At 40.4% G+C, this 113,542-nt stretch overlaps 6 protein-coding genes across 8 annotated transcripts; 3 read left to right on the top strand and 3 right to left on the bottom strand.

Annotated features, from left to right (window-relative positions):
- Positions 1 to 12,450: 12,450 nt before the first annotated feature.
- LOC118105354 (CD81 antigen) lies at positions 12,451 to 38,322 on the bottom strand. The gene is made up of 8 exons (XM_035153039.2): positions 38,113 to 38,322; positions 29,206 to 29,320; positions 20,632 to 20,729; positions 19,233 to 19,307; positions 18,130 to 18,246; positions 16,678 to 16,776; positions 15,299 to 15,382; positions 12,451 to 14,243 (listed from the first exon to the last, which is right to left on the bottom strand). Exons 1-8 carry the CDS (start codon positions 38,191 to 38,193, stop codon positions 14,181 to 14,183), a joined length of 732 nt encoding a protein of 243 aa, XP_035008930.1. The 5' UTR covers positions 38,194 to 38,322; the 3' UTR covers positions 12,451 to 14,180.
- A 3,067-nt stretch (positions 38,323 to 41,389) lies between these two features.
- LOC118119730 (AP-2 complex subunit alpha-2) lies at positions 41,390 to 62,256 on the top strand. 2 transcript variants are annotated; one of them, XM_035173965.2, is made up of 23 exons: positions 41,390 to 41,630; positions 44,201 to 44,269; positions 46,273 to 46,415; positions 46,593 to 46,786; positions 47,724 to 47,853; positions 48,434 to 48,535; positions 48,643 to 48,751; positions 49,663 to 49,813; positions 50,101 to 50,269; positions 51,182 to 51,319; positions 51,405 to 51,587; positions 52,153 to 52,250; positions 52,718 to 52,949; positions 53,062 to 53,226; positions 53,492 to 53,581; positions 54,021 to 54,154; positions 55,150 to 55,232; positions 55,659 to 55,748; positions 56,024 to 56,147; positions 56,227 to 56,343; positions 57,328 to 57,397; positions 58,348 to 58,482; positions 58,667 to 62,256. In XM_035173965.2, the coding sequence occupies exons 1-23, from the start codon at positions 41,564 to 41,566 to the stop codon at positions 58,742 to 58,744; spliced, it is 2,871 nt and encodes a 956-aa protein (XP_035029856.1). In that variant the 5' UTR covers positions 41,390 to 41,563; the 3' UTR covers positions 58,745 to 62,256. The 2 variants fall into 2 exon arrangements, with proteins under 2 accessions (XP_035029856.1, XP_035029948.1); XM_035174057.2 differs by lacking the exon at positions 53,492 to 53,581 and having other exon boundaries at positions 41,391 to 41,630.
- Positions 62,257 to 62,935: 679 nt separating this feature from the next.
- LOC118119817 (protein C19orf12 homolog) lies at positions 62,936 to 66,863 on the bottom strand. Its single transcript, XM_035174188.2, has 3 exons — positions 66,759 to 66,863; positions 65,523 to 65,697; positions 62,936 to 64,438 (listed from the first exon to the last, which is right to left on the bottom strand). Exons 2-3 carry the CDS (start codon positions 65,680 to 65,682, stop codon positions 64,173 to 64,175), a joined length of 426 nt encoding a protein of 141 aa, XP_035030079.1. The 5' UTR covers positions 65,683 to 65,697; positions 66,759 to 66,863; the 3' UTR covers positions 62,936 to 64,172.
- A 2,313-nt stretch (positions 66,864 to 69,176) lies between these two features.
- Positions 69,177 to 74,687, top strand: si:ch211-260e23.9 (uncharacterized protein LOC555795 homolog). Its single transcript, XM_035155481.1, has 4 exons — positions 69,177 to 69,334; positions 70,501 to 70,644; positions 70,735 to 70,888; positions 73,656 to 74,687. The coding sequence occupies exons 2-4, from the start codon at positions 70,521 to 70,523 to the stop codon at positions 73,873 to 73,875; spliced, it is 498 nt and encodes a 165-aa protein (XP_035011372.1). The 5' UTR covers positions 69,177 to 69,334; positions 70,501 to 70,520; the 3' UTR covers positions 73,876 to 74,687.
- A 46-nt stretch (positions 74,688 to 74,733) lies between these two features.
- On the bottom strand, positions 74,734 to 82,157 carry zgc:162297 (uncharacterized protein LOC555865 homolog). Its single transcript, XM_035155469.1, has 6 exons — positions 81,593 to 82,157; positions 81,075 to 81,157; positions 80,770 to 80,950; positions 80,324 to 80,474; positions 78,651 to 78,778; positions 74,734 to 75,255 (listed from the first exon to the last, which is right to left on the bottom strand). The coding sequence occupies exons 1-6, from the start codon at positions 81,663 to 81,665 to the stop codon at positions 75,065 to 75,067; spliced, it is 807 nt and encodes a 268-aa protein (XP_035011360.1). The 5' UTR covers positions 81,666 to 82,157; the 3' UTR covers positions 74,734 to 75,064.
- A 45-nt stretch (positions 82,158 to 82,202) lies between these two features.
- On the top strand, positions 82,203 to 91,008 carry ccne1 (cyclin E1). Of its 2 annotated transcripts, none has more exons than XM_035155456.2 (12): positions 82,203 to 82,417; positions 83,039 to 83,089; positions 83,284 to 83,362; positions 83,611 to 83,673; positions 84,066 to 84,232; positions 85,012 to 85,147; positions 86,728 to 86,874; positions 87,061 to 87,156; positions 88,311 to 88,445; positions 88,716 to 88,827; positions 88,947 to 89,104; positions 89,864 to 91,008. In XM_035155456.2, the coding sequence occupies exons 2-12, from the start codon at positions 83,076 to 83,078 to the stop codon at positions 90,047 to 90,049; spliced, it is 1,293 nt and encodes a 430-aa protein (XP_035011347.1). In that variant the 5' UTR covers positions 82,203 to 82,417; positions 83,039 to 83,075; the 3' UTR covers positions 90,050 to 91,008. The 2 variants fall into 2 exon arrangements, with proteins under 2 accessions (XP_035011347.1, XP_035011339.1); XM_035155448.2 differs by having other exon boundaries at positions 82,204 to 82,503.
- The last annotated feature ends 22,534 nt before the right edge of the window (positions 91,009 to 113,542 follow it).

The following is a 113,542-nucleotide window of genomic DNA, read 5'->3' as shown; positions in this document are numbered from 1 at the left end:
TGTTCATTGTTACCAAATGTATCTTTTGTTAGATTTGACAATCATGTCTCTATGTTGTGCAAGATTTTAGAAATAATCATGCTCATGCAAAGCTAATGATGAGTGATGCGAACAGGAAGAATGGGGAGGACAGGGTGGATGTAGAGTCAGATGGTTCACAAGTTCAGCTCAGTTAAAACAACGTGACGTCAACTCCAAACCTTCCCAAAGTTCACTGAGCTGAGTCCCAAGGTGAACACGAGCTAATGAGAAGAAGTGGTACATGTTTCCGTGTTTACACAAATATGATAAGTGAAGTTGTGTATTGTGGGTTTTCTCCTCTTGCTCCATATCCGACTTTTCAAATGACAACAAATGATAGTAATGAGAGGATGTGGAATAAGCAGAGTTCTGTCAATGGGTTGGTTGTTTAGGGGCCCAGGAATGTGGAAATTATCTCTTCACCCAAAGCTAACATGAGAAATTCTTTGGGGAGGTCTGGGAAACTAATTCTGAGTGTGAGGAGTCGTAATATAAGGGAGGCTCAGGGAGGGATCTTTGCAGCCTGTCTCAGAAACAAGAGCAGGAGGCTTTCACTGCAACATACAGAGAAACCACCGACTCAGTGTGGGTGTGGGTGTAATGACTGCAACTGGTCGTTTGAGTAACAACACACACACAGACACACACACACACACACACACACACACACACACACACACACACACACACACACACACACACACACACACACACACACACACACAAAATGTAATTTTACTTCATACACCCAGGAATGTGTACATCTGTACATCTGTGGTGTGAAACTGACATTATTTTGTTTTCTTTTATTACTGAGTGTAAATCCTTATGTTTCTCTTGCTGTTTTTTAATTCAAATTTAATTTGAAACTTTGTTAAAAAGAGTTATTTCAATAAAGTGTATTATTATACTGTATACTAAATTATTATAAAAAATATAAATGTAAAACAAATTCTGCTGAATCTTAAAGTCATTATCTTTACTTCTTGAGTTAATTACAGGCTATTTGAGAAGTATTTTAAAAACCAGTAGCCCACAAATTACAACTTCACTGTATGGCTGTGTTCTTATGTTGTTTCATTTTTGTGAGCCCAACAAGATCTTCTGAGCAAACAGTTTAAACCATCAACCAAATGCAGTGATTTGTTTTTTCTATTCTGGGTCCTCTCCTTTAATGTAACTAAATACATAAATAGATACACTACCGTTCAAAAGTTTGGGGTCACTTAGAAATGTCCTTATTTTTCAAAGAAAAGCACTGTTTTTTTCAATGAAGATAACATTAAATTCATCAGAAATACACTCTATACATTGTTATTGTGGTAAATGACTATTCTAGGTGGAAACGTCTGGTTTTTAATGAAATATCTACATAGGTGTATCGAGGCCCATTTCCAGCAACTATCACTCCAGTGTTCTAATGGTACATTGTGTTTGCTAATCGCCTTAGAAGACTAATGGATGATTAGAAAACCCTTGAAAACCCTTGTGCAATTATGTTAGCACAGCTGAAAACTGTTTTGCTGGTGAGAGAAGCTATAAAACTGGCCTTCCTTTGAGCTAGTTGAGTATCTGGAGCATCACATTTGTGGGTTCGATTATACTCTCAAAATGGCCAGAAAAAGAGAACTTTCATGTGAAACTCGCCAGTCTATTCTTGTTCTTAGAAATGCAGAAGGCTATTCCATGGAGAAATTGCAAAGAAACTGAAAATTTCCTACAACGGTGTGTACTACTCCCTTCAGAGAACAGCACAAACGGGCTCTAACCAGAGTAGAAAGAGAAGTGGGAGGCCCCGCCGTGCACAACTCAGCAAGAAGACAAGTATATTAGAGTCTCTAGTTTGAGAAATAGACGCCTCACAGGTCCTCAACTGGCAGCTTCTTTAAATGGTACCCGCAAAACGCCAGTGTCAACGTCTACAGTGAAGAGGCGACTCCGGGATGCTGGCCTTCTAGGCAGAGTGGCAAAGAAAAAGCCATATCTGAGACCGGCCAATAAAAAGAAAAGATTGATATGGGCAAAAGAACACAGACATTGGACAGAGGAAGATTGGAAAAAAGTGTTATGGACAGACGAATCAAAGTTTGAGGTGTTTGGATCACACAGAAGAACATTTGTGAGACGCAGAACAGGTGAAAAGATGCTGGAAGAGTGCCTGACGCCATCTGTCAAGCATGGTGGAGGTAATGTGATGGTCTGGGGCTGCTTTGGTGCTGGTAAAGTGGGAGATTTGTACAAGGTAAAAGGGATTTTAAATAAGGAAGGCTATCACTCCATTTTGCAACACCATGCCATACCCTGTGGACAGCGCTTGATTGGAGCCAATTTCCTCCTACAACAGGACAATGACCCAAAGCACACCTCCAAATTATGCAAGAACTATTTAGGGAAGAAGCAGGCAGCTGGTATGCTGTCTGTAATGGAGTGGCCAGCGCAGTCACCAGATCTCAACCCCATTGAGCTGTTGTGGGAGCAGCTTGACCGTATGGTACGCAAGAAGTGCCCATCAAGCCAATCCAACTTGTGGGAGGTGCTTCAGGAAGCGTGGGGTGAAACTTCTACAGATTACCTCAACAAATTAACAGCTAGAATGCCAAAGGTCTGCAATGCTGTAATTGCTGCAAATGGAGCATTCTTTGACGAAAGCAAAGTTTGAAGAACAAAATTAATATTTCAAATAAAAATCATTATTTCTAACCTTGTCAATGTCTTGACTATATTTTCTATTCATTTGATAAATAAAAGTGTGAGTTTTCATGGAAAACACAAAATTGTCTGGGTGACCCCAAACTTTTGAACGGTAGTGTATAAACTTTCCCCATGTGTATAAATTATGTAAAACAAAATGAATGTCAAAAACCTCATCTTTTCCAAATACATTGTAACAGGCAAACTGGATTAACCTTTGTTCTGATTATAGAATACAAGGTTATTTTCATTATGTTTGACTTCCTGAAAATCTCTACTTTGCAAATTTCCTGTTCAGTTGACTTTAGCTGATGAAACTGAAACAAAAACAAAAAATGCTAATTTATTTTCAATTTAATTATCATTGTGTTGTTTAGCAGTATATGTCGGTTACGTTTTTATTTTGCAAGCAAGTATTTTAAAAATAAATAAATAAAAAATTAGTTCATAAAATGTTGATGCTAGTTTGTCATAAATCTGAAAATAAAATATTCTTGTTTAGAAACAGGCAGTTACAGACTTCCATACAATTGTACTTCAACACTTGAGAGCTGAAAGTCAAAGATTTAAATCTTCATTATCAGGCCGCTCAGTCGATTAAAATTCCTCAAGTCGAGCATCTGTTTGTTGTCAGCATTTTACGTCTGGAGCAGTAGCTGCAGAGTGAGTTGTCCATGTTGTAAAGTAAGACAGGTCAGACAGCTGCGGACCTGGAGCCAGGGACACATTCCAATCTGTTGTAAGTGGCATTAGCATCGTAGCTCTGAGGGACAACTTGGTTTGTTAACAAACTGAACAACATTCAGAAACGTGGCAGTTCAATAAAGCGTTACTTGAGTAAAAGGATCATTTATATTTTTTATACTGGATGGTTTTATAGTTACCTCTAACATAGATACCTGTCGGCTCTGTGGGCCTCAGATCTACCTCCTCTCCTTCCCTTTTACTATTGGCTGATGAAACTGAGGCGATGGAGCCAATCACAGTCCATCAGGGGAATTAAAAGAGTCTCCACTTCTCTACCTCTTGGACACTTCAGCTGCCTGCTTACTCCCACTGTGCTTTTGTCTGGTGCTATAGTCCACAGCTGTATTGTATGGTAAATGGTGGATGGACTGTAATACAGCACTTTCTGGTCTTGTTGACCACTCAAAGCAATTTACATCACAAGCCGAATTAATCCTTTTACACAGTGCTACTATATGCTGCACTTTTTATATCACACACCATTAGCAGGGGGAATTTGGGGTTTGGTATCTCGCCCCAGGACACTTCAGAGTGCAGAGAGCAGGAGCTGAGGATCGAATCACCGATTCCAGATCCTCTGGGTAGTGGACGACCCACTTTACCTCTTGAGCTACCACTTCCCTGTACGTTGATATGAAAAGTTACTGTTTCACATATTTCTTTGACTTATTGACAGGAAGCCCCACAGAGGAGAGGAACCTTTTTCGCTTACACCCATTTTTTTTTTGTTCTTTATGCATCGATAGGGAATTTGGTTTTGGAAAGTAACTTTTCTTTTGATAGTTTATTTAGCTGTCAAAAGTTGGTTTGTACTTTGACCAGGGCTCTCCCTGAAGTTACATATAAGTTTTAATACCTATAAGACTGCAATAATGAACACACTAACTCCTCATTCATCTTGTATTTTTATATTTCTCCTGGACACCAGCCTGAAGTCATAACAGGGGATATGAGCTGGTGCAGACCGCTTTAAATCACAGATCCCCTGTCAGCCACTGCCTTGACAGGTTTAAATGAACGGCAATAATTTCAACTATCGGAGACGCTGAACTCTGTTAGGTGAAAGCACTTGACTTGACATTTTTTGAGGACATCCAACATTTCTTTGAGTTATTTTTAAAACAAAAACCTAGTTTTCTTGTTTTTGCTGCAGATAGGGTAGATATGGTTTACATTAGGGTAGAGAGCGGGCGTTGGAATTCAGAGCAGCCGGGACTAATTCTGTCAGCTATTAATCACACAAACTGGCACTGAGAAGTAATGTGCAGAGACAATGGAGCAGAGAATGGGGGAGGGAGAGTGTGTATCGTGGCTTACACAGGCCTTTCTAAAGAAAAGAAAAATAGTGATAAATCATATTAATTACAACAACCAAAAGACTCATGAGAGTGAACACCACAGTTGAGCTGCAGACTGTAAAACCAAAACCATGAGCTGAAAGACATTAAAAACTGAAGTTCATGTGATGATTCTCACTATAAGTGACTCCCCTCACTTCAAGCAAAAGCATTTGATCAGTTGTTCACATGGAAATATTGATCAGTGCAGCTTTAAAGGTTCAGTGTGTAAGGTTTAGTGGTGAGGGATCTATTGGTAGAAATTGAATTTAAAATAATCCTTGTGATGTTTTCACTAGTGTGTTTCATCTAAATTGTACGAATTGTTGTTTTCTTTACTCTAGAATGGGCCCTTAATATTTAAATGTTTGGAAGGGGAGGGTGAAGTGAGGGGTATTCAGCTTCAACATGACACTTCGTCACTAGATGTCACTAAATTGTACACACTGAACCTTTAATGCAGCAAAGTTTATTTTTCTAAAGAATCTGGCCACCCCAAGCTATAGCTTCACGTTTAATGGTCACACTGTACGTGACAGTGATATCAATCCATTTTATCAAATGGATATTGTTTGTTTTTAATATTTTCTATTAAAGTTTTAATTTGATATTTTCTATTTGTTTGCTTTTAAGTTATCTTTCTTATTTTTGTCTTGTCTTGTTTTCTTATGTGTTTTTTTATTCCCATGTATTTTGTAAAGGACTTTGCAACCGTGTGTAGATGATTGCTATAGAAATAAAGTTATTTTATTGTCATTATTATTATTGTATGATGCAGTATAAGTTTCTGTAGAGATTTGCTCACAGTATATGATTGGCTCTTGGATAAAATGTAAAGAGTAATTAGGGCTCACTAAGGAGAGTTTCTATGTCCCTGTCCACACTGCTTCATAACAGTAATGAGAGTTCACTTCTCATTGGTTATTTTTGCATCACACTATTCTGCTCATGTCTCTAAGGTCTTACCTCTGTGGAATAAAACCTGCAGTCTGTTTGTGAGCTGAAACTTTCCATTCTGTGTTTACACAACCACACTGTAGAGGAGAGACAACAGGAGGTCACAATATGTCCGTCTTAAATCTACATTATAACTTCACACCCTGTCATGTTCAAGTGGCAGCAGCAGAAGGCAACCGTTCCCAAAATTTGAAAGGCTGTGTGAGTCAGATTTAATGGCATCTCACGGTGAGGCTGCAGATTCCAACCAAATGAAAACCCTCCACCTCACCCTCCCTTTCCAAGTGTGTGACCTTCAGGTAACACGCTGCTATCAGACATGCACTGTACTCAGAAAATGCTAAATGGTAAATGGTCTATATTTATTATGATGCTTTTCTAGTCTTGATGACCACTCTAAGCGCTTTAGGATCCAGGATCCAATTCTGCAGACTTTCTCCGGAGTTAATTTCTGAAAGTACCTCTAAACATATTTGTGTCTTGAGTCAGTGTTTGGTTTGTCCACTCTGAGCTACTGTAGAAACATGGCATCACTCCACAGAGCAGGACCTGCTCTTCGTGTAGATATAAAGGTCTCATTATGAAGTAATGAAAACTCAAAGAGTCTTATTTTCAGGTGATAATACACTAATGAAAACATGAATGAAAACATGAATGAATAGTATTATTCATTAAATTTCTGCCAAAGGTTGCCTGTAAAGTAACAACTGGACCTTTAAAACCTTGAAATTCTGTTATAGAATATATAATAAAAACAAATAAATAAATCAAAAGGTCAATAGAAAAGTCTGAAATATCTTATTACTTATTTGAAACCATAGTGTATATGGTTAGAACCAAGGAGGTCAAATAAAGGCCAGTTTGTCTGATGTTCCCTTTTGTTCTATGGAACTCTGACATAGAGATTATGATAGATTTCCTGTTTCCTAATAGGAGTCCTGCCTCATTGCTGCGGTTTAGCAGCTAGTTCATGTGGGTCGAGGGAGATCAAACTGAAAAACTGCCCATTTAAAATGACTAAAGCATTGTTCCTCCCTCCTGGTGTTGGAACATGGTTTCACTTTCACTTTTGTTAGATTTTTTTTATCCACAACATTTTAAATAGATGCATTCATCCATCTATTATCTTTACTGTTTATCCTTTGAGGGTCATGGGGGAGCTGGGGCCAATCCCAGATGACATTAAGTCAAAGGGGTACATCCTGGACAGGTCACCACAGGACCAACATACAGAGACCAACAACCAGTCACACTCACATTTACACCTACTGTCAATTTAGAGTCTCAAATTAACCTGAACCTGCTTAATAGATTTTAAATATATATTTAAATATGTATCTGTATAATTATTATTCTTATTCTTATATACAGTAATAGCTGACAAGGCAACAGCTTTACAGTTCTCTGAGCAGAGTGGTAAGAACTGGGCTGACTTATTAAAGGGAACATTTGACCAAATGAGAGGAGAACTTTATCAAATGCAGATGCTTCCACTCAGGCCATGCAAGGTCAGTGGTTTGGTTTAAATGATGTGAATCATATGCTTCTTAGTGTCACCAGATCGGTCACCGTCATTCAAACATCACATGAAGGAATCTCTTATCTGCTGTTTGTCCCTCCAGTACAGTGACACACACTTCTGTCATGACTGAAGCTGGTTTTCAAGACTCATGGAGGAGCCACATTTTACCAACACTATGAACTGTTTTAATCTTGCACCCCCTGGTGGCACAGTCCAGAATGTATTGAGCTGCTGGCTGTTGAGAGCACCAACTCCTGTTTTCTTTGGATTTCTCCCATTGTGTGTGAAAACTCACCAGTGACCACACAGGGAGCTAAACTAAACTTGGGTAAACAGAATAACTCTGTCCCACCTTCATTATTTGGAAACACTGTCAAAACTAATATAAATTATATTTTAAATATGAAATCCTTCACATCTTTGACAGCAGCAATGGAGGCAGTGTAACCAACGCCGAGACTCGGAAAAGATCAATTTAGTTATTTTGTATTGTATCACATATGAAATTATAGATTATAAGATATACAACATTATGGATCAAGCTTGATTGTGATTTACAAGTGTCCCTCTGTTGTGTTTCTTCTTATTTCTAGACAGATTGTGGAGAATCTGTTTCCTCAAGTGTCTTCTTCTATTAATACTAATGAATGACACAGTTATTTTTTCAGAATCAAGAAATCAGTTTAAAGTCACTGGCTGTGACAAAGACCTGGTTTCATTTACAGTTAGGCACTGAGACAAGGCTGATTATGATGCTCCAAGTGTCTGAAGCTGCTCAGTATGCATGTGAGGTTTGGTTTAAAGTGCCTCTAGAATCCATTTGAACCCTCCACACGAGGACATCCACACTCAAATGAACCTTTTTATTAGAGGCAGGGCGACTGAACAGCACGGCAAGTTCCTGTGTGAGATGAAGCAGCAGCTTGGTAGGCACAGTGTTTTGTTGTTTTACTTATAGTAATGATAAATTATATCCCGATGGAAACAAATATGACAAAAAAAAGGATTTGAGCAAAGGGGGGAAGCTAATATTAGACATATTGGATAATAAACCCAGAGTTAACTCTCCATCTCCAATACACAAACAGTAGACCCCAACACATAGAATTACACTGACAAGCCTCCACAAAATCATGAAATTCTACTGAAAGGTATATTGTGTCCGTTACACCCACAAGATGTGTGTAAAATGAATTAATTGTCGTTTGAATTCATATGTAAAACTGCTGAATCACTGTGATATCATCTAGAACATAAGGGGGCATTGGAGATTGCTGACTCCAGATTCTATATTAGAAATCAAACTGCTTCACAGACCCCATTTTTCAATTTATACCATTTTGCACATAGCCTACACTCAACAAATTTCCTACATCTATTTTAATATTTGAAACTTTGCTATTATGCTCTGCTTAATGTTCAAGTACATCGTAATATCCCTCACATGTGTGCGGCTAACTGAATTGTTCAGATAAGGTTTGGAAACACACACCTGTACAAGGTTCCACATTCACACTGTGTCAGGACAAAAACCAAACCACGAATTCCAAGAAAGTCTCTGTGGAGCCTGGTGATAAAACTGTAATTAGGCAAGGCAGGGTATGAAACCATTACTAAAGCTCTGAGTGTTCCCAGGAGCACAGCGGCCTCCATAGCTGGGAAATGAAAAGTCTGGAACCATCAGGACTCTTCCAACAGATGGTTAAACTGTGCAAAAAGAGCATTGATCAGAGCGGTGACCACAAACCCAACAGTCACATTAAGCACAGCTCTAGATTTGGTGAAGGAGACGCTGCTGATGGACGACCTTCTCAGCATCTCTGCATCGATCAGGTCTTTGAGTCAGTGGACAGAAGACACTGAGTTAAAGATGTTACAGCCTACTGGAGTTGGACAGACATTTAAGATGACTCTGAGAGCAAGAGAAAGATATTCTTATTGTGATGAGACAAAACTAGTGGATACAGCACTGGCCTCCTTAACCATGGATTATGGCTTCATGTCCCATCACTGGTATCTGTGTATGCTTGGTGGATTGAAACAATTCTCTGCTATGATCAGGGTTTTATAGTGTGTCTGTGGCTTAAAGTGCTGGTGTTCCACTAACCAATGGTCCAGTGGTTTGATCACCAAAACAGCTGTGCCAGCAGTGTGACAATAATGTGTGATGGAAGTGTTGTATGAATGTGTGCTTTAAGTGGTAATTAATACTAGAAAAGTACCATATAAATACAGTCCATTCAGCATTTACCATTTCAAATCTTGAACCCTTTCTTTCAGAACTGCAAATAGTAAGTCAACAGGCACTGTTCATCACCTGGTTGGTACCAGCCCCACATCCATCATGGTGGAGGCAGCATCGTGTACTTCTCAGCAGCAGGGACAGAGACACTGGTCAGAATCGAAGGAAGAATGAAAGCAGCCAAATACAGAGAGGTCCTTGAAGAGGAACCTGTTTCAATCCACAACCAAAACAACACAATATGGCAGCTCACAGACACTTCCCATCTAGTCTGATAGAGTTCAAGGATCTGCCAGGAAGAACGTGATACACTGTACAAACCCAGGTGTGTGAGTTTGTAGACACTCAACCATGAAAACTCAAAGCTGTAACTGCAAAGACGCCTGTACAAAAATACAGAGAAGGGTCTGGATACTTCTATGAATGAGATGTTTCGCTTTGTGATATGTTATAAATTAACAAAAAATCAATTTTAATTTGTCAATATAGGTTATTGAGAGTACATTAGCAAACTTTAATTTTGTATCTTTATAAATTAAATCTATAGCACAATAAGATATACAATAAGTAAAGGGGCGTGACTATTTTCTGAAGCCACTGTTTACTCTCTTGTTCATTACTCAGGATGAACTGTTCTGTTATATTGTTAATGATTATAGGAAAAGACAAAGTGCATACTTGATTGACAAAATTAAAAGAGTAGATGCTTCAGATATTTAGCCTGTTGGTAAAATACAGACATATTGACAGTTTACTGTGTTTTTGATGATTTTTAATGATACATTTTACAAACAACATTTAGCAACAGACAATACAACAAACCACAAGAAACACGCTAAGGACATCAACATAGGGAGAGCAACAAGAATTTATAGAAAAACATATACATTCCTACTGCTTTATGTCAGCTAAAACTGATTTTAATTTATTACAGGGGATCAGCTTGTCTAGTTTTGTAAACTTCTGTAAGTTGTTCCACATGTGTGGGGCGTAGTATTTAAAAGCCAATTTTCAATCTCAGTGTTGACATTTTGATTTGAACACGGTGATGCATTCTGAAGCCATCGCCTGTTATGAACCTGAGAGCAGAGTGATAGACAGCATAGAGTGGTTTAAGGGTGGAGGCTGGAGAGAACATAGTGTATAAATCACATCGCCGTAGTCCATGACAGATAAAAAGGTTGATTATACTTCATTATTCCTGCTGTCCTTACTTTTTTTATTTTTGTAAAGAAAATCCAACTTTGCTTTAAGGAGCTTAGTTAGATCGTTGACATGCTTTTTTTAAAGCAGAGCTTTTCATAAATCCAAAAACCAAGGTATTTATAAGACTTTACTCATTTAATTAGTGCCCCATTCAGAGTAGAAATCTTTAGTTCAGAATGACTGTATCAATTTTCTAGAGAATAGCAAACATTTTGTTTTATCTTTGTTTAGTAATGATTCAAGTTTTATTAGTGTCTGCTGTAAAGCACATAAATCAAGATGCAGGTGTTTTACTGCCTGGATAGCAGAGAGTGCTGTAGTATATAAAATAGCTTTGTCCGTGTGAAGGTGAATCAAACTGTTTTTTTAAATAGTTTTTCCATTCATAAAAATGGTGAATAAAAGTGGTCCTAGGATGGATCTGTGTGGAACCCCTCTGTTAACATCCATGAAGCTGGACTGGAATCCATCAGCCACAACCGCTTATGTTCTACCACTAAGGTCTTTAAAAAACAATTAGAGGATTTATTACCAAACCCAATCAATTCTAAACATTTTAAATGAATTTGACCATCGACTGTGTCAAACGCCTTGGATAGATCAATAAAATGGGCAGCACAGTCCTGTTTATTACCTAAGGTAGTAACATCATTTAAAATTGTAGATGCTGCAGTCACAGTACTGTGTCCCTGTCTAAATCCAGATTGATAAGATTTAAAAATGAGTGCTGAGATAAAAATGTTATCTGATCATTAACCAGCTTCTCTAACAGTTGCGCTAAGCAAGATAGTTTCCAGATTGGACGATAGTAATTGAGCTCATTGGACCCCTTCAAGCAAAGGAGCAATGTAGGCTGTCTTCCATAAGTCTTTTATTTACAAATCCCAACAATTTAATTTCAGATTCCTTATTTAATTGTTGCACATAAAAGACATTTATCAGTTATACTGTATTGTTTGATAACCTGAAAAATGTTTCAAGTGTCTATGTTGATAAAGGTACATACTGTACACCCTTTATCATCCACCAAACGATGGACGACACGTCTCCACTCACTCCCACTATCCAGAAATGAAGCCAAAACACCCAGATGCTAACACTGCGATCTTGCACTGGTGAGGGGATGGAACTGCGATATTAAGTCCTGCTGATGCACATGCTCAACAAATCACGTGTCAGGCTGTGTATCACCCTGTTTTTTATCATATCAAATAACTAATTAATACAAACTTACTTGAAAAGACAGAAACCGTCTTTGAGAAAAAATTGATTGACGTGTACTTTGACATTAGGTCCATGTCCCATCCACTGACATTAAAAGGACAGTTCACCTGAAAATTAATATTCACTCAATATCTACTCACCACTATGCCGATGGGGGATCATCCAAGTGTCCGTATGCCCCGACATTCATATTCGACTCAAAACAAGGTCATTTACACTATGTTTTTAGCCGAAATGTCTGTGCTCCCATTTTTCAGTGAACTATTCCTTTAAGGTGGGGTTTGCAGCTAGCCACCAGGGGGCAATTGAGACACTTTGGGAGCTGGATCCTTCTATAATCTGTGATTTAGTTAACAACCAAAACCTTAAGAACCCTTAAGAGATTTTGACTGAGATTTTCATAGTCTTCTAGTCACCTTATCGCTATCCTGTGGCATAACATTTCATTTATCATCCACCTTTCATGTAATGAGTCCAAAAGAAACACACAAGACCAATTCAAATTTATTTGTAAAATACATTTAATCCCTTTATATTTGGGCAAACCAAAGTCTACAAGAGTAGAGAGGGTTGAGATTTAAGTGGCAGTGAGGACTGAGTGTGTTACCAGGTTCAACATGCAGCAACATGGACAGACTCTGTCAGAGACACACAGCTAGTGGGTGTCGTTTTGTTGGCTCAGGATGTATTGAAGGTTTGATTTCCTCCCAGTCCGCACTGCCACTAAAATCTTCCACCCTCTGTTCTGACTCCTTTGACGACGTACCGGACAAAGATATCACAATACAAAGAGAGAGAAAAGGCATATATTGTCTTTTTACAGCCTTCATTATTTTCATTAGTACAATACGTCAGAGCTGTAAATATTACAAGACACTTTTTACTGCTTCTCAGTTTAAGTATGAGATGTTAACAAGACAAGTTTTAGTTGGCAGACAAATGCTGTGATAATATGGAGGGTTACACGGGATGACAAGATGGTTCGATGTGAGTATGTGTTTATGACACGTTGCTGCGTAAATGTCAGTGGCAGATGGATCAAGAAGGAACAGACCACAGCACCACGTATTTTTAAGCTCATGTGGTGGAAGAACACCCCACTGGACTAAATAGTGAGCATGTTCATTTGCCAGGTGGAGTCAACACTGGAGTGTTAATGTGCCTGCACTGTCTTCTACTACTACAAACATCAGCACTGCTATTAGCCTGAGACTATTAAAAAAAGAGCAGACACAAGAGCATAAACACTTGCAATATCAAATTTTACACAACAGCCCTGAAAAACACCATTAATGTGTGAAACAGACAAATGTATTAACACGAGCGATGAATATGACTTGGTTACGTATTAATGATGAATTATAGTTAAGGGGAGGGATATGATGGAACTACAGCTGGGCCAGGTGCGAGTTTTCACTGGTCGATTCCAGAAGTCTCTGCACCTGGACAAAAACACTTCCAGAGCACATTCCCTCTTCCCTCCAACCTTCATGCTAAGCTAATCTAGTCACCCACTGGCTCTAGCTTTCAAATTTTTACCCCAAGACACGAGAGTGGTATGGACCCTCTCATCTTACATCTGATGTGGATTTGAGTCAAGACAGTGATCTGTGGGATGGGGGGAGTGCGTTTGTGTTACGTTCACTCCACGTGGTGTGGTGAGGCCGATGCTAGTGGCGGACTAATAAACCATCATCTGGTCTCAGTCTGGGGCAAGCTGAATAAGCAGAGTGCAGGAAGAATACAGGAGAAGAATTTACTGTAATATCCATGCTCATGCAGTCATAAAGCACTGTTAATATATATATTTATATACAGTTTATACATAACAGTGAAAAAAAAAACATCTATAAAACCAAGAATATAAGAGCATGTTCATAGGCAAGGAGGCAGTAAACAACTAACGAATCCCTAAAGGATTAAAGCACCAGGACTGGTAAGAGAAATTTATGTGTGACAGTGTGATATAATACGAATCTACTTATCAGATTAGGATAGAACTGGTCAAATATGCAGAACAGCATCTGTGACTAACAAAACATTTGTCGACAGTGTCATGAAAATGCTCAATGGAGGGTGTTTTTTACGTTGTCTTCTCAACCAGCTGACTAAATCCAGCAAGCAATATATATGTGAAGTTTCCTGCTTATAAAAGAAAAGAGAGTGAATGAGACAGCGACTGCAACGTCGACCTTCCTTCATTTGCACGTCTGCTGGCAGCCCCCCTGTAGCTTTAGTACACCGGGCTGTTGCGGATCCCGCAGCACAACACCATGCTGAAGATCATCTCAAAGATCTGAGAGGAGGAACATACACAGAGGTGCTGGTTAGATATCCACTATAAAAAATCTACAATTGTCAGTTCCATCAAAGCAATATTCAAGCCTAAATAAGCACTGCAGCAATCCAAATAAAACTTACAGCAATGGTTTGACATTCTGAGAAATATGTTTGGGGTTTTTTTAGTATCAAAAAGACGATACTAATTATTATTAGACTGGACTCATATGTACTGTATATGTTGGGTCAATGCTTGACTGTGGGCGTGCCCAGCATTCCGTGCCGGCACTTTTGTCATACAACATAGCTGGCTTTCAAGCTACCGGGCCATGCTAACCGTTAATACATACTAAAGAGACATACAGGGTAATGGTTTTAGGGGAACTTACATCATGAAACGATTTATTGAGAAACAACAAGACTCAATGTCTGCTAAGAGACACTTGAACCACACAATTCCTTATAAAAAGGAGTTGACTCTTTCCCACATTCACAGGTAAAGAAAACACTCACCAACGAGCCTAATGTATATTCATGTGCCATTGAAACTATTTACTCCTGTTTGAATGACACTCATATAGGGGAATATGAACATGTCAAATGTTGGAAACAAAAGTATAGACGCCCAGTGAAGTAGATCATTACTGGCGCAGGCAGGAAATCTATCTGTTAATTGCTCTGGTTTACTGACATGTTTTTATTTTCTGTTTAAGCGTTGGTAACATTACTTCCCTGTTTTGTGGCCATACAAAAGAACTGTTACGAAGCTGCATAGTAAAGAAACAAGACATTTTAAAATCCTATCAGTAAAGCATTGTGTAGTGATTACTGTTGAAGTTAGTGCCAGTCACTGTATCGGTGTCTTAGGTTACTGATGCAGCTGAACCAGCATCAATTTTGAATGATCTCTTTTATACATTGTACTTATAATCATTTATTCATTGCATCAATGAATGAGCAGCGTTGACCCACACAACACCCACATCCATGACTACGCGTCACCATGTGGTGGAGGTTAAATCAAACATGCTTAAGGTTTGACATCAGTGACGTGCTGCTTCATGTCCTCACCATAATAACTGCCACCACCAGAGCGGCGATACCGATCAGGTAAACCTTATCTGAGAACAGCTCCTGGATCCTTGTGTGGCAACTCTGCAGAGGAAAAACATCAAAACATGAATTTATATCTGCTTCAAAACAGCAATAAAACCTCACCTGCTCTGATTGAGGATAAAGAGAAAACTAAGATCCATGTTTTAGTATTTAGGTATTATTCTACAGTCATTAGTCTTTTTCACTCAGGGCTGTAATCAGTGTATTATGGCAAATGCACATAAGCAGGAGTTAATAAGATAATTATTGATATCTTTTAAAACCTGTTTACAAAGACCTGCCTTATGAGATACAGTTGCTTGTTGAGATTTATGTTCTCACACAGGACATGCGTAGTTTAACAGTGATGATAGAGGCAGATCAGTGCTTCTTTTCAGGCCCGACTCCGCAGACAGGTGTAACTGATCACGTTTAAGGAACAGTTTGACATTGTGGGAAATATATTTATTCCCTTTCTTACCTAGAGAAGGATGAGAAGATTGATACCATGCATGTGCTGTAATCGAGCTCAAGCCAGAGCAAATGAATTTAGCAGCACCGTATACACGCTAATGAAATATTATATCTTGTTTGTTTGATCCATACAAAACCATCAAAGTAAAACAAGTTGTGGTTTTCACAGGGAGTCATGAGCTGTAGCTGTTTCTTCCTGAGACCAGCCAGGAGCCGGGACTTGCCAGAATCTGGTCCAACACGTGACTCCTCCCTTAACCACAAATTGTTGTTTTTAGATTTCTGTTGTGGATGGAAATGTCCACTGAGCAAACACTGAAATTGTTAGAAGTTTGTTCTGTTGTGTATGGATTTAACACACGATACAGCCTGTTAATTAATATGATTCAGAAGTGTTGGCTACACACCCAGGCTTCAAAACTTAACACCAAGATATATAAGCTCATAACTTCTCAGCTCCAGCTCTGTACACAACACAGATGTGTGAAAAGAATCAATCCTTTCACCTGACTCTGAATCTGTTAGAATGTGAATAAGCATATTTCTCTGTTGAACTGTTCCTACATTTATTGTGTATTTATAAGTATTGTGTTCCAAACGAATCATGTGCAAATTCATTTCAAACCAATTTGACTTTTTATAAAGACTCTGTATGTCAGACAAATATTTCTTTCCTCTCCCATCTGCAGATCAGATAACTTGAAGGGCTCCCGATGAAAAGGATGAGGAATACGCTGCGGTGACGTGGTTTTGTTCTTGTTAATGATCTGGGTTTTGACAAATACTTTAATGCAAACTACTCAAAATGTCAGTTTTTCTTACGTTCCTGCACAGTTGCTGCATGTGGTGATAAAACAGTTGAGCTGGAAGATGACACTTACGACGTTTATTTTACTGCTGGGGCAGATGTCAGTTATGCCAAGCGAGTCTGTGAGGGTCGTCATAATCGACGTCCCCAGGCCTTTACCACAGCAGTTCAGCTGAAACACAAAGACAACATAGTAAAGATCCTACAAATGTGTTCAAAGCTCATTTCTATATGAAAATATTTAATTTTGCCTTATTTATCATACATAATTTCATTCATGTGAAACAATAAGAAAAACTAATACCCTTATGAGACCCACACATTTTGGATTACGACCCATGGTACAGTATAAGGACATATATCATACAGGACAACACCATTATGACCTCAGGGATAGAGGTTGTGGTCCACTACAATCGTGGACCACAACCTCATCAGGTCACAACTGTACATTTCCTCTGATTTTATAAAATCTATGAGAAATAAGGATGGTATTTTTTTCTTACTCTAGTGTTCATACTTTCATTTCCACTTGTGCTATAATTACGAATGACTGTGACGCTCAATGCTCTACTGCCATGTATTGTTCTTCAAAGTTAACTTTTAGCAGCAGGGTGTTCCCCACAAGGACAAACTCTAGTGCGTTTCTCTATACATAATATTTTTTCTGTAGTGAAATTAGTATACAATGTACATATTTTCAGTTTTTCCATTTTATTTTATTTTCTATTTAATATATGTTTCATTCTATTTTCATACTTTGATGTGTTCTCATTCTGCAACGAGTACATTTCCCAAGCAGGATCCATTACGTTTATCTTATCTTATATTACTCATGTGTTTCACAAGTTTAGATTATCATGTTTTTTGTTTTCAGAGCTGTTGACCCAATTTTGGAGAAGCATCCGTAGGTCACTGACACTAAGGCTGGTTATAAGCGCCCACATGTGAGAGAAAAAATGTATGTGCAACGTAAAAAAAAATACCGTATTAGCAAAATTCAGTGTACAAAATAATAATGAATAGTAGGAGAAACATGAAAAGAAGGACCTTTGGAGCCAGAAGCTTTTTAGAAAAAAAGCTATATCAAAGTCAGTGCACCGCTGTTGTTTAAATGAGTGAAATGTGTTTGATCAATACAAAATATAATAAAAGCTTATTAAAGACAAACTGCAGAATACAAACTGTGACACTGAAACACAAAAACTGTGCTATTGTTGTCCCGACAGTGTGTCAGTAGTAAACACAGCTCTGCCTTGTGGCGAGGTTTAAGTATTACATGTCATATGTATCTAGGTCAGTTGCACACCTGCTGCTCCACTGAAGGGTCCCAGCCTTCACAGGGGTCTTTACTATTTATTTTTAGTTGTGCAAAATTGACCTGACAACCTATAGGAGATGGTTTTAACAAATTAAGCATGTGGTTAATTTATGTTTGAAAATAAAAATAAATCTTGATTGACATTTATAACCTAGAAGTACATTTATATTTTATATTAACATAAATGATAGATTCTATATTTACCGTCTCATGGAACACCTTGAGCACAGAGGCAGTCGTCTGCTTCTTCTGGTCACTGAGGCTTGTAGTCATGGCATTGTCATACACAGAGTCATAGAAGTTGATCATCTCCTTCGACACCTGAAACAGAAGCAAGGATATTTGTGTGGGCTCTGACTCAAAACTTAATGGTGTTGTTACCCGAGTTCAAGCTCAGATGTATAAAAGTCAGATTTAAGTATTAGTAAAGCACTATTTTTGTACTTGTTTGAAAAAGAAGGACAGGATGGACATGCAACAAACATCAAGGGCTTTCCAGAAACAGGAACAGAGCTTCCATAACTGATGGTAAATCAAACGAGCACAAATGTCATTTCTGGCAACCATCTCTGTTTGGATTAGGTAATACAGTCACAATGTGGTAAATTAGATTTAAAAATCGAATTTTTTTAAATCCAGATGGTAAAAGGCATCTTTGAGGATTCTGGAAATCAAGATGCTTTGTATTGGAAATAAATGAGGTGACAACTGGGATAGACATGCATGTATGGCAGATTAAAGTATAATAATATATATTCTTACAGGGTAATCTTAAAAAAATTGCATACTCAAAACAACATTGGACAGCTGAGAGATAATTTAATTTTACATGTATAAGCTCAGAGGTGTCAGTCATTTTGAAATGGGTTAAATTGGCCATTGAACCAAGACTGAGGGGCCTTGGTCAGGATGGGGACCAAGAACCAAACCACGACACTCTAACAGATGTCCTCTGCAGAGATTTAGAGAACCTCCTGGAAGGATGACCACTCTGGTCTGATCAGAAAAATGATTCGACAAAAAAATACTGAGTTAATGCCTTCTGAATACTTTTGTGAATGAGAGATTTTTTTTTGATTATTAAAATATTTGGATAAATTATTAAAATATTTTCACTTTGGTTATTGAGTGTACATTACAGGGCAACAGTGACAAAATCTATTTATATAAAATCAAATCAAGTGTATGAAAAGGAAAAAGGGTCTAAATAAATAAATAATAATAATAATTTGTAAAGCAACTGTTTTTATTGTACTTTGGGGCTCAATGTTGAATAGCTATTTCATTTAGCATGTTTGTAGTCTTACAGTGTCTTTGTGCATGAAGCCCCAGATTCCAGCTGCAACTTCACATGCGAACAGGATGACCAGGCAGGCGAAGAACTGCAGGAGAGGACAGAAAAACATAAGATAATTGAGGAGATGTTTTGTAAAGAGTGTGTGTGTTATTAAGTAAAATGCATTGAGCATTCTAGAGGTCTAACAAACATCAAGTGCACTTCTTCCCTGAAAAATGGAAAGCCGCTTTATTTAAAGGTTACACATGAGGTATTCATCGCCACTAGATGTCGCACTAGCATCTAAACACAAAACAAATGCTTTGTGGCTACACCTCCCCTCCCTTCCTGTTCCGAGCAGGGTGTTCCCTATACAGTCTATGGGTATTGTGAAGCCCAGTGAAAACAGCACAAATAACACATACAACCAGAAACACAGCTGAACAACAGCCTAAAAAAGTGTCTGAGCCTCTGTGTGAAATACTTCGGTTGCTAAATGTGTGTTTTAAAAGTGCAATACTTACTCAACAGGCCTGCATGATGGCTGGAGCCCAGTGTGGAAATAGGGCTAATATTGGGTGACGTGTCCACTTAGGTGTCATGTAAAAGATTTTCAGATCCTTATGAAACCACCATAGCATAATTTAGTCCACTACAGTGTCTGCATATTGACACCACACTGCAGACGCAGAACAAATGCCCCTACTCCTGTATATCTTTATGTAGATAATCTCATTTTAATCATGTAACACAAGTTTTTAATATGATACAAGACATATAATGAGCATAATAATCAGTCAACACCATGGCAGAGTATTTCTATCTTCTGCACTGTTTATGATGTTCTAAAAAAACTGTATCAGAAAGCCTGGGTCTCATATTTCATATTTAATAACCTAATCACAACAACTTGCAGGGTGGGGTAATGGAAAGCCTCTGATAATGCTGATTTCACAGTAGTAGTATTATGAGGGCTATCAGAGAAGCCAGTGAAGCTTAATGTCATTATGTTAAAGTTAGCTAAGGTAGCTTGTAACAGGTGATATATTAAATACTCTCTCTGTTACTCCCTCTAGAATAAATACAGGAAAGTAACTCTATCGTTAAGGGGTTTAAACAATGTTAAGAGAGGAACTTTCAGTATTTCAAACTCAGCATTGTTTGCAACCATGTTCTCAAGTCAACTTGCAGTCGTCTTCTTCCCTGACTTTGTAGGTACTATCCTGCTAATCTTGGCATCTTACCTTCTCACATGTTGATCAGTATAATATTGTAAAACCTTGGTCTGTGTGTTATATCATCAGTGCGTCGTCATGTGCAAGAAAAAACACAACCAGGACACACTCATTGGCAAACAATTCCATGAATCTACTAGGAGTGTAATACTCCAGAGGGAACCTTTAAAGGTGATAGATGTGATTGTGACTCACAGTTCCCAAAAGACACTGAGACTCCTGGATGGCGCCATAGCAACCAAGGAAACCGACCACCATCATCACTGCACCGACAGCGATCAGGATGTGGACACCTGGACAGATAGATGGACAGAAAACATTGACTGATTAGTATCCATGGCAACACACATACATTTAGAGGTTTTAGAAACCTTCACATTCTGCTACTGAGGGAAGAAGTAATCAGCTATAAAAAGGATGGAAACTGCAAGGGAAGCTGTGCAAAAAACCCAATGAGTCATGATCCAGTTCTGCTCACAGGAAGTTGTTCTGTGTATTCTTACACAAAGTATGCATGCTCCGTAATTCACATCTTTCTTTTTTTCCTTCCCTCGTGGTTATACCATCAGATGACTGCAGATTAAGATTGTGTGGCTAATGAAGGGGGTGCAGCATGGAAAGAAAGACGTGAGAATGTACTCAAATGCCTCTTCAGAAACAGTCATTAGTATTTCTCTTAGCTCTGTTCTTCTCAGGAGGTGTGTGGTGTAAATCCAAATCTGTATATTTAGTTTTGTTTTCATTTTAAGCAGGATGGAAAGATAGAACTGGAGAGGAGATACAAGGTATTATATTATAGCTGTTCTGTGGGTTTTAATATAAATTCTAAGCACATATAAAAGGATCTCATACAAATATTTATCCTTTCTGAATTTGTTCAGTAGTCTGTGAGAAAAAAAACATAACAGAAAATCACTTCACTTTTCCCCCTTTCTTTTAAGACCACTCTGCTGTTTTAGCAACTTTTACTCATAAATAATGGCTCAAGACTTTCCTACATTGTTAAACAGGTTTCTCCACGCAGCAGTTTAGTTTCCATTCATTGCAGTAAACATGAAAAAAACATTCTACTAACAGAGTAGCGGAGTGCTTAAGTGAGGTCATCTATTACAGTGATTACATATGGTTTTAATGCTTTTGAACGCGCATACACATTTGAGAAGTCAAACGCTAATTGGTTGTGCATTCATGTGCCGGTAAAAGGCTCGGAAATGTCAGATATTAGCGTTAGCTGATGATGAGTGTTGCTTCAGCCAACAAAATAAGCAAACACGCCCATGATGAAGAGGAAAATACAAACTTAGGAGCCCCTTCAAATATAATGGTGCTGTACAAATGTAGAGGCAAGAGGCATCCTTTAACAAAACCCCAATGACAAAAAAATCTACCAATAAAGTGTTCAATATTAAATGGAATTATAAGAAAAAATATAAAATATAAAATATATAATTGAGCTCAAGGTGTTTTCAATAATTTGAGATTAAACTCAACTAATATTCATGGTGTTTCATAATTTTATTCATGTATTTTTCATATAATTTATTCCACTGTGTCTTTTTCTATTTGATTAAGATTGATAACTTTTGGGCTTCCAAAATAACAAATTACCCAACTCAATTCTATCCATCTTAATCATTTCTGGTGAACAATGAATAACTGAAGTACAAATGTGGACGTCAGTGTATATGGTTGTGAATGCAGCTCTCTCTGTGTTCAGTCTCAGCATCATTACTCCTGCTTGTCAGCTCAGACAAAATTCGATTGTAGACCACTAACTGCTCCTGTACCTCGTATACATCATCCCCCATCTCTTTTCTACCCACAGAGCCACTCACATACTCAGGCTAATTTATAAATTGATATCTTGGCATCTGACCAAGTGCTCCTTCAATCTCTTGCATTGTGGCTCTCTAGTCTGACACAGTCGTCCTGCAATTCTGTTTGGCGATCTCAGCCTCTCCCTCTCTTGCTACACCACCACCCGTCCTTTCTGTATAATACAGTTGCTCATTCAAAATTATGCTCGCAATAATTCCATTTACTTAAATTTATTCTTCTGTCCGTCTTTATTTAATTTTCTCATGGATCCACCCTTGCTTCCATCCATCAGGCCTTCTGTATCTCCCCCGTTCATTCTGAGGAGGAGCTGATTGCCATGAGATGCTGCATAAAGACAACATGACGTGCGATCATGGAGGAAGTAAGTAGTGATAAGAAATGGTTCCCAAACTTTTAGCTTTTGAATTTTTATCAGAATGGGCTTTTAATCTTTATAGCTCTATAAGTGGAAGTGTTTTTGAACCAAAGTGCATCTGGGATGTCTGAAACCCCACACTCCCACACCATTTTGAGGTTGTACTTAATGGAGACAGAGTGTTGTGTGTTGAGATGTGCGTTCGTGTGCCTTACATTTCATCTGGGAAAAAAGGCACAACAAAAGCAGCACATTAACTAGCAGATGCTTTAAGGTGCTGTACTGAGCATAGGTCAACCGTGCTTTAGAAGTAGCCAGAGCCCACTACACAAACACACTTGATAACTGAGGAAAACAGACTTACACTTCATGCCCTGTTCATCTATCCTGAGTGATCAGATCACAAGTGGACAGCTCTAAGTACATTTCTGAACACGCAGTGAGGACAAAATAGCAATCTGATCACTCAGACCACATTTGATGGTGGTCTGGGACGTATGTGGTTACATTCTTTGAGCTGTTTGAACCAAAATGTGTCCTGGGCCAAATTGAAGGACCAGCTACTCAGCTGACGTCCTCTGACCTGCTACAGTTTCATAATGAACAAAAAGTATTTTTTATCAGTTCATGTGTCTGACTGGCTAAAAACAATCATTTGGTCTTGTGTATTTGTATATAGAGCAGGGAAGTGAGATCTACCCACAAATGATCACTGTTGACAGATTCTTATGCCAGGTGCGAAGTGACGTACTTGGAGCTGTCCACTTGTGATTGGATCCTCCCTGCACAGGGCCACAGACGGGTGTGACATACAAAAACCCCCTGCTGAAATGTTTTCTGTGTAGACATGCAGTTAGAGGGAAGATTGTGTGCCAACTGAAGTGTGCACTGTTTTGGCAGACTTTTCCACTATCTTCTGGTAGATTACGGGTATTCATGGAGATTCTGAAAGGCTGGAAATGAACTAAACTCTTCATAAGAGTTTACAGCCATGTTAGCAGCTCTTGGAGGCTGTACTTAGGCACAGTGGTGCTTTCAGCTAAGTATGCTAACATTTACTAAACAGCACTAAACACCAATTACAGCTGAGGCCGACAGGAATGTCAATGGGTTTGCAGGTATTCAGTGATAAACCAAAGTATCAGACAAACACATTTTGACTTGTTGATGGAACAAAAACCAAAGTCAAGACACGATCAGTATCACAGTTTGTTCAATTGTGTAGATGAAACCTTGGGCCCAAATTTTAAGGACAAGGGAAAGCAAACTCATTGGAAGTAATTCTCTCTAGACCATGAATGTCTGACAAAAACCTCATGGCAATTCATCCAATATTTTGGAAGATATTTCACTCGGACATAAAAAATAGAAAGCAGCTGATCCAGTGATTTTCTTTAGCAAAAAAAAAGAAAAGAAAGGCAAATATTTCAAAGTCTACTTTTAGTTTTTTTAAACATTCCACAATTTTTATCAGGGATGGAGTTTGCACTGTCGTTGTGGATGGGGCAGGTCACATATGGCAAAGAAATGTATATATTACACAGACGATTGTGTGCCAATGTATATTTGTATTTTTAGAGATTCATCAAATATTTAAAACCCTTTTTGTCTTTTATAATGAGCAAGAAACCACATCCACCGTTGTTTTTTAAGTCAGTCAATAGAGTTGGTTTGGCTCCAATAGGGAGTTTCCCTAAGGTGATGAAGCTAACATAACAATGAAAGTCCAAATATTTTCATGCAGATGCAATTAGCTGCTTTGCTGAAGTCATCCGACTATTGTTTACTATATGAAGCCTTCCTCTCTGTTGCTTCCTGTTCCCTGTTATATTTCGGTAGTTTATTATGTATACTGCAGTCCAACCATGTAAAGACACCCACAATTCTGACTTGAGATTGTGGTGGATATGGCCAAGAAAAGACCTTTAAGATGGTATTTTATTGAGGACACTGAAAGACCTCAGCCTGTCAACAGCAAACTCATGAACACATTACATTTACATGTAACAGGTAGGAGGTATTATACTATTTATAATATTATGACCTTTAATTCCTCATTATGAGGACGTGACTTGAGGAAAATCATTCAATAACTTTGACTAAATCTCGGTACAATGTAGTAGGCCGTAAGAGGACACATATTTGTAAGTTTAAATACAGTAAGCAGAATATCTTTTATTTAAATCAAGTGCCAAATATGTTTGGTCCGACAGAAGTTACACGATTGAGGCTTTGTATTGGTTTTCAGAAACACTACTGAGGTCTGTTATCTGATAAAAACTGAAACATTTGTAGCCATGGTCAAGATTGGCATCAACCACCATTCTCGTGACAGTCGCTAACTATGTCACAAACATTTTTGGGGTTTTTCAACTGATAATTTTTACGTTGGGACTTTTCGGGGAACAGATTTCAGTGATACTCAGGGTAGTCAAAAGTATATGTACCATAAGTCTAATTCTTCAGAAAAGCAAGAGGTTGGTCGCCATTTAGTAATTGTGAGTGGGTAGGGGTGAGAGAAAAGAAAAGAAGATGAAGGAGTTCATATTGAAAAGTTCCTGGCAGCAGGAGACGAAGACAGGGGGAGGGGAAGGGAGGAAAATAAAGGGCCAACACAGTTAAAGGGAGGGAGGGGGGAGGGAAGGACTAAAGGAAAAATGAGGAGAAGTGAGACAGCGCGACTGGAACACTAACCACAACCAGATGGGGAAGTAATGGGCAACGACAGTGGAAAGAAACCGAGCGGAGTGAAGGAAAGGAAAACTTTCAAAAAGGAGGGAAGAAGAGGGGTAGGGCCGGGGCCGGGGAGGAGGGGGGTGGCGGCTAGTGAGGAATTCTTTCCTGCACCGACTGGGCTGTTTCTCCCCTTCTTGGGAATGAGAGGGAGGCTTTATGTAATGGGTAAGATGTGATAACTGAGGCTGTTTCAGAGAAAGTTCCTTAGTCGTTCCCCCCTTTTTCACTGAACACAGCTATGCAGCCTCAGAGTACGACAAAAACAAAGTTTCAAACATCCCCTCGAGTCGACTGTTTTGGACGTTGCAGCACCACAGCACCGAACGTCTCTCAGTGAGTGAGTCAGTCAGTGAGACAGTGCGTGAGTCACGATGGAGAATTCTGGGAGTTTCCACCACTCGCACATTTCTTCGAAAAGAGCACCTAGTGACAAATCTACAGTATGTCAGTTCACATGTGGCGTTAGAATGCACCTCCTGTGATCACTTGTAAATGGATCTCACTTCCTCGCTCTATATGCAAAATAAACACACCATTTCTGTCCACAAAGACCAAATCATATTGTTTCTAAACCCGACTACAGATATTCCCAATATCAACGTGTTTGTGTCTTTGACAATTTAATGGCCAACACCTCCAAATGTGGTCTGAGGTCTTAAACCTAGAGCTGTCCACTTGTTATTGTATCACTCAGAACAGATGCTAATTCCAGCTCTAAGCAGGCCTATTATGAATAATGTTAAACAATGCATGCTGGTTAGGAACCTTGTTCAACTTTCGCTGGTGCTGAAGAATGTTCCAATATCATGTGACATTAAAACCTTGTAGGAGCAAGGCAGCTGCAGTTTTCTGAGTCAGGGGCTGTGGTCACTCTCTGACAACTGAATTTTGTCCTACTTGGCTTAAGGCTTCACTGACACACATTGTGACATGTAGCTTGTTCTTATCAAGATCCTTTATCTCATATCTTTTCCAAAGGGGATGCAATTTATTTGATCTCCTCCTTTTTGGCAATTGAATTTTTTTAGTTCAAAAACAGTAATGTCCATATTTCTTTTCGTCGTCCTAGTTCTATCCCAATATGGTGGCCCTTATTTCTTTGTTGCCGAGTCTATGGTTCTCAATAAAACAGAAACAACTAATCTTTCTATCAGTGTAGCTCCAGCAGGTTTTTCATGACCTTTCACTCACACACTTTAATCCTTTGTCCTAGATGTTTTCTAACTTTTATGTATGACCTGAAAATGTCTTCATACTTTTATATATATGACCTGAAAATGATTTACAACAACATTGAGGGCTGTGGGGGATCAGTCATTGTTTTGAGCTAATTGACAACTACAGGAGGTAGAATGTGTCTGGCTTGACTTCAGTCTTCTTACACTCAACCCCTGCTGCAGTCCCAGGCAGTTCATGTTGATCATCATGTCAGCTGAAGTCAGCAGAAGTCGAAAACGAATGCCCCAAAGAGCCGCTTTCACATATCCAAAGCAACCCTGAACTTTTCTTGAGTTCAGTTGGAGATGTATGTGTGAACCCAAACGCTCATTTCAGGTGAACCAGGCACTTAACCCTACCAGCTCCTGAACACAAAGTCTGTGTACTGTCTGATTGAGCTGATGTGTGAATAGAGCAGATCACTATCCAGATGATGCACAGCGAGTCAGTGGGCATGTAACAGAGTATTTCCAGTAACGCAGGACATGTCTCATGCTGAATATCTCTGATTGTGTAAAACAGGAACTCTAGACAAGATCTAGACCTGATTTAAACATAGGAACACATTCAGAGTTCCTAGGGAAAATGGCTGAGAAACACATTCTGTAACTTGAAGTTTCTCTCTGAGGGATCGTCTTACATATAAATAAAGCCAATATCTTAGCACAGCTGTCGTCCTTAAATTATGTGTTTAGCGAGTTTGTCAGGCGATGTGATTATAAAATCAGGATTGTGCAGAGCCTGTGCGGAGCAGAAGCTTGGAAGTGACTCCTGCATGACATGTTGTCTTAATGGGTCGCCTCTCAGTCTCTATTTCACACTTGTTCTGTTGTCTGACATCAGACAGTGAAAAGCATGTTCATTAGATGGGTTTTATTGTGACTTCAGCTGTATTAAATTAGTGTGTAAGTGAGCACAGGGAGTCGGAGAGGTCAGGTAACAAATGACGCCATGAAACCTCTTCTGAGAGTCGAATAGAGAGTTGTGTGGGGGTGTAAGTTTTTTTTTCAGAGTCATATGATGAGCTGTGTGTCCTCTGTCAGACCTGGTCACAAGTAGCTGGTGATGTGGCTGAGGTGGGGCAGCCCCACATAATCATAATGGTTTTCACACCAGTTTAACAGTCTCACATCCAGGTTACTGGGGGTCAGCTCTGTAAATCCTGCACTGTACGTGCATCATTAATTTCAGGTTAATGTTTTGTGAGTTTATATGTCGGCGGCTGTCATAAATGTTACCAGTTGTTGTAAATGGCTTCAGATCCAAATAAGGAACATGGCTCCACATCCTTTCTGATATATGATTGACAGCCATTAGTCTAATCAGGGTTGAAAGGTGGCGACTTCAACTGCTGTGGAGTGTATGGGGGAATAGTGTAGGACTCACTGTAAGACTTCAACAGATCCTTTTCCGAATAACAAATGATATTTGTGTGCAGCACAGACCACACGCACCAAGCAGAACTGGGCACAGAGCAAAATGAGCTGGAAACTGTTTGGTGTCGAAGCTTTTGCTGGAGCTTAAAAATTGGAGAACTTGTTTTCTGTGGTGGCCGATTGAATGGTCGATGTGCTGTTGTCCGATCAAATTGTCATTGGTCGGACAATCACTTGTGTTACTTTAGTAATGAACAAAGGGCCACACGAACAGCCTTTAATCTATTACTTTTGGCAGAAGGGAAGACTACCGGTGAACTTTGCGTTTGTGCAACCTAATGCACACTGTGGTCTAACTAATTTATCATTTACTCAATGTTTACTTGGTGTCAGTGTCCAGACTAACTGACATCAGGTCAAAGAAGTTGTTTGTTTGGCTACATTTAGTTAAAACTCGTGACCAAAGAGTCAATCTTTCAATTCATTATGTGATTTTGTGCATGTATAGAATGTATGTAATTAATTCAAACCAAAGATTTGGTGTACAAAGAGTAAGTTACAACAAAGTAAATCTCTTTACAAACATACATATAATACTATGACTGCTATTTGAAATATTTAGCAGTTCAAATAAAAGTGACGTTTAATTAATTTATAATGAATATCACAGTGAGGTTAAACAATAGAGTCTTGTAGATGAAGGATATACACTTATGTTCATTAATTGGTAATGTAGACCTATCACTTTAACATTAAAGGAATGATGTACCATTAATGGTTTCAGGATACAGCTGTGCTGTTCCTATGGGAAGTTTCCTTTTCGTATGACTGTATTTCTTTACAACAGCGTTCATCAATGAGGTTCCAATGAGTAATATGATGAAAAGTAAACCTGCTTAAACGTGGGTAACACAGATTTGATATAGAAGTATGGTCTGTTGCAGAGATCAGAAAATCTGTCAGGATAAACATCAACTTGTATTTTGAAAATTGTATTGCTGTTTTGAACACCCTAATATGAGCATAGTGTATGGGCATTTAATTTGACTAAATCCACAGAGTAACTATGTTAACTGTCCGATTAGTGGACAAAGCAGTGTCTCCATGCGGAAGAATGCAAATAAACTAAAAAGCCAGAAACACATACTTTGACCTGTGTGTTCAGAGTGTTTGAGAAGAGATTCACCATTAGAGAAAGAGACAGTGTGGAGACAGACAAAGAGAAAATATGAATTAGACACATACTGATGTAGAAGGTGCTGGGGGCATGGGCTCCCTCAAATTCCAGCTCCAGCAGGTTGCTTGTCTTGGGGTCGTGTCTCAACCACAGGGCCACGCCCAGGATTACTCCTCCTGCAAGCTAACACGTACAACACAACATGTTATTAATTAATTGTATATTCAATTCAGTTAATTGCACAACATTCTGCTAAACAGAAACAATATCCAAACCTGTAAAGATAACTGATTAACAGGTTAGATCTCATATGTTCATCCTTACATAAGCCCTAGTGTAAAAACAGTCTGTGCAACAAGATAAGTAACAGCTTGAGATAGTAGTATCAATCTTCTCATCCCACTTAAGAAAACGATTAATTGAAATCTCTCCAATTCTTTCTTTTAACTCCAAAATTATAGGCACCTCAAAATCGTATACTTAGTTTTTCATTCTTTAATCACATTAAATAAGTGAGGTTCTGTTCATATCAAAGCAAGCCACACAAGCTGGATGTAAAAGGGATATTGAGTTACTGTTAACTTAGAGTCTGAAAGCAGACACACAACTGTGCTGCTAGATGAAGTGGTTTTGGTGTCTAGTATCCACCATCCGGATGCACCTTTTAACATCAAGTAGCTTTATGGACAGCATCACTTATTCTCATTACAGGGGGATCAAAGAAAATGACTAGAGAGCCCAAGCTCCGCTCATTCTCTGCGTTATTTCTTCTCACTGGCTTTAGGACACACAAGCAGAGAAGAGGAGGAAATTAGGGATATTTTGTGTCAATACTTTGGGAATTACACTTCTTTCCCGGTGTTAGACAGAGTTAGAGCTGGATGATTTAGCTAACCTGGATTTCTCTTGTGTTATCAAAGAACAAAGGGCCAACACAGTTACCTCCAATACCTCCCAATTAGGCCGGACATTTATTGAAACTGATATTTATAACCTCAAACCGACCGAATTTTGCTCATGTCGGTTAATACGTTAATACTTTCCCCAATGCGAGCATTCATGAACTGTCAGGTTTCAGCTTCGTTCCGTATCCAGGACTTGTAGTTTGATTGCTCTAATCCTTAGAGGGAAGCAAATATGTGCAAGAACTACAACTAGTCCAAATATTTAAAGGCAATGTTTGGCAAACCTTCTCAGTTCAGTAAACCTTTATATTTAACTCTGGCAAAAGGAAGAGAAATCCCCAAAATATTTAACTATTCCTGTAGATTAAGTATAAATTATTTAAATTTACAAACAGGTTATAGGCAAAGCAGTCAACATGAGGAACTCTTTGTTCACTTTTATCCTGACATCATCTACCAAACAGTTTCCTCAGGGAAACCTAGCACATTTTGCAATGTAACTTTGCTACTGAAATGTATTGTTCTTTAGGCCTTCCTGAGCCCATTTGTTTAGCCCAGGACAAAGAAATCCTAAATATAACTAGAGTTAGCATTCACCACAACCGGCACACAGGAACAAGCATCACTACACACAGCAGCGGTAAAATAAACCACTGACCAGCACAACACACACCCTTACACACATGCACACTTTAAGTGAACTCCCCACCGACCACATGACTTACCACTGAGATGAGTCACTGAAGTACATGAAGGCACATGAAACCAGATTTTTTTGAGCGGTGTAAGTAACAGTATTTTTATAAATGATGAATGGAGGGAGAACCCAGACAGGACAAAACTGAAATTCATTATCTCAACAAATGTAACTAGGCTAAGGGGTAGAGTCTTGGTTCCAACTTAGTTGCAGCTGCAAGGACACTCAGAAGGGAGTGACTCACACAGACACAGATATCAGTAGCCAGTAGCTAGAAATTAATAAACTAGTTAATCACAAATCCATAAGATGGCCTTGGAGACATAGTCAAGGTATAGGTTGTTTGACATCTTTAACTGTTTTAGACAGGGAAATCCCTCAAACTTGAATGAAATTTAGTGGAATTAGTCAGAAGACTCAGGGCCCATGCCTAACATACATGCTAACAAGACACTCTCTTGGCTGCTTTTGACTGAGTGGTCTGATAGAGCTGAAGCTGAGTGACACTCTGTCTTTTTTTGAACAGTAAATTTTGATCAATTACTTGAATTAAGGACATTTTTAAAGCAAACATTTCTCAATATCATGGTTACAGCTTCCTAGTTGTAAATATGTTTAGTCGTTTATGATAATAAACTGACTACCACTGATTTTTCAACAGAAAATCTGAAGATGAATATCTGACTGAAACTAACTAGCTAGTTTCAGCCTATAATCCAATAAAGTATTATAACATGCATTTTGTAGCAATTATTTTTAACTGCAGATATTTTGACACATCACAGCAGGAAAAGCAGATTAAACTCAGGTCATTAATAATGGCTGCATTCAATTCAGGGCTTTAGCAACAGAGCCCTGGCATTGTGCATGCACTGGCTCAGCTTAGTGGGAATTTTTGTCTGTGTTGTCTGACATGAAAAGGGCCTTTTGAAAAGGACTAATTTGTCAAACCTCATTCAGGCTTCATAAAATAATTTATCGGATTTGAAATAGATTACTCAGCCAACGACAAAGGTGTTTTCACTTATCTCTCCTTGTTTTATATGCTGTACACCAAGAAGAGGTACACGACCCAATCTTAACCTCAGAAAAGACCAATCAGCCTGACAACATCTATTATTAACAAGCTGGGAGATCACTTTTATTGTGAATGTTGTTAGTGGGGAATCTCCAGAACTCATTAGTTGCTCTTCAAGGCCACACCTGCATACTGTGTACTACTACATTTTTGTTTGAAAACAAACTAATTCTGTATCGGTGCAGTATCAGTTTTAATTCCCGCCCATACTAACATGCACGCCCAGCTGGACAAAGTAATTGTCGCAGTTGGCTCAAATAATCATTTTTCTCCTTGATATGACGGAAAAGACCCAATCAGCAAGTGGTTCTGTCTACATCATCGTTTCCAAACATCTCCACTTCTCTTTCCAGACAAAACCGCTACCGCCACATTTTCAAACTAAAACAAGGTCAGCAGCGTTTTCTAACTTCTCTGCTTTAGTGGCTACAAGACTCTACACTGGAGTAGTGTGGATGCATCACTATATTGACAATAGTTCACCTGTGCAGACTTCACATAGACCTACATTAATTTCCTAAAGTCTTACTCCAAGCATAACTACTACTTGTCTAGCCGAAAACATTACCCTCCCACTAGACTACACTGAACCAAATATATGCCTTTTCTTCAATTGAGGACACAGATTTTGTCCCCAATTGATTGGATTGTAATCTGAAATTTGTCCCCAAAGGTGTTGATGTGATATGATGTATAACACATATACACACACAGTACTTTGGTATGATTCAGTCCAACATACTAGCATACTCGTGTTTATGTAACAATTCAACGACAGTTCCTAGCTGTTTTCAGGAAAGTCCTGAGGATTGTTTTTCTAAACTCATTGTCAGCCTTACACTTTTATAAAATTAAGTATTCATCATGTGTATTTGTCTTGGTATATCTTAACCTAATTTGCCAGGATTTACATGTATTTTGTTGGGAACTGTTTTGAAATGAAATTATTACAAATTTTCTTCAGTAAATAAGCTGAATAAGATGACAATCTAAGACACTGGGGTGTCAAAATAAGAACAAAATTATATTTTATTAAACACCAACTTCTTACTGAATTTAATTCTAATTAGGAAAAGACAATTTAGAAAGTATAAACTCACACTAAAGAAAGGGATGGTAATTTCCAATACCAGGTCAATACAGTGAACTGATCCAATACCAGTGCATTAAAAAATATATTTAAATAGTGTATTTTAACAGTTGTATGTGACTGATTGTGTATGGAAGTGATGATTGCTATCATGGTTGTACAGCCTGACTTAGGTTAAACCCTTTTAAAAAACAAATACATATAAAAGAATGAATGCCATAGAACTTCTAATCTAGTTTGACAATCGTAACTGAAAAAGAACACAAATAAATAAACCTATGAATACACAACAATTAATTTCTTGAAACAGCTTGAAACTACAGTCTTGAATGTGGTCCATGTGGCCATTTTACTTGTGGGACTTTCCAGTGTGAAATATTGCCAAATTACTGACACTATTAACAAATTGCTGCCAGATTGCTGACACAAAAACTGACAGCTAGTTTCCTGCTAACGCTACACTACCGGAAACCACATCTACGATGTTGTAATGGATCGGTACACAGATTCCTCTGCAGTATTGGAGGCATTTTCAACGCTGGTACTGGTATCGAAATATCTCTACTAACCACGTGCAACAGTGAAATGATACTGAAACTATAAAGTTGCTTCTTCAAAAAGCACGTGGTGTGACAAGTTTCCCTGCCAGCTCTCCCTCAAGTGTCTATTTCTGCCTACCGGCCAGAGTACAGGGGTTTGTAGAATGCTGGGCATGCTGGAGGAGGGGGAGTGGGGGCTGGGTGTTGTCTGCTGTTCCCATAAAACTCCTATACCACCACACAGAGGCATCCCCCTCCTATCCACCAACCCCCACTTCGACCCCATGTAGCCTCTTAACCCTCTCAGTGTCCAGTGTGATTTATAGAAACAGGAGGTCTCCCATTTAAAGAGGCAGCCTGCACTCTTGGCTGCTCAGTAACGGCACATCGCAGTCAAAGCATCTTTACAGATGGACTAGACATGTCTGCCCTGACAGATCCTTTCACAGAGCTCTTCAGAGCAGCCAATAAAACTAAAAGCCCTAATGTGTTAAAAAGAAAGACAGACCTAAAGGGATGCTGTAATGCAATCACATTAAAGTCACTTTTCGGGTGTATTACTAACACTATATCCGGGTCTATATATTGTATGAATCACACACACCCTTTTTTGTTATTTTCATCACAGGGGTAACCGGGACGCAACAGGAGAAAGTCCATCAACTCCATGAACCAAGCAATCACATAACCAGAATACTACCCACACTAACTGAACTTGGTGTGATATGAATACTGCATTGAATTCAATTCAGGGGGCTGATGGCAAACCAAATAGCAAGGTTAAAAACATAGCCTAATGAAATTAAAGAAACCAAATCTCAATCACTTAACTCTAACTAAACAAGAGAAAGAAAACTTTATAAAACTGACAACCTCAGCCCTGCTGGTTTCACAGGAACAAAAGCAGTCAGCGTGGCAACAGGCTACCAACCACCCTTATCAAAGGGATGATAACATAAGGTGGTTGGTTTGTCATACCAGCAGTCAACAAGAAAAAGCTAAAGTTTTTCACTTAGTTTAAAAGTTCCAAACACAAACTTTCTTTCATAATGACACTTTACTTTGAACAGAGCCGGTGCCAGGTTGTCCCTGAGCCAACTGACTTGTGATGGCGATGCTCTCGGAAAGAGCAGAAATAATCCAGTACATTTCGTTCGGGTCTGGTCAACTCTATTCTACTTGTTTTTCTTCCAGGAGCCAGAAGGAGAGGGCACAGTGTGTGTCCCAACACAAGACTGGATGGACTGTCTGAAGATCTAGAGTCTGCAAATTCCTGGTTGCTTTCTCCCTTCACTATCTAGACATGGCAGTGTTGGTACTGTAGCTTTATTATTAATGCTGTGGTCTCTTACCACTGAAGGATGGTCCTGCAATGAGCAATACAGAGCCAATTGGTCATCACAGTCGCTTTTCAACAGCAGCACTTAAACTGCCATTCTTCACTGATAATGGCTGTCAGGGGGACACCATCGGAAGTAACAGTTTTTCCTGTCAGTCTCCAACATCTTTTAGTGGCTTGTTAGAAATACGACTACTGCTTGAATTAAAAGCTAATATATTTAAACAATAACAAAAAAAGTATATAATTACAATTATCCTTGGTTTACAATCAATTATAGTGTAACACAATATGAAATACACTGGGGGCGAATTGACAGTATAATTTAGCTTACAATAATGACTGTTGTTTCTGAATATGATCTAAAACTGGCTGTATTTATATTTTTATTCATATAAAAGCATTTCTATAGAGACATTTTTATACAATAAGATGTAAGGAAATGCAGTTTTAATGTTTTTATTAATTGTCTGGTTGGGCTATTGAAAATACAAAAAAGAGAAGGGACAAACAAATTGACGTTTAACGAACAATTGCAAACAATGACGAGTCAATAATAATTACTTGGTTTAGTTTACTAGTTAAGTTTACTTAGTTTAGTAAGGAAAGATAGCAAATATTCTGTGGTTGTAGTTTCTACGTCGTTGCTGCTTCTGTTGTATATTATTGAGAATTTAATATGTTTGGGTTTTGGATTGTTGCTAACAAAACAAGACATTTGAAGAAGAGACCTTGTGCTCTCAGAACTAAAGAGTTTGTAACTATATTTTGTGAATTTCATTAAGTGAGAGATAAATTTAAAAAAAGATCAGTCAATAATGAAAGTAATAACTTGTTGCAATGCTATAACTAAAGTGTCTACAGCTGTCTGAGACACAATGATGCAGCAAATGTTATGCATGTGTAACAGGACATCAGGACAATGCAACACATATTTATTTTTAATGCACCAGAACACGGGTTGTTTAAAAAATGTAACACGTGTAACAACATGAGTACAGCCCTTCGAAACTCTCCCCACTGGCTTCCTTATTTGTTAATGAAGCTATTTCTAAACTGGGAGACCTGTCTGGAACATGTCAGCCAGTGGCACTTACAGGACTATTAACACTGATGTCTTGTAAAATGCCTCGACCCATTCTGCATACGATTTTCACGATTGCAGGTCAAATTGATCAAGATCATGTATGTGAATTGTTGCAAACAAAACCCACCATTAGCTGTCCCACAGTGATAACTGTCAAAGACAGATGGTAAAATGTGAGCTAGAAGAGAATGAACTTAAACATGGGCAAAGAGACGATTTTCTGTTTCTTTTCATAATTGTATTGTGCTATAATAACTTGCTCTGTGTATATTTTATGTTTTTTTCTATCAACCACTTTGCTCAAGACTGAGTAAGTATTTCAATTTAGATATAAGTAATTATTACAAGGATCATCATGAGATGTGGTTCAGATATCCATGGCAACAATAAAGGCTTTCTATTCTTTTTAACAACATCATAGGTTTGACTTTAAGCTTTAGCTATTGGGTGGCATGCCATGTAATTTGATACAGACATTCATGTCCCTCTGAGGATAAAGTTATAACTAAGTGAGATTTTCATCCAGAGCCATCAGTAGGTTTAACTTATTATTGGTTCTTTGGTTTATGGCCAAATGCAAAACTAATGACTTTTCTGCCTTAGCTTTCTTTAAAAGGGTTGAGCCTCATTGCCTCTTCCATTGCTGTCAACATCAACGCATGTTGTCCGCCTCTTTTATCACTTGATCTATACCTGTTTTTGTCTTCCGGTTAACTTCCGGTTGCTAAATCAAGTAAACCGTCAAACTCACGATTGGCTTATATGACTTCTACTAAACACTTCTCCAAGTTGGAAACATGTGTCCACATTTATCAGATCATACGGTCATATTTTCTCCAGTTTTGCTAAACTGGTTGTAGATCTGCCTGATTCCTTTGGCACATCTGCCACATCTTTTTAGCAGTTGTGACTTAATATTTTTAACTTGTAAAACTGTCATGTGGTCACATGTCCCTGTCCCAATGCCAGTGCTTGGAACATGACTGTGCCACATGACACACAAAACTATCACCAACATCACCAATGTCCTTCCCTGAGAGTAACAAGAAAAATTAACGGTGAAGCACAGTATATTACTATTTCTTATTTAATTGGACATTGGAATTTTTGTAGTTGTGCACATATAATAATCAGTTAACTAAAATGAGGCATGTGAATACTGATTTGGACATTGATTGATGTGGCAGTGGCCAAAGCATTAACGTTTTTGAAGCATTCTGCTCAGCCCCATTTGTTACACTGGTAAAGTAATGAGTGCTCCCCTGTCTGCATCCACTGTGGGGTTGGGTAGAGAGAAGAGCAAAGGATGGCATTTTTGTGGTTATATCTTCCTGTATCTTGACACAACCGAGTGGTTTTGGTCTCGGTTTAAGAAACACTTAGGCTTGTTTTCTTCTCTGTTTTGCACCAGTCTCTTCTCAGGAGTTTTAAAAAAAATAACAAGAGAGCCCCACTTTTCTATCAAGGCTCTGACTGCTGAATTTTAAAAAGGACCAAAGAGAGAAAGAAACGTGAGATGAGGAGTTGTCTGAGAACAAAGTGAGAGCAGCAGCTCTTACGTAAGGAGAGTAAAACTAAACACCCACAAACGTTTCCATGATCCATCACCAAGCACAGGGCCTTGACTCACCAAATGAAAACCACCAAGAATCCCCCCCTTTTAAAACACACACCCACACACGCGCGCACACACACACACACACACACACACACCTGGGAGGAGGATTTAGTCCAAACAAAGCTCCTCTCCGAACAAACTACCGAATGCGCCAAGAAGATTTAACTCTAAACTGTTAAAGCGCCTGTTTATGTTACACACACACATTATTACACTTGTCTATAGAAATCCGTTTCGTTTAATTCTGATTTATCAACCACTCTACGTGTTGGTGTGTCGTGTTCAGCTCGGTGGAACCTGGCCAGTTAAGACTCGCCTTTGAGTCACTTTATTTGATTTGCCTAATTTCGCCATGTTTCCCCGTAGTGGTGAAAACGGGCTGTAGCACGGTTCTTCCGGTTAGTGTGGTCATGATGAATCACGGCTGTAAACCGTTTAAAGGACTACATTAGATTCGTGTAAAGATGTTTTTGGTCTCATCCAGCGTCGTCCATTCATCCAGGGCTCGGCCGCCGAAACGAGCCCGGCCCGCTAACTACAAAGAGGGGCGGCGCTGCCCTGCACCGACACACAGCGTGTGAAAACCACGCGCACAACAACAGAAAAGCCCACGCGAGCTTACCCAGAAGATGAAGTTGAAGAAGAAGAGCAGGTACTTGATACATTTGGTGCAGCCTTCGACTCCCATGGTTATTTCAGACATATACACTGGGCACAGAGTTGACCAGACGGTGGCGACGGGGCAGTGCGGAGCTCCACGACGGGTACTGAGCTGAGTCTCAACCGGGGATCCTGAGTCTGACTTCAGCTCCCAGACCGAGGCAACACCCAGCTCCTCCTCCCGCCCTCACAGCCCCTGCTCCCCGCCGCCATCCACTCAGCGCGGCCGCATCTGACTGACAGGCAGCGGGCCAATCAGAGCCGCGGAGCCGCCCACGCGTCTCTCCTGATTCGCGGAAATGGTCTGCCCATAGACTGGATACAAGAGTGAGCTGGGCTAATGTACCACGGATACAACGTTCAGCTCTCCTGGGCCATAATGTGCCGCAGGACACACAATCTAACATAAATGCACCAGATGCATGAACCGCATATTACCTGAGACTGCCAGGGAAATGGTACATTCACCACACAGTCATGTAATCTCTTTTTATTTGGAACATTACAGGGATAGTTCACAGAAACACGAAAACTCACTTATTACCGACTCATCACTATGCCGAGGGAGGGGTGGGTGAAGTGTTCGAGTCCACAAAACACTTTTGGAGTCTCAGGGGTAAACAACGTTACAGCCAAATCCAATACAATCAGAGTAGCTGGGGACCACTTCTTCAAACGTAAAAAACAACTGACAAAAACCTAAACGGTGTCAATGACACCATGTTTTAAGCCTAAATGTCAGCCGTGATCGACACGCGAACACGGCTCTAAAGAGGGTATCAGAGGACATTTAGGCTAAGAGTCGAATTTGAATGACGGGGCTTTCTACGGGGCAGTATGGAGGCATGTTATTTGTGAATCCCTTGAACTACATTTCTTACCTAAACTTTAACTTTGTATAACTGACTTTGATGGCAGCTACATTATTATTATTTTTTCGTTTGAAGAATTGGTCTACATTTACTGCAATTGTATTGGATTTGGCTGCTACACTGTTTACCCCTGAGACTCCAAAAGTGTTTTGAGGACTCAAACACTTCACCCACCCCTCCATCGGCATAGTGATGAGTAGATAATGAGTGAATTTTCACTTTTGGGTGAATTATCCCTTTAACCATCCCATCTAAATGCCTAACCTAAACCTAATTCTAAACCTTACACTAAAACGAAATCTTAAAACTCAAACAGCCAATTGAATTTGTGAGGACCAGATAATATGCCACTAATCACAAATTACCTAATTGATCCATCTGTATATTGGGCTATAGATAATTACTATTAGCATTTATGCTATTGGTATTAGTATTAGAACACACATCTGTCAGGAATGTAATGAGTTTAAATCCACCAGTAGTCATCTTAATATGGTATGGCATAATAATATGGTATTGCATAATAGATTACGTTCATGTTATTACCAGACATAAATATTTTCATTAATGTCTCATATTAGATAAATGGTTTGATAGACTATTTACAGATGGTAAGAGTATGAAATATTGATTTTATTGTCTGGTATGGAATAAAATGTCCAGGGGATGGCGCAATTTCGCTGGTGTAGAGATCATCAGCATCACGGTGATGATGAAACGTGCCAAACGATAAAACCAAGTGACCAGTTTAGTATTGATTGTTTTACTTACCTATGAGATGGACAGAAATTCAACCTGACAGTATTTGAATGTAAATTTGACCCAATAACACCATCTCTCTTAATAAGTGATGTTCTTGATGCACACTAATGTTTATTATAACAATTGAGAACTAATGAACTGTATGAGCTCTGATGTTTAAACTAATACAAATGTTTCACAGGTATGTCTGACATGGGGGCAGAGAGTGTCAAGACCACGGTGTGGTCTGGGCTAGTAAATAAAATAAATGTAATATATCATTAGTAATCTTACACCATTAAAATGTTGTACTCCAGCAGGAGTTTTGTTTCAGTGTCACTTTTGTTTAGTGTCTCAGTATAATGAAACCAACTGTGAAAGTGAGGAGGCTGGGTTCAGATGCTGGGATGTCTTCTATATTCTATGTACCGGTATAAGTTTTGTGGGTATTGCTCACCATCTGGTGTCTCCTGCCTCAAACAGCCACAGATACAATGATCAAGATCCAAATTCTCATCCAATACTTAGGGAACTCTTTGGAGTTATTGGAGTCCCTGACTGCAAAGTTGCTGCAGGGCTTCACATGGAGGGCACATCATGCCAGGTGTCAGTGTTGAGTTGAATGCCTCAGTAATGCACAGATGTGTGGTTCCATTGAAACCACCATCCTACATGAGAAAAGATGAAATATGAGTTGGGTTAGGGTTAGGGTTAGGTGTCTTTTGTGTCTCTTTTTGTACTTTCACGAAGATGTAATGTTTATGGAACTGCATCTATTCTGTGTATTAAATTACTTAGGGCTGCAACTAAAGATTATTTTCATCTTTTATTAATTTAAAGATATTTTTTTCAATTGTTATTCCGTTATGTTAAGAATAGTAAAATTTTAAAGTGATGTGTAATGTAAATTCAGTTGCAATTTTCAAAAGCACAAGTTGAGTTCAAATAACTTGTTTGTTCTGATCAAAAACTGAAAGTGTTTATTTTATTTTCATGAAAAACAAAACTTTATTTAAATAGCACCATTCAAACAATTCAAAACAGTACAAAATATAGTACAACATTGAAAATCAAAGTCAAATAAAAGTATACATCATAATAATGCTTAAAGAAAAGTATAAGAGAAACATGAGTGAACTAAAAACGATTGAGTAAAAGCCATTTGGTAAAAGCAATTTTTAGAACTTTTAAAAACAGATAGTGCCCAGAGCAAACCAATGTTCAGTGCTGAGCTTTTCTATACTGTCAAACCCACCAATACTGTAAAATCATCCATTGAGGAGGGCAGAGCCCGACTAACCATTACATAGAAAAAGATTTGAAAAACATAGAAAGAAACAAGAAACCAGAGTTCATCCTGACATTTTTATCACATTATAAGCACTGAAGTCAAACCACCATTACATTTTGTCTTCATCAGTGCACCAGATTTTACTGCCTTTGAGGTGCTTACTCTTCTGTGCAGTCAGAGTTCTCAACCTTCAGCTAGGGAATCCTTGTTATATAAAAACCCAACATACATTACATCAACATCCATCAAGGAAACACAGTGGTTGTTTAGTGAGCAGCTCCACATGTACGGGACGCGGCCCTGCTCGGTTGTAGGCGTCACTCTGTGTGAATTGAAGGAACGCAGCCGCAGTGTGCCTGGATCCTGTCTCCGTCATATCTCTGGGTCCCTGCGCTGCTGCTCTTCCTCCTCCTCCTCCTCCTCCTCCGAGCTGTGGCAAAACAACTGCGGAGCAAGTTACCTCGTATGGTCCGAGTGTTTGACTCACAGGGGAAAGTAACAAGGAGAACATGCCTGCCGTCTCTAAAGGGGACGGGATGCGTGGCCTGGCCGTGTTCATCTCTGACATCAGGAACTGTGAGTTTGCTGATCCCACTCATACGCCTCTTGGTTCGGCTAGTGACAAGTTAGCTCGCCGCTCTAACCTAATGTAAACCCGGCATGTTGTTTCCACAACATGTCGCGGAGTGTGTCTGTTTCTCCTCCTCACAGTTCACAGGGCTTTGCAAAGGGAATTGTGTGGGAACAGCACGAGAGAGCCGCTTAGCTAGTTAGCATGCACTAACGTTACTTAGTTAGCTGTTAGCATCAAGTAGCTACCGTCGAAGGGCGTGGACCGCACCGCCAGACGGAGATAACGACTAACTGGCATTTGTGTTCGTCTGTAGCGTTTCAGCTCCGTGCAGCCACATCACAGCTTCATATACTGTCACACCAGAAGTGTGGACTCCACTCTGACACCATTTATACCTTGTGTATGGAGACTTTGTGCGGGATGTTTGAGGGAACGTCTGAAGGACACATTATCAACAGCTCTGTGTGTTGGTCAAGTGTCCCGCTGACCGCCTGTACTAGAGCTGCCCGTCAGTATGAGAAGATGTATACCTAGTAACACACATATCACACAATCATTGTGTTTACATGTATTGATCTGTGTTGATCCCATGTTACCCTCTGCCCCATCAGCTTGTATGTTCCTTACATGTGTACATATAAGTGATCTGATAAACCTACTGCCTCGATCACAGTCACTGTTTATTAATCATTTTAGAATCACTGACAATAATTGCAATATTAAGTAATAACAGTGTTTGACTTACACATAGCACAATTATGATTTAGTAATGACTTGTAATACTATTAATTACATAATTATTATGTAAATGTTTTGCTTTTACATGGCGTGTCTCACAACTATGAGAACACTGACTATTTACATGTATGACACGTTAACCGTATAACTAACATGTTTGAACAGTTTTCATAACTTGATGAAACAGACAATACACAGAGAAGATAGTCTGGTTAAGATGGCTTTTATTTGTAATTATGTCTGAGGTGGCAGTTGGGCTGGGCGATTAAACAATAACAATGATGATCGCAATATCACCCCATCAATAGTAATATAACAAAAGTCCAATATCCATATAATGCTTATGAATCGCACAAGCACAGTGAGGAGGTATAGAACATAATTGATCCATGTCAGACTTATAAAAAACAAAACAAACCCAGGGATCCCAGACAGCTCCATTGCCCGGGCCCGAGTGTGGACAGCCCGGCCACATCACCACTAAGCCCAGGGCAGACACCCAGGGAGCCATGCACAGCTCCACTAAGTTTGCTTACAGGGTTCATTTTGGGTCTTTCGCCATCTCCTCCGACTCTCAATACATTCACTAAGTTTACAAATTCTGTTTTGTTTACCCGTCTGTGAGTCTGAGTTTACACATCTGTCCGATGACACTGTTTAGCTGCTTTCAGAAGCTGCTGTCAGACATGCCCTGAACTCCACAGTTACTCTGTATTTTCTCTGGAGGAGGTGCATGTGTGATCACAAATGTCCAAGTGAGACACTCCGCAGTTTCTGCAAACTTTCTCTGCCCGGCCTCCTACTAAATGTCCATTGAAATCCAAGAGAAACATCTAAATGTAATCACTTTCACCTATTGTCAGCAGTCGTGGAGGAAGTACTGAAACCTTTTACTTAAATAAAACTGCAAATATATTGACTAAAACATACCCATGTAAAAGAGTTTTCTACTTGAATAAGGTACTGGCCAAGCATAACCTATTTCCGAATTCAAAGTCTACTACATTATTGTCCCCTGTGTATTTGGTTTATTACAAGAACAGTATAGACTCTACCATATTTATAAGGAATGCTGCAGATGATGCTACGGAAAACACTTGCATTGTAATATGAATTATTGGCTGCGTCCTGGCGGTGGCCTCTAATGAATATGTTTTTGGTAAGGGTGAGAATTAGGGTTACCCTAACCCTAACCACCCTTTCTTTACCAGTGATGCTGCTGCTGCTGATGTGCTTTGCTCCTGTGGATTGGATCAGTGAACCAATTCCCCTTTCTTTCATAGATAAACAAAGGGAACATGTAACACAATGCATTGACAAAATGTAGTGGAGAAGAAAGTACAGATATTTTTTTTATGTATGTTGTGGAGTAAAAGTGAAAAGTACATCCCACCACTTGTTAATCCAATAGAGCAAGTTTTGGTTGTGTTAGAATGATATAATTGCAGCTTTAGTATGCATCCAACAAATATGCAGCAATGTGATGCTGTTGTGTCAACACGTTCAACTTGTTCAATCCCTGCTGGGAAGATTTGAGGCTGTTCTTGGGGAAGTAATCAGTGATGATGTCCCTAGTTAAGTGTCCAATCTATCTAATATACATCTGTATAATGGAGCTCAAATGATCAATATAAAAAAAACACATAGAGACACACAGAAACACAAGAGCCATTCTGTTGCACTGAGTGAATGTTTAAATCATGATTAACACAGCTAGTAAAATATTTAGAGTACATCAAAAAGGAGCAAAACAGAGCAAACAAAAGGATGGTTTGTGACTGACCACATTATTGTAACATGCAATAACATGCAACATGTCTCTATTTATTTGCAGGTAAAAGTAAGGAGGCCGAGATAAAGAGGATAAACAAGGAACTGGCCAATATCCGTTCCAAATTTAAAGGTAGGTGAACAATTCTGAGAAATCAGGCTCAACTTACAGTATTTGCCACAGAGGGCCATGAGTTGCTCTTCTCATTCTATCCAAAGTCTGATCATAGCACCTGATTGGAATAAAGACCTTGGCCCTCCATGAAACAAGTTCCCCTGACTCTGTTTACTGCTGCTGATTCACGAACCCATGTTGTGACCCTGTTTTGACTTTGACCCTTTTCAGTTTATTCAGCTTTGTTTAAATGACTGTTGCTACGACTGCACTGTCCACAAGTCCACACACCTCTTTGTGAATATATCTGTGTGTCCTGTTGGTGTTGTTTCTCCTGCCACCTGTTCCACGCTGCCTATAATTAGTTTGCTCTAGAATGAAGCTCCTCTGCTTGTAGTGCCCAGCAATCTGGCCTGTGTTGTTTCTACCATATTACCTATGTGCTCTCCTTCTTCTCCATTATGCCAGAGAAGTTTCTCATTGATGATGATTAGTTTTTCTATGTGCTTGTCTTTTAAAATCGTAAAAAAATGTACAATCGAGCACAGGAATATATGTTGGGGGAAAGTTTATTTTCAGCAGTCCAACAAGCCCTTTGTTCCAAGCTGTTGTGTTTTAGTGCCATATGAGGAAGCTCAACAGTTCAGTGGAGCAGAACTGTCGGTCACAGTAAAAAATAATCCCAATTCAGACTCAGTAATGTCACATCTGAACAGTTACAAGTGTGGTCCATTTTCATTATAAAGCAACATGTTGGTAGCTACAGACGTAGCATTTCTCTGGACATCAGGACACAACAATCAAATCAATATAAAACTCTAGAAGGAAATAGAAGGCAAAATCAGAACCATGGCCATGTCCGTCCAGGATTTAGCTTCAAACTGATCACAAGAAGTAACAGAAATCTGACCAATTAGTGCAGCATTTGTCAGTTCAGTTTTCCAGCAAAGAAATCAACCAATCACTACTGATTTCCATATGAATCCAGACTCTCTTTTCTAGTCAAAGTCAAAACACAGTAGAAAGGAAGCTTTAGTCTCTGTAATCATCCTCTAAATGCAGTGGAAATAGTTAACTGTGCAGTTTGGTGAACTTTGTTTCCCAACAGCTTGTCCTCTTTCCCTGCATTTAAGTTTCTGTGTTGCAGGATATAACATTTAGAAAATTCCTGTCTGGAAGTAACCCCACTGCCAATCTGTGATGTTTCTGCACTATTGCCCTCAGCTCCAGTGCAGTGTGTTAGCAAAGACGACTAAACTCCCTTTGAACCAGACGCTGGTTCTACCTCCTCTGCTGCCATACAGTGTGATTGGTCCTTCAGCTGACAGTGCTGTTAGCAGCATGAAAGGTTTTGTGTGATATGTTAGGATCTCATAACTAAACTATGGCCATACTGCAAAGCTTCTTCAAATTTCTTTGACTCAGAGATTAATTAAAATTAAAATGTGAGTGTTAACGAGTAAAATGAAACTCACAGAGGCTGTCACAGAATCCGGGCGTGGTGCAGCTGCCTTGGCAGCGCATGGTGGTGGTGGCCATGAATAATATATTTCTTTATAGTTTTAGGCAGAGGGCATTGAAGGAAAAACATGTGTAAAAATCTTGATTATTTATAAAATGTATTTGTTAATCAGAGTATCAACCACAAGCAGGAGACAAATTAAAACATGGACATAGACCCGACTCGGACTATTCTAAATTCTTTCATTTCACCCATGGATTACAAGATAAATCCTCCCAACCCCCACCACCTTCCTTCCTCCCTTCTCTGTCCTCCGTCACTCATCTGACTGAATGTATTCTTTACCTCCTATTGTATCCAGGGAAATGACAGACCTCTGCATTTGTAAGTTCATAGACAGTCATCTCTAACTCTCTGTGTGTGTGTGTGTGTGTGTGTGTGTGTGTGTGTGTGTGTGTGTGTGTGTGTGTGTGTGTGTGTGTGTGTGTGTGTGTGTGTGTGTGTGTGTGTGTGTGTGTGTGTGTGTGTGTGTGTGTGTGTGTGTGTGTGTGGTGGATAGGAGACAAGGCTCTAGATGGCTACAGTAAGAAAAAGTACGTCTGCAAGTTGCTTTTCATCTTTCTCCTGGGACATGATATTGACTTCGGACACATGGAGGCCGTCAACCTCCTCAGCTCCAACAAGTACACAGAGAAACAAATTGTAAGTGTCTCCTTAAGTTCATGCAGTGTTGATAGCTGAGAGCTCATTAATCACTGATTATGTAAATATGTTTGATTGAAATTCCCATCAGAGTAGTGCTAAGGGGTGTGTAAGTAACTTTTACAAACACAGTAGAATTTCACTAAAAACCCTTTCCCAAAATACGTCTCCCTTCAGGGTTACCTGTTCATCTCAGTGCTGGTGAATTCTAACAGCGACCTGATCAGTCTCATCAACAATGGCATTAAGAATGACCTGGCCAGCCGCAACCCAACCTTCATGAACCTGGCTCTGCACTGCATCGCTAATGTGGGCAGCAGAGAGATGGCGGAGGCTTTCGCTTCGGAAATTCCCAGGATCTTGGTGGCAGGGTTTGTACATAAACATTAATGCATCTATAGAGAGTTAAAGTGACTCGAGGCCGTTTTCAGACATTACCTGCTTGAAAAATCCGGAGAATTGGCTATGGAGTTTACCTGTAGTTTGCCTTTCACACATACACGACGCAATGGGAGGTTTTCAGCCAGGTGCAGAGGCAGGAAGTAACGATTAAGTGTGTTGCGGAAACAAAGTGATTTTCTTTGCAACACACAGATCCGGTGTCGGCTCTTATCACCACAAACTCTCAAGACATCTTCATCGGTGTATTCTATGTGTATGACACCGCTTTTTCACCAGAAGATATTTGTTTTGATTTTGTTTTTTTTTGCATCTGTTGCATGTTAGAAGGCTCATCAACCCCCCCACTAGCTCGTGGTGAATCCAGCTGAAACACACAACGAATTCTCCTGAATTTCTTCGTACATAACACTATGAGGCCAGGCAGAGAAAGTTTGCAGAAACTGCGGAGCCTCTCACTCAGACATGGTTCTGCTTCGAAGCTACAGCTTCTAGATTGCCTCGACGCGCAGATACATTTTTTGGGCAGGTGCACGTCAGGGTACGGCGTAGGGTTCTGCGTAGGGTGCATGTCAACGAAGCAGGATCATGAATTGGGCTTAAGTCTGATACAAAATGCCTGCTACTGTAAATCGTGGAAAAAACTCATGGAAAATATTAAATGTTTATCAGTGGTTTAATTTCAGACATCTTGCGAACATTTGGTTAGCATCTGACAAAATAAGAAATGTAAACTCTGGAACCTGTACTGTTGTAATGTACTTCATAAACAAACACAGGTCTCCAAATTAAACACGACTGAAATCGTAAGGATTATAGTGTGAAACTGTGACAGTGACAATTTCACTTGTATATAATGTTTGTATTGATTAGTGAATAATCAAGTTGTATTGTGCTTGCTCCTATCAGGGACACCATGGACAGCGTGAAGCAGAGTGCAGCACTGTGTCTGCTACGACTCAATAGGACGTCTCCTGACCTGGTGCCCATGGGTGAATGGACGGCTCGAGTGGTGCATCTGCTTAATGACCAGCACCTGGTAAGATCCTACCCATGTCCCAGTTCCACACTACACAGTGGTTCAAGAACGTTTTGAGTATGTAGTATCAAAATGAAGTACACTCAAAGAAGGAGGCATGCCCACTAAATACTGTCGATGAACACTGGTCTTGCACAATGCATTGCACAAAGGAAGTGGAGCTTCCCACTGATGAAATAAACTGGGTGGTGGTGAAATGGTTTCAAAAATTATTGAGAAACGTAATAAATCTTGGGGAAAACATTTTTTTTTGAAGTGTCTATGTAAAGTGTAAATTTGATTCAGTTTGATTGAAGTTTAACATGTTGTTGAGTTTTTCTGCTAGAGTAACAGTTAAAAATGTTTGCTATAATAATTTGTATATAGTATAATCAATCAATCAATAAAATTATATTTGTATAGCCAATATTCACAAATCACAATTTGTCTCAAAGGGCTCATAGGGTTATATTGTGTATAGCATTAGTATATCACTTATCACTTTCTCTGCACCCAAAACCCAGTTGCCCAGAGGATGAAGTACTTTGTTTGTTGGTCTGAACTCTTTGTTATAAAGCTGTGTGTGTGTGTCTGTTTTCAGGGAGTGGTTACAGCAGCCACCAGCCTTATTACCACTCTGGCTCAGAAGAGTCCTGACGACTTCAAAACATCCATCTCACTTGCTGTGGCCAGGCTCAGCAGGGTGTGTGTCTGTCTCCAGCTTCACACAATGTCTTCATCTCACTGAGGTCAGAGAGGAAATCTGACTTGACATCTGTTGACATCTTATCTTGTTATTTTTATGTCTAGATTGTGACATCCGCATCCATCGACCTACAGGACTATACATACTACTTCGTTGCTGCACCATGGCTATCTGTCAAATTGCTGCGTCTTCTTCAGTGCTACCCTCCACCTGGTATGATACATAACATTCCTGTCTGTCTGTAGGCCAGAGAAACCATAGACCTGTGTGGAAACTTACTGTTCTACCATAAAAGTGGAAATAGTGAAATTTACCATTGGTAAATGGAGAAAACGTCTGTCATTGAAAACTTTTGCACATCTATTACATTAATAATATGTATGGTCCCCACATGAATAATTTAATTATTCCACCATTATTAAGATTTTGCTACCGTATATAGTTGGTAAGCAGCTCTAGATCGACAGTGTTTTTGCATAATTTCCACTTGAGCAGCATAATTTTCCAGAAATTGTCAGTTACAGAATAAAACAAATTTGTCCAGAGCTAGTAAAGCAGTAAATTCACATTTTGGTAAACTAACACATTGAGAATTTTTCCAACAGTGTTGGACTGAAAAATGTTTCACTGCAATTGTAGAAAGAATGTCACATGTGTGTTCAGCGGCTGAAGAGTTATTATGATTATAATTTCTTTGTTAAATCTTTATTATTTTCTTCGTCGTATGCTTTCATTCCAGAAACTTTTCACTTACATCTAGAAAAATGGAAACTTTGGACTTTGGACAAAGCTGCTGTATGTCCATCTTAAAAAAGCAGTTCAACACCAGCTGGCACCTGACTAGAAAAAGTTAAATATGAAGAAAATTAGTTTTGACATAATATCTTCTGATACTGTAAATTTGGACAAAGAGGTGGAAAAACATTGCCAGTGTTCACTTAGATGGTCAGAAGAAAACCAGCAATGTGGGCTGCCTATTCAAGGCCGGAATGTCTCTTGTCAAGTGACATGACATAGAGTGATGTTATTCAATGTTGATATGAAAACATGTATGATGAAGGCGTTATACTGAGAGTTTGTGGAAGACTTGGCGAGTGTTAAGGCCGAAGGCTGTGTTGTTGCAGAGGATGCAGCGCTGCGAAGTCGTCTCACCGAGTGTCTGGAGACCATCCTCAATAAAGCCCAGGAGCCACCCAAGTCCAAGAAGGTCCAGCACTCCAACGCAAAGAACGCTGTTCTGTTTGAAGCCATCGCCCTCATCATCCACCATGACAGGTTGTTCACATTCACAATGACTACCTTTGCTCACTGAATTCCTGGAATATCAGGGATTAAAGAGATGTGTTGTGGAAAAAGAAAATGTGCTAGAGAAGCTAACCTTTAGTGTCACTGGACAGATAAATGTTAGATTTTACTCCACGTGTAGCAAGAAACCCACCAAGAACAGAACAAATGATGTTTTACCTCCGGTCAAAGCTGCTGTAGCTGTCATTGGGTCACACTTTGAATGTTGAAATGTGTTATTGGATGCTACAGTTCTGATATTGTGTCTCGTCCCTCAGTGAGCCCACGCTGTTGGTACGGGCCTGTAACCAGTTAGGTCAGTTCCTGCAGCACAGGGAGACCAACCTCCGTTACTTGGCCTTGGAGAGTATGTGCACACTGGCCAGCTCAGAGTTTTCTCACGAGGCAGTAAAGACGCATATAGAAACTGTGATCAATGCTCTAAAGGTGGGTCCTTCATCAGTTGTGTAATGATAAACTTTTGCATTTTAACGTGAAAAAATATGTGCGTCGCTTTGTTAGGCAAGTCTCCTGTGTTAAAGTGATGGATTTGTCCATTCGTCTGTTATCATTTTATTTCTTGAGCAGAACTCCAAAACAATGTGCTATTTTCAAAACCGTTAGTGAAGTGGGGCTCCAAATCCCAATTTCTGCTCACTGTGACGGAACCTAATGATCTGCTTTTTCAAATTATGTGGAGGCCAGGGGGGGATATGTTATCTCCCGATGACTTTTGTTTCCTACATTTTTACTGACAGACCATACACCTGTTGGCCAGTCAGTGTGGTAGATATTGTCAGTAAGTCTATATATTTACCACATCATCTCTCAGCAGCTTCTTGAATAACTCGTAAGAGGAAACTCTTGAGTGTTCTCTTAAGATCTTTGTATCATTTAGGAGGACGATAATTTTAATATGTAAAGTTGCACATTGTGACCTCAGGTTTTATTAAAGCATAGTCTATCGGTGGGTGTAAGATTTGCGTTTTTTTCTCTCTCACTCAAAAAATCTTTGGAAAAGATATATTATAACTGTGCAAAATACAATCTATTATTTATTTAATGATCATGTTTATTCCAAGTCAAGCCTTGAGTGCAGAGATTTATTTAAACCTGACCTTTAGTTTGTTATATCTTTCACCACATTAGATGATTCACATCATGGCAAATGAATGCTGTCTGTCTTCCAAATATTCCCACGATGGCCCAGAAAGAGCTAATATTGACATAAAAATTGGACGTGACCTCTTTACAGTTTAAGTTTACATCTTTATTGATTTTAAAGAAATAGTCGGGAGTTGGCGGCCTGTCTCCCATGTGTCATTTCACACCTTCTGTTAATGTGTGTCTTCAATACAGACGGAGCGGGATGTGAGTGTCCGTCAGCGGGCTGTGGATCTGCTCTACGCCATGTGTGACCGCAGCAATGCCAAGCAGATTGTGGCAGAGATGCTGAGCTACCTGGAGACGGCCGACTACTCAATCAGAGAGGAGATAGTGGGTCATCAGCATAAGCCTGACCATCGTTATACTCCTATATGTGCTTCTCTCACCCTCAGCCTCTCGCTTCTCTCTCCCTCAGGTGCTTAAGGTGGCCATCCTGGCAGAGAAGTATGCTGTGGACTACACCTGGTACGTGGATACCATCCTCAACCTCATCCGCATCGCCGGCGACTATGTCAGTGAAGAAGTGTGGTATCGGGTCATTCAGATTGTCATAAACCAAGACGATGTCCAAGGCTATGCTGCCAAGACTGTCTTTGAGGTGAGCGTCACAGATTAAAAATAACCATTGTGCGTTACATCAGTGGCAATCAAAACATCTACATATTGACTGAGTGGTTGCCATATATCCACCTAACTTAAAATTGCTTTTGGACATGCACTGATTTTCCTGAAAGTTTCTGGAGGGGCTGAATGTGAAAACGCAGATGTCTGACTCGGTTGCTCTGGACATTTTCCTGAACCTTTCCCTCCAGCTATTCAGTAAAAAGAATGGAACATGTCACAGAGTGAGCCCATGTGAGAATACTGCAGGAAAAAACAAATTCCCAGCGAGTGAGCTTTTGAAGAACCTACAGCTGTTGAACAGCTGTAAACAAAATAACTATTTTCTGCAGCAGAATTTATACAACTTGCCCTTCCTCCTGAATGCTCTACCCAGGCGCCACTTCTTGCCTGAATGTTGTGGAATTTTTCCTGAATGTGTCTGACCCGTGTAATCCTGTGCTGCGTTCTTCATATGTGAAAGGTTTAGAGTAGACGGCAGTTTATTGTTTCTTCCACATTAATCCTAACCCAATGCTGTCATGCCTTGTGAACTCTTGTAGGCACTACAGGCACCCGCCTGCCACGAGAACCTGGTTAAGGTGGGGGGTTACATCCTGGGAGAGTTTGGTAACCTAATTGCTGGTGATTCACGCTCCAGGTAAAATAACATCATCCACATAGTGAAATTCTATGTTCTGAAAGTCCTATAATTTTTCAGCTGATGTTTCTGCTCAGCTCTTCTTTGATTTGGTTGGTTTTGACAGTTTTTATAGGAAAATATTTTCTCACTTGACTCAGATGTTATCTGGACTGTAGATGTTTTTTAGATATCCAAGTTTTATTTGTCCCAATACTGAAAAATGACATTTGATAATTCAACAGTATAGAAAAGTCACTCTCTTCTCTCTCAGACCTCAGTGACTATTTTCCTGAAACAGTGTAGCTTTAATGGAACCAACATTATCTACATGTCTGGAATGTTGGTGAACCAACCCTTAATATGCCATGTTAAAAACCTAACATGGTTTATTGACTTTTGTAATGTGATTTTAATCTAGTCCAGAGCTGACATCAGTAGGTTTTACTGTTAATATGTTGTCTTCTTTTGTGTCGTTTGTTTTTCAGCCCTCTGATCCAGTTCAACCTTCTTCACTCCAAGTTTCATCTCTGCTCTGTGCCAACTCGTGCACTGCTGCTGTCGGCTTACATCAAGTTCATTAACCTGTTTCCAGAAGTAAAGGCCACGATCCAAGACGTCCTGCGGTCGGACAGCCAGCTCCGAAACGCTGACGTGGAACTTCAGCAGAGAGCCGTCGAGTACTTGAGGCTCAGCTGCATTGCCAGCACTGACATATTGGTTTGTGAATAATTATGCAGGGAGTGGACAGAATATTTACAACACTCTCCTCTGTTACTATTAACTGCAACTGGCTTCACATTCCTGTCTCTCTCTCCCTGTCCCTTCATAGGCCACAGTCTTAGAAGAAATGCCTCCTTTCCCAGAGAGAGAATCGTCAATCCTTACCAAGCTGAAGAGGAAGAAGGGCCCGTGCAATCTGCCCGACATCGACGACGCCCGGCGGAATGTCAATGGCAACACTGAGCACATCGAGAAAACTGAAGCCACTAACAAGGTGACTCCACAGTAGTTCTGTAATAAGAAGCTGTATAATAAGGTCAGCACAGTATTTTGAATGCGTGCCACACACTGCACTACTTATCCCTGCATCACATAAACTATCACTGTCATATTCTGCATATTGTTGTATACTGCTTCTTACTAGTTTATAGCCTTTACCTTTCTTTTCCTTTCTTTTTAATATTTACTTGATCTCCACCTCCCCTGTCCTGTCTCCTTTTCTCCCTGTCTTTCCTCTCCTCTTTCTTTTCCTCCATCAGTCTTCTCTTTCGCTGTTGGCAGACCTTCTACCTACCAACAGACCCCGCCCTGCCTCTTCTAGCCCCGTCATTCTCTCTGCTGGGATCATGGTATATTGATAGTTAGAAACAACACATAGCATAGTGAATGACTGAGTGAATATTTATTACCACTGTGAGTGACAGCTGCTCTTGTCTCGTGGATTTTCGAATTATGTCGTTTGATTATTGGAAATGTATCTGTTTGACGCACCATTAGTGCTTTATTATACCAAGTGATTCTGATGTCACTGTATAGAAATGAACCTGAGCTGAAGCGTTTATAGGTCATACAGTGTGGCGTTCTTCAGTCAGTAGCCCTTCCCAGACACTGACGGTGTGTTTCAACTCTCAGTTTACAGTCAATCAACAGTATGTGAAATGCTCAAACACACAATAGCTGTAGTTATTTTGTATTCAAGTATTCATAATACTTGCACTCAGATTTAGTTGTGCTCTGTTTGTAGATGCTGTGTGTTTAAGATTATGTTTGCTGATGTTTCTCTCCCAGGATTCCACTCACTCCTTCACAGACCTGCTGAATCTTAACTCGACCCCTTCAGCAGCACCCAATCTGCTGATTGATGTCTTCTCTGACAGCTCTACCCTCGAGTCCACAGACGTGTGCGAGGAAAACTTTACCAGGTGAGACCATACTGCGATACAGTTGATGAAATTTGCTGACAAATGGAAGTTACAGCTGTTTGTAAATAGTCACACATACAGTAATCCTCATTCAATAAAATATGAAGAGGCACTCTACAGATTTTTCTGTTGGGCTCCATGTCTGAGTGATTAAATGGTTTTCATGTAGAGAAAAAACTAAGTCTATCAATGTCTTGAGTAAAACGCTCGACTGTGTAGTCCCACTCACTGAACTGAAACTCAACTGAACGGTAGATATTACGCATGGTCCCGAGCTTTTGGAACCAGAAGAGCTGCTTCTGTAACAAATACACCAAACTCTGTGTAGAATTCTTCATATTTTAAGTTTCCTCGCTGAATATTGGAGATAAATGCTGGTTTCTAATGACTTCTAAGTTTTTGTTGTTTTTTAAATGATCTACAATTCAGCATTAGTCTTTAACTTGTTGTGCCTGATTCTCGCAATTGAAGCTGCAGTTATCAATCAGTTCCACACTTCTCACAGGAGAGTGTACCCGTTTATCAAAGTTACCTAGAGCAAGAACAGACGTTCAGGGTAAGGAGTATGAGTAAAGTAGCACCATTCTCCTTATTCCAGTCAGTGAACCATCAAACTAATAATGTAGCTGCAATTTAAAGTAAAACATTGTTTTGCTTTAAAAAAAGATCAGATCCAAGCTGCAGAGGTATCCTAACTTTTAATTTCTCATATGGCTAAAACACGGAATCTAGTTTTTCCCATAATGGAGAAAGATAGTGTCTTTTATTAGACCCTATCCTCCTAGCATATCTAACAACACCACCTTAAAAACTCCACTGTAGCTTGTAACACAATCTTAATATATCCTGTATCAGTAAACTCATGCATCTGGTCTGAACAGCCTCCGGCCTTTTTTCCATGTTTTTCCAGTGTAAAACGTTTAAAACATTTCCTAAAGCAGAAGTTTTCAAAACTCTGTGTTGTAAATGTGTAATTGTGTGCTTTTAAATTCCAGGTTTGTGTGTAAGAACAACGGTGTTATCTATGAGAACCAGCTTTTGCAGATTGGACTGAAGTCTGAGTACAGACAGAACCTGGGTAAGAAGCTTGATATCACAACGTGTTTATAATAGGTCAGAATGGTGCATCTTTTACTGCTGGGAAATCACATCAGACTTTAAAATCTAAAGCTTCTTTTACACAGGCTGCTCAAGGCAGCAATGTTGTGCCTTAATTCTGTCAATCCATTCTCTGCAAAAGAACAGGGAACTTTTGGGTGGGGGGGAGCTGACATGGCTACAAAAAAATGCTGATGCTGTTGTTACACATCCTGTCTCACGGGGGCAATGATATGTCAGCTTGTTTGGTTCAGTATAAACCAGCAAAGGAAGGAATCTGAATGAAATTGCAGACACTTTTGTATAGTGTATAGAGTACTGTATATCATTTTACATGTAGTGGATACTGGCCAGATGTGAATTGTTCAACAGGAGGAACTGAATGATTGTTCCTGTTGTCCTCCAGGTCGCGTGCACATGTTTTATGGCAACAAGACATCTACCCAGTTCCTCAGCTTCTCCTCATCAGTAACAAGTTCTGACGCACTCATGACTCATATCCTTTCTACTGCTCAATGGCTTCTGGTGACACGAACGTAGCACTGGAGTTTACTTAATGCAACTAAATCAACAAGTTCTACTACTACTACTTCTCAGTCGATTGGTTTTTGCAGGTCACTCAAATTGTCAAATAAAAGAAATACTCAGTTCGGCTTCCAACACAACAAAAGGGTCTTGTAAATACAGGTAGGTATCAATACTATTCAGTACTGATGCTGTCAGGCTTGTGTTGTTTAGTTTTTGGTAGAATCCTTGACTCCTCGTCTCCACAGCTGAATGTCCAGACTAAGACAGTAGAACCCGTAGTAGAAGGTGGGGCTCAGGCCCAGCAGATCCTCAACATTGAGTGCGTGTCAGATTTCACGGATGCACTGGTACTCAACATCCAGTTCAGGTTGGTGTCTGAATCCATCCTATGTTGTTTCTGGTATCCAGTGAAATACCTGCTGATTCCTGACTCTGTATGTGAACAGGTACGGTGGAGCTCTTCAGAACATTGCAGTGAAACTCCCTGTGATGCTGAACAAGTTTTTCCAGCCCACGGAGATGATGTCCCAGGACTTCTTCCAACGCTGGAAACAGCTTGGAGCGTAAGACTCACTCCATGTTATCAATGCTATGCTGCTTTTTCCTGTCAGCAGTAAGGGATGTTCCTTCCTGTATTTCATGTCTCTGTCAGAAGACACTCCAACAGTTGAACAACATCAGTTCAACTTCTTTTTTTACATTTATGGTCTCATTATTAATTGATTAATAAAAAATAAAATAAAATCAACAGATTAATCAGGAATTATAACAGTTTTAGTTGCATCACTTGTTGAAGCCAGTTCTTTTTAGTAAAATAGGATTATGCAAGCTCTCCAAAATCTCTTATTGTAGCAGGCTTTTTATTTTGAGCTGGCATCACATTTGCCACTTTCTTCTGAGACATTATATCTGCTGTAACAAATTCAAAATAAGTAAAAACTCCCTGAAAGCTGGCGGCGGTACTCGATCAAAGCTCATTGTTTAGGCAACAACATACCCAGGGTTTCTTTGGAGTCTTAAAAAGTCCAAAACTTTGATAAATATATGATATCATTATTATTATGAAATAATTCTGGTGCAGTGCCTGTTCTCCACATGCCTGTCTGGAATGGGCTGTTTGCCTGGCCTGTGTTAATGCTGGTTGCAGCTCTCTTGCTGAAACTGTTAAAGTGAGCAATGAGGAAACCAGATTCTGATGTTATAGTCTGCGTTTTTCATAGAACGAAACTGAATTTGCTTTATTACCTTTCACATTTGTTGTTTATATATAAGTTTGAATTATTAGCTTGACCGATGTAATTTCTTTTAAATATTGCATGTATTAACTAGGTCTTAAATATGTTTAGGTAGGTCCAAATCCACATTATTTGGGAGGATTTATTTATTTATTTAAAGGAAGCATGTAACAAGAAAAAGTTGAAACAGAATGAGGTTGTGTATATATGAGGTTTTGTCGTTGATGGTTTTCTATAGTAACATGATGTTGCTTTTATTTTCCTCCTTGTGAAAATCAGTATGTATCCTCCCCCTTCTCTCGGTGTCCTCAGGCCTCAGCAAGAGGTTCAGAAAATCTTCAAAGCCCAACACCCGATGGACACAGACGTTATCAAGGCCAAGGTACCAAAACAATCCAACCTTTTTAATAGAAACTGCTCAGCTGCTGACATCCACCAGCTCATTGTGACATGCTCCTGTGTTTTTTCTTTTAATCCTTAACTACATAAGACTAAAATTCAGTGGGAAAACAATTGGCTGTTAATGGAACTCACAGATGATGTTGATGATATCGATGCTGATTTCAGACATGAACTGAAGTCTGGACATTTTCTTGAGATCAGAGGGAATGAATGTGAGACCGTAAATTTCAGAGTTGCTGCCAATCCCCTAGTAAAAATGTTTGTAAAATGTCTGGAGAATTCACAGCCAGCGACTGGGCGTGTTGATGATGTATTTAACTCGCGAAACAGAAAAAAACAAAATGAACACAAATATCTCGGGATGAAAAAGAGAAACCATACACGTACAAGACGCAGAAGAAGATATCAAGTTGGGAAGCCACCGCGATTTCAGAGCGTTTGACGATAAGAGCAGACGCCTGTGTCGTTGTGCTGTAAACAAAAACATGTGATTTCCACAACAGAATTAATATGTTCTGTCCTGCCTCCTGCTGCTCTACCCAGTCGTCACTCCTCACATGAACGCTCTAGATATTATCCAGTTGTTCTGAACGTGTCTAACCCAGACAATCTCCTGCTGCGTTCTTCATATGGGAAAGGAAAAATGAAACCCAACATTTAACATTATCCGGAGTTCATGTCTGAAAACAGCTATAGTCTCATGTGTCTGATAAGTTCCCATATGAGGAAAAAGTGTATTGAGAATGAATGCAGATCATTTTATTAAGGTAACAACCTGCACCAATAAGAGCAGTCTGTGATCATCCCTGTTGTAGACGACAGGGAACAGAATTAAAAAAACAAATCTAGAGTCAAGGTCCACGGTGTTCAGACAGACTTCAGCCCTGTGTGGAAAACATTTTGATCTCTCTTGTGTATGTTCTCATGCAGATCTTAGGTTTCGGCGTCGCTCTGTTGGAGCAGGTGGATCCCAATCCTGAAAACTTTGTCGGAGCTGGAGTCATTCACACTAAGAACACTCAGGTGGGCTGCCTGCTCAGACTGGAGCCCAACCCACAAGCCGAGGTAAACACACACACACACACACACACACACACACACACACACACACACACACACACACACACACACACACACACACACACACACACACACACACAAACACAAACACAAACACAAATCTCATCTCATCTCTGCATTGAACCACCATCACTCAGACTGAGTAACTGTGTGTGTATTTTCTGTGCAGATGTACCGTCTGACCCTCCGGACCAGCAGGGAATCAGTGTCTCAGAGACTGTGTGACCTCCTCTCTGAACAGTTTTAGACTCAACACAGCTCCAGCATTTTTTACACCTTTACTCTCCTTTGATTGGAACTGATGTATTGTACTGTGTACATTCTCTTTTTTATTCAAGTTATTTTTCACACATATCTTTACTAATGTGTCACTGGTTTCAACCTAGATTATGTGTGTGTGATCTATGTGTTTGCACACACACTGTGAACACCTCTGAATGATCGTATGTTCTGCAGCTCTGAACAGTTTAGTTTTATGACACGGTCACACGTACGCAAATGACGGGTTGAGCTCCATGTGAAGCCACACTGGAGATTTGCTTCACCACAGGAAGTGAACGTTCTATTCGCCCCCTTGCTCGCACAGGTTGGAAGTGAACAGAAAGTGAAGGTTCACCGGTGTTACATTTGCGTACGTGTGTCCAGGCCCTTAGTGTGTTTTAGCTGCTTGGTTACTGCCTTTCTTATTCAGACATTTTGAAGAGTCGCTGAGGAGACGTGAATGAGACCGAGTCCGTTGAAAATCTCAGTAGAAGAAGAAGAAGAAGAATTTACCAATGATCTCAACAATGAATTCAGTTGTTGTAGTGTTTCAAACAACTGTTGCACAGGACTGAAAAGCTTTTCCTCGTCTCCTCACCCACTTGCACTTTTGTAAAAACACCAAAGTCATCTCAAGAGGAAAATCAAAGCTTTGTAATTTTTGTTTCATTGGGAATATTTTAGCTTCATTCAGCACAAATTTTACACATAGAATCCTGACACTCGGATAAAAGGTATGGATATAGAACGGCAGGTAGCAGATGGATAATCAGCTTCTCACGGTGAAGAAGTCCTTTTGTTTCCAGGTTCTCTGCTTCACTTAAGTGCCTCTAAATCTTCTCTGTCAAGAAGAGAAAGAGCCTTCAAACAGACGAGAGTCTAAAGCACCACACTACACTTCTTCACAGAACACTGCCAAACCGGTGATATTCCCATGTCTGTATAACCTAGTGTATTTTCCCTTTTATAAAATGTACTTGTATCATCATACTTGATGCTTTGGCTCTGTCCAAAGGTGAAAAAGAAATCCTACCGTCATGTCTGAAGCAGGATTTAAAACATCAAGCTGCAGTTTGATACGTCGAAGTCCTAACCCGTCTAAAACAGCAATTTCTATTTTTCACATGGCTGTTTTTGTACAAACAAACAAGACATGACAGGTTATTTAATTAGAGGTGTAGGTAGTGGAATATTGTTTTTCACCATTGGACTCGGCGAGTAAAGCTGCTTTCGCCTGTTTCCTGTCTGTAATGCTAAAGTAATCATCCTCTGACTGTAGCTTCATTTCTTTCTCAGAGAGTGAAAGGAGAGTGAGATCTCACTCTCAGCATGTAAGTGAAAAGATCATAAACCAAAATGTCCATCTATTTTTTGTCCATGGTTAAACAAGTCACCTATAGAAGTTATCTTATCTGGACCTGAAGAGCTTTACTGTGACTATGGGCCTATAACGTGTATTCACTCGTGTCTTGTCAGGTGGTCCGGTTTCACTTTGTGTTTCCTGTTCAGCACAAATGTGGAAGGTTGGGGAGTTCTGATGTGTAGCAAGGGGTGAAATGATTAGTTTGCAATGATTAGAAGAAAGTGTAATTGCTAGTGACCACTTGACAATGTTCTTTCTAGTCTGTTTCCTGTATTATAGCGCTTGTGTTTAGTGTGAAAGGTGTTGTGAGACAAACACACAGAATTAGCACCTGACTGATTCTCCTCTGAAGTATTACGTTTGTTTTATTTTCATCTTTAAATTCTTTATTCTGGTTTTACACCTGCAACTGAACTGTTGTGGCTCAGACTGAACGCTCTGCTCAGAGTCAGCACCAGAGCTGAGATCAGACCGCTGCACACGACCTGCCCACCAGCACCAAATGAAACGCAGTGTTTCAGTAACACACCTAAATAAACGCTGATCATAGTCAGAGTTTGCTACATGTGTAATTATGCTGCTTGTTATAATCTGAGGTGCTAATTCAATGTTCTGTTTACAGCTTGTTTTCTGCACATGGCACAACAATTCAGTGAATGCATGTTCAAAGCAGCAGAACCTGTGTCTTGTCATATTGGTGTGCAGTATACTCATGTGTGGGTCAGTGTATTGTACTGACTAAACAGTACAGACACGTGCTAAACCAGACCTCTGCTTTTTACCATGGTCCAGATCAAGTCCTACGCACAACTTTAGTGATATAATGAAAACGTATGGATTTGATCAATTAGTGATCACAAAAAAAAAATTTGATTGTTGACGTGTAGCATGAGGTTATGTTAAACTGTGCTGTAGATCTTTGGGCCTAATCAATAACATCAGCATGTACTGAGTGAATCTGATGCTTTAGCCACTCATTGTTTTGGATCCGTTGCCATTTCAGCTGTAGACCTCAGTGTCTCTCTCTGTGCCTCCTAACAAGGGCTCCTATGCCTGACAGGAATGTGCTGGATGTGGTGTTGCTCTTCAGTATCCTCATACAAAAGATGTTTTTACAAATAAACACAAGTGTAATCATATTACTTACCTTTTTATGGAAATAAACATTTACTACACTATAATTATATAATATGGTCAATATGACTCATTTAAAACACTTTACTTGAAACCTATGACTTATGAGTAATCAAGTTCAAGTCCTGGAGTGAGTGAGTGCAGATGTTTGTTCTGCTTTGGAAGATTCTGACATAGACATGAATGTATATAAAGAAGTGGTGGCACCACTCAGTTGATTTTTCTACTCCCTATCCTGTATTGATTGCTAAAAAAAGATACAACATATAAAGTGAGGTGATGATTTAATCCCATCCTTATGATTCACTTTCCATTTAATGTTCAACCCATAGCAATGTCACATAGTTTGTTTTTTGTTATTGATTTCTACTTTAATTATATCCCCATGAGAAGTGTGTATGTGTGAGCTTTGTATAAATGTAGCTTTTCTCACACAACTAAATGTAAACCCGCACCATATGAGCGTCATTTCAAAGAACAGCACATATCACACGCACGACTTCTTTCATGTGTCTCACTGCAGATAAACCCAGATATAAGGAAGAAAAAAAATCATCAAGGTTCAATGAACATAAACTGCTGCACACGCTAGTAAAAAAGCATGAACTTATTTCACACATCAGTGTGTATTCACTGTCAGGACGTCCACATCACCTGAAACTTGCAGCAGTACAGACGCTACACTTCATCTCTGTTCATTGAGGTATTGAAGGTCCACTGAATCTTTTTCCTTATCCTGTCCCTAAATATTGTCACTACAGCTTTATTCAGTGCTCACTCTTCAACCTCTATCAGAGGATCCAGGCAACTTCAAGTAAAACAGAATATATTTCCTCTGGACTTGATGACAAAACCTGAGCGCCACTTTGTTTTACATCAGATGTACTGAACAGTTGTTTAATGGGACTTGTTTAATGGGACGTTGATGTGTTGTTGATGTCAAAGATCTAATGTAGCAACAGATGTGGAATACAAAAAATACATATTGTTGAAATAACAAATGCTTGAAATTGTGTTTTTACCTCTTCCCCACCTCCCTGTGCTTTTGACTAAAAGTTTTCATTTGGAGCCTGTATAAGCAGAGACAGTAAAAAGTGTGATTCTATGTGAAAATTAGACTGGGTCTCTGTAGTGCGCATATCTTCACCAAGGCCCAACAGTCACTTTAAATTCGACCAAGCTGCACCAAATTTCACACACATAAAAAATCAGTCCTCTCAAAATGTCAAATTTTTTTCATCCTGATCCATGAGTTATTCTCTCAGAAATTGGTGAAAATGTCCTATCTCGCAGACATTGAAGAGATCGAGAGAAAACAACTTCCTGGATCTGCCCCAGAATTAAATGATTTCTTCTCTGACTCAAACCACATCCTTCCACCAGGTTTCATGGAAATCCTTTCAGTTGTTTTAGTGTTATCTTGCTTACAAACAATCTAACAATCAGACAGGGGTGAAAACGTAACCTCCTTTGCAGAGATAAATATGATCCTGTGTTAATTTCCTGAGTGTTACAAAGGTGGAAGGTAGAAAACCAGTGACATTACAAGTGTATGTAGTGGGGACTTTGAAGACATTTTACAACAGGTCTTTAATGTATTTTTTCACGATAAGATATGACTTCTAGAGTTGGGGCCAAACGTGTGTTGTGAGTATTGTAAATAGTCAGTCCAAGGCATGATAGAATCCCATGTTTATTTTATTGAAACATAAGCAATGGTTTTAAAAAATAAGGCCATGATCTTTTTAAATGATCAATCATTTCATACAAATATATATAAAAAACTAAATCAAATCAATACTTGGTGTTTGCACCTTCTGTCGTTAAAACAACACCAGTTCTTCTTGGTAGACTTTGGCACAAGGTAGAAGGTCGTTTGTTCAAATCCACCTGGAGTCCCTTCATGTGATCTCACTCCGACTGTGCAGGACCCCTCGTTTTCTGAGGACACTTAGTTCTTTAAGCCTCTGGCTGAATGTTAGGGCTCGTTGACCAATCAGACGCCTCCCTGATGGGGTTCTTTGATGGTTGCAAATGTAAAAATCAGGAAAACTATTAACCACACCCTGATACAGAGTGTGTGATTTATAACACAACATTGTAATCCAGAATAAATTACCTGGGCTCAATATCTTAGAGGTTACAGAGGTGTGTGTCAGTTAAGGCACATTTACATGAAAATGTACAACAGCAGCAGAGCCCTGCACATGATATTGCTCATAGTCTAGTCTCCACGGAAAATGCCAAGGTGACATTGTAAAACGAAAGTTTATTGGCTAAAACGAATGCAGTCTAATTCAATAGACCCACAGGAAATCCTCCCTGCAGACATTTCAACCTTGGAAAACGGTGAAACGGCATCTTAACCTTAAAATGAAATTTGAAGCATTATCAACATTTACGGAATTTTGGACAAGCTTATTCAACTTGTTTATTCATCTAAACCAGTGCCACACAAGAGGCTGTGCCATAGACCCTCAGTCCACCTGCTGTTAATGAGACATTTGCAGGGCTCCCTCTGTGAAGGTTTTCATTAAAACTGTTTTAGAGACATGTTGATTCAACTGTATGATCAGTTTGGAGGATGAAGTTTGTGTTGCATTACAGAGAGGTGTCTCTGTTTCCCTTATTGTATGTAGAGAGGTGTTTCTATTATTATGTCCACTTCGGCCTCTACAAAGACAATCGACTTGAATCACCAGCTCTCGAAGACAGTTCCCACATGAGGGAGAAGGGTTTCTTTGTTGTTGGGGTCAGCACTCTGAGGATAGTGAAGGCTAACAACCTAATTTGACACAATCATGAACGTTTAAACAGCCAGAAACATAAATACATTGTCTACATATATGTATACATTGTTCTGGCTGTTTGTCAGGTCTAACTAGAAAACCTGGGGAAGTCCATTTGTGAGAACGACTCAGTCCCGATAACGCACATCTGCTCTGAGTTCCTTTGTAACATAGTTGAGCAGCGCAGCGGTGACCTGCTGCTGGAGAGTGGCGTTGCCCATCACAAGAGCGATGAGCTGGGCTACGTCTGTCCATTCCAGGCTGCCCACGATGGCCACAATGTCAGTATAGAGCTTCTGTTTCTGGTTTTGTGGCAGCTCCATCAGGATCTCAGGTAGAGGCCTGAACTGGCCGCTGGTCAGCCAGCTGCCCAAGAGACCACCAACTGCTCCGCCTGGCAGAGACACAACGACGAGGAGGAAGTGGATACAGGGTCAGTTATAGGTTTAGAGCCAAACTGATCCATCAGTTGGCTGATAAAATCAATATCAGCCCTTTAAAGACTTATTAGTATCGGAGTTTATGTTGGCCAATATAAAAACGTATTATACAGAATAAACAATGCAGAAAATATATGCATTTATGTTAAGATCCTATGTGTATGTAATTCCTTACTTCAAGTTCTATAGATTTAGTTGTATTTGTGTCTTATTTTTATTAATAGTTATTCATAATTAAGTTTATGGTTAAACTAAACAAGTTCATTTATTAGTGGAGTTTTCTCTATTCTATTCAATGAAAGTGGGTGCTACTGTTGACGGTTGAAAATGAACCAAATGGGTTTTATGAAAATTTGATAGACTGTGTGACCAGTGGGAAAGTTATGTAATCAGGGTGTGTCTGGTTGCGATATGACAGAGATAACACTAACTACTGCAGCAACTCAGTATCTCAGTCTGACAGGACACAAAAACATGGTGAAAAGTGACCATTCCAAATCATGAGCCCATGGTGACATCTTTAAATTGATTGCTCTGTATGATCAGGAATTAAAGACACAGAACAGAACAGGAGAACCTCCACAGGATTCACTGCGAGCTAGTGGGGGGTTGATTATGCTTTTTCCACGCGACGGATGCAAAAATAAAAACAAAACCCATTGAGAATATAAATATCTCCACATGAAACAGCGGTGCCATGCACGTGGAAGACACTGATGCAGATGTCAAGAGGGCTTCCCGTCATTAAGCCGACACCGGTGTTGATGTGCTGTAAACAAAATGTCTCTGCCTGCTGCTCCACCCTTCACCTGAATGCTCCTGTGATTCCTGTGCATGTGAATGAGCCTGGGTGGAGAATCTCCTGCTGCATTGTGCATGTGTGAAAGGCAAAACTCTGCAGAATGTGCGGACCCAGTTCTGCAGAATTCCTTTTGGTGGTCCTGACTGAAAACGGCTTCGGTGTGGGCGACATGTGGACCAGCTGTTATATAATGACATCACAAACACAGTAATCGGGTCTGGTGTTTTTGTTCTTACCCACAGCGATCCCAGCAGGTCCACCGAGCAGCCCACCTACGAAGGCACTCCCTCCTGCCACCATCGCTCCTTTGGTGGAGTTTTTCACCGCGACCTTGATCTGGTCGTGTGCTGATATTTCACAGCACAGACGCATGACGTCATTCATGTGGGGAGGCATCTCTGTGTTGAGGCACTGGAAAGACAGGAAGGCAGAGGGTCAACTCTACTGTGGTGTCTTCTTTAAGAGTGAGAAGGAGCCCAGCTGTAAGCCGTGGCTCAGACGAGACCATTGACAAGACAGTGTTAGGATACAGCATCTTCCTAACTTAACATCATCACTAAAAGAAAATGAACAGTATTAAAATATAGCTAATATAATTCAGCCTGTAACTCTACACACCTAGTGTCTTGTATAACTTCTCTACAGCTTCACTTAGTAGATTTCCTTAGACAGGGACAGAAGTATAATGAGGTGAAATGTTAACAGGGATGAATATGAATGAGAATAAAGTTACAGTGACATACTGGTGCTAATGCTAAACCCACCTTAACTGTAATTGTTTGAGAGTGGTGAAATTCCCCAAAACAATTTGCAATGAAAGAAATGATAAGAATACATTGACGTGAACCTGGTCATATAAGCAGCGGTGGTAGTTTTTTCTTCCACAGTTCTCTAACTTAGGTTTGCCCATACTGTATTTTCTAATGCAGCTGACTTCATACTGATGAAGTTGAGCTCAACTACAATTAACTACAGTCCTGTGATGAATCCTCCCAACATGAGGGTCATAATAATACAATACAATACAATACAATACAATATAATATAATATAATATAATAAACTGGAATGTTGTCGAGGAAAAAGTAAAAGGTGCAGCACACCGGAGGCTACACGACAAGAACAAATGCTTTCACTTTTACTTTCCCATACAGCGTAAAAGAAAAGTTGAATTATTAAAATACACAGTGTACACAGCTTTTGTATTATTAAATCAACTATCTTCTGGATGGAGGCTCGTCAGAGAGCTTCGCAGTGTGGTTTAAACCGTGTCTGATACAGTACACGAGCTAGTGTACAGTCCTATTACTGACACTATGAGCTCAGGACAGTGGTAAACAACGATGATTTGACTAAACGTCAATATCAAGTTCCCGCTCGGTTTGAAAACGGATCAACGCGCTGAGCACATTAGCTCTAACATCCCCTCCAGTGTAAGTCTAATAAAGTTGGTGTGAAACATGAGTTTGTTACCTTCAGTCTGCTGAACTATCCAACTTCAGAGTTTGATCTACACATGGATCTGCTCCGATGACCGGACTTCTTCGTCCTCCCTTTCTTTACAGTTTGGCTACAACCTCCCGGTGCATTAGCGCCACCTTCTGACCAGGAGTGTGTCTGACCTGCTATATTCTATATGTAGGTGTTGTAGCAGAAGCTCAGTGCACAGCATCCTAAAGCTACAGTATTGCACAGATAACATTGCTTTATCAAACATTGTACACACACACTTAACTTTATGTTCCTGTTAATATTAAATCTATGTCTTTGTGAAATATTGACATTTCACATTCTTGACGAAAGACCAGTTTGGGGTTTACAGCCCCTAATGCTCCTATTACATATATAATTAAATATATACACACACACATATATCTGACTTGATTTATTAAAGCTACAACTAACAATTATATCCCTCAACTAATTTATATATTTTTCTTGAAAATAAAACAAATAACGAGAGACTTGAAACCTCAACGCACTGCAGTTGAATGAAATGCATGCAAAATAGACAAAACACAAGAACATTTTAACAACCAGCCATTTTCAATATCCTCAGTGACAAAGTAGTGCTGAAGCCACATCAGTACCTGGCAGAGAGTTGATGTAAGAAAACACTTGTTGCACGTTCCACTGGGACGGACGGCCGACGTCTTCTTCTCCATCAGAAACACTGATCCTTTGCTCTCTCTCCCTCTCTCACTCCCTCTCAACTTGCTTCCTGAGCCTGGAATGGGAGGTGTGTCTTCCTCTTCCTCTTCCTCCTCTTCCTCCTCTCTAGGTGAGCACTGCTGAGGCTCCTCCGAGGCACCTGACCCATGAGCCTGTGGAGCACAAAGACAATGTCTTGTGTGTTTTCCAATTGTTAGACTTTAATGTTCTTGATGCATAGTGATATTTTTCTAAATAAATGTTTCATTTTAAAGAAGTCACACAAAACTATTTTGATTTCTCATTACCACTGTGTGAATAAACTTTATAATGAAGAAAAACTTAATTCAAGCAACAAAAGAACAGACTCTCATTGAGAAACGACCTGTTTCCACAGGCTAATTTCACTTCACAATGATGGTTCACCACCTCACCTCAAAATTAGAGGTCTGGTCCTTTGCTTGAAGTGTGGCCTGGAAACGAGTCGAGTTCCCGGCCTGAATTATTGTCCCAGTCCGCCCCTGAATACAAGCTGCATGTTTGCCAACTATCATAAGCGTACTGATTCAACCCAGCAGACAGATAACCGTCAGGTAAAAGTTCTCCTAAGGTCACTTCTATAGAGAACATTACAGGACATTCTAGGAATGTTCTCTGAAGGTGATTTTGTGAAACTGTAGGGGACATTCCGCAAAGGCTCTCTTAAGGTTACATTTTTTATTCCACCTTTAGCGAATGTAAAGTGAAATTGTTAAAAAAAGGTTTTAAAGGTTTATATACAGTCTATAGTTTTGACTGTTTTTGTTGTTGATTTCAGATATAGGGAAAGATATAGGTTGATATTCATGTTAATTATTTATTTATTTTAGGTTTTAGATTTAAATATTATACAATTCTAGGATGTTTTTTGAGAACACGGCAGCATAAATCCAAACTCTCTGATCTGACAGGCTCACGCCCCACAGCGACACCCCGTGGCCATGGTCATGAAGGCAGCTTCAGTACCTGTAAGATCCATGATCATTATTCCATGACTTGAGTCAGTGGCTATGATGACATTCACACATTCACATTAGAGGAACTGCGTTACCAAATAAATAAATAATCACATTTAACTGTTTTTTGTGATTTGGAACATTTTTACAGTAGTGCTGAACTCATTATTATAACAGTTTGTAGCCTACAACTCGGGGTATTTATGGTCTTATGCTGCCTTTATGAATAATCTTATAATAAACAACAACATTATTATCCTCAGACATAGTTCAAATATCTGATAGTCCTCCACCTCTTTGCTTTGCGCCTCCTAGCGCCAGGTGCGTGTACTGCGCATGTATACGCTGAAGGAAAAGCACAAAAACACAACATATTCAAAAAGCTAAATAGTTTTTACACTTCCTGATTGACTGAGACATTTGACGTGTCACATACATTAACATATACATGTTATAGACTTATATGTCACTGAACAGAGGCTTGGAAAACATTAGTCCACGACAGGAAATAGATTTTATAAAAATAGGTTTTGTTTATAAGCTCGATGACAGTTTCTGACAATATTCAGCCATGTTCACACACGTATGATTAAATAAAGTGACATTGTATAAAGTGATAGTAAATAAAGTCATAATATATAAAGTTATATTATATAAAGTGATCCGTCGCGGTCACATATTTGTCCATATGCGTCACAGCTCGGTGCGTGTGATTGGCTGACGCCTGGTGTGACGCAGCCCCGTTGGGCGGGGCTCGGTGCTGACGTCACAGGACGCAGGGAGGACTCTCCGACACAAACAAGTTCGAGGTCAAAACAAAGTGTGAAGAGCTGCAGCAGAGCCGGAGAGTCTCCGAACAACCCGCGGCCACACCCGAACACAGAGGAACTCCTGCTCCAGCAGGTGAGTGTGACAGGAAGTGGTCTTTATTTCAGTCTGTCTTTGTTATCTCTCTCCAGTCGTGTCCGCTGTGCGGTCACTCCGCAGCCTCGGTTATTCTCACTGAATATACTCTGGGCTGTCATGTACACTCGTCTTACTGCAGCAGCAAAGTCTCCTGTTGTGATTTCAAGACACTGGTGTGTGCGCACAGTCAGCTGATCTGTGGACAGACAGGGGGGGCAGTGTCCAGCAGTGTGTGGTTGCTCACAGAGAGGGAGACTCCACACATACACTGATAAGCAGACAGACAGGCACTCGAGGAAGAACTGTCTCACATGTAGATCTGGTAAACAACAGCAGCGGAAATGTACTAATAATACTTGATATGTTGTGGCCATAATAGATAGTGTTGTATATACAACGATACTGTAAAACAGCTGAGGAAAAATAAAGATTTGTTGTGCATATTAACATTTACCTACATTAAACCTTATTTTATATCGACTACTGTGACTTCTCTCACTTGTTTGGTCAGGTTGACCTCTCAGTGTAAGTCCTGCACACAACAGTATGTATCAGTCATATTAAGAGACTATCCAAGATTATCCTGGGAACGTGGACCAAGGACTATCAACAAACACTGTAGATTTACACTACATTTCACATAATGCTGGAATACAAGTTATGGGGAACCCAGTGTTGAAATACACGTCAGTCAGCTGCGGTCACAAATTAAAGTTATGTTAATGTTTACATGGACGACAGATAACAGATTGTATAATGCTGCTTAAATCAGTGTCATTCCAGCCTCTTGCATCATGATGTTTATGTTTTACATTACATTACTTGCACCCCCTTTATGCAGATATATCTAACAACTCAGGCAGCTCAGGTTTCTAAGCAGGCGTAATGGAAGCACTTGTTGATATAGAGCAGGTGTCAAGACATGTCTTTGGGGTGTTTCCTGAGACAGCCTCAAGGGGAGCTGTTTGCACTGTTAAAGACACAAGCTGAGAGGAAGTTAAAGGGATAGTTCTCCCAGAAATGAAAATCCATTCATTATCTACTCACCACTGTGCCGATCGAGGGGTGGGTGAAGTGTTTGAGTCCACAAAACTTCCAAAACTTATTCACAGTGACTTTGCTGCATAGTTGTGATTTACCTGCTTGTGTTTGGTCATTTACAGAGCGAAGCCGAGGCATCAAGATGATCGGAAAGATTCTTTCTCATCTGCTTTGGAACACAGGCGAGGACTTTGAGGCAGCAGACGACGGTTTTGACGAGCTGATGGAGTTTGAGGAGGGAGGATGGGTCTTTGTTAATCTCCCAGGTGAGACTTCTAACATTCTTGGGTCAGTGAGGGCACAGCTTACAGCCGGATGAAAATTGATCTGTTTGAACCGGGATGTCCCTCACACAGAGAGCGGGTCGCTGTCAGTCCCTGAGGCGGATCCACTCGAGAACCTGCTGATCGAGCACCCGAGCATGTCTGTCTACCAGATGAGACCCAGGATGAGTGGGGAGGAGGAAGAGGAGGAGCAAGGCTCTGACGAAGATGAAGAGGACACTCCCAGGTTACTTTCCATTCACACACACACACACACACACACACACACACACACACACACACTTTATGCCACAAATCCAGCGACTACAAAGTTCCATATTTCCAATACTGAGCTTCCAACATGGAAAGGTAAACATTTTAAGATGGGATCATTATAGATTATATAGAACAATATATAAGATGAGAGGTACAGTGGTTTTCACCTGCAAAGGTTAAATACTGAGAAGAAGTTATTTGTCTATTGGCTTATTGTATATGTGCAATGGAAGAGGAACTATTCTGCTCCTTTTATTTAAGCCTAAATAGCAGGAACACAATGTAAAAATACTTGAATACAAGTAAAAGACCTGCATTCAGAATGTCAATTAAAAGTAAAGTGTTATCAGTAAAGTATAATTAAAGTATGACCCCAGATATTCCCCTTAGATATCTGGGGTCATTATCCTCAGATTTTAGGTCTAGAAAGCTAGTTCTATGTTTTCTCTCTTCCTTCATGGCTACAGCTGCTCATAGAGAAACAGCTGGAAGCTAGAGTAGGGATGTTGTGTCTCATCTTTGCCTGGTTACTCTCGGGTTCACCTCGGAGAACGACCCCCATTTTGCCGGGCCAATGTGTAATTTTGGCATAACTGGCTCAGTTGAGACAAGACTCAAGTTTACAGCCTACCGTGCTGTTTTCCTACATATTTGGGGGGCAGCCCTGTGTTCTCCACAGTGACTGGCCTGGAAATGCTCTTGCTCTGACCTCCACAGGTAGATCCTTAACCTTCCATCTGTTGTAAGTCCATTCTTTCACCAGTGCCTGGCATTTTCACAGCTTTGGATGGAAGGATTACTTTATCCTCACTTCCATTTTGACCACCAGCTCCATCATGGTGATGTTCCTTGTGCTTTTGGACCAGATCAGTAAATCTCCTAGGGGAGATGCGGCATCTTCTGAGGTCTGCTCCTAGTCTGTTGCTGCTCCAAGCCCCTATCATGGGCGCCAGACTCTCTCTCTCTGCTTATGGATGAGTGTTCAACTTCTTGGCCTCATCTTCCAGTTGTGATGATTTTACTGCCAGGACCTTGTGGCGCCTCCATCTGTACCTTTGCTTTGTGAGTGCTTTCTCACACAATATGTGTTTCAGAGTGACTAGTTGTCCAAACAATGTGCAGCTTGGGTCTCGTTTTAGTCCCCTCAGGACAAGGTTTGTTAGAATTGGAAGAAGGTCATAGATGCTACGGAGGATGAACTTTATCCTGCTGGGCTCCATCGCCAAAATGTCAGCCCACAAATTCTTTCCCTCTCTGACACCTTTCCAGGATGTCCACTTGCGTTGCTTTCTCATTTGGACTGCTCGGGTTTGCCTCCCCTCCGCCTCCATCTGTCTGATTTTTGTCAGAGATGGTGTCTCACAGCCAGTGTCTTGGCATCCTGTTGCCACTGCCCTACTGAAGTCGCTGGCCACGTTACCAGCGTACAGATCTTGATTCCAGCTTCCCTGAACTTAACATCTGTGCAGTCTCACAGCACGATGACCTGGCTTGCCAAGGTCACCTGAAATTCTTAAGTTATACCTCAAAATGCCATTTGAAGCTTTGTTCCCCTTGTTTATATTTAAGATCAGGTTTAGGTCAGGAGGGACAGATAAGTTTCTTTGTCAACTTCCCTATCATACAAGGTGTTTCTTAATTTTATGTAGTGCTTAGCTTATGGAGCCATTGATGAGGCACAGATCACTCACATTCCTTTTGTTCTTATTTGTCTCTTTGATGATCTGTGCCAGAACTGATACTCTTTTCACCTGGTGGCTCAGCTGTCACTGAAACTGATCTGTCGACACGCGAGTTCATTACTGTTATGTGGTCCATGTCGGCAGGAAGGACTAGTTTGGCACATCAGGAGATATGCTCACTGGTATTCTTACAGAGAGTTGTGAGAGGATCGATACCACTCTGTCTGGGAGGTTACATACTGTATGTAGCTATAGCTAGAGGATGGTTGCTAGCACAAAGACTGCAAGCAGGAGAAAGCTGCTAACGTGACAAGAAAAACCAACTGCAAAAGAGATACTGTGGAGGTGAGGGGGCTGGGAGAGCACCCTGCTATAGAGGATCAATCAGCGCAGGTGAGAGCTGTTAGCTGATTGGTCCTCATGCTTAAAAGGCAGCGTCGGCGCTGCCTCAGGAACTGAGGAAGGAACTCAGAGAGACTGAGGCTCCAGAGACTCCCAGACACTGAGTGGAGGACTGGGCTGCAAAGCCAGTCTACTTTATGTTGGTAGTTAGAGATTTATGTGTATTTGTTAATAAAGATGTTTAAGAGCAACACTTCCGTCTCTGGCTGTGTGTGGGAGAGCCCTGTGGCAAGGCCGAATGCCACAGATACGTTTAGCTTTTTGTGCGTTTTATGCTAGAATCGCTGCACCATGTCAAGAAATGTTTGGCAAATAAACCACAAATCATAAGGCATAAGCAAACTGGGTTGCCTCATATTTAACTATATTTAATGGATAGACTAAAGAGTTTTTTATTGATAACTGCTGCATTGTAATGCTGATAAACACTATAACCTCAAGATTTAACCCAAATCTGATGTCCTGACAAAAAGGGATCATTCAAAACCTTGACAAAATGTCATTATATTTTTGGTCTAAATCTTATATTAGTTTTGAGAAGGACAGAGGATTTAGAACATTCACACAGGGCTGGTTGACAGTAATTTCTCAGGTGTTTATTCACCTTATATAGTATCAACACATACTCTAACATCCGTTCATGTGTCTGTCCAGGCCAGTGGCAGTGAGGCAGCACATTTCTTGGCTTTTGGCTGCCTGGGGAATCCCTCTGCCCTGCAACATCCAGCTGCTGGCTGTCCAGAGGGCCAGGACTCAGGCTGAGCGGAAGAAGCTGAGCCGCAGCTCCCTCCATAGGCAGAATTTAGCCAAGCTGCGATTCTCCCCACGCTACGGCCACTTCAAGCAGCCCTGCCAGCGCCTCTGCAACTACTAACAAGCAGTAAGGAAACTGCTTGTGAGAGGGTGTGTCTCAGGTTGCCTCCACCACGGCCCAGTGAGCAGCATGGTGCCTCGAATCTGAAATACTCTGGTTTCACTGCAACACTGTAACAGTTTTTAATTTTGACTTTAACGTTGGCAGCCCTCACTTCTGAAAAAGCTGAGAACAATGAACCTCAATCTCCTGATATCATGAACGACAGTCACATTGGAAAACATTAGTAACGTGTGCAGTTACTTTTAAAATATAAGCATATGTACATTTTCGGTGATTTGAGTTGTGTGACTTGTTTGGATTGTTGTGGTGTGTGACATGTTTTTACTGTTACAGTGTGTGACACTGTTCTAAAAAGAACAATTCTATCCTGTAAAATTCTTTGCTCTGACGTATGATGCAGTTGGGTGCTGCCAGACTCTGACTGGTTACTCCATGGTTGTACACTGTGTATTATATTATGTGCCTTAGCTTTAGACGTTCTTGTGACAAGTATATTAAAAGCTATATTTCATACCATGTGCACCTGTACAGTATTCATATCATGTGAAATTATTATATCTGAATTCCCTAAAATGAATGTTATTTGTTTTAAATTGATTCTTATTAGGGGGTAATTACAAAACCACTGTTTAAGTTTTGTATTAAGTGTACCGTTTTGTATTTCTCAACTGGTACCCACTTTTTCCAATCCACGCAAATTGTTTATTTTTGACTCACATTTGTAAATACAGTTGAATATTATGCTTTTCTATTTTGTGTGTATTTATAAAAATGTAAAAAAAAAAGTCAAATAAATCTTGTTTTCTTAAGCTGGTTTCTGTTTAATATGGCAGTAAAAACGACAAACTCAATCAATGATTGTTCAAGTCCTTTTTAAAAATACAAAGAATAACATTTAAAACATTTGACATTTATATGGCATTCTTGTCAGTATATTCCAGCTGCATTAAACAACATATCCTAATGATATAATGAATTAATTGATGTGACCTGGATGCAGAAGATTGACCCTTGTGCTTTATGAATCACTGAGCTTCATAACTAATGTTACTTTCTACAGCAGTCAAGATTTACGCTACTTTGATTATTACATTTAAGACCTTTAGTATCTCTGAGGTCTGTTTGTAGGTCAAGTGAAACCTTTTTAAGACTTGACGGTACAATTGAGCATTATTAATAGGACCTGTCATTTTCGAAGGTGGCGAATCTTTCCCATGAACCTTTTCACCTGCTCTGGGTGGACTGCATTGGCCCAGTGGCCACCCTCCTTGAAATGAGAACCGATGATCATTCCATTTGCATCAAGATAGCACTCCATGTTGTCATAGGTCACTCCAGAACCAATCAGCACTGGGATTCTCACAGACTGGGAAACCTCTGCAAAAGCAAAGAAACAGCAAACCAGTTTTTTTAAATCATTAAAAATAATCATTTCAGCAACATCAAGTTTTTTTAGTCATACAAAAGCTTTATAAAATACCCATCTCTCACCAGCTCATGTACATGGATGCATTTGAAATCGAATCATACAAAATGTAGACAGTACAGCGTTACAACCAAATGTGTAAACGGCATCTAAGCTCATGTCAGTGTAGTGTAGCACTCTGCACCTGTCCCCACTGTGTCTGTGGTACTGGTGAGAGGGGGCTTAACCAAGAGAGACTGTGATACGCCCAGTGATCTTTGCACACAGCAGAGTCCAACCTCCATACAGTGCACGTGTGTGTGTGTGTTTGTATGCTCTCATTTGCGAGTACGAAACCAAGCCTGTGTGCCTGTTAAGCTCCAAGTGTTTACTGTGTTGCATATGGTGGTTGGAAGCTTCTTAAAATAACAGCCCTAGCTATGTGAGGGACACTGTCCAGATTTCAGACCAACTGACCCTGGCAGATACAGACCAGGGGGTCTTTTATCACAGCCCACAGATTAATCCAGTGAAGAATTTGAATTATGGTGGACCGCTACCATGGAAAAATACTCCATTAAAAGTAAAAATGCTTCATTTTACTTTGGTAGTACCAGGTAAATTATGTAAAGAATTTGAAGTTCAGGTGCTTAGGTAACATTTGGCCCATTTTGGAATGTTATTATTATTTGATCCAAAAATAACATATAGGCAGCATTATTGATTATCTATTTTATATACTGCGTCACATTTTTAAGCTGTTTATATGTTTTGCGTAAAACAATGATTCTTCAATGTAAGTGGCTGTAAAATAAAAGTAGTGAAGTAACAAATACAAAGCTTTGTCAATGGTAAGAAAAGTATTCAGATCTGTATAAGTCGCAATACAACAATTTAATATTCTTTAAAATTAAAAATACTTATTACTACAAGTACAAGACTGACAATCTTACTTTAGTAAAGGTACAACAGGATTAGATGCAAAATGTAAAAACATTACAGTATCATATATTGTATGTAGACTAATTATATTTTTGGCTTACAGCAAGCTGACATATTATGTCCCTTGTCTGATTGATGTGACAAATTTGTTTGGAAACAGCTCCTTATTTACAAGTTAAGTAGATATGTAGATATTGACTTGTGATCCTTTTAACTCTGCTTTCATATCCACCAACCACTGAGGAATATACCAGGTTCTATTCTATTCTAAAATAAGCTCACTTAAAACAGCTGCCTGTTTAAACTGAACCAAATGTGACACCAGGTTATCACTAACCACACACATTAGAACAGTTTTATAGCTTCTAGCTTTAACAGGTATTTCACATTAAGGGGATTCTTAAGTATGTCTTTGTTTTATTAAAGAAGCAGCTTTTGTCCACTGGGCAACAAAAACAACTAAACACAACTGTGACCTGCCACCTGATAATGTTCATACAGTGAACATATTAACAAAAGGTTGCCTTTTTACTCATTGACTTGATATGGCATTAGCATAATTTCATGTGTTTGTTCATTAATAATACAATATGTCCAATATTGACTCTTCTTTTAATTTTGTTTTGGTCTCCTGAGTTAAATATCTGGCTCCTGAACTGTTTACTGGTCCTCTATGTTCACCAGTTACTGACTAACTTTGTCTGCTTGGAGCTGATAAACAATGGTTAATCTGAGCTTTTATACTAAAACAGTGGAAACTTGTGGAACAAACAATGAGCTATAAGGGGCCAAACCAGGGCACAGGACAACAGACTAAACAGGTAATAAATCTCTGTGGGTTGGTTGCTATGACCGATATCTGTCAAGCTACACATCATACAACACAACATCTTTTTTCATTGTTCTTTTTCATGGAAGACACTTTAACTATTCATAGTAAAAAAAAAGCACAGGTGTACATAACATTGGCTGGGTTGTATACAAGTGTTCCATGAGGCCATGACAGTGAGTCAGCGTGCACAACACCAGGACCCTGAAACTGGAGCAGCGTCATGGCATTCAGCTGTTTTACTGTGCACCTGTTCACTTCCTGCTGTGACACTGTACAGTGTGAAATGGGTGTGTGTAAGTAAAAACAGGTTCATGAGTGCAGCCACGGAATTTGACTAAATCACAGTGAACCACTTGAAGTGTGGTGGAGGTTTATAAAGTAGCACAACATGAAAGTACTCAGCACAAGAAAATCTTTGCTTTGTGACTTTCCTCCACTTGACTTAACTTAGATCCAGTCTAATGCTGGATTAATGCTGGAACCAATGACGCGTGATTCAGTGGTACTCTCATGAACAGTATTCATACTGTGTGTGCTTCTGCATGTGTGTAAACTAGAATAATGATGGCAACTGTTGAGCACAATCTCGTGGAAATGAGCCATTTTCTTTAATTCTACAAGCAGTGGACTGAGTGTACACTGCTCAGTGTTCACCAGGAGGCTGACGACCACCATCACCTTCACCTCCACCACCAAGTCAGCAACTACCTGGTGCTGAGGCTCCTTTCCTGCCTGATGGAACAACTCTTTAACCTCACAGAGGAGGTCAGACATCTCAGGCTTCATATTACTTTATATCCATCGACTCTGAATATAGTGTGTGTGTGTGTGTGTGTGTGTGTGTGTGTGTGTGTGTGTGTGTGTGTGTGTGTGTGTGTGTGTGTGTGTGTGTATGTGTATACTTATACTTCGTGAGGAGCATTTTGAGCATAGACCCTACAGAGTGAGGGTATTTTTGGGGGTTTGAGGGTTAAGACTTGGTTTTGGGGTTAGAATTAGGTTATGGTTATGGTTAGGGGGTTAGGGTTGGCTAACCCTTACTAAATGCCTAACCCTCAGTTTTAGGGTTAGGCTAACCCTAACCCTAAAACTGACCAAGAGTGTCCTCACAAAGATAGCAGTACAACAATGTGGGTCTGTCTGTGTGTGTGTGTAAGAGAGAGAGAGACAAGGTGAGAGCATTCCTAAATTGAGCCACAGAGCAGCTCGGCTTCACATGGGTGCCATATTGGGTGCCTGCCGACCTGTGTCCTGTCCTATAACCAACAGTGGACACTGAACACTGCGGTCAGGAACTCTCATAGGATAATAACAATAACTGCAGGTGATTGTGCCCTCTGCTGGACAGACTGGGCAGTGACTGGGTGTGCTTCTTCACTTAGGGGATTTAAAAAAAAACATTTTATAAACTAAAGATGATTGATTAAATAGATCACAGCTAACTCAATAGAATCAATGGTGAAACATCAGTTATAGCCATTTGTTACTGTCCAAAAGTATACCAAAGTGTCAAACAGTGATTTGAAAGCTCAAGGCTGGCTTGATAAACATGATTCTCCTGGTTGTGGAAGTGTGGAGTTTTTGTGGAAGTACCTTTGAGCTCACAAGGGTCAGCCTCTGTACCAGTGGCCGCTCCTGTGATGACGAGTCCATCAGAGAGGAAGAACTCTGCAGCACGGGCCGTTTCCTCAATGCTCACGTCTGACGTCAGGGCATGGGAGCTGGGGAACAACACATACAATGACTGAGCCTAAATTAAAGTGGAGGTACTTTGTAAGAACAAGATCTTTTGGAGCACTTGTCCTTGACTTAGGTTTATCAAACACATGTATAGCCTACATTAAATATAAAAATATAGAACAATGATTATAGGATGTTGATATGAAACCCCCATGACACAGAAATGTAATTGAGGCTTGATATTTTATAGTTTAACCATAAACTTTACAATAAATATTTTAAAAACACACACAAATACAACTTTATATTAGAACTTGAATTAAGGAAACTAATATTATTATGTTTAAGGTCAAATGTAAACATAATTGCACATCTCTTCTGCATTGTTAATTCTTTAAAACAAAGGTTTTCAAATTGTTAAACATAAACGCAAAATGTCTGTGAGAGGCTCATATCTACCGATATTATTGACCAACCAATATTGGTCAGGCTACTAACAAAATATGTATTAACACTCTAGAAAACTCACTCTTTCACTAAAGGTGAAGAAAAAGACATTTATTAAGCAACTCTCTTTAACTTTGATGAAGTCGATAGTACATGAGCTGCATTGTTCATCATTTTACACAAAATCCTTACTTTTTTAATAAATAATGTGTTTCCTCCACAAGCCACTGTCTTTTATTTTTACTGAGAACATTTTATGTGTGAAATTCTTCATATTTTTATTGGTCATTAATAAGTTAAGACTCATATTTAATCATAAAATATACAGACAAATAAACCAAGTAAAATAAAGGCTGGCTGAGATGAAAAATAAAATAAAATCTAACTGTCGCAGGAATAAAATTAAGCTGTACTTCAAATAAAGAATAACATAGAATGGGGGGAATTTACGACAAGTGTCGACAATGAAGACACATGGAAAATAGCTGCTAACAAAACTAATGCTACCTTTATTATTAGTTGCATCCCTGAAAACTGCAAATAGAGTAATGTAAATCCAAAACTACACCTGGAGAACATAGAGAGACAGATGGTAGAGGAAGGGAGCGAGACAGAGTGGGAAGAAAACATTAAAGATCCCCTGCTTAGGAACACACTAAACTATTTGTCTATCAGGCTGTACCTGGAAATCTCTTTCATTTGGCAGCATTCTCGAACTATAAGCAATTTGGTGAACAGGTTTTATTCTTACATATGTGTGTGATAATACAACTGAAGGGTTTTTCATTCTAACCGTTGACTTCAGTCCAACGTTTCCCCTGCAGCAGTTTGATAAAATAAATTATGGCAGCCAAACTAAAGCTCCTGATGAACTTAAAAAGACCTTAAATCTCCCTGACTAATGTTCTATTTCTAGACACGCCAAAAATATTGGTATGGATCTTCATTTAGTGGCAGAAAGGGACTGGGTCACTGGTAAGTCCTGCCATTGGTAATTTTGTCAGGATCGTCAGAATAAAAGCAGTCCTACATCAACAGGTACAGTTATATGTGTAAAATATGTTTTCAGTTATTTGCTGTCTATCAGTGGGTTTTCTGCTTTGAACTTTCTAATCAAACAGTGCAGGCGATGACCTCACCTGTGCTTCTTTTTGATGTCAGTGAAGATCTGCACATGCTCAGCTCCGACCTGTTTGCGATACCTCAGTAACTCTCCGGCACAAGCATTCAAGAGGCCCTCATCAGCCACGTGAGAAAAGACAAAACCCTCCGCCCTGATGAAATCCATACCTGTGATCATACACAAACATTAGAATGATGTAGTTTACCAACTGGTAGCCACTGCATCAAGTACAGGTGATATCTGACATACAAGTATCTGATCTTTGTTCAGGAAGAACAACACATCATTAATAAGAATGGGTGACCACACAGTGATATCAGCTGCTGTGATGTTTGTTTGTCTATTTAAACATTGGCAGTGATAACACATGACTGAAGATCTTCGTTCCGTTCTGTTCTACAAGCTTAAACTGCAGAGGATTTCAGCCTCGTAAGAATAAGTTAGCTGGTGTAGAGTATGAACCTGAAGCCAGAGCTATGGCCAGTGCCTGCTGGTTAGCAGAAGACAGTATTTGGACTCCGAGCGGCAGGATCGGACAGACGCTTCTCACAGCACTGCACACGGCTGTCATACAGGCACACACCTCAGGGCCCACAGAGAATGAGTAAGGGATGTCGTGCATGTTCTCGATGATCAGACCATCCTGGGAGAAGAGGTTACAACAAATGGTTTACCAGGTCACAGTTAAGATTGGTAAAAAATGATTACCGGTTGGCCAGGTAACAGTTAGGATTCATAAGGAATTGACACAATGTGAGATAACTTACAATCCCTGCATCACGGTAGATTGATGCCTCCCTGCACGCCTCCTCAACGATCTGTGACATTTTCATACACCCCAGGGGGGTGCCTGAGGAAAATGAGAAACTTGTTTACATACAGTAGAATCCATCAAAAATGATAGCGCCTAGATTTACAGCACTACAATCTAAGTAAGTATATTTGAAGTACTTATACTGTCATTTCATTCCACTTTCCACTTTTACTCCTCCACAATTCAGAGACCAAAACCTCCTGTGACATAAGAATGTTTCTTATATATTAATGCATGGCCGAAGATAATTTAATGCCGTAATATATAATATATACAGGATAACATTCTCATGAGGCCATGTACTTTTTACACTTTAGTATATTTTGCTAGTAATACTTGCGCCCTTTTTAATTTTCAGTGCTGGACATTTGTAATGGAACATTTTTTTTACAGTGGTATTATTATTTCCCTTCTACTATTTCCTCCACCACTGAAAACATTGCATGTGAACACAGGTGATTGTGATCTTACCTGGTAATGCTTTGACATGGATCATTCCAATAACCACAGACTTTAATCGTCCAAAAAGATCCAAAAACTTCATCTTGTCGTTTCAGTGAAGCAATCAGGGAGCAGAGAGCAAATCATTTTTGTGTGTGCGTTTTAAACATGGAGATCACGTGATTGACCAAAGGTCAAATATGTTACCGTCGTCAAAATCGACCCAAAGCGTTGGTGCAGAAAACAAGCATCCACCATTAACCAGGCATCTAGATCAAAAACAAAACTTGTTTTTACAAAGTAGGATGTGAGGGCTCGTATAAAACCCGCGCAGTGGATGGGGCGTCCCCGGCAGAAACATCCGCAGGTTAGCATAGTTCACGTTTGGCTGAATATCGGAGAGTGGCAGCGGCTGAGAAACCTGTTGTGACTGCACATCACAACAAGCTGTGGCTACTTCTCGCTCCTCGGCCCTGTGCTGTGTTATTTCAGGTCGAATCCACAGAACCGCGCTTTTGTTTACATCTGACAGACTAGCCACGCGGTGCCCGGGCACTTCCGCTTTGCAAGCCCCGCCCCCTGCAGCTGTCACCACACGCCTCCTGTTTGTCTGCTAAAATACAAACTTGATTTTGCTGCCGTGGTACGCCTCACATGGAGGATGCTCGACATATAGTCTCAAAGTGTCCGCTGCAGGTGTGAGAGCTGCGGATTGGGGAGCTGGAGTTGACCCGTAAAGAGGCGCTCAGGCTGGAGGTTTAGCGCCAAGTCCGAGCTACTCCTCCCTACAAGGCGCCAGCTCAGAGGAACCAGCCCGGCCTGAGACACACTCACACACAAAGAGCTGCTGCCAGGGTGAGTCGCAGGAGAACCAGCACCGAGTCCACTTGCACCTGTGTTTCCCTCCAGACACGAGTGAACTTCAAGGGCTCAATCCTGAGGTGAGTGGCCGAAGCGACGCTTTATCGAGTTAGTTCGGTTTAGCTAGTTTCGGCTGCAGCTAAAGCTCCAGCAAACGCGCTGGAGCCGGACAGTGGATTCCAAGTTAGTACAGGAGCTCCCACTGTTTCACCTCCTCCGTGGTTCCTCCGGGTGTGTTTGTGTTCTAATGGGGAGTTGAGGAAACTGGCGTCTCAGCTGTGCCCGGGGTCCTTTCGGCCATTATGTGCCGAGCCAGCTGTTCAAAGTTAGCAGGGGCGAATCTACCACCTTCCCATGAAAAATACACAAAACAACCGGGCCGGGTGGACAGTGTGGTGTCTGCTGTGTGTTCCGTGGGACTGTGCTGGGTGTCCCTCGCTGTTTGGGGCACTTCTGGCCACTTTTAGCACCACGTACTGTTTCCATTTCCCCGCGCCAGGCTGAGCTGGGCTTTGTCAGCGGGAGGGAGCAGGGAGTGGGGGTTGGGAGTGGAGCGGTGTGCTTTATTTGAACCCCCAGAGAATAAAAAGTTTTAAAATCTCCACTCCTCCACAGGTTGACTCTGAAGCTGACGCCGACCCCTCCGAGTAGAATGCGAGGAAAACGGTGAGTCCCTCTCTTATTTAGAGCGCGGCTCTCGTCAGGCGCGTCATTCAAAGTGAGCGAGAGAAAAGTTGAGTGGATGCAGCTTTAGCCACTCGGCTAGTTAGCTTGTTGCTGTGGGAGCTGATTATTATGAGCCTGTTAGCATGTGTGTCTGAGCTCGTGGAAGTGACTGTGCGCGTGTCTTGGTGTTACAGGGAAGACACAGAAGCAGAGTCTGTTGCTCCCAAGGAAAACACCGTCCGACCGAGGAAGAGGAAGGCAGATGTGGCTATAGTAAGTAGCTGTGCTGGGCTTGTGGACCTGTCACTGGCCTGTTTCTGGTCTACACCACATTTTCTGGAGCTGGCCTGCAAATGTAGGCCTGAATGAATATCTGAGACTGACGTCACTTACATACATCACTGTCCCCTGTGTCACTCAAGGCTTACTGACTGATGCAGCTGGCGTTCTTTTGTCTATGAGTAGAATTGCATTTTCTTGTGCTTTTCATTGGTGCTTATTAACTTTGTTCTGATTCTCAGTATATACAGGATCTGGATGAGGAGGTAGCAGAGATGACGAGGAAGAAGCAGCGGGACTGTGAGGTAGGCTTGGTTTCCACGCCTGGTTGTAAAGCGTGTACCTCACCCCACGCCTCAGTTCTGTTAATGTATATGTGGCCCACTTACCCATCCCCACCACTTGATTTGTATTGTATCTAATGCACCACTGGTGTGTTTTATATGTAAGCTCCTCATATAGATTCATCTATAGTTAATTGTGTTATTCTCTGAAGTAGTGTGTCTGTAGTCTCCTCTCTTGGTAATACTTCTGTAAAGCACTTTGTACTATGAACGGTGCCATACTAAATACACTTAACTTACTTAATGTTTGCAGTCAGCCTATTGGAGAGCCGTCCTTACCACATGTTTGTTTACTGTGGTCTCATCCTCCCTTTTTCCTTCTCATCCCTTATCCCCCTCTCTGTCCTGTGCAGCTGACCTGGAGTCCAGGTGCTGGTTACAAGAGTCCACACAGATTGATCCCAACACCGGATCAGGAAGAGGACCGACCTGTTACTCTTATAAACGCAGGCTTCCCCCACTACATCTTTAACAACATATTTGCAACCCCCGTGCATTGTGCCCCACTCCCTGAACTATGGTGAGTCTAAAGCTACATCCACACAAAGGTTTTAGTTTTAAATCAGTCTTTAAAATAATCTAATAACCATTTTAGCTGCATATCAGAAATAATCTTCATTACTAAGGCTACCTCCACATTACTACGTTTCCATTGAAAATGAATCAAGTCTGATACAGATACGCCTGCGTCCTCACTACTCTGGAGTTTAGAGCCACTAAAACAGAAGTCTGGAAACACTGCTGGCCCTGTTTTAGTTTGAACACTGGGGCTGCGTTTCAGGCTAGGTGGACATGAAGGGAGATGATTGGAAATCATGACAAACACTCTCAATTGCTTGCTGATTGGGTCTTTATCTGTCATGACGTAGCCTTCGCTTATTAGTCAGGCTCCTATCACATGACCCCGACAGTCGCATGAGCATTCACATACAATTGGCATGCGCTTGTCGTGTTAATATATCCAAACTTTATTGTGGACACCACAATTCCATGGTTCCTCAACAAACCAGCCAAGTCAAAATGCAGAGCGCTAAAGTTGTTTCCTATACTTGTATTGGAACAGCACCTTATTGAGATACTACATATTGTTTTTTCTTTAAGTTGTCACCCATCTCCTTTCACTTTACTTGTCGACGAATTATTTATTTTGTTTGACTGTTTAACACTACCTACGCAACTAGGGATGAATTACAGCCTTGTAGGGACTTGACTGAAGTGTTCACTAGTGTTTTGTTGTTCTGGTTCATGTTTCTGTCGATGGAAAACCTTACTTTAAACACGAGTGGTTTTGTTCACCAGCTGGGCCAGTAAGGATGTGGTGTGGAACAACATGTTGGAGAAGGATAAGACCTACACCAGGGACGTCCACGTGATGGAGAAGCATCCTCATCTGCAGCCAAAGATGAGAGCTATTCTCCTGGACTGGCTCATGGAGGTCAGTAGCACGTCTCAGTGACCAATTTAACCTCCACATATGAAGAACACAGCAGTAGCAGTCAGGCGATGGGTGGTGCAGCCGGCAGGACGTAACTTTTAAGTTCCGCTTCAGAGATCACATTAACACCAGCGTAGGCCCTATTCACCAAAAGCTCTTGAATCTCGCTTCCAAGTTGACATTTTTCATCCTGAGTTATTTGTATTCTTTTTGTTTTTCTCAGTATTGCGTCCGTCGCGTGTTAGAAACGTCATCAATGACCTGCTTTCAGTGAATCCTCCGAATAAACTGCTGTGTTCTCACATGAGCTCACTCGGACATTACCCAGAGACGTACTAGGGGCTGGCAGGAGAAACTCGGGAGAATATCCGCAGCAACTGACTGGGAGATTTGCGTTCTCACATACAACAGCTCTGGATAATGTCAGGAGATTATCTGTAGTTCAGCACATGTCTGAAAGCAGCTTCGGTTTCATGACTACAGTCGATAGTCAATAGTTCTCAGGTTAACGTTACTGTCACTAGTGGAAACTGCACTGCAGAACATCAGCAACACTAAACCTTAACTGCTTTCAAGCAAAGTCAAATTCTGCTTTGATATTCTTGTTGAGAGAATCTAAGTGTAAACTCTCCCAGCAGACATTTTGATGTCATGTGACCTTATGAGAAACGCAGCTGTTCCTGGTCACTTTAACAACGGCTCTAATTAATTCAAGAGGCCCACTAATTAACACCAGTACTTACACCTGTGCTTTTCCAAAAACAAAATGTCTGCCATGAAAAAAAAAAACATCCTGTGGCACAAACAGTTATACTGAAAAGTGTCTTGTTGGCAGTGGGAACAGTTCTTTGAACATGGTTGCTTTGAAGTTGAATTATGAGCTGCAATGACCTATGAGCTCTTCTCTTTCTGGAGGAGATCACCCAGTCTGATTTGGCCCTTATCACTTTCGGTAAAGACCCTATCAGCGTTAGCCTTTTGATTTGAGGTCCTCTTCATATCAAAGTGTAAACCCATATGAATTATGGTGATAAGGGCTGCGTGGAGGTAATGTGGAACCGCATCACAAAAGACAATATCTGCAGTGCTTTCAGACATGCACTGAATTCCGGAGGACGTGTCTGTGTGAACGCAAATGTCCGAGTGAGAGCCTCTGGAGATTCTGCCCTGTAGTGTAAAGTCTGCAGAAACCATAGGAGTATTTACTGCGAGTGAGTGGGCGTGTTGATGATTTTTCTAAAGCCCAGTTCATGCTTCTGCGTCAAAGCTACGCCGTAGGTACCCACGTAACCTACGCACGGGCCGAGCATTCATAGTTGTGAATGTGTGTCGCACTGCAATTACATCACGAGGTGCACATCAGGGTACGGCACAGGGCTCTGCGCAGGGTACACGTCTATGTGGAGGCACGCAGAAGCATGAATTGGTCTCATTTTGCCACGAGACCAGCTCCTCCTGATAAATAGAACTTCCTAGAGCCATTTAATATCACTCACATAAACAAACATAATGTGGACGCGGTATTGAAGTCCCAGGAGGCCTCATCAGTGCATTAACGTTCTGTTTGGTGCATGTTTCAGGTGAGCGAGGTGTACAAACTGCACAGGGAGACATACCACCTGGCTCAGGACTACTTTGATCGCTTCATGGGCACGCAGAGAAACGTCTTTAAATCAACGCTGCAGCTCATCGGCATCACCTGTCTCTTCATCGCTGCCAAAGTAGAGGTGAGAACTGTGGGACTGCACGGGATGTGAGGTGGGATGAATGAAACCAGTAGCCTTTTCTGTGTGTCTTGTTGTGAGCTTGTTCTACCTTCATTATCTTAGTTGCCCCTTTTTCCAGCAACATTCTAAAATATGCACGTTGGTATGATCGGTTGTTTAATGCTCCTGTATCTCTGCCTCAACCAGGAAATGTATCCTCCCAAGGTCCACCAGTTTGCCTATGTTACAGACGAGGCCTGCACTGAAGATGAGATTCTCAGTATGGAAATCATTGTTATGAAGGTAAAGAACATGCATGTTACTCATACTCAAGTGTTACCACATAATTTGTAGCTGGGATATTGGGGGCAAGGAAATGAGGATTGATGTTTTGACAACTGGTAACATGTTAGGATTTCTCCTGGTGTAGCGATGGCCAGTCCGACCCTGGCTACATCCATACTACTACTAAAACGGCATTTTCAAACACGTATCATATGACCACTCAAGTACAGTCAGCATGCGTGTCCTGGTGTGCACAGGAAGTATTTACTTTGTTGCAGAATTGTCACAGATTGCTCGAATAATAATTAGTCTCCCACTCATGAAAATCATTGTAAAATGCAGAATATAAATGCACAATAGCTGTTAGCAAAGACAAAAGGGTCAGCAAAGCTTGTAATTGATTATCCATGGTGCGTTCTACACTATTAGCTGAGGCTCATGTCAGTTATTTTCATCTGGAAGGTGGTCATGTGAGGAGCCTGAGTAATCAGTCAAGGCTACGTCGTGAACAAAAAGACCTGATCAGCAAGTGGTTTTGAGTGTTTGTCATTTCCAAAACATCTCAGTTTCTGCCCGTCTAGACTAAAATGCTGCCCTGCATTTTTTAAACTAGAATGGGGCCAACAGCATTTCCAAACTTCTCAGTTTTAGCAGCTCCAAAACCTCTCAGAGCAGCGTGGAAGCCAGGTCTATGTGCAGTTTGAAAGGAAAACATAGTAATGTGGATGTAGGCCGTGAAAGATGAGACAGTGTTTCTGTGAGAGAGAGAGTGACCGTGGGCAAAGAGCGCTGCACAACTCACTAAGATCTTTTGTTTTATGAAAAGTGAAAAAGTCGATTCATTATGAAACTGGCAGGACAAGAAAGACAATGACGGGCTGCCACAGACTACATAAAATATAAGAAATGCTAGATCCAGGATACAACAGTATGAACTTTACTGCATTTGTCTAGTATTGCTAGAATTGATTTGGTTTGTTAAAACTTTGGAAAGTATTGGCCCTTAGTTACCTGTAGTGGAAAGCCCTCTTTTTCTTTTAGAACATGATCTTAGAAAAAAGTATTAATTCTTTTCTGACAATCCTGGAAAACCTTGATTTTAAATTTAGGTTGAAGTTGTTTGTATTTCTATTGGTGACAGTTGTCGGCTTGTTTCCTCTTTTCTAACACAGGAGCTGAAGTGGAGTTTGAGCCCACAGACTCCCATCTCCTGGCTCAATGTGTACATGCAGGTGGCTTACCTGAAAGAGACGGACGACCTGCTCATCCCCAAATACCCCCAGGCCACATTCGCACACATAGCAGAGGTATGTGTCTATGTCTGTTTATTATCTCTAGGATAAAATGCAAAAACTTCAGAAATGATTTGTTGCAAGCTTGGTGGAGGGATGGGGCATGGGTCAAAGAAGAACTCACTAAAGTTTGATGCAGATCTACTTAAAAGTTATCTCCTTCATTAATGTTGCAAAATGGGGTGTTTTTTCCTCAATTTTTCATGAAATAATATTGGATCTTTAAAACCTAAAAGCAGACACATTTACGATTGTTGAAGTTCAGCTCTTCTCTTGTTTTTCTAGTTGTTGGACCTTTGCTTGCTTGATGTGCGTTGCCTTGAGTTTTCCAATGGCCTCCTTGCTGCGTCAGCTCTGTTTCACTTCTCCTCTCTGGAGCTGGTGGAAAACGTTTCAGGTAAAAATAAAACAAACCCACTTCATTTTAGATGTACTCTTCTTGAGTTAAGTTTTATTGAAGCTCTGGCATGCAGTTTTGTTTCTTGCTGTCCTGACCTCGTCCTTCTTTCTGTACAGCTTTGAAGAGGGTGGAGGTGGAGGAGTGTGTGAGGTGGATGGTTCCATTTGCCATGGCACTGCGGGAGATCGGCGGGTCGCCTATGAAGACTTACACAGGAATCCCAGCAGATGACATGCACAACATCCAGACCCATGTTTCGTATCTCACGTGGCTGGTAAGTGAAAATATTGTAATGAGAAGAGGGCACACATTTTATTTAAACTTTTGATTTGTGCAAAAAGCAGTGAGAAAAATAGTAACTCTTGGAGAAATCTGGAGCTCATGAAAATACCTTGAAATCTACAAACTTATGTTTGCAAAAAATCTGCCATTTAAATCACAACTTTTGAACTGAGGACCAGATACAGTGGCTTCAGAGTATTTAGACCCACTCGTGTAACACATTTTATTGCCATGTGAGTTATTAGATTAATATTAATATTTTTGCCCGCCTGTCTACTGTCAATAATGGAAATAATAACTACTAATGGAAAAGTTAATTCATGTTTTTGGAAATTGTTGCTTATTTATTAAAAATGAACAACTCTAATCCCTCATTTACAAAAACCTTCGGAACCTTAACTCTTTTCTACAAGCTTTACACACCTGGATATGTACAGTTGATCACATTCTCTTAAACTCCATTAGATTGGACGGGAAGTGTCTCTCCACAGATCTTCTGTACGGTTTAAGTCTGTGACACTCAAATTGTCTTGAGCATTGTCTTGGCTCTTTGCTTTAGGTCATTGTCTGAGAGGTGTCTCAGGTCACATACATGCCGATGACCTCTTGTAACCTGATCGCTTTTAATTGCAATTTAGAAAGTACAGAAATGCACTGATGTATCCCCTAGTCCTAGAGCGAAACTTCAAACTCAGATTTCAGAAGCCCCTCGCGCCTCCTGTTAATCCCTGTGTATTTCTGCTGTGTACAGGACAAGGCCTACTCTTACCAGGATGTGGACTTGGAGTGTCACAGCAGCTGTTCAGTCCCTTCAGGTGTCCTGACTCCACCCCTGAGCAGTGAGAAGACTGACGAGCTGGTCCGAGTGGATCCCGCTGTCCTGAAAATCCGACCGAGGATGAATACTGCATCTCCACCACGACATTCCCCAAAGTAGAGACGCAACGACTGAAGATGACGAGACTACAGCAAATCCCAATTAGATTTTTTACATTATGGCTGTAAGAAAGAAGCGACTCCCGTGTGTTGCCTGCGTGGACGCCTCTGCAGTACCAGTGAACCTGTACGATTGGATGGATTATTGTTCAGGAAACACTGATGGAAATGGTCATTTCAAAGCGATGCTGATTACTTGGATCCAGAGGCTTTTGAGTGTCTGTATGGGGAACAGGCACTGATAATCAGTGAACAAATGGTTTTGAAATGCCCCTATCCCCATAGGAATCTCACCTATTCAACCCTCCACTTTGGATCAAAACAAAGGGCCAGTAGGGATGGAAAGGCCCAAGAGGAAACTTATTTTTTAATAGCATTGCACCCTCATCCTTGCATCAATTTCCAGCCACACCTACTTTTAATGGTTGTCATCTTTATTCTCTATGCAGAGGCCAAATTGTGTGTAATGGAGTCTGTATTTGATCGTGTGAGTGTGTGTGTGTGTGTGTGTGTGTGTGTGTGTGTGTGTGTCTGTGTTTTAATAGTGATTGTTTTATTTTTCCATTAGTGGCTTCATTTGCCCAAAAACTATTGCTAGGGTCATGTTTGGCTCTATGTGCTGCTATAAAGTGGGCTTTGCATGATGGAACAGGGGAGAGAGTGTATGTGTGTGTGTGTGTGTGTTTTTTATTTTTTTGTAATGAATAGGGTGTTGCTCATTTTTGGTTCAACTCTTTTTCTCTTTGGACATTTTATTGGACAACACATGGCCATATTTTACTTGGGGACCAGTAGCTTGGCTACATGAATGGACAAGTGAAAACACCAAGCTTCAGAAGCTAAACTATTGATTGTATTTAACTCTTATTTTTTTTTTTAACCCAACCTGCAGTTTGTTTTCCCTCCACCAATATGTAAGATGTCTATTTGACTTTTGAAATAAAATGCTGCTACATATTTTCCATTTGTTGCTGAAGACTGTTCGTACTACTGTGATTGTGACCCTCCGTGTACCGACTCCTGATCACACATGCACTCATACTTTATTCCACTAGGTGTCAGTGTGACTCTGTCACATTCTGTTCTCACTAAGGAAGAGAACATGCAAAAACAACATGCATTGTACAGTGATGATGTGAGAGGCAAAATTAGACGATCAGTTGTCACTCAGGTCACATTGTGAATGCAGAATGTATTTAAATGACAGCTGAGGGGTTCAGTCCTCTGAAGGGAAGTGCAACTGGAGCTATGATCTGAGACTTTTAATGTTAGGAGAGAAGTGTGGTGAAATCCATCAGTGGCTGGTTTGGAGTTTTAACAACCATAGACGTTCTGCAGCAACATTCCGAAAGTGGTACAACACTACTACACAGCAACCAGTCAGGAGTAAAGAATGTATTCACAAAATACACTGGATTCTTAAAGGGTGAAGGAAAAAAGTACACAAACCATCATAATGAAGGTGACAGAGGGGAAAAAAGGTTTGACGTCTAAGAGGAACAGCATGAAGAGCTGCATATTTAAAACATAAGAACAGCACATGTAAATGATACAATCTGATAAAGTACCTGTGCTGAACACACTGCAGAGCAAAATTTCTCCAATGATAATGAATAACTGAGTGCCACATTACTGCAATGCTTACAGTTTGAATCCTGCCAGAAACCTGTGTGGTCTTCTCCACTGTTCTCTATCCAACAATGTGATAATGGCAAAGAGAGAAAAACATTTTTTGTGTCTTGACAATTCTGCTCTTACTCTTTGGATTTAGAACAAGTGTCCTGTAGAAGCGTGTGTTCACACTGCCCAGTTATTTCAGACAGCTCCAGAGGTCTCTCAGGTTAGTTTGTGGAGAACAGCAGCAGCTAAACACAGACTTGATAAAAGATACAAGTCTGTCCTGTATCCTTAGACTCAAATTCAGGCAAGGACAAAGCCCACATAAGAAACGTTAGAAAGGAAAAACTTTCACAGGGTTCATTCAGTACAAAATCTTTCTGTAAAGAGCTTTGAGTGGTCATCAACACTAAGTGCTATATAAATACAGACCATTCACCATTTACTTTGTCTCTCTCACTAATACTTCTCATCATGGGCGTTTCCAGTTAAAACCATGGGTCACTATACAAGTGTCTCTGCAATCCAGCTAATAACCTCCACCAAGGAGCTCATGATTTCATCGCTGTCCCTTTGTTTGTTGGTTGGTTTCTTTGTTTGAAAGATAACACCAAAACAACTTAATGGATTACCACGAAACTTGGTGGATGGATGCGGTATTAGTCAGAGAAGAAACCATTAATGTTTGGTTGGATCTGGATCAGGGGGCAGATCTAGTATTTCTTTTTACTGTTTTTAAAATTCAACATTTTCAACATTTCACAGTTTTCCTGGGGAATAATTTTATGAATCGGGTACATTAAGGGAACTGATATGAGTGTGTTAATGCAGCTTGATTCAATTTGAGGGGACTGTTGGGGCCTTGGTGGATGTAAACGCTCTACTGAGTGCCTTTCTAGTCTCTCAAGTTTTTATGTTTGTGAATCTGACAATCTGAAAGTCTGCAGTTCTGTGACAGAGCATCTTTAACATGCTTCAGCAGGAAGATGAAGGCCAAACAGCCCAGAATCACCGGCTTTTTGGAGCTTGTATAAAGTTCTGTGCTCTGAGGTGCAACACAAAATACAGTAACAAAAACAGAGAGAAACTGTTACATTTCACAAAACACAAAAAAAGAAACACACATTTTCAGATAGCATATGAGCAAAAACGGAGCATGTCTAGTCCGTTCAATGTAAATTCACTGGTGGTGAATGAAAAAAAAGAAAAGCTCAAATAGTGTGATCCACCATGTCAATGGGTAATAAGGAGCAGAGCCTCCCCTTTATCCCAGTACTTGTGGACTATGCACATTTATCTTTAAAAAGCAGCAGCATCAGAAGTGAAAGGTTGAGGATGAAAAGATGGAATAGGTAACATTATTATATTTTACAATTACAGTTTAATTATCATTTAACGGACTTGAATGTTCTTAATGGATGAAAATATGGATCATACATTAGATTAGATTTTATCAGGTACATCTATAATACAGTGGAACACGACGGTCCTACATTCATGAAGGTTAAAAAGGTTTCACTCATCAGCACCTCTCTGTAAAATGTGTGTAACATATCTAGGTATCTGAATCCAGCAGAGACGTATTCATGGTGGCATCTTACTGCTTAGATCAGATTTCCCCTTATTTGAGCTGCTTAAACCAGAAGTAAACAGAGGTAAACAAAGTGAAAAGAGAAGCAGATGAGACCACAGATGAGATGAGATTTTGTTAAGAAGGGATTTAAGTATGGAATCATAGACATTATGGCTTAGCCTAAGAGAAAGTAACACTTAAATAATTTCCTAATATAAAAAAAGATCACATAAAACATTGAAAGATTTCATCAAGTACAGTTCAACACAACACACTCAGTATATTATGTTATGTGCTGCCCCTTGCAGTAGTCTATGGTTCAGTCTTATGTTAATACAGTCCACTTCTTAATGATGCTTCTTTTAAAGGTTAATATTCATCTGTTCCCTCCAGATGAGCAGTGTGATCGTGTGTTAGATGTCTTATGGTGCGCCTCTCAGGTATTGTGTACAGTTTAGCAGCTCTCATTGGATTTTCTGTTCCAGAAACAGAGCCGACACCATCTCAGGTACATGATGTCGATCCTGACTGGACGTTGACGTCGACAGTTCAGTGTACGGGTGGAGATCCTGACTTGAGATTTCTTTTAAACAAATACAGACTCACAAAAACACCAACCGGCACAGAGCAGGGAAGTGCAGAACAACAAGAACAAAACTAAGAAGAGCCTCTGGTCAATATTATTAAAATCTGTGTCTGTCATTTTACAACTTCAAGGCACTTCGTAGAGCAAACACCTCCATCGAGGCCCAACAGTCCCCTCATGGGGTTAGGGGACGCACCAAGAAATATCAGTCCCCTAAACATGACAGATTTATGTCATCAAGATCCATGAATTATTTTCTGAGAAATCACGGAAAATGTTGACCCATACCACATACTCTCACCAAGTTTTATGATAATCCATTCAGCAGGTTTTGTGTAATCCTGCTAATTAATAGACAAATATAGGCAAACAAATATACACAGCTGAAACCTTATCTGAGGTAATTATTACATTATTTTCAAGTTCAAGTGTTCGGAATTTCATGTTATGTATAATTATATGAACTGAATATGTGGATCCCAAAGTACAACGAACCCAGTGCAGCAAGACTGAACACATCTGCAACAAATATGTGTAAATACATCTGTGATTTCCAGTTGAGGCACAAGGTTCCAAGATAACCTGTGAACGCCACGTCTTCAACACTACTCACCTGGATTGTGTCTAATGCATATGGCTCCATATGATGAGGAACTGAATGAACCAGTGAGAAACCAGATTGTGAAAATTCATCAAGATGGAGAGGATAAAAGAGCATCACACAGCTAGTGAAGCTGAAACCCAGCAGCAGCAGGTGGTAAGGAGGAATAGGAAGAGCCACACCACCAATAACAGAAGGGACAGTGTCCGTCCTTGAGAAATGACGCCATGCATGATTCACTATTTATGCAGCCTTGCATTGAAAAACAGACGTCTAAGTGCTTCTGACTCGGTACAAGGGTTATCTGTGGAAAATGGCGTTTCAGTCACTGATCACTTCACTGAGTGAAGGACGCCGCATGAAGCATGAAGTCAAACTCTTTGATCGAGAAACAAATGAGAAAATCTTAACTAAAAAAATCGGCACAAATCTGCAGCTTCAACTTTTCGAGTAAAGAACAAGAAGTGAGGCCTGGTGAATGTTGGCAGCACGTTCATTGAACAAATGAAACCTAAATACATATACATATGTCTGGATCCAGCATGTCTGTGAAATAGTCAACAGCGTATAGGAGTGATAACATTTCTAGATGGTTCTGTGAATACAAGTTTGTTTTCCCAAAATACTGAATGAAACGATGACACCCAGTCTAAAGCCGCTTGAAAGGAGAAGAATTTCCCGACGTGACACTGATCTCAAACGCTGAAGAAAATCACAAACGTGTTTATAAAGAATATAAAACAATGACCTATATGTCCTCTCACTATGATTCTAATAGAAAACATTTGAAGTGTTTTAAAGCAGAGGAAAGAGCAACAAAACCCTCCAGCAAAGAGCAGCTGACGAGACTCATCAGTGAAGAAGACTGATATCATCCACACCCAGGAGGATTAGATCTGTCATCAAAAATAATAGGTGGACACACAAAATATGAAAAATTAAAATAAAAGAAAGGAATGTCACTGATGAAATGAATGAAACCTTTGTTGCAGCAGGTTGTTTAATATGAACCTTTCATTATTCAGTCGTTTAATTAGTCAAACATTTCTCTTTTCCAAACTAATTGGCTTCATTCTTCTTGGGCTTTGACTAAAAACAAATACAACTTACTAAATAGACATGATTATTCATTCTTATAGTGATGTTGACCAGAGGTGTAATCAGTCTCAATATGTGTCATTCATACAGATACAGTAAACTTGACTTCACAACCTGACAGAGTGTGAAAACTTAATGCTGAATAAATGTTTACAACTCACTGGAATAAAAGCGAAGTGAGATGATATGCTTGAGGAAGCTGTGGTGCTAAAAACTTGAGTCAGCTGCCTGCTGGGACTGAAAGAATGTTGCACACAACGCAAATACTGTTGTGTCACTGTTCAACTTCCTGAGACTTATAAAGAGCAGCTGTTTGTGTAGAGGAGGATCAAGCACATAGGTTCATTCAAATGATTTGTTATGGATAAAATGAATTAAGTATACCACCAGTGTCAGCAATAGAACTGTTCTCAAGAAACCAGCACCTACAAACTTCTGATTCTTGGGATCTTAGTGCAAACCTGGTGCAAACAATGATAATAACTAAAATATCCCTTGTGTACTTTCATCTGCAGGAAGCATTACACTATGCAAAATGCATTTAGGTGGTGGGTAACACAACACTAGTATTTGAAGCTGGAGTACCGAGGCTGGTTCAGTGTTTTTTCTCTTATCAGTCTTAGTGATGCAGTAAAGATATTCTAAATAAATTGTTAGATTTCTTTCTTCCGACCATAGTTGTGTCCGTATAGATCACAATAAAGGAACGGGTCAAAAGTCCCTAGTAGCATCCCACGATACATCCATGGCCAATCTGTGCGCACATGTGGTCTTGGAATTGTTTTTAAAGGTTCAGTGTGTAGAATCTACTGACATCTAGTGGTGAAGTGGCACTCCTCACCTCCCCCTCCCCTCCAAACTTGAAAGAGTAACTGTTTAGTTGTCATAAAAACTCAAAAGGTGTTTGTCCAGTATGGGCTACTGTAAAAAAAAACATGGCGGCCGCCATAGAGAGGATCCGCTCCCTGTGTAAATATAAAGTATTTAAATATAAAGGGCCCATTCTAGGTTAAAGAAATCAACTATTCATTGCATTTAGATCATTACACACAAGTGAAAACATCACTAGGATTATTTTAAATTAAATTTCTGCCAATAGATCCCTTTCACCTAAATCTTACACACTGGATCTTTAAATCTTGAGTCCGGGGACGTACTGACAGCATCACCATGAAAGGTTTGGGTTCCTCTGAAGAGATGTTGACAGTGACAGCTCTGGAGATACATGTTCATGAGGTGTAGTAGCTTTAAGAAGTAGTTACACGAGGGAGATCACGTTTGAAAGTAAAACATGTTTTTTAGACGCCATCTCTCTTGTTCCCTCTACAAAGAGCCTCGGGGCATGCATGGACAGACTGATCAAAGACCTGTCCTCCTCACTTAAACACAGCGAGCGCTCTGCGAGAAGACAGACGACTGTGGGAGCTGCTTCCTTCTGCTCACTCTCTCAAACATGTAGAATAGCAGAGGTTCCACCTTTTTTCAACTGCTTGTAGTTCAGTTTGTCTTCTGGGATTTTCAGCCGTCTGTGTATTTCTTAAAGCCTCTCTGGTGCCTTCATGCTGAGGTGAGAGAATACTACTGTCGCACTGTTTCTCCTGTGTGGGAAGCAGATCAGGAAGAGTCTTAAAGCACACCTTCACAAGTACATTTATAGTCATGTGCCAAACAAGAATAGTACATTCAGTCTGCAGCTACAATATTGGCACCATCATCTGTCACTACAGAACTTTGGTAGTTAGGTTGGGAGGTTTCAAGGACATGTGCTTTTATTTTACATTTACATTCATTTTTATAGGTGTGCTTTCTCCTAGTTCCGATCTTACAGTCTAGTTTAATCGTTTTACAATTTCTCACTTCTAACTTGTAAAGCACCTTGTAAATGTGTTTTGAAATGTGCTATATAAATTATTATTAGTTTAACTTGTGCCCATAAACAAAATGGCACATGACATTTACAGTAAACCTCTTAGACGCCTGGTGTCCACGTGGGTGTGTTGTGAACACCTCTTACACATTTCACATTCCTTTCAAAACTTCTAAAACCCTCATCTTCAGTTAATCATAGACAGTCAAGGTCCTTTACAGTTATTTCCAAAAGGCCTTTTCTTGTGATGTGATGTGTTTTTTGTCGCTGAGTGATCAGGTTCCAGCATTGATCAGCTGAATGCTGTGTGACCGACTGAAGTTCCATCTCTGGTCTGTGGGCCGAGTGTTGGTACTTTCCCCACTGGCCGTTTTCTCTTTCCAAATGAGTTGGTGCAAAGAGAAGAGTTTAGTTTTACAGGTCAGCAGAATCACTTTGCTGTTCCACTCTTTGTCCACGTGTTTAATACACAGTCCCTAAAAAAAGAGTGTTAATGTAAATTACTTAATACATAATGATGATTATAGCTGCTTGTGCAAACAACCTTTTACTCCTGAAGGACAGTGCCTCATATCCAGTCGCTGCAGACTTGATGGAGATGATTGGAAATAACAAATGACCTTGTGCTGGCTATTATTAGGAAAACAATCCAAAACTATTAAATATTCCTCTTATTTTTTTTTTAAATAGAAGAAGGAATATTTCAGTCAGACGTTAACTAGTTTTCTTTCCCTCTGCTCCGGCAGTCTCTTGTTCATCATAAAAATAAAAACAACTCACCCTTATACTAAAGAGACACTAGACTCATAACCTCAGCTGGATTCTGAGTATTTGGAAATTATTTATGGGATTATGCCATTTGAATTTCTCCTGGTTAAATATCACCTTCACTACCACTATCACACATTTTCTATTGTTTCTATTATTCTATTCTTCTTCTCCTGATCTTTCTATGAGTGAAGCTACCCCCTTCTTTAGATGAGCCTGGTAACTTTCACTCCTACCTGCAACCCAGACGTGGAGACATGACATGACTTAACGAAACATATGATTTAAATTTCAGTTTTGGGCTAATTTAACTTTTCAAAAATAATCCCATCTTTTCTGAGCCACCTTTTTATGAAATACCTTTGATCTTTTTTAACTGATACACGAGAACTTGCTCTTCCCTTGGTCACTGGAGAATAAGAAGCTCGATGAGACTGGTTACTCAGAGTTTCTTGTAAACCACCAGCATGGATCCAGGCGTGTGTGTCTCCAGTGGTTCGTCTCTTCTCTGTATGTTGACACTGCCATTGCTGTTGTTTGCTCTCGCTGAGCAGAGTTGGAACCAGGCTAGACGTCCCTCAGGGCCTTGCCACCATCCCATGTAAACAAGTTTCTCCAGTGTATATTAGTCGACACTTTGATGTCACCAGCTGACTTAGTTTCTTCTTCTCTTACTCTTAAATATTTTATTGACTCGGGCTGATTCACCACAGTGGAGTGAGATATCGATGGTAACAAGGCCGACAACGGCTGCGTTAAAAAACTCAGAGGATGATTGTATGTTGTGGTGCGTGGGGACACAAACATGGCAGCAGCACACTGATGAGCCCAAGTGCCAGTAGCCTGTGTGAGGGTCATGAGTGCGATGGTTCAAATGCTCAGGGCTCTTTTAATTTATGTCTAATGTCTGCCTCCCTCTTGTGGCTATTATCATTAACTACAGGATGAACCATGAATTCCTTACGGACGCTCCTTCCTCGGGAAGAAAAAAATATTTTGCATTATTTCATGTATCTCTTTTTACACACTATTAACTTAACACAGTTGAGAGAAATTGACCAATATGACTTTTTGACAGCCATCACGTCGTCCTGTATAATATTTCATATCAGATATTTGTACTGAACAGAAGGAGCAGACATGTAACTACAGACAGTAGAAGGTGAATCTGTTCTAAGAGTGTCACATTGACTCATGTCAGTCAGACACTGAAACTTACACATCTAAACAGAGTACAGTCATTAATAATGTTCTAAATAACGCTGCTATCTGGCAAGTCCAATATCTGCTGTCTATAACATCTGTGCTATTATATATGCTGTGAGGTTTAATATTTACAATTCATAATTAAAGTAATCACTATTAAATGAAACATGGACTCCTTGAAACATTTTTCTGTTTTTCTGATTTATTGGCCTCTGTTGGATGCTTATAAGACATAAATTGAGATTTAACATTGTTGAAAAAATATTAAATTATAGCTCTATTCTCAATTCTCTTCAGATCCAAATCTGGAATATGATATATGAACTCATGATATAATGGACAACAGGAAATTCAATAAATTTGTTTCTACGATGTTTCATTCACAATATTCAGATTCTTTCATCGTCAACCCCATTTCTACATGCAGGGATCTCTTAATATTAGGCAAATTATAATTAGCATATATTTAATTTCGTTAAATAAACACTACATCCTGAACTCTGGCTCTGGTTTCCAGATTTCTTGTGCCAGTGTTTGTATGTGTTTAGCCCCACATTTGTTCTTTGGAGATAATTTTCACATCATCACACTTAGTCAAATAAATCACAACTCATTGTGGACACGTCATGTCTTCAGTATGACAGTGGTCGGTGCACCATCTTGGTCCAGAGTAAAACATCTCAACAGCTATGGGAAAGGATGAAAATGTGTTCTACAAACATGAATTCTCCATCTCCTACACAAAAAGTATGGATCATACTCCTTCTTTATTGTTAACATTCACTCAGTGCAAGGAAAGATGCAAATGCAGACTATGTGACATAGTTTCTGGGCTGTTAACGACAAAAAAAGTCCACCTAAATACCTCTTGTGAACTGTGTGTGGATGTAACTGTGTGTCTGTGGCAGACCCACAACTTCTAAACATCCCTCATTCTCATGTATTGCTTGATACAAGGTTAAATCAAACTGCACTTATTACCATGTCCCCTGCAGGCAAACCAACAAGATCTAATATTTGCCTTTCATTAATTTTGTTGTCCTTGCTTGAGCAAACAAATACCTTATGAAATCGTATTTAGACATTTGTTATTTGTTCAAGACATTTGTTTTTTGTTCTTCAGTGGGTGTCGCGCTGCCAGACATTACTAAAGTATCTGTATCTTCCCTTATAATGTCGACTCAGGGGGACATATTTGGAGTAAATCTTAGAGCTGTATGGTACAATAGAGCATGTGTGGATTAGACCCAGTTAATAATACGAGCACAAAGGCACTCTGTTCTTTTAAGTCTTTATGGGATTTCATAGTATGCGTGTGTGTGTGTGCGTGCGTGTGTTTGTGTGGATGTGAGTATATGTGTGCGTCACACATGAGAGGCCGTTTCCTGTCGATACTACTCCACACATCCCCGGTTCCTTTTCCATTGTAATTCCTTTAATTAAAGTGATTTTATTCACAGGCACACAGCTGGCACCGGCTACTTTCCATTAGCCATCTGAGTGGACGCCTCGTTCAGTGGGAGGACCCGCACTGGGGCTGCTTCCTATGGAGCGCACAATACTATTTTCATCTCCCAGCTGAGTTTGTTGTGTGTTTTGAATTTATTAATCATTGATTTTAATGTGTTGCCTTTTGACAGTGGCAGCTACCCTCGCATTAATTAATTCCTGCTTCCCGGCCTTACAAAATGCCATTTAAAAAACAATGAGAGGTCGGCTGGTGTTTCCTCTGACCTATAAATGGAAGGCGTCAGAAAGCAAAATGTCAAAATTTGCTTTTATTTGTTCTTCTCTTGGCAGATTTTATTGCCTCCTTTTATTTGATAGAGCAAGATAGAAACAGGGTTATTTTAGGTATATTGAAATGGTGTGTAAATACAGTTGTGTCACCTTTAATATTCTGCTCGTCTTTTTGAGAGGTTGTGAAATGCAATAATGTCTCTTTTGTTGGGCATGTTTCCCTCAGTGCACCTGCTTTGCATACAGCATCTGCCAGGAGCACTCTCAAAGGAACTGTGGGTCTTAAGTTGAGGATAAAGGTGCATTGCCATCAACAATAGGTAGTCTGTGTTTATCCTTTGAGGTCTTAAACAAGTACGTGTACAAAGATTTGCCGTCTGTGAATTGGTGGAAATAGAAAACGGGAGATTAGATCTTAAATTAAGCATATGGTGCTGGAATTTGAATGGAGTTGGGATTTGAATGTATTTATGGAAGTATATTCTTTTTTTATTTATTGAGCAGACCTGAATTGTTCATCCATTTAAATGAGTGACTGGTCTCTGTGTTTGAAGAGATAAAAGCTCACTCTCATAATCCTTATTGACACTCCATGAAGACAGCTCCTGCTCAGTCCTTGCAGTGCCCTGCACCATGGAAGGGGCCTCATCCCTATTCACACCAAGTTGTTGAAAGCTAAAGATTTCCTGACAGATTGCTCTCGACAGATTGATTAGCACATGTGGAAAGAGGGGAAACTTCCCAAACTGGGGTGTGTGTATGATTTGCATGTTGGTGGGTGCACGGGGGTGTTGTGTGGGGGTTGTGTAGTTGTAGAATGCTTATCACACGCTTCAAAAAGCATTCCTGCTATAATTAAAAAGAGCAAACAACCACAGTTGTAACCTGATGGCATTTAGTGGGAGCCCCGTGCGGAGCTTCGGCACAAAACCACATACAGTGCTGACAGCTGCACAAGATAATACACTCACTCCTCTCCACTCACCTCTGTCATACTTGAAACGGCTTTTATGTAGGAAGAGGTAAATAGATACTTTATGCAAACACACACTCACAAAAGTGCTTATGCTTCACAAACAGTGGAGTGAGGCTGATCCGTCTGGGTTGTAACACAAAGGCCGTCATCGGCACCCAGATTTTTGAGCTCATGAACCATTAAAAGAGCAACAAAATAAAACAGCTGTAAAATAATCAGCCATGTTGGTATGATAAGGAATCTGTGACCGACATTCATACTGTATCTTCCACTCTGTGTGAGTGCGGAGCTGCTCCTCTTCGGTACAGATGCGAGGCCTCTGGCTCAGCCCTGCTACAAAGTAAAAATAATCATTCTCATGCAAATGCACTGTTTGACACGTTCAATTAGACCCTTGTGAGGAAAACGATCTGCGCTTTGAAGAGAGGCAGTTCCCACTGTTAGAGCACCTATGAAGCCCTGAAGCTGTTCGGCTTTTCTCTCCCCCACTCCTCTCTCTCGCTGTCCTCCCTGTTCTTCCTGTGCCTGGCCTCTAAAGGGAGAGAGAGAGATCCATCGATCAGTGGTGATCATTGAGCAGCCGCCCCGCCTCCTGCCTCCTGCCTCGCATTGTTTTTATCTCATCTCACAACCCAGTTGCCATGGCACTGAAGATGGCACTTCAACCCTTGTGCTTAATGATCTCTTGGATGATAGCCTACTTGTCAGGCATTCATGCCCTGTTCTGTTAAAATGCAAGACAGAGAGGAATGAGCTGCTGCTGCTTCTGCTAGTGGACAGGAGGGGAGCTTATTTCAACATTTTACTCTGAGCCTAACTGGTGGTGAACACGGTGTTATGGGTTATTTACCAAATGAGCTGTCTTAAACAGCTGTTTGGGTGTTTTTTGTCCTCCTCGTCGGCTGAGCCGCGCTCTCAGAGATGGACATTCAGAATGACGGCGAAGCCAATTTGCATTCATTTAGTGTCTCCTTTTGTTTTGCAGCATTACTTTAAAAGCCATCCCTCTTTTTCTGGCAGTTCAGCACTGGCTGAGGGATTACCGCTCATATAAATAGCTGCCATTGATTTGACTAAGAGAATACTTTGTGTCATTATGAAGGCAGAAAATCCTAATTTGGAAATTGGAACACACAAAAAAAAGAGCTGAGCGTTCAATTCATATCCATAATCCGCCACATTGCATGAAATCAAGGGTGTCGCGTTACAATGCTTGATTTTAGTCATCACTGTGATGGAGACAAAGGTAGCGCCTGGAGCCATCATGGTGGTGCTACTGTGTCATTTTATGATGTTTTATCTGGCAACCTCTGAGTGTTTTGCTGTGTACAGCGCCTGCGCATGGAGCGCACAGGGGTGGTGATCCTGGAAGACGGGGGTTAAAGACACGGGCAATCTTTATGAATCTCTGATATTTAAATATGGATTCAGGCTTCTCACTCAGTCAGAGACATTAGAGACTGCTTATTGATTGAGATTCCTGGAAAAAAGAAGAGATATGCAGGCTTGTCATCGCCGGAGATGGAGCTGTTCAATCACAACTGACCTATTATTCTTGTGTGGCAGACTAAGTTGTTGCTTTCCTGTTGGCATGATTCTCCTCTACCTTTTTTTCTGTGGTTTCACACTCATACTGAAATGATCCCTTTGATCGTCTTGTTGATTATCAAAACATGTCTATTACATGCTTGATAATAGAAGAGGTTTAGAACACGTCGATCCACTGATGAAAGCGCCTGATAACTTCAAGGTTACACATTTGGTGTGTCATCACTTTGAGAGCATGAAGAGAAGAAGCCCTGGTCTTAGTTTAGTAAAATGTGTTAGCTTGTGTTTAGTCTCTCGAACACAGACAGGCAGCAATGTAAAGCGACTTAATTCTCTCTCCTCCAATACAGAACAGAACACAAGGAAAAACACACTCGGGTTTTTATCTGCTTTTATCTCCTTTCGTGCCGCAGAGCTTTAAAGAATCAGTGTCTTTATCTCTGCCCCACTCCCTATAATGCAATAGGCTGAACGCTTCCTGTGTGTCTAAAGTAAGGTATTGAAAGGTCCAATTGAATTAAAGTAAAAGATCTGGGAAGAAAATGGGAAGTACTCTCCCTTTTTTTTCCCTCCCACTTTTGACAGTGGGAATTGCTGTAAATTGACACTGATGTGGTCTGTCTCGCCTCAGCCACCCTCCACACACGCACACAGCAGTCAGATTACGTGCATATTAACAGCATCTGTACCCATTCTCTAGCAGATAGCGTTTCCCATCATCAGAGTGGCCAGCTTTATTTCCTCCCCTACTGATGCTTGATGCTATATTGCTGCTAAAAAAAGACCCCACATTTTGCAGGCAGAGAGAGATTGGTGGAGACCAAAAAAGAGCTAAAAGTGGGCAGAACTGAAATCCAAATGAATAGGTCTGTCTGCTGGATGTGTATGCAACTGTTTGCTAACATGTTATCTTTACATGATGATAATATATCAATGTTGTGTTTTTAGTACATATAGGTATATGTAACTACGCTTTGGCACGCTCTATCAAGGTGCATAAAAAGCCTGTCTCAAGGTTGAGACATCTGGACACAACTAACGGCTGGTGTGTGCAGCAGCCACTGAGAGCAAGCAGTTAGAGGTAAATTCACTAGAAACATAATGGGATTTTATTTGTTCGTGATGGTAAACAAGTCAGGCAGCAAGCAACTGTGAACAGGTATGATGCATGGTGGCTACCGGCAGGGAGGAACTGGAAAATGAGAGAAGATTTCTGAACACGGCTCATATTCCCTCGGTAGATAGCTAGATTGTGGAGTTGAACATATGTGGGGACACAGCAGAAATGGTCCATGAGATAAACAACGTAGATATACACAGTTGGCAAACCTTTGTTTACTTTTGGTAGTTTTTCCTTACTCTACTCAAGGGTTTAGGCCATATGCACCTTTTTTTTATACCTAGTTAAGCCCTTTAGGGCAAAGTGTGATTTATGAGTATGGGCTATACAAATAAAAATGTATTGATTGATTGGTAGTGGAGGTTGGATGAAGGGGTTTGCTGGCAATTTTGTTAGCAATTCAGTCTTGTCTCTGACTGAGCAGTGAAACACATTACAGACCCTGCAGCAAGTTCTGGCTGCGGGCTGGAAGAGAGGTGTGTGACTGAGGCAAAGACTTATGTTACCTAATGACCCACTAATTTCAGTGTGAAAAAGGTATTACACGTGCTGTTTGGTCTTGTAGGTGGCTCAGGTACTGAGCTGGTTAGCTTAGAAGACTTTTAGCATGACAATTAGCATACTTAGCTTTGAAGGCTAGTTAGGTAGATAGGAGTGCATGTCATTTGCAAAGATGAGGTAGATAAGCGAGAACACTTCCTCAGTGCTCATGTTCTTCCTGCCTTGTCTTTGTTCCTTTTTGTAAAGCAAAAACACTGATAAGAAAAGAGGGTAAAATAGGCCAAATGGACGAGTCATCAGAGGACAATTTACTTTCTTTTGAGGAGAAACAAGGAAGCTCATTCCCACAGCTGCAGCACCTTGCTAAGAGAATCTTGAGCATTGTCACATTGGATGCTATTTTATTATTGGAATGTTCATGCAGGTGTGGGTCTCTGAATTGGAGAAAGTATTTCCTTCGGGTGGGTGATGGGTGGATGAGTCTATGAGTCAAGCATACATGTGGATCAGGATGACGTCAGAACCGTTCCGCGCATCCCTATAATGCAGATACAAGGTCAGCAATGCCTCATTATCTCCACTTTGTTCCGGTGAGGACAGGAATTAAAGTACGCTTTAAAGTTGTACTAGGCCATGGGCAATTTTGTAAAAGTAATTCATGGCAGTAAGTTGTATACTGTTTAAAATGTGCTGATGTATATGAGACAGAAGTTTAAAACCTGCCAAAGTTGTCACATTTGGCCATTTGCTCAGAGATGTGAGCAAAGAAAGGAGCAATTTCCAAAATCACTGGAAGAAGCATGCGTTTCCTCTGTGGTTTCTGACATCATTAGAGGATTCATGATGAGCAGTATAAGTTGGGCTGACCTGATGGACAAGGTTAACAGAAGGAGGTTGACAAGAGTTGAGCAATGCACTCTGAGCTGTGTGCAGAGCTCAAGGTAATGGTATGCCTGTGAAGTTTGGCATCTTTGCTCTCCTTAGGAAAATAATGTCTCACATCAATGCAAAGGGATACTGATTATCTGGTGAGAGCCTAATCATGCATTAGAGATGAAAGTTTGAGATATTTAAGCAAAAGACACATTCTGCACTTCACTCAAGACAGATCATTGTCATTGAACTTCCAGGTGTTTACAGCTGTTTGCAGTGTAACTTTAATGCAAAATGAGTCACGCCACACTGACTTCCATGCATAGCTGTGTAAGTAATGCTATTAGTTGCTAAAGTCTATTGGATTGTGATTACAACACATCTTTCCATTTAGATTTTGTGCAACTCTCCGTCTCAACATTACTCTCTCTCTTTCCCTCATTTGGTCACTCTCTCTTCTCCCTCCTCCTCTCGTCTGACTCTCTTGTCTCATGATGTGCCACAGAGAGACACAATTATCCACTTCATTTGAGTCGTGGTGCTAATGGTTGAGACAGGCCTCTTGGGGAGTTGGGGAGGGGGGGTTGATAGGTAGCAGTAATTGTAAACGGTGTAATGACTGTGGAATGGCCACAATGTAGAGTCCGTCATTACAGGTGACCCACTCCTTCCCTCCTCCTCCTCCCCGCAACAACAAGGGTTCAGCAGAGACAGAGGAGATATTAGCCTCACACACCATCACTTGCCTTGTTCTGTGAGTGGCAACCTCACTTCATGTTTCACTTCTCACCTAGTCTGACATTACTTTTTTTCTTTTGGCCATACTTTTTTGTATTTTTGAATCCCCTGACAGATCAAATTAATACCACAGCTGTAGACTGGTTTCAGCATTTGTGCCAAAATGTTGCATTTAGCCATGACACAGTGCTCATTCACAGAATTCATGCCTCTGCCTTTTTTTCATCAATAACTCCTCATGATGTCTTACATCTATTGCATTTAGCTTTGTGAAGGTCAGAATCAGTTCCCATTCTTTGATTAACAAATTTGATGGGTCCATCTGCCAACTTGTATCTATGCTGGCAGCGCTGATTGAGAGAATCAGTGTCACTATGCCTGAGACCGCTGCTATAATTACAGGTCCAAAAGATCTGGGCAAACCGCTTTAAAATATATCAGTGAAAGGTTTTAAATAAACCCCTTATATGGCATTTGATACAATTAATTCATGCTCTTTAATGATGTCTGTTCAATGCCTTTAACATATAGAGATTTCTTTCTTATTTTTAATTTGACTTTCATCTTACGTCATTTTTTAAATTACAATCTCCATCCCTACCACTACTAATAACACCATTACTCCTACTGAACTCACCTACAGTCTAGGTTTAGTTGTATACGTAAACATTGGATTTCTCTTCCTGTTATCTCCACAGAGAGGTTTTGCACCTTTACAGACATGTCATGATTTAATTGTTTTCCCAACAGTAACTGTGTTTACTACTACAAGCAACAGTGGTCCACCATGTTTTTCATAGTTAATACAAGATGCTGACCATAGGCTGTGCTGATGCTAGATATGTGTAAGTAAAAAGATACACAAACCTTTGTTTGGCCTGCTAATGTTGTCGTCACTTTCAACAATAAAACAATATCTCATCAAAAACCCATTGGACAAAACACCAACAGCCTACTGCATGGAATCTCCATGACTGCTGTAGCCATAACTTGCAGGATTTTGAGGAGATGCATGTTAGCTATGGTGTAGATGAGGGGGCTACGTACATAGGCTCTTCAGTTATGCTGTAATCCCTTAACTATAAATCAACCTTTAAATTCTGTTGTTGCAGTTCCCAGGGGGGTGCATTTCCCACCTCTCCGTGTGAAGTGCATGTGATGAGCTGCTTGTCTGACTTCCTGCTGTTTCGGAGTACATGGGAACGATATGTGCTTACTTCAAAATACCTCTAGTAATTAAGTGGCCCATCCTCTCACCACAGCCCAACCTTTCTCCTTATTGTCAGAGGTGTCCCTGTCCACGTGTCTTCAGTCCTTAATGGCACCCTTTGCAGATATCTTGCAAACAAACAAAAGTTATGTCTATATTCAGTGCTACTGATCAGAACATACAGTGTATCACTGAGTGCATTTCCTTTCTCATTAAACCTTTGGAAAGCTGATTTTCTTAGCACTTTATATCCATGATTGTTCATTGTGCATCATTGTTGGTCCACAGCAGCCTTCTTCTTCTCTGCTCCTGGCAGCACATTACAGAACATCTTAGTGTATTACGCGTGGAACAGTGTAAAAGTACTGGTAGAATTTTATGTTTGATCCATGTACGTCCTCCTATATGTAGACGGAGAAACAAAATCGGGCCCACTCAAAGAAAATCAGCTCTGTTGTGCTATAGCCTTTAAAACCCCTAAACCAGTTTTTGGTTCTGTTCAACAAGCAAGTTGAGCAGTTTGACTGAGTGATGCTCGAGACACAGGAGCACCGCCCTCTCGTTCCAATTTACCTCCTTGTGGTGGTTGACATATGACCATCACTTATCAAAACTGATGTGGCTGAATAGGCTTTGAAATACTACATCTTTAAAACCCCCAATCAAGCCAAATATGATATATTACCGACAGCACCCAGTGAGTGATCTCTGGTTGTGAGTCAGCTCAACTAATATGGTGCCAAATTCTCTTACAGCGTCTTAAAGAATACGCATGTGCATTAAGAATGGTTAAAGAAAGCATAGAAACTAATTCTAAACCGATTAAATGTACTTTCTTGTCAGTCAGAACAAGACGCAGCACTGTGTTCATTTTGAGGCAAGTTTGTAGCAAAGTTAAAAGAGGAGCCAAATCAAATCTTTCTTCATAGTTGCGCACATTTATTCATTCAGGTCTGAACAGGGCCACATGTAGGCTGTTTTCAGACATACACTGAATTCTGGAGATCCTCCAAGGTGTACGAGTGGATGCAAATTTCCAAGTGAGAGCCTTCAGAGTTTCTGCGTACTCTCTCCGCCTGGCCCCCTAGTATAAAGTCTGCAGAAACTCCAGAAGAGCTTATGTGAGAACACAGCAGATCCTCCTCTGGATTCACAGCTAGCAAGGGTGGGGTTGATGATGCCTCTAACATGCAACAGGCACAAAAATGAAAAAGGAAAACACAAAGAGAAAAAATTCTCGAGTTGAAAGACACGGATGAAGATGTCAAGTGAGTTTATGTTGGTAAGAGCTGACGCCGGTGTCGGTGTGCTTTAAACAAAAACATGTGATCTCGGCAGCTGGATCAATACGTTACGTCCTGTCTCTGTCTGCTGCACCATCCCTCAACCCCTCACCTGAATGCTCCAGAGCGGAGAATCTCTGCTGGTGAGCAGATGAGCGTTTAGCAGCCAAAGAGTCATTTTCGTCAGGTGTTGGTAGAGACCAAAAACTGAGCTAAAATAGAGTGAATATTGAATATTCACCAGCTGGCCAGGTATCACAACGTTGTTCTGTATCTGCTGGATATCTAATCAAACAACAAAGCTTTGATGACATTTTCGACCAGTACAGGAACGTTAGAAGTGGTAATTCTGACCAAAAACTGTTTTGTGTTATCTCCAGTGATGACCTATGAGACAATGAAATCTGATCCAGTCCAGTTTAAGAAACAAAGCCAATAGTTTGAAGGTTGACATTATAAAGGAATGAGGACATTATAAGAGATAGGTTTACAATAGGGTGAGTCATGACTTTACAACTTGGGGAAATTATTAAAGAAAGTTATTTTTTATGTGGTCATGACGATTGTGAGGTTAAAGACATGCTACATGCTAGTCCTGCTGTACTGGTTTTGTGATGCCGTCAGACTTGAAATACAGTGGATTCAGAAGGTATTCAGACCCATTCAGTTTTTGACGTCTTCAAGAAAACCTTTCTGAAGATTTTAACTTTGTCATTTTGAATAATTTTTTTATTGAGTGGAAGAAAACGTAATTTTTAAAAACTATTTAAAATAAATTGACAACACAAAGTGTACCAAAATGAAAGGCATCTGAAGACTCCCTGTCGTTTCTGTTGCATTTTGGGTGCAGGTAAAACATATGCACTGAAATGTTCTGTATTGAATCTAGAATAATTAATTCTATCTCTACACCTTTATATCTACACCTGAAAACCCCGCCTGAGTGTGTGTGGATGTTGCAGAGCTCTTTACATTTAGAACTTTACACTGGGGACCTGTGTATTCACTGTGGGACCAAAGTTTCAGGGAGTACAGAAGGTATAAGGCGCTCTAGGAGATTTTTGACTTGGGGAGATAATATTAAGGACCTTATTGCCAGAGAAACCTCTGTGTCACAGCTGAACCCACCTCCACATTTGTCTTCAGCATTCCAATACCACCTACCCACTGGCCTATTTTCCTACAACTCCCAGTGGCCTTTGCTCCTCCAGCCTCTGCTGAGGGAAGGGAGAGGGGAGGGGTTTTGCTGACTGACATGGACCCCCTAAGTCAAAAGAGGTTCCAGGACTGAATCACCAAGGGCACAGGCTCCTAAAAGTCCACACCAACATCTCAGTTAGTTTTTATGTAACTCGTTTTCATTTCAACATTTTGGACGATATATGACCAGGAAGTAAGAGATGAGATTTAGAGTCATAATCCTTACTGGCCAAGTATGCACCCACAAGGAAATAGACTATGGTTATAGTGGGAGAGCAGTGATGACGGTCTGTCTGTTAGGAAGTTGGTGATCTACAGGTGAAGGAGGGCACAGTGAGGTGAGTGAGTTTGAAAAGAAGATTTCTATGATGATGGTATTGAGGGATGAGCTGAAGTCCAAACACAGGATCTCTGCATATGTCTCTTAGGAGACAAGGTGTTGTTGGATTTACTGCAGTCGTGGTCGCAGCTACGTCCATTCTAACACAGTTTAAAAAAAATGCTGTTTAAAAAACATAATCTTCTTATTTTTTTGTCGCTCTTTGTCAGAAATAATCTCATGTCTGAGAAGCCATATCGCATGACCACGTACACTGGGCATGCACATGCCCATGGGAATTTTTGCAGATGGCTTTAATGATAGCTCGCCTCCTGTGCATGTAAGCAGTTTATAGAGTAAAATGCAGAATTCAAATGCAGGCTTGTAATTCATAATCCATGTTCCATTCACCTCTGGTAGTCAAGGCTAATACTGTTTTCCAGGAAAGGGTCACATGATAGAAGCTGTATGATCAGAGAAGAATACGTCATGAGGGATAAGACCCAATCAGGAAGTGAAAGTCTCTGCTTTGTGCTCGTCCAGACTAAAATGCAACCTCAGATTTTTCAACCTAAAACCGGATCAGCAGAAAATCCCAAATGGTCCTTTTTAGGGGTTGAACGCTTGTTTATGTCTGGTGTTAATGTAACCTGCATCCTGCACTTGTTTGCCTCACTGAGGGCTGTGATGTCCTTCAGGTGGTTAACCACCAGTCTTTCTTAGAACTTCATTGTCCACAGACATCAGTGTGATGTGAGGCATTGAGTGTTTCAAAACTTAAATGGTGAGGATGGGCGCAGCTGGTTTGCACAGACTGACATAGAGGAGACCGACCCCCTGTGTGGGCCTCCTGCCTTCCTGGTCTTCTGTCTGAAAGAGCCAACAAACATCCTCTTTGCAGACGCTGGGTGCAGTTTGACGACTCTGCATCGATGCAGAGACAGAACATAATTGATTCATGTTTTCCGCTACGTTCATGTCCCGCTGCTGCATAATTATAACCACCGCTGCTTCAGGATCAGGACAGGTCGTCTCTACCGTGACCTGCGCTCACTTTACACTTTAACACAGACACTAATCCGAATTTATTAGGACCTGAACAGTTTTGATGTTTAATTTGTACTTTTTTTATTCCCTTTAGAATTCATGAGACACATATTTAAACACATGCACACATAGTTCATCTGCTAGACGCAACATGTGCTACAGGACATCAGGGTTAAAGTGACCGGATTCATGATCCGACACCATCGATTAATAACTTAATACATGTGATTATCAGTTTTTGTAAACAGGGACGGCCAGACCCCTCCCAAGAGCAGAGGAGCAGAATCTCTTGTTGACCAGCGGAGCAATGCGCCTCGATGATGCCAAGGGGAGCCAGACAGGGCCACCCTGATACAGTAGAGGCTAAAGATGCAGCACACAAGTCTAAACTGAATGAAAGTCAAATCGATGTGGAGCACAGGGGGCTGGTTGGAGAAAAGTCCGGAGCTTCTCACCCAGATGTTTTTGCTCTAACATAGAGCCCCTCAGGAGAATGTCAGGAGATTATGTGGGGTTCAGTGCATGTCTGAAAGCAGCTGACACTCCTTTGACCAAAATCCCCACAAGACTTTCAGTTTTCGTAAAGATGGGTAAAAAATAAAACAGCAGTTCTTCTCTGGTGAAAGTAATCATGTTGAAGTTGCAAAAACAAGTGACAGCATGAGAGGGAGCTAAGAACCGAAGCAGCCATCCACTGTTCCATCTAGATCAAAAACTCTGTGAAAGAACAGAAACATCCTGCACACTATTGATCATGTGTACTCACTTTATTTATGACATTTCAGTTTTCAGACCATCTGAAATTAGCTGAAATCAAAGAAACAAAAGACGGGTTTCACATCATTATCGTATCTTGAAACGTTGTCTTGTAAGCGGCTCTGAGTTAAATCCTTAAAAAAAAATCTTGCCTGCCTACAATATGACACACAATAAACCTGGGACAGGTAGCACTGGTTGTTTACGGGTTTCTAGGTAAAATATGATATTGCCCAGCTGCAGTGCAGTCTGCAGTTTGCACTTCGTGGGTATTTATAGGTGACAGAGCATACATCCACACAGTGTCAGAATTTGGAGGCCCAACAACATATTTTTTACTCCAGGAGTCCATAGTGGGATAATCTTACCATGAGAGGTTCACTTGCCTGGCTTTTCTCATACGATACTGTACAACACCTACAGCTGTAACAAAGCAATCCAATACAGCCATTCTGCCATAGATGTAACGTCTCAAATAATGCTCTCTCTTTTGTCCAGGTTGGGTTGAAGTTCTGAATGATTCAGTTGTTTTTACAGATTTCATTGTATTGTGAGGTGTTTTTATTTTATTGTCCACCAACCGTACCCCTCTGTCTTTGTTACCCGGGACAGAGCATGTGGCAGTTGTTCCTTTCCTCCAGTAGGGGGTGGTATTAGCACTCGCTTCTTTGCTGGGGCCTTGAGGGACGTACAACTGAAATGCCAGCACTGCCCACAGACTCAGAAGGATAGAGGAGGGGGTAGAGGGCTAGGGAGGAGGAGGGGTGGCCAGGGTCTAAACAAGCCAGCAAATTTCAGACATATAGTCTTAACGGAGTCGGGAGAGCTGATCGTTATTCAAAGTTCTGTGTGAAGGCTGTTAAACGA

Source organism: Hippoglossus stenolepis, chromosome 1 (assembly GCF_022539355.2).
Source record: "Hippoglossus stenolepis isolate QCI-W04-F060 chromosome 1, HSTE1.2, whole genome shotgun sequence".
Taxonomy (NCBI): Eukaryota; Metazoa; Chordata; class Actinopteri; order Pleuronectiformes; family Pleuronectidae; genus Hippoglossus; species Hippoglossus stenolepis.
This window is presented reverse-complemented; position numbering and strand designations above follow the sequence as displayed.

What these genes read in the sequence shown, in the direction of transcription:
- zgc:162297 (XM_035155469.1), bottom strand. Translation starts at nt 81,665, where the DNA reads ATGAAGTTTTTGGATCTTTTTGGACGATTAAAGTCTGTGGTTATTGGA. An exon ending in CCATGTCAAAGCATTACCAG is followed by an intron (nt 81,158 to 81,592) that starts GTAAGATCACAA and finishes CATTTTCCTCAG; the next exon opens with GCACCCCCCTGGGGTGTATG. An exon ending in GGCCATAGCTCTGGCTTCAG is followed by an intron (nt 80,475 to 80,769) that starts GTTCATACTCTA and finishes GTATGATCACAG; the next exon opens with GTATGGATTTCATCAGGGCG.
- LOC118119730 (XM_035173965.2), top strand. Translation starts at nt 41,564, where the DNA reads ATGCCTGCCGTCTCTAAAGGGGACGGGATGCGTGGCCTGGCCGTGTTC. An exon ending in TGCGAGGAAAACTTTACCAG is followed by an intron (nt 54,155 to 55,149) that starts GTGAGACCATAC and finishes TTTAAATTCCAG; the next exon opens with GTTTGTGTGTAAGAACAACG. An exon ending in CGCTGGAAACAGCTTGGAGC is followed by an intron (nt 56,344 to 57,327) that starts GTAAGACTCACT and finishes CGGTGTCCTCAG; the next exon opens with GCCTCAGCAAGAGGTTCAGA.
- ccne1 (XM_035155456.2), top strand. An exon ending in GGAAGGCAGATGTGGCTATA is followed by an intron (nt 83,363 to 83,610) that starts GTAAGTAGCTGT and finishes TCTGATTCTCAG; the next exon opens with TATATACAGGATCTGGATGA. An exon ending in AGAAGCAGCGGGACTGTGAG is followed by an intron (nt 83,674 to 84,065) that starts GTAGGCTTGGTT and finishes TGTCCTGTGCAG; the next exon opens with CTGACCTGGAGTCCAGGTGC.
- LOC118105354 (XM_035153039.2), bottom strand. Translation starts at nt 38,193, where the DNA reads ATGTCTGAAATAACCATGGGAGTCGAAGGCTGCACCAAATGTATCAAG. An exon ending in TCTTCAACTTCATCTTCTGG is followed by an intron (nt 29,321 to 38,112) that starts GTAAGCTCGCGT and finishes TGTACGTGTTAG; the next exon opens with CTTGCAGGAGGAGTAATCCT. An exon ending in TGGTGGTGGCAGTTATTATG is followed by an intron (nt 14,244 to 15,298) that starts GTGAGGACATGA and finishes TCCTCCTCTCAG; the next exon opens with ATCTTTGAGATGATCTTCAG.
- si:ch211-260e23.9 (XM_035155481.1), top strand. Translation starts at nt 70,521, where the DNA reads ATGATCGGAAAGATTCTTTCTCATCTGCTTTGGAACACAGGCGAGGAC. An exon ending in GGTCTTTGTTAATCTCCCAG is followed by an intron (nt 70,645 to 70,734) that starts GTGAGACTTCTA and finishes TCCCTCACACAG; the next exon opens with AGAGCGGGTCGCTGTCAGTC. An exon ending in GATGAAGAGGACACTCCCAG is followed by an intron (nt 70,889 to 73,655) that starts GTTACTTTCCAT and finishes GTGTCTGTCCAG; the next exon opens with GCCAGTGGCAGTGAGGCAGC.
- LOC118119817 (XM_035174188.2), bottom strand. Translation starts at nt 65,682, where the DNA reads ATGCCTCCCCACATGAATGACGTCATGCGTCTGTGCTGTGAAATATCA. An exon ending in ACCTGCTGGGATCGCTGTGG is followed by an intron (nt 64,439 to 65,522) that starts GTAAGAACAAAA and finishes TGTCTCTGCCAG; the next exon opens with GCGGAGCAGTTGGTGGTCTC.